This window comes from Ammospiza caudacuta, chromosome 15 (assembly GCF_027887145.1).
Source record: "Ammospiza caudacuta isolate bAmmCau1 chromosome 15, bAmmCau1.pri, whole genome shotgun sequence".
Classification (NCBI taxonomy): domain Eukaryota; kingdom Metazoa; phylum Chordata; class Aves; order Passeriformes; family Passerellidae; genus Ammospiza; species Ammospiza caudacuta.
In genome coordinates, this window is record NC_080607.1 from 9,152,758 (window position 1) to 9,293,939 (window position 141,182).

General features: G+C 44.7%; 4 protein-coding genes and 1 long non-coding RNA gene across 6 annotated transcripts; all 5 read left to right on the top strand.

The window, feature by feature from the left end:
• Nucleotides 1–6,534: 6,534 nt before the first annotated feature.
• Nucleotides 6,535–52,171, top strand: PPP1R16B (protein phosphatase 1 regulatory subunit 16B). Its single transcript, XM_058814582.1, has 10 exons — nucleotides 6,535–6,781; nucleotides 38,084–38,154; nucleotides 40,052–40,197; nucleotides 41,704–41,807; nucleotides 42,060–42,184; nucleotides 43,923–44,048; nucleotides 44,393–44,468; nucleotides 44,837–44,966; nucleotides 45,697–45,865; nucleotides 46,422–52,171. The coding sequence occupies exons 1-10, from the start codon at nucleotides 6,535–6,537 to the stop codon at nucleotides 46,935–46,937; spliced, it is 1,710 nt and encodes a 569-aa protein (XP_058670565.1). The 3' UTR covers nucleotides 46,938–52,171.
• Nucleotides 52,172–53,147: 976 nt separating this feature from the next.
• On the top strand, nucleotides 53,148–60,477 carry LOC131564397 (protein FAM83D-B-like). The gene is made up of 4 exons (XM_058814832.1): nucleotides 53,148–53,600; nucleotides 56,193–56,360; nucleotides 57,061–57,185; nucleotides 57,922–60,477. The coding sequence occupies exons 1-4, from the start codon at nucleotides 53,151–53,153 to the stop codon at nucleotides 58,874–58,876; spliced, it is 1,698 nt and encodes a 565-aa protein (XP_058670815.1). The 5' UTR covers nucleotides 53,148–53,150; the 3' UTR covers nucleotides 58,877–60,477.
• A 347-nt stretch (nucleotides 60,478–60,824) lies between these two features.
• Nucleotides 60,825–63,690, top strand: LOC131564533 (protein FAM83D-B-like). The gene is made up of 4 exons (XM_058814986.1): nucleotides 60,825–61,274; nucleotides 62,200–62,367; nucleotides 62,953–63,077; nucleotides 63,300–63,690. Exons 1-4 carry the CDS (start codon nucleotides 60,825–60,827, stop codon nucleotides 63,688–63,690), a joined length of 1,134 nt encoding a protein of 377 aa, XP_058670969.1.
• A 3,290-nt stretch (nucleotides 63,691–66,980) lies between these two features.
• On the top strand, nucleotides 66,981–97,809 carry DHX35 (DEAH-box helicase 35). 2 transcript variants are annotated; one of them, XM_058814606.1, is made up of 22 exons: nucleotides 66,981–67,027; nucleotides 68,400–68,533; nucleotides 68,915–69,007; nucleotides 69,153–69,230; nucleotides 70,783–70,887; nucleotides 71,796–71,857; nucleotides 72,490–72,559; nucleotides 73,147–73,206; nucleotides 75,077–75,189; nucleotides 75,356–75,452; nucleotides 76,527–76,685; nucleotides 78,513–78,723; nucleotides 82,023–82,147; nucleotides 82,616–82,670; nucleotides 87,893–87,988; nucleotides 88,335–88,429; nucleotides 88,989–89,066; nucleotides 90,174–90,303; nucleotides 91,003–91,084; nucleotides 91,644–91,715; nucleotides 93,662–93,800; nucleotides 96,137–97,809. In XM_058814606.1, the coding sequence occupies exons 1-22, from the start codon at nucleotides 66,988–66,990 to the stop codon at nucleotides 96,179–96,181; spliced, it is 2,139 nt and encodes a 712-aa protein (XP_058670589.1). In that variant the 5' UTR covers nucleotides 66,981–66,987; the 3' UTR covers nucleotides 96,182–97,809. The 2 variants fall into 2 exon arrangements, with proteins under 2 accessions (XP_058670589.1, XP_058670590.1); XM_058814607.1 differs by having other exon boundaries at nucleotides 93,662–93,773.
• Nucleotides 97,810–136,999: 39,190 nt separating this feature from the next.
• On the top strand, nucleotides 137,000–139,631 carry LOC131564509 (uncharacterized). Its single transcript, XR_009275390.1, has 3 exons — nucleotides 137,000–137,032; nucleotides 137,279–137,645; nucleotides 139,332–139,631. It is a non-coding gene; the product is annotated as an uncharacterized LOC131564509 (long non-coding RNA).
• The last annotated feature ends 1,551 nt before the right edge of the window (nucleotides 139,632–141,182 follow it).

Below are 141,182 nucleotides of genomic sequence, written 5' to 3' on the forward strand. Positions count from 1 at the left end.
CACTCCAGGGCAGATGTAGGAGTTGTGTTCCCTAAGGGGTCCTGGCTGAAATTCATATATATTTATATATATATATGTATTTTTATATATCTCTATATATATTTTAATATATATTTATATGTAAAATATATAATATCTATTTATGTATGGGTATATATTTATATATTTACATATTTTATATATTTATATGAATATATAATTATTTATATGTGTATATTTATATATATATTTTAAATTATGTTTCCTGTCACTTTGCCTGTCATTTCCTCAGGAGGAACCATTCTTCTGGTAGTGCTGAGCATCTGCTGCTTAAAGTGCAGCTGAAGCCCTGAGTGAGGAAAGGAGCTGTTTACTTCTAGGATACCAGTGAAATTAAATCAGGCAGCAACAATTTTCATCGTTTTCACTCCTCCATGTGGTTAACCTGTGGGTGCTGTGGGGCTCACAGAGAATCACACGGTGTGCGAGAAGAATTTGCCACCAGAAGCAACAGGCAGAGCTCTCAGAGTAGCATTGAGGGGCTTGTAGGTTCCACTAGCACCTTGTGGCAGGAGCACAGGACTGGAAATAACAATCCTGAGGTGGTGATGGACTAGAAATGACAATCCTGAGGTGGTGATGGACTAGAAATGACAATCCTGAGGTGGTGATGTGGCTCTTGCAGTGGCTTTGATCTGTGTTCATCTGCTCCCCTGTGGATGCTCTGCAGAAGGGTTTGGTGCAGGTGACTGTGAGGTGCTGGCTGAGGTGTGTGTCCAGCTGTGGTTCGATGTGCCCATGGGCTGTGGGCAGGTTTCTGCCTTGCCACAGCCCTGATGGCCAGAGGAGAGGGTGTCAGTGCCCACCTGTGTCACACTCCATGCACAGACAAGGGGGATGGTGCAACCTTCCTGGCAGGGTGGTACTCGAGAAATAAACATTTAGGCTTCAGGAGGCTGGAAACATGGCTCTGTAGGAAATGGGGCTGTGTCCTGTGGCATTTCAGGTGAAAATGAGTAGTTTGGGGCTGTGATTCTGTGGAGGAATTGCTCTTGTGATTTGAAACCCTTCCCAGTTTGCCATGTGGTCACTGTTGGTGTCACTCCTCTGTGTGTCTGTGAAAACCCAGTGGCCAAGTCCCCATTTGTGGGTGTGTGAGGCTGTGCCAGGTGGGGTTCAGGACAGTGTCCTTATTGATGGTGCTCTAATGAAATGTTTTCCCAAAAGGCAGGAAGTGACAGAGGCAGTTTTATAAAAAAAACCCACAAAAACAGTTTTAGGCTGTGGTGGTCTAAGCATGAAGGACCCCGTTGATTTGATGCTCTCTCTCTGAATTAAACAAATAAACCACCCAAACCCCAAGAGCTCCTGTCCAGCACAGGGCTCCTGCTCCCATCACCCTTGGGCTGTCTCCTCATCCTCTCTGTGCCTTTCTGGCTGGCTCTGTTTGGCTTTTTCTTGTGCCTCATTGGGGACCAAGGGGTGAAGAGCTGCTCTGCTGCTTCCTCCAGACCTGGGGAGATCCTGGCCAGCAGTTCTGCACCCATGCAGAACACACATCTCTGGCTGGCCTGTGTCCCTCAGCAGGGACAGTGCCACAGGAAAATCCTGTGAATTCTTCATTGGTGCCTGCTCCAGAGGATGGGCTGCAGTGGGCTGGACACCTTGCATTTTGAACACACAGATTTGCCTTGGTCCTCACAGGGAGCAGAAAAGGTGAATTTGGCAGCTATTCACCTTGCTGTGGTGCAGGTGTTGATGTTCATGAAATAGATAAATAAATCAGGCACCACCTCCTCTGCTGGCTGCTCATGCACTCAGATCCCTGCTGGAGGCTTTGGTGCTGGGTTTCCAGTTCCAGAGGAGAGATTAGCCTGGTGTGGGGAGGAGAAGGCTATTTCTGTCTGCTCATGCCCCTGGCTGGACTTTGTGCTGCAGACACCTCACCTGATCATCCAGCCCAGTCCTGCAGGTGCCTCACCACGAGCAATCCAGTGGCTGGAAACAATCTCCTTAGGCCCAGAGCAGCCACTTCTAAAGTTTTCTGCTTTCCCTTTCTTTGAAAACTTTAAAAAATCTCCAGTCTTTCACTTCAAAGTGTACCATTCAAAGGTTGCTCTTCCATGGTTTGTGGGTGTTTTTAAAGTGGAATAAAACTGAAATCAGTTGATGACACTTAAGTGAAGGGCTTCTGTGAGTGTTTGTGTTCTGCATCAGTGTCATGCTGTGCTCTAAGTGCTGCCTTGGGAAGATGTGACAGAGCATTTGCAGGTCTCAGCTCCAGCTCCATCAGCAGATGGGGAGATGAGGAGCCTCTCCAGCCTTGTGGCTGCTTTACCAGACCCAGCTCCAGCCTCAGCAGTGTTGGGGCAAACTGTCTGCAAATTGAATGCTTAATGGGAAGGTCAGGGGGCAGCTCTGAGTGTGTGCTGGTGAAGAAAATGAGTACCTTTGGTTCTGGCCTTTGAGGGAGGCAGGTTCCAGCCTCAAAGAGTAAAATGGGAAGGAGTTTGTGTGTTGGTGGCACAGTCTGCAGCCCTGACTCAGTGAACCCCCACTTCACAGAATTGCTGTGTCTTCCTGCACTGGCAGTGAGTAACCTTGCCTTGAGAATCCTTTTGGGCTGAGTCAGGTGATACAAAACGCACAGGAAATGCAAATTTACCAAAAAAACCCCACGGTGGTGTTGGCCAACACTTGTGTGCCCTTCTTTGGAGCCAAGCTTTGGTCAGAGGAGCCTTTCCCTGGTGCAGTGCTGGCAGGAGGGGGATGGCAGCAGTGCCTTGCCTTCCTTTTGGCCCCTGCCATAGCCGCATTGTCCCACAGGGCCAGGGGCTCTGTGTGTGTGTGTGTGGGGCAGGATGTGCTCACAGTGGTGGCACCACTTGTGCTGAGCTCATGGAAACTGCTCAGCTCGGTCCCACATGAGGAAAGTGCTTTTCTTCCTGCCCCTTCTGCTTCTTTAAATAAAACAGAGCCCAAAGTGTGATGCCTTGCAAGCCACAGACACCCACACAGCCACTTCTGTGTCACTTTGCAGGTAAACAAGTGCTGAGGCCTCAACCTGAGCTATAGTTAGCCTGACCTGTTTGTGCCACAAGTCAATGTGCCACTTCTTTAGGAGCAGGGAAGGAACCAGGGCACTGGAAAACAGGCAGGTATGGGGACAGAGTCTTTTTTTTGGGGCTCTGGGCTCTGTGAGAGTGATAGGGAATTATGTCTGGGAGAAATTGAGCTGTGTCCACTTCAGGAAGAGCTCTCAGGGTGACCTTTTAGCTCCTTTAGAGGTTCATTTTCTGGTTGGATTGAGGACATGCTGGGATTCCAGACATGTCTTGCTGTCCATGGATCTCTCCTCTCCATTCCACTCCCCTTTGCAGACCACCTGAATCTCCCATTTCTGCTGTTGTGAGAGCTGCTGGAGGATAAGCTGCATGCAGGAAAGCTGAACCATGGCACACTTGTCCTTTACTTATAAATTGCACTTTCCAAGGTGCAGTCCTAAACCCACAGGAAAACTTCCAGCCTCTCTTGTGAAACGCTGAAATAAAGTTTCCTGCTTTAGGAATCCTGCAGCACGAGGTCCCCATTTCTACTCCAGGTATGTTTTGGAAAATATTTGTTCATCTCCGAGCAAACAATGGCAGAAGTGGCCTGGAAAAGGCGCGAGGTGGGAGTGCCTGTGCAGTATCCTGAGAGGCATTTCCTGCCCTTATCTCCCCTCCTTCGAGGTATTGTGGCTGGGCCTTCAGATCTGCAGGCTGTGCTGCTGCTGCAGCAGAGGCTGAGATTGCCAGCAGAGATACTGCCCCGGAATGCTTGCCAGGGGCAGCAGCTGAGTTCACCAGAGGTGCTGAAGAGCTTTCCAGCTGAGTGCCTGCGTGGGGAAATGTCTGTCCCAAAGGAAAAGCTGCTTGGCAAGTGCAGTCATGCATTTTCTGCGGGGTTTTTGGGGACTGTGGTGAGTCCCAGCCCGTGGGGGCTGTGGGCAGGGGTCAGGGAGAGCTGTGAGTGCTTTTCCCATGGCTCCATGGCACCCCTCCCTTGCTTTCCAGTGCCATGCTAAAGCCACAAGTTGGTATTTTACATCTCAAACAAGTGAATTGAATTTGAATTTTGAGTTAGTAGCTCCCTTATGAAACACTTTGCAAAGATTTGTGTTTGTTCCTGTGTGGAACTAAAGCATTTTTTTTTGCATTCTTAAATTCTTGTGGGATTAAGCGGGGTTGTTTTTTTTTTTTTTTTTTTTTCTGTTCAAGTCTATCCTGAAGTTTTCAGAATAAGGTTTGCAGGTGCTGCTGAAGCTGTCCTTGACCGTTTTGCTGGGTAAAGCAGCTGCCTGGACCTGCCTGTGTGCTCAGGCTGAGTTTGTTTGTTTTCAGTTCCCAAACCAATTATCTGTTGGAGGAAATGGCCTGTCTCGCTCTGTCTGCCCAGATATTTATAGGGAAGGTCAAAGCCCTGTGGAAGGTCTGGAGCAGTGTTTAGTAGGTGTGGATGCCTCAGCCAGGCTTCCCTGGGATGTGGTGGGTGTGCTGTGTGCTGGGGACACTGCCCTGCAGCCCCTGAGTCTCCTTGATGGGCTGCTTCACCCTCTGGCAGGGATGAGCTGGGGCTTTTCCTGCCTCACCTGCATGGGTAGGTTTTGTGTCCTCACCTTGGCAGCTGGGTGAGGTTTGGTGTCCTCACCTGGATGGGTGAGGTTTGGTGTCCTCACCGTGGTAGCTGGGGAAGGTTTGGTGTCCTCACCATGGCTTTTGGGTAAGGTTTGGTGTCCTTACCATGGCAGCTTGGTGAGGTTTGATACCCTCACCATGGCTCTCAGCTGGGTGAGGTTTGTTGTCCTCACCGTGGCTCTCAGCTGCCTCTCCTCTGCTCCTTTTCCCATAGAATCTCTGCATCCAGTGCTTACAAAGCTGTTGCTTCCTCTTTTGAGCTTCAGCTGTCTTATTGAGGCTTTCTCAGGTGCTTGTCAATACTTCAGTCCTTCAGTCACTCTTTCCCATCAACACTTTATATTTCTTTTTTCTTTGTCCTCTCCAAGCTGGTTGAACCACACAAGCTCTCATCTCATCCCTGGTTATTTGCTGCTTATCTGGATTTTGCATGAGCCATTCAATGTGCTTTGCACAGGTCTGATTGGAAAGGATAAATTCAATTTGCTTGTGATTTCAGCTTTATTTCAAATGCACATCTCCTGAAATGAGGGCTGTGTGTCCTCCTCCTGTGCAGCAGGTGACTGCTTGGTCACTGTGGGTGGCCCTGCTCAGAGGTTTATGTTGTGGTCACACTGAGGGTCAGGAGCTGTGAACTTGTCTGCTCTCATTGCTTGTGGACCCTGAACAGCAAAACCAGAGTGATTTAGTGTGTGGTGAGGAGAAAACCTGAGGGAAGAGAGAAATGAACACCATCCCCATGTTTTTAAGATCTGAGGTGGTTTAAGTGTTAGTAACACCTGAGAGCCAGGTCTGTCCATCTGTCCTCAGCTGGGGCTGGGTGGATGAGGCAGAGCAGCACAGATGATGCTCCTGGTGGGGAGAGTTCCTCTGGGCAAACCTGTCTGGCCTCGTGGCATCTGTCGTGTTCCTCTGGGGGCTCAACAAATGTGGGATTTGTCTTCACTCGGGGTCACCAAATGTGGAGGTGTTCACAGGGGTCCCAGGATGAGGGAAGAGATGAGAATCTTGACTCCATGTTTCAGAAGGCTGATTTATTATTTTATGATATATATTATAGTAAAAGAAAATTATATATTAAAACTATACTAAAATAATAGAAGAAAGGATTTCATCAGAAGGCTAGCAAGGAAAAAGAAGGAATTATAATAAAATCTTGTGACTGACCAGAGAGTCCAAGACAGCTGGGCTGTGACTGGCCATTAATTAAAAACAACTGCATGAGACCAATCACAGATCCACCTGTTGCATTCCACAGCAGCAGATAATCATTGTTTACATTTCGTTTCTGTGGCCTCTCAGCTTCTCAGGAGGAAAAATCCTAAGGAAAGGATTTTTCATAAAATATGTCCATGACAGAGGACCAGCCCAGGGAAGGATGGGAATCTCAGTGCTCAAACTGCTCCCAAGTCTCTGACAAATGGTATCCAACATGTGGAAGGTCTTTGCTCATTAAGACTTTATTCTGGTCATAGGAGAGGGTTAATGTGAGCAATAGACATGATCGAGCTGCACAGTGGAACCTCTGCTTGATCAAGAGGGTTTTGCTGGGATGTTTGGAGTGAGGGAAGAGGGAAATCACCAATGCTGGTAAGAACAATTAAGGCAATTAGAGCAATTAAAGCTCAGTTAGCTGCATTTTGAGGTGGTAGGTGTTGCCTGTTGTGTTTTCCAGCAGTGTGCTTGCTGACACCTGATCTCTCTGCTTTTCTCCTCATTTCAGGTTCCCACCACCTTCCCACCGGACCCTGCCATGGGCCCTCCCCATCTCAGCCTCAGCATGCTGGTATAGCAGCGGGAGGCTGCCATCCAGAGGAGCTGTGCTGGGACATCCCTTCCCCCTGGGCCATCCTCCCCGTCCCCTGCCTGGGCAGGAGCCATGGATGCCCACGTGGACCTGCTGACCGAGCTGCAGCTGCTGGACAAGGTGCCCACGCTGGAGAGGCTGAGGGCAGCCCAGAAACGCAGGGCCCAGCAGCTGAAAAAATGGGCCCAGTACGAGAAGGAGATGCAGCACAAGAAGAGGAAGCATGAGAAGAAGAGAAATGCTGTGAACAGAAAGAAAGTGTCTTTTGAGGCCAGCGTTGCTCTGCTGGAGGCTTCCCTGAGGAATGACGTGGAGGAAGGTATGGCACTGGTGGGTTCTGTCTGGCTGCCCGTGAGCTCCAGGTGGTGTGAAGGCATCTGTGCTGTCATCCATGGTCTGCCCTTGCTGTGGTGGTGGGCTCTAAAGCATTGCCATCCCCGACACAGCTCTGAGGTGCCCAAAGCCCTGTGTGACACCAGTGTTACCTTGGATGGCATCAGGAGTGGGTGTGTGAGTGCCAGGATAGAAGTTGTGACTGAGGTTTGGGTGAAGGAAGGGCAGTTTTCATCTCTTTCCTTCTCACACTTCCTACTTGCAGGAGGTGTGAAACACTTCCTTGCCTTCTGGGTGTGGTGGATTTAGAGGAGTCTGTCACAGGGATGTCAGTGTGAATCTCTTCACTTTCCCTGCTTGAGGGCATGCATTCAGAGCTACAGGAGTGTATGAATCTTTTCCCAAAATGCTGGGAAGCACAGCTTTGCTTAGTGCTTCCTGCAGAACAGACCTGCAAATCGTTCCCAAATTGGTTTAATTGCACCATTTGCAAGTGGATGAAAGTGCTGCTGCTACAAAATCTGAAGGGAGGAGGAAAAAATATGTCTAAAAGTCAATAACCATTAGCCTCAGCACAGCATGGGGGAGAACCTGTGAGCTCTGGGGAGCCAGAGAGTGCTTCTCTGCAGAGGAGTGAAAATATCTCTTGCAGGAGAGCTGGAGCTGCCTTTGGGGTTGGTGCTTTGCAAGTTGCACAACTGGTGTGATCTCCCTGATCCCTTGGTGTGGCAGAGGAGGGTGTTTAGGAATCCTGGCCAGCTGAGCATCTCTGCCAGAGAATGCTGCTCCAGTTTCCAGCACCCTCTACAAGAGACAATGAATCCTTGCCTGGTTTGTGGGTGGAAGGCAAGGACTTCATCTTGTCTGGTGGAGAATCTCCCCAAAGTCATGTCCCTGTTTCTGAGCAAGCCCTTTCTGTCCTTGTGTGGGTGTTTTGCTCCTGTTTGCAAACAGAGCATGGACAGCGGTGGCCCTGCCTGGGCATTGTCACTGCATTTGCCCAGCCCTGCTGTGGCTTTGGTTCTTTGTGCCTTTGTGACCTCCCTGGGACAGCACACCTGTGATAATGCCCTGGAAATGCTGGCTTTTATTTGTTCTTTCCTTGCTGTAGAGGTTTCATAGCTCTCTCCAGCTCTCTGCCTCAGTGGCCCCATGTTATGTTTTGTGGAGGGATAGAATGTAAGAAAATAAAGATAGTGCAAAAGGTAGTCTCACACCTGAGGAGTTGCAGCTGTACTGATCCCCAAAGATTAGGAACAGGCCACAGCTGTGTCCAGTAAGAAGACAAGTGCTACAAAAGAGTGGGTTAGCTGGGGCAGGAGAGAGCTGGAGTTTTTGGCTGAGAAGAGAAGATGGAGTTTGTTGGCTGTGCTGTGAAGGAGTCAGTGCTGTGAGGAGCTGCCCATGAGACATCACTGAGAAGGTATGGGAGCTTTGCAATATGGTGACAACAATGTTCCTCACTCTGAGCTGCTGTGGTTTTCTAGGAGGGCTCCAGCAGTGAAGCCAGCTGTGACTGCTGGCATTGCCTGAGGGACAGGTCTGGGTCTTGCATCACCTCTGCCTGTGCTGGCAGGTTGTAGTTTGGGTTTCATACCCAGCTGTTCAGCTGCCAGTGACAAGTCACAGTACTGGGACAGATGATGAGAGTTTCATTTTATTCCTTTTGGTGCTGTGCCTCTGCTCAGCACTATGGCTGGGGGTGTGATGGCTCTGCAAGAGGCCCAGCTCTGCAGTTTTGCTTTCACTGTCTCTGGTTTTGGATCTGGGCTGTTTGGAAGGAGGAAAGCTCCTCACTGTCTGATGCTTTGTCATTTTGTGAGGGAGGCAGGAATGGTGGAGGTGTTTGTGGTCAGGGCCTGGGGAAGGATGGATTTGCTCTCTGAGGGTCATGAGCAGGCAGTGCTGGCCTGTGTCCAGGCTGTAACACCAGTGTTCTGCTGGCAGGGTCCCATGGAAGTGCTCTTGCACCACATGTGGACATGGATCCTTCACTGCTGAAGCTGCAGAGTTGATCTTTCAGCTCCCAGCTTCACTCTTTTCCTCCTGTGAGGGAAAATCCATCACTGCAGGTCTCTTTTGGCACCATAATCCTCCTGTGCACCTCTTCCTGTAGGCAAGCCCAGGTTGTGGGCTTGAACCAGCAGCTGCTCTTTCCAAGGTGATGCTGGTGATAAAACCCAAATGTTACACAGCCACTTCCCTCTGACAGAAAATCAATTTCCTCACCCTATGAGAGGACAAGGGACAGTATTGCCAGGGCACAGGTGCTTCCCAAGTAGCTGCATTTTTCAGATGCCACTGTTTTTACAGTGAATGAGTTTTGTTCTCAATTAATTTATATCCTAAAGGTAGTGTGTGGGCAGGTTCTGTGCCCCCTCTGTGGTGTGGGACCAGTATAAAGGGAGGAGGGGACAGAGTCAAACCCAGGTGCCAAACTGGCAAAATTCTTTGTCAAGAAAGTGTGGAAACTTGTGGGCTTTTGGAGGTCCCAGGTGATTATTTTGATATATGAATCATCTTTTGTTTCCCTGTGGGATGTGGAGGGGGAGGTGAAATGTAAATGATGAGGGAGTTGATAAGTCAGAGTGAGGAGGGTTGGAGCTGGGGGCGCAGCTGGCACGTGGCACCTCTGGGTTGCTGTGCCATTCCCATCCCTTGTGACTTCTCTGCTCATTTTTGTCATTCTCACCCCCAAAGTGGGAGAGGGGATGGTGGTGGGTGCTGTGCAATGGAATCAGGGAGCATGGTATCTGTCCACATGGTATCTGAGGCTGTGGTGTGTATGACACCTCCTGGGGTGGCAGCTGAGTGCTGTAGGATGGAGCTGGTGGGTGCAGAACCCAGCCCTGCCCTTCAGGGGTCCCAAGGTCCTGGACCTGCTGCTTTCACTGTCCTTTGCCTGCCTCTGGCCCAGGGGTAGTTGAGAGAGCTACTGTGTGCCAGGTGTCATGGGAAAGACAGGAGGAAATGGCCTCAAGCTGCACCCCAGGGTAGGTTTAGATTGATTATTAGGAAAGATTTCTTCACCCAAAGGGCTGTCCAGCCCTGGCACAGGCTGCCCAGTGCAGTAACCATCCCTGGAGGGATGTCAAAGATGCATCCACGTGGCCATGGTTTAGTGGTGGTCTTGGCAGTGCTGGGAGAATGGCTGGACTCTGGTCCTGGAGGGCTTTTCCAGCCTCAGCTGCTCTGTGGCTCCATGCTCTCAGTGTGGTGGCCAGGCAGGACTGAAGGCAGGGGCTCCTGCAGACCATCAGCGTGGGCAGGAGCTGAGAACGGCTGGTGGCTCCTGTCTGCCTGCTCCTCTGATCCTCCGCAACAGACCTGTCAAAACATCCCAGCTTTACAAACAAGCTGCTGTTAAAAGCTCCCTTGGATGTCTGCTGGCAGAAGAGGGGCAGGGAGCACGCTGGTGGCAGATGGGAGCAGGCAGCCAGGCTGGGGACAGCGGGGTGACAGTGGGTGACCCCAGAGTGAGGGGTCCAGACAGCTCCTGGGTGAGCCTGAGGTGGGAGCCCAGAGCACTCCCAGCTGCCCGGCCAGACCTGGTCTGTGCCCCTCTGCATCCCACACCATCTCCATTTCACAGGGAAATATGCTCCATCCTCACCAGCTCTGGGCTCAATCCCAGCTGGTTTCAAAGGCATGGTGCAAAGGGAGGATCCCCAGCCCACACAGAGCTTCCAGGGGGTGTGGTGCTGGATGCAGCCTCTGGGCTGTTCCAGTGGCTGCAGAGTTGCTTTATAATGCAGTAAAGGAATGCTTTATGAGTGATGGCAAAGGATTTGAGAAGATAAGGAATTGCTGAGCGCTGTGGCCCTTTGAGGCTGCTGTGTGAGGTGATGGACTGAAACCATGGAGAGGAGGCTGGTCCTGCCATTCCCAGGGCAGCACCTCGGCCCCAAAAGCAGCCGGGGCTGTCATGTCCAGGTCTTTCTACATCACTGAGCTTTTCTAAAATAGCCCCAGAGCATGGGGAGATGAGCTGGTGTTCTATAAACTGAAAAAAACCACAGATCCCAGAGGTGGGTAAAGTGGCTGGTTGTACAAACATGTGGCATTTGCTGTCTGGAGCTCCCTTTGCACACCTTGGCTGTTGGTGGTGGGAGCTCCTGCTTCAGTGACACAAACTGCAGGTGTTGGCATTGGCTTCAGGGTGAGCTGGGCTCCTTCAAGGAGCCATCAACCCAAGGATTGATTCACCTTCCAGCAGCACCAGAGATGCCCTGGTTTCTCCTGCTCTTGGGTGAGAGCTGCCTCCCACGGGCACCCGCTGCAGAGTCCTTGAGCTCCCACCTCCTGGCACTCCATCCTGCAAGCAGAACCTTATCAGAGCCAGAGTGTTGCATAAAGCAGCAGATCCATGAGGATCTGCACAGTTAACCTCCTTCTGTAGGAGTTTAACTGTGCAGATCCTCATGGCTGGTGAGCCTGAAGGTGAAGGAAAGCTCAGCTTTGGTGACCTTGGACTTGGCATTTAGCAAAACAGTGACAGAGCAGAGGGCATGAGCTTGGAGCTCATGTGTGGGGAAGATTTCCCTGAGGAGAAAACAACTTATTCCTATCAACACATCCCTTCTCCTTCCCTTTGTGCCATCCCAAACCTCCTGTTCCTGTGCCATGGTGCCCAGCATGGTTCATGCACCTTCTGGGAGCATCCCCAATGCTCCCTTTGCACCTCTGGAATAAACCCAACCTTGTCATTTGCAAAGGCACTTTTAAAAGAGGCCCTAATTAGTGTCTATAAATTGCTTTCTTTAACCTTTCCAAGCTGATGTGATCTGTTCCCTTGTTACTTCAAACCCTTTATGAGGTGCCTTAATTTTCCACCCACGTTATTAATCTCCTGAAGCTTTTTTTCTTGGGGTTCCTGTGTCCAGGTCTGTGAGTAAGTGCATTTATCTGTCTGAGAAGGTTTTTCCCCTGGGTTTTGTGCTCTTTGAAGGGCTCTGAAAAGAAAAGATCTCTTATCACCATCAGTCTGAGTGTCTATCTGGGTATTTGGGAATGGTTTGAGTCAGAAATGAAAACATTTCTTTTTAATAACAAAGGCATTTCTTGAGTTTTAATCTCACTGGGTGTGGAAATGAGAGCTGTCCTCTTTAGGAAGCTGCATGTGGGAGCCCTTGGCAATGATGAATTTTGTTAATTTTGTTAATGGGGGTTGGTATGTCTTCCAAAAGCAGATTCACGTATTTGGCCACATTTTAACTTGGCTTTTTCATGCAGTTTGGATGTGATGCCAACGTGGGGTGATTTGCATATGGCAGCTAACTTGAGGCATCTGGGAGCGTGAGCAATATTGAATCAGCAACTTTCTCTGTTGGCATAACAAGTAAATATTTTTAATTTTTTTTCCCTCTACTCTCTGAAATTCAATCAAGTGGAGAAATTATATCTATAAGAGATTCAAATGCCAACTTTCCTCTCTCCAAATTAACACTGAAAAGTCCACCTAAGGTTTTCCTGGGATGAGACCCTCTCCCTCCCCAAATCTGGAGTCAGCTTCACCAATTCTTTTAACAATTTTTCTTTAAACAAAAAAGTTTGATCAGAAATACTTCTTTTATTTCCCAAAAGTTGGTCACTTCCACATAATTTTTTTTTCTGGCTTTTACACGTGTGCTCCCTTCCACCATTTCTGATACCACTGAAAATATTTCTGGTGTACTTTGTAATAGGATTACAGGGTAATGAATAAACGTTGGATTCAAGCTGCACTAAGAATTCTGTTTGGTTTTTAATCAAAGAGGAATTGGCCAATTGCTGTTGTCAAGATTTTGTTTCTTGCAAGAGGTAGTTTAAACCACATAATCAACTTCCAACATTTGGTGCAGTGTGTTTTGGAGGAGAAACTCAGTGTCTCCTTGGTTGCATGTGCACCCAAATACAACCTGGACATTTCCTTGGTTTATTGGTGTTGTTAGTGGTGTTAATGTGGCTGTGTGTGAGGAGTGTTCTGCCTCCCAAGGAGACCTGGGCAATAGGGAGGTGTTTTTTCAATTTTTTACATTTTTTAAGTCTTTTGATGTTTATATTTTTGTAACAAGCTTTCTCACACAGTTTATGTAAATAACTTAATGTTTTGCATTCTTTTATAAAAAAAGAAAAAAAATTAATAAACTCTTATTAGAGTTTGTCCAGTGTCATTGGAGAGGTGACATTATCACCCTCCAATCCACTGTCACTTTTAAAAATCTATAAATATTAAAGTCAAAATTAAACTTCCCTCTTTTTTACCTTAAAAAATCCAATATCCTCATCTTTCTGTTTCACATCCTAAAATAACAGGGATGAGAGGCTGGACCTGCTCAGGTGGTGCTGCAAGGTGCAGCAGGTAGGATATGTCAGGTCACCATCTGCTCTCCAACCCTGCCTGGCCAAACCACAGCAGGGAGGGTGTCACATTCACGTTTTCTGAAAAATCCCTTTGCCCAGGATTCTTCTCCTTGGAATCTGTGAAGCCTCAGAGAAAAAGGAAAACAATATTATCTCATTTGCTTGTCTTGTGTTTTGCCGCTTTGGAATGCGGTTTGGAGATTGTTTATCCAACAAGTGGTGGTTTGATTGGATTGTTTATCCAACAGGTGGTTGTTTGATTGGTTTCATGTGAATTGTTTTAACTTAATGACCAGTCAGGGTCAGGCTGTGTCGGACTCTGGAGAGAGAGTCACAAGTTTTCATTATCATTGTTTGTAGCCTTTTGTAAGTATCCTTTCTGTATTCTTTAGTATAGTTCAGTATAGCATTCTATATAATATCATATCATATCCTCTCATGTCTCATATCATGTCTCATCTCATATATAATATATATCATATCAGCTTTCTAAGAACATGGAGTCAGATTCTCAATCATTTCCTTCCTGCCATGGGAGACCCCAAAAATACCACAGGAGGCTCAGAACAGGAATGTCAGACTTTAAGTAAGCCCAAGGCAGATTATCAATGGGACCTTAATTCAACCAGGTGCATGGAGATGTCCCTGCCCACAGGTGCTAAATCAGTGCCATTTAACCCTTCCCTTCCCTGTCCTGGCTGCTCTGCTTCCTGTGACATGGAGGCAGCCCTGCAGGCCTCCTTGATTCCTGGTGTTTACAGAGCTGCCAAATATCCAAGCCAGGATTTCCAAGTCTGCTACCACTTGCTGATGTGTCAGTGTCGGGGGTAGGATGGTTGGGACAGACGGACACGAGAGATCTCTGCAGCCAGGGCTGGAACTTGGGGTTTATTGCAAAGGGCCTGGGGGCAGGGCCCTGCTGGGAGCTGCCAGACACAGCTCAGAGCAGGCCCCAAAGAGGGAGAGGTAAATAAAGTGGTAAAGAGAGAGAAGGCAAGAGCGTGGTAAAGAGAAAATGAGAGCGCGAGGAAGAGTAAAAGAGGATACGAGCGTAAGAGAGCGAGGTTCCGACTACAATACCATAAATCTTCTTCTGTGTTGAATATTCTGATTCTCACTAACCAATCTAGTACAAGATACCAATCCTATAGCATTTACATACAGCCTATAAGAATCATTACATTACCATACGGTGCTACATTTTGAACCCTAAAAACTCCTCTTTGAGGTTCTGCATTCTGCCTTCTGCCAAGCTGGCAGGGTCTGCTCTGACCCAGGTGAGTGTTCTTTCCTGTGCTCTGATTCATGGTGTGTTTTGTTGTTGCAGTCAGGTAGAAAAATTATCAAAGAAAGGCTTCATAAAATCAGGCCTGCTCTGTTGGATTGATGGCTGGCCTGTCATTTCTTCTAAGCAGCTAGTACTTTGCAAGTTCCCATGTGAAAACAATCTTGGTGTGAAGAGTTTGTGAACAGTCTATTCCTAGGTGAAAAACAGCTAGCACCTACATAAACATTAAATCTGTCTCCCGAAAATCAGTGAAGGGAATATGTAAACAATTTAAGAATAGAGAGATTTGATGGACAAGTAAAATACCTTTTACTAACTAATAGAGTAACTGGCAAAACTATTTACCAGTTACAGTTGCACACGAGTTCTGTAAAAAGAGCATGAAAGGAGTTGTGTGAATAAAGAATAGGCTTTTCCACATGAAGACAATGGGGTCTCACATGATTTATCCTGATAGTTTGTCCCACTCCAGTAGTGAGGAACCAGAGAGTGTAAACAGCAGCTCCATGGGGACTCTGGTGTCTGCTGTGTAGTAAGCAGCACAGCCCTGAGGGAGATTTTGTGTTTTGTGTGCCTGGCTGTGAGCTCTGAGAGCCAGGGCTCTGTCCTGCTCTGGGGCTGTGCTGTGGGGTCTGATCCAGGGGATGTGGGACATGAGCCTGATTGCTCCCCAGAGCTCACTGGCTTCTTGCAGCATCATTCTCTTTTCAAGTGTATTTTGTACAGCAGCCCACAACCAAAACCACAGGTCTGCAGCCACCTATCTGATTGTTCTTTGCAAATGAGTGTTGGTGGGGAAATGAATACTTTTGGGGGTGAATCTTTCTAGCAAGGTGAAAACTGATGTTGCTGCTGTACCCCTGCTACAGCTGAAAATGCATTTCCTTGCCTCTAAACTGTGGTTGCAGGCTCTGCTCTCTGCCCCTTTCTCCTGGTCAAGGAGAACTTGAAAAGTGGATTAAATCTATTTTTTTCCAGATTTAAATTTCTGCCTTTCTGGAGCAGGGCCAGCTCAGCTCAGCTGGTGTAGATTTCTCCCTCCTAGAATCATGGAAAATAGAGGTTGAGAGGGCCTCAGGAGGTCATGTAATCCACCTCCTGCCTCCAGGCAGGATCAACTGTATCTAAAATGCTTGCTAATGAGGGTGGAGTTAGGTATCTTAGTGTATTTATAGGCATCTCCACATCACCAGAGCACATCTACCTGTGCAAGGAGCCCTGCTGCTCATTCAGTTGTGCATATTTTTCCTACTTGCTTATATTTATCCTCCTTTTTTTATTTTTTTCTTTTTTTTTGCTTTGCATCTCATCCTTACCCTTACTGACTGGGAGTTTTCCTACTTCCGTGAAGAATGGTCTAATTCTTTCTTTAATAGCAGTTGCTATGGCAGCTGGTTCAGGCAGTGCCTTATAGCCTAGTGCAGAGCTGCTTCTACAGACACTTCCACTGCTTGTTTTTTCCTCTGGAGCTTGGCCAGATCTTTGGGAAACGTTACCATTCGCTGAGAGTGTCTTGAGAAAAAAAAAAAAAATTAAAAAAAATCAGATGCTGGTATATAAAAACACCCCCTAAGCCTTGCCCACCCTCTAACCCAGCACTAAAGGATGCTAAATAGGCCAGGAAGCCAACTGTTTAATTCTGGCTGCTGGTGCATTTGTAATCAAGAGCCAAGATGCAATCAAGCACCTTGCACTCCCTTTTAATTCGGGGAACAAGAGCCCATGTGCAGCTCTGAGCCAGTGGATGCAGTTTCCACTGAGCTCCCTGCAATTTGCAACTGTTTTATTTGCTGGATTTGGATTCCCTGGATAGCGTGAGGCAGGCTGGCTGCAAGTGCCACTCATGGGGGAAATGGGCTTCAGTTGCTCTGGGGTGTTTCTCCTGCTCTGAATTCCTTTTTATAGCAGTTCACAGCATTTCTCAGTTTGGCCAAGGTTTTCAAGCCAGGCCTTAATTCACATTTCCCTGGTGGTTTGGGCTGCTGTGCTGGGCTTTGCTTTCCAAGCAGCAAAAAGGTCCCTGCCTTGAGTGTAAGAGCATCAAGCTCTGAAATGTAGCAGGAAACGTCCAAAGCCTCATTTATCTTTGTCTGCCTTTACCTGGGCTGACAAGAGAAATTCCATTAGTAAAAATAAATGTTAACCACAATCCTCCTCCATAATAACACCCCAAGCAACCCACCCACCAAACTAAACAATACTCACATTTTTCTGTCCTAAGGGCTACTGCTGTAGAGTTCAGCTCTAAAAAAGGGGGAGATTAGAGCAGGAATTAAACTCTAAGGCACTGTCACACCTTCTCCTTTCTTGCACCAGCCCTGTTCTGGCCTGGCTGGCAGCTGATGCTGTCCATGGCACAGTTACCTGCACACAGCTGCTGTTCTGTCCTTTGTGGCACCTCCAAAGCATTTCCATGTAGAGCAGCAAGGGTTGGAGGTGAGCTGCTGCCACTGCCATGGTTCTGGTTGCAATGATGAGGGCTGAGACACCATGGCTTGGTCTATTCATGGTCTTATGAATTATCTGAGCTGAAGGGTTCTCTGTGTCAAACCCATTCTTATCAATAGCAGCAAAGTTTTACCCTATTCAATAATGTTGAATGAAAAGTAAAGTCCTTGCACAGGAAGGTGCACCAAGGTTTCATTGCTGCAGGGTGTTTGTGCTTTGCTCAGTCACTTGGGTCAAGGAATTCAGCTGGAACTGCATCCCAGCTCAGCCTTTTGGGGCTGGAGAGGAACAGGGACCCTGCAGTAAAGAACATTCCACTGGTGTTAGGGACATGGAGAGAACTTCCCCCATCTGTCTGAAGCCACCATTGGCTTCAGATCCTGTGTGCTGTCAGGGAAAACAGGTGAGGTCTGACCTGGGGTGCTGTGATTCACCCTCTGCAGAGCCCATCAGCTCCTCAGAGACCAGGAGCTCCCTCAGGAGCCTGGGGCTGGGCAGCACACAGTGCTCCCACAGAGAGCCAGCTTCAACCTACTTAGAGCTCAAGATCGTCCTGTGCCCCTCAAACTTTTCAGACCTGATTTATTTTATCATTTCAGACCCTGTCAGTTTGTCTTTAATTAGCAAGGCTAGAGCAGGGCTCCATGGAACTTAAATGGGCCTCTTGTTTTAATTAAAATGTTGGTGTAACAGCCTGAAATAGCAGAAGTTAGAAAGAGCCAGAGCTCCAGAGAAGGAGGACAGTCCCTGTGGATCTGCAGTGACATCCTGCTGCCTGTCAAGGCTGTTAGCACAGGGGTTCCTTTCCTCCTAAAGCTGATGCTGTCACAACACTGATGCCTGAGTGTGATGTGAAGTTCCAGTCTAGGCTGTAACCAGCCAGCTTCCAACCTGTGCCAAAACCACAGCATCTCTGCTTTGGGAGGTGGCAGTGGGTCATGGAGAGGTGCTGGAAGTCCATTTTGCTTTTGTTAGGAGGGCAAATGGATTTAAAATTTCATCTGAAAAGGCACCTAAGGAAGATTCCTTGTGCTTTCATAGGAAATTTATTTCTTATAACTCCAATCATGCAGTTGTGAAATAGCTATGAAAAAGCTGCTGCTCTGTCCCCTGACCCAAATTACTCTCATTTGTGGCAATTTTCTAGCACTCTTCAGAGCCAGGAAAGGTTCATCTGAGTACAGGTCAGCACTGGATCTGTAGCATTAATTCAAGGCTTGCCTCATCACTGCACTGCCTCAATCAGTGCTGCAGGTTTTGCTCAGTAATGGGAATGTTTGCAGCGCTGATCTCTCAGTTACCCTGTGGGGAACAAGTGAACAGGAAATATTCCTTGCTTTGCTTACATCCAGAGACTTGTCTTGTAGCTCAAGGGCAATATGTGTTGGCTGATTTGTCTCCTGTGGGGTAGGATTGACAGCCTGGATTGCAGGTGGAGGTGGAAGGAGCTGGGCCAGGGCAGGGTGAAGGTGCTGAGCCAGAGGTGTGGCCACCTTGAGTCATTCTGGTGGGGTTCAAAGCTCCCACAAACACCTTCCTCAGCTGTCCTGGGTGCTCTCATAGGACCACCTGCAGCTGCCTCTGACTGAGAGCTTCCTGGTGATCCCTGAGCATTTTGGCACAGACCTCTGAAGATAGTTTGGATATTTTGCCTTTATTGCAGTCAGCTTGGTTGGGTCAGTTGACACAGAACCCTTCAGTTCAGACAGTTTAATAGACCATGAATAGACCAAGCCATGGTGTCTCAGCCCTCATCATTGCAACCAGAACCATGGCAGTGGCAGCAGCTCACCTCCAACCCTTGCTGCTCTACATGGAAATGCTTTGGAGGTGCCACAAAGGACAGAACAGCAGCTGTGTGCAGGTAACTGTGCCATGGACAGCATCAGCTGCCAGCCAGGCCAGAACAGGGCTGGCATGCATCCTAAAGCTCCTTAGGATGCAGAGTCCACTCAGCTCCTTCTGCTGGATGCTGCTCTACACACCACCCCATTAATCACTGCCCCGTGGTATTAAAATATATTGACATGGCATTTTGAGCCCTCAGGGATCACCCTGACCAGAGCCAGGAGTTCCCAGCAGCAGTGGAAGCATCCTGTGTGTACCATGGGCAGGAGAGGTTCCCTGGGGCAGCCAGTTCCCAGTTTTGGAAGCTGCCCCCAGTGCTGTGGGCTCCCCACCCTCCTCCTTCCCTTCCTGCAGGAAGGGCCTGTGGGTTTTCCAGCTGTGGAACAGGAAGGAAGTGGGGATCCTGTTTGCCTGCCCCCTGAGCTGCTCACATCTGTTTGAAGCTGCTCCTTGTCCCATGGCTGTGGCCTCGTTTGTCACCTGTCCTGGAGCTCTGCATGGAGCATCCTGAGGTGCCACAGCCAGAGATGCTCTCCAAACCCAGCCCTGGTCCCTGTGTGACTGGGACATGGCAAGAGCAGCCTGGTCACCCAAGATCCTGGGACTGGAGGGCACAAGAAGGGCGTTTGCTGGCACTGCAGTGGGCAAAGTTGTTTCTGCCCTGTCCCAAAACAGCTTCTGTGTTAGATCCTAATGACATCCAATCAGTATCAGCTCCTTGGAGGTGCCAGGTGGCATCTGGCACATGCAGGAGGGTGGAGGAAGGCGGGCTAAGACTTTGCCTGGGCTAAGGGTAGACCCTTTTAAACCAGGACAGCTTCTCTTCTCCAGTTTATTTTCCCAGTTAAGCAACTGTCCAAACAAAAAGAAAAAATAGGCCATAAAAAAGAGCTTCCCAAATTCAAGGATTCTGTGTCAACTGACCCAACCAAGCTGATTGCAATAAAGGAAAAATACCCAAATATCTTCAGAGGTCTGTGCCAAAATGCTCAGGGATCCCCAGGAAGTCCCAGGAAGCCATGCAGACTCTCAGCTGTGTTTATCTCTTCTCACTGTCATATCTTCTGAAAAATCCTTTCTCCAGGATTTCTTCTCCTGGGAAACTGAGAAGCCTCAGAGACAAATGAAAACAATAATTATCTGATTGCTTCTCCTGTATTTTGCTGCTTTGGAATGTGGTTGGAGATTATTTACCAACTGGTTATTCATTGATTGGTTTCATGTGAATTGTTTTAACTTGATGACCAAACACCATCAGCTGTGTCAGGACTCGGGGAGTCAGTCACGAGCTTTCATTATCATTCTTTGTAGCCTTCTGTCTGTATCCTTTCTCTTTCTTTAGTAAAGTTTTAGTGTAATATAATATAATATAATATAATATAATAATATAAACCTCCTAAGAACATGGAGTCAGATTCTCAATTCCTGCTTCATCCTGGTGACCCAGCAAATACCACAATCTCCCAGTAAACTATGAGAGGACTTTGGGCTCTTATTTTGGGTATCCCTTAGCTCTTGTTGGGGTGTGTGAATTCTGCACAGCTGGGGTAGAAGCCAGTAAGATGAAGCACTGAGCAGTGAGAGGGATTGCTGGGGAAGTGCTTATGGAGGAGGTGAGAGGGAGCTGGAGGTGTCCTGTCAGAGCAGGGGCAGTGCTGCAGCCTGCCCTGGCTCTGGCACAGCCTCAGCAACAAAAACCTCTTTAGACTGGGCACATTTGTGGTGGTAGAGCTGTAAAACACTGCCTTGGGGGCACGGCTGTTTAACCTGAACCACAGTGTCGCAGGCTTGCTTTGGAAAAACGCTGTGTACCTGTGCTCACACATCCCCTGGGACACTCCCAGCCCTGGAAAGCAGCAGGGCTGCCAGGAGCACGTGGGGACACTGCCAGGGTGGCCTTCTCTGAGCCTGCTGGTGGCAGGGAGCTTTTGTGCTGTCATTATCTCTGGGCTGTGAGTCCTTCCTGTGGGGTTTGGGGACAGCAGGAGAGGCTTTGGGGACAACAAGAATGGCTTGGGGGACAGCAGGAGTGGCTTTGGGGACAGCAGGAGTGGCTCCATGGAGCTTTTTACCCTGTGTTGCTGCAAGGGCACCTGCCCTGGGGCTGAGGAGGAGGCTGTGGCTGTGCTGGGCATGGCTCAGGGGGGTGATGAGATGCCCCCAAAGTCACTGAGCAGCTGCACTCAGCTGACATTAGCCCTGGCAGCAGTGGTGGCAGCTCTGGGCAGCAGAGGGTTTGCTGCAGGAGGTGATGGCTGGAGCAGGGTCTGTGTCAGTTTTTCCTTGGGAGGGCAGCACAGTGCTCCTGGGGGATTGTGTGTGTTATATTCTGCAATATTCAATGCTGCAGCATCCCACCAGCAGCACTGATTGCCCTGCCTGGTGTCAGGGACCACAGAGCCACACTGGCATCCTCAGGGACCTTGGCACCAGAGCTGGGCTGTCAGAAATGGGCTGTGCCCAAAGCTGGGCTCTGGCAGTGCATCCCTGCCCTGCTGCAAGCAGGACAAGGTGCCCTGAGCAGGGAGAATGGCACTGCCAGCAGGCACAGACTGTCACTGTCACCCACTCTATTTAATTGAATTTGGGAGGCTTTTTTTTTTTATGGCCTATTTTAATTTTTTCTCTTTTTTTTGGACAGTTGCTTAACTGGGAAAGTAAACTGGAGAAGAGAAGCTGTCCTGGTTTAGAAGGGTCTACCCTTAGCCCATAAATCTGGGCCAGATCTACTGGTACATGCTGATGCTTTATGCAGCTCTAGAAAGGAAAACAGGCATAAATATCACTTTATAGCTGTTCTGCTTTGCTCCATGAATCTGGATCAGTGTCTCTCTCCCTCCTAATCGGGTTAGTTTCCTTTTGATCTCCCTCTGTTAAGGAAATCTAAACTGATTTAGCTATTCCCATCCATTTTCCATTTGCCTGATGGCTCTTTCCACAAGGCTGTCTCAGCTCTATCCTAATTACTGATGAGTTGTCTGATGCTGTAGCAGGTGACACTCTGCTGTGGAACTTTGTAAATCTTAACCAATATTCACTGGGAATTTTTTTGGCAGATGTTTTGTTTCATTTTTGGACAGATTAGTTTTAAATTGGCAAATGCACTAGGCTTAAGGAGAAGACAATTGCTACTAGCTGCCAAAAAGCAAACACTAATTATCAATCATGTTTTATTGAGCCTCTGTTGAACTGATTTGCTGTAGAAAACATAATTTTCTTGTTCTGTAGCTTCAGGAAATCTGATTTTTGAGAGTTCTGCTCTCTTGATGGCGGTGATGTATGATACAGCATAGAAGAGAGGAAAAAATTAGCTGAGGATTAAAATCTGTGACATCTTGGAATTTTAATCACCTTCTTTTATGTCCTTAAAACCATTTTCTGTGCTGATGTGCCATAAAACCATTGCAGACACATCTTCCTTGTCACTCCTGCGTGAAGAGCCTGTCCCTGCAGTGATTTACAGCAGAGTTCAGTGAGTGCCATGCCTTGTCTGTTTGCTCTCAGTCGGCCCCAGTTTCCAATGCTGTGAGACAAGATAAGAGCAGCTGGGGGAAATCTCAGTGTCCCTGCCTTGCTCTGGGGCTTGGCTGCAAATGGGAGCAGCAGCAGCAAAGCCCTGAGTGCTTCTGCAATCACCCACAGTTTGTGAAGCTGCTGCTACAGTCATTAAGTAAATTATGTGTTCAGCGAGTTGTTATCCACTGGGGTTACATGTGATGGCTCAGACCTCTCTGACTGTGCTCCTGGTGTGTGTGACACACTCAAACTGCCCACTGGGGATGAAGCAGCATCTTCCCAACTCATCTTCCTCACTGGCTCATGTAGCCCCTTCCTGACTGCAGACTGGGCTGGTTTTTGCCTTGGGATGGGTCCAAGAGGGCAGCTTTTATCCAGCTGTGAGGGGCAGTGTCCCCTGTGAGGGGAGGTGCTGTACCCTGTTGTCAGAACTCAGCACATCCCTCCGGGTGTCCAGAGTTGCTGGGACCTCATCAGGAGGCTCGGGGACCCTGGCACACAGCCCAGAGCACCTGGGGATTTGATTGTGACCCCTGGAGCAAGTTGCCAGCTTTGTATGAGGAGCTGAAAGTCACAGGTTTGAATGGTGTAATAATAAAATGATCACAGGGTGAAAATGTAGATTTTAGGATTTTTGGTATGGGGGTTATGGGGACAAGATGGAGGAATCTGGGTGTGTCCAGCCTTTCTCCTTCTTCTTCTTGTTCTCCATTTTCTGCTGTGATGTTGGCGCTTTGGGATTGGCTTAGAGTGGAAGTGCACTGTCTAACATGGGTGATAGGTATTGGGTGTATATTCTACCCTTATATAAAGTGTAAATATGATATCTGTAGTTTGTAGTATAAAAGGACAACACCGCCTCAGGGCTGGGCAGAGTGACTGTGGCTGCCCTGCTGAGCAGATCTCGGCTGGGCAGAAAGAAAATTTTATGGATAAGAATTAATAAATGACCTCAAGACAGAAAAGTGAAGAGTCCAGACTCGTTCTGCAGTTGCGCAGGCTGAAGCAGAGACATCCTGCACATCTTAGGGCAGCAATTATCAACAGCAACGCCAGACCCTGTGTCCCTGGACACGTGGAGCTGGCCCAGGAGTGTGGCCAAGCAGGACTGGTCAGTGGGTCAGCACAGCCTGGCCCCTGCCCACCACTGCTGGGAATGGGCAAATTTCTCCTTATTTTCAGCAAGACTGTAGGAAAAGAAGAGATTTCCAGCCAGGGAGCTGAGAAACCTTGTCATTCAAATCTAGCCCACTCTCTGAAGAAACTCCTTGATTTAAATGTTAAATGTGCTGCATGGGGAAGGAGGGATCAGATGGTTGCAAAGCATCTCAAAACTGCTGACAGTGTAAGGACCTCCTTGTGAGGGCTCCTGCTCCTTCCACAGTCCTTTTAATGCTTTTTGGAATTTTACTGCAGAACAGAAACCCAAGAAAGGTTTGTGCATCTTGCAGAGCTGCTCTGGGGCTCAGGACTGTCCATATTCCCACCTGACCTGGCTGGTACAGGGGTGGAGGAGGAGATGGCTTTGTCTCTTGTCCCCTTCCCAGGGTGACTGCAGTTCCCAGCTGCTGTGATTTGCCTGCATGTGCTGAGCTTTCATCTCTGCTTTTATGGGTGTGTTATTTGTTAGACTCTCTGGTGCAATATATTCTTCTTCTTAATGCCTTTGATACTGCATCAGAGGCACAAAACACCTCAAGCCAATCTGGAATTGGGTCTGTGAAGAGAAAGAGCCCTCCTGAGGAGCTGGGGTTGCACTGGTGAGCAAGGCTCCAGCAGCTAAGAGGTTAATGCTGTCTGTCCCAAAATCTCCCAGTGTCACCTGGTTGTCACCTTGATCACCACACAGGTGTTGTGTCCCCAGCAGGCTGTGGGCTCCATGAGGGGTGTGTGTGCTGGGCAATGTCCCTTGCTCCAGGGCTCACCAGCTGCTCCTCTGTGTGTCCTTCAGCCCAGGGGTGGGTTTGTGTGTGGAGAGCTTGGCCACCAAACCACGTCCATCCCTGAGTTGTAGGTGCCACAGATGATGCAATTTGTGCAACCAGGGCCCATTTTTAACTCACTTTTTGCTGCTGGTCCTCTCTCAGGGTTTAGCTGCTCACAGTGATGTGTTAGAAAGTCTCTTTTCCCAGCCTGGCTGTCGAAGAAGGGGTCAGAACTCTTCAGTTCTCATTCTCAAGGTTGTTTATTGTTTCTCATCTATAAAATTCTTTCTCTGGCCTGCTGAGGTCCATTCAGCAGGTCAGACAGAGGCACACTGGTGTTATCTTTTTATACTAAAAACTACGTGTACATTATTTCCTATAACTTCCCAATACCTATCACCTGTGTTAGACAGTGAGCTCCTACTCTAAACCAACCCAAAAGTGCCAACATCACAGTAGAAGATGGAGGCCAAGAAGAAGAAGAAGAAGGAGAAAGGCTGGACATGCCCAGATTCCTCCATCTTGCCCCCTGAACCCCCATTCTAAAAACTCCCAAAATCTATTTTTCCACCCCATGACAAACTAATTATTATTCTACTTAGACTTTTGTGGCTTGCAGATCTTCATATAAGGTTGGTAGTTGCTCCATGGGTCATAATCAAAGTCACAGGTGTCTTGGGCTCTGTGCCAGGGTCTCTGAGCCCCCTGGCAGGGGTTTGGGCAATCCAGGACAGCCAGAGGGATGCCCTGAATTCCCCAGTCCTCTCCCTGCCAGCTGTGCTGGATGGAGGAGAGGCAGCAGCCCTGTTGGGATGTGGAGCCAAGCTGGGATCACAGCTGTGGGAGGTGGCAGCAGCCAGGGCAGAAGATGTGTGCAGCCTTCACGTGCTCACTTCTCAAAGGGGGACAGGCACAATTTGGTTCAGGGTTTGTAGGTCAGGTTTCCATTACACAACTGTACTGGTTGCAGCTGCCTGTGTGAGATCCAGCCACGTTGGATGCTCCTGGTGGGGTGGGCTCCTTTCCCTGGGAATGATTCTGTGTGATCAGATGAACAGAAGAAAACAGGATTCCTCTGTTGTAGCACTAATTGGGTGCTGATGGAGGCTTGGAGTGGGATTGCCTCAGCCTGTGAAATGTGGGAAACATATCAAAAGCATTTCTTACAAACAACCGACTGGAAAAATAATAATTTTATTCAAGCCTGTGTTTTTCCCAGGCAAAGGTGAACCCAAAACAGCTGGGGAGGGATCTTGTGCTTGATCACAGGTCCAGCAATGAGGATGGGATCTCCTGCATCTCCCAAAGCAGACACAGGTGCTGCTGGCACAAATCACATTGAGCATGTGGGGGTCTCTGCCCATGCCTTCTTGTGTGAGCAATGTTCTACCCCTGGTTTAGTGAGGGAGATACAACCCTCCTGTGACCGTGTTCACAGGGGTCTCAGGCTGAGGGAAGATATGAGGATCTGACTCCATGTTTCAGAAGGCTGATTTATTATTTTATTATATATATTACATTAAAACTATACTAAAAGAATAGAAGAAAGGATTTCATCAGAGGGCTGGCTAAGAATAGAATAGGAAGGAATGATAACAAAGGTTTGTGGCTCAGACTCTCTGTCTGAGCCAGCTGACTGTGATTGGCCATTAATTAAAAATGAGCACATGAGACCAATCACAGATGCACCTGTTGCATTCCACAGCAGCAGATAACCATTGCTTACATTTTGTTCCTGAGGCTTCCAGCTTCTCAGGAGTAAAAATCCTAAGGAAAGGATTTTTCATAAAAAATGTCTGTGACACCCTCCCACTTCATTTCACAGGAGGTTAAATGGTCCACGATGTCTCCAGGAACAAGAACACTTGGATTGCTTGGATTGCTCTCCTCTGCAAGGGCCCTGTCCCCTTGGCTAGCCAGCCCTATTTCTGTTCATGAAGGGCTTGCTGACATAAAGGTGTTTAGGAGGATGCTCCAGGTCTCTTCTGCTGGGTGCTGGTCTGCAGGAAAACAGCAGAAGCTGCAGGAGTTGCTCAGTTACACTCAGTGCTGGGGATGCTGAATTTTGGGGTTAGGAGCAGGAGGAGCCTGGGTGCAGCCCAGGGATGGCACAGGGCTGCACATCTGCCCATCCCCATGCCAGCTCCTGTGCTGTCACTGAGATCCACCTCTGCAGCCTGTAATTAGTGCTGTCAGCAGAGCTGTAAGCAGCCACTTCAGCATTAATTACTTTAATGAACTTACCCAGGTGGGTTGAGCTACTAAAGCATTTTGTTGTTCCTGTAAATGTTCAAGTCAAAATATTAAACTGCAGAATTGATGGGGGATGGTGCAGAGCTGGAGCCTGGATTTCCTCTTGCCTTAATGTTCAAAAATTGGGGTTATTTTAGTTAATTTGGTCATTTAGTCTGTTCTCCTCAAGCAGCATGGCAGGAGAGAGTAAGGAGGCTCTTTTACTCCCCCTTTACTCCTCGGTGTAAGGGGAGCAGTGAGCTCAGAGCACTCTGCCATTCATGCCCAGAAGATGGATGTCACCATTCCTGCTCTGTGACAGCTCAAAGGTGGTCCTTGGCACTCAGGATCTTGTAGTGTTAAATATGTAATGAAAACCTCCCTGATAAGAGGGATCTGCTGGTGAGGGAGCTTTCAGAAGCAAACAGGGTGGGATGAAATGGCTCATTAACAGCACTGGCTTTACTACAGAAATAAGCAGTTTTCACTGCTGCTTCGAGGAGAATGCTCCTGCTGTTGCTAGTGGCAAAACTTAATGGGGAATTTTAATGGCTGTTAATTATTCTGCAAACTGCCATTTTATTGGGAAATGTGATACACTTTTGCAAACTGAAGCTGTTCTCCAGTGGTGTAGAAAGGAAAACTGGAACTCCTCTGAGCTGCCTCTTGCTGCAGAGGCTGGGGGAGGCATTCCACTTGCAATTCTGACGTGGAGATTTGTCTTTTATCCCAGGATAAGAGTCCTCTCACAGGGATGAAGGGAGAGAAGTCAACAGATGGTTGGACTTGATGATCTTAAAAGTCTTTTCTAACCTTAGCAATTCTATGATCCTAAGTGGGGTATATTGTGCTGTCTCTGCTCCCTGCTGTTGCCTGTAACTCCTTGTTCCCAGCATCAAGGAGCTGTGGCTTCAGTGTTCAGAGATACTGCTCTGATGAGTGGGGTGCCTTAAACCTGTGTGGGAGCTGCAGGAATGACGTATTTTTTAATTTGGTGGTTTGGGCTATGTGTTTTGTTAATATATATTGCAACAATAGATTCAGATAATGCATAATACATATAATTATAATAAGCTCAGCGTGTAAACACAAAGCAATGAATTAAAAATAAATAAATCAGTGTACGCATAGAGACTGAAGTGCTCATCTCACATCAGTGACCTGGCCTGAAGCACTAAGGCCAAGCACTTTCTGGAGGAAACTTTCAGTTCTTTTCCTCTTTGAGTAAAAGGCTCTCAGGCTGCCCCAAAGGCTGGTCCTGAGCTCAGAGCTCCAGGTTTAGGTTTGGACCCCAAACCTCTCCTTGCTCCAGGGAGCATCCTTGTTGCCCTGCCAGGAAATGGAGAGCTTTTCTCTCTCTGCCCACCACGGATCTGAAGGGGTTTGCTGAGTTCAGGCTGCATTGTGCAGATGAAAGATGGGAGCTGATGGAGATGGCTTTTGAAAGGGAGGTGAAAAAGCAAAGTGCTGCCAGCTCCGTGCTCAGTTCCTTTCTTTTCTGCATCAAAGTGCTGCAAGCTCAGCAGAGGAGAGCTGGCAGCAAAAGCTGTCCTGGGTTCAGAGGAGGCTCCCTTTGGTGTCTGTGCACAGGGCAGGGGTGGGTGAACACAGCCTGTTGGGCGTTTTTGTGCTTTTCTGAGGTCCGAATGACCTGTCAAGCTCTGGAGCTGCCTCCCGTGGGCCTCCCAGCAGTCACAGAGCTGCATCACCCTGCCTGGGAATGCTCATCTTCTCCAAGTGGTGGCAAGCAGAAATAACCTGGAGCTTGTGGCAGAAGTTGTTTGAGAGAGTTTTTAACTTTGTGTGATGGAACAGATGAGATAACTTTTAAAACAAGGTGTGCACAGCACTCACAGGCAGGTTATAAACCAGGCCAGGCTGTGTGCCTGCTTGTTTTGACCAAATTGAAGGTTTTTTTGCAGTTTCTGCCTCATTTATTGCAAGCACCACTGTAGCTGTGAAAAACCTGCATTTCTGCCAAGCTCTGGTGCTAACTTTTGATTCCACTCTCACATGTATGAGCTGGGTTCCCTGCAGTGCTGAATGCCTCTGGTGATGATGTTCACAGATAAAGTTGGCTTCTCTGACCAGAGTTTGTTGGTCACCAAGGGACGCTGGACTTTGGGATTGCTTTGGGATTGGAGGTGTTTGACCTGGAGGGCAGATTTGAAAGCACTGCTTTGTTAACACAAAGAATAAATTGTGGGCTGTGTGATTTGTCTGGGTGACAGGTGCTGAAGTGAAGATTCAGGGAGAAGTGGTTGGAAAGTCTGGGGGAACAGTGAGATTTGATCAGCCCTTAAAAATTGCAAACTTGGACTTGGGCATGTGAGAGTAGGGATAAAAAATTGCTGTTAGCACTGAGTTTTCAGCTGCTTTGTCCAGTTTTGAACGCCAGAAAGGATGGGGGAGAGCAGAGTTTTTTGTGCTTAAAGGGCAGAGCTGGGACCTGGGCTCAAGGGCAGTGTCACAGCTGTGCCATGGACTGTCACCTTGGCAAGGAAAGGTCCCTGAGCCTCCAGAGCCTCGGTCTAACTTGGGCTGAGATGTCACAGCTGTGAAACGAGGCAAAAACTGATTGTAAAATCCAGGAGATAGCCTGGAGCTCACTCCACTAACAGCAGCTGCACTTCGGGAGATCTCTGGATGGAAGGTGCTGTTGAAATGTAAATCTCTGAAATGTGTAAGATTTCCTGCTGAATAATTGCAGGTTGCAAAAGCATTGCTAAGGATTGCCAGTGCTTCTCTGGTAAACTTCAGGTTGCTGCTTAACTTGCATGCAAGTTTTTTCTGTAATGTTTGATTTTGAAAATGAAACCATATTCTATCTTTATCTGATATTAGAAAAGGGGATGTGGGGAGGTGATTTTCTGCTTTCATAGATATTTCCCTTCCCACAGTGCACAGCAGCATGGCATTTCCAGTTAGAAACAGAGCCAAGGAGCTGAGGTTTTAGCAGATTACTCTTTGACTGCTGGCATGTCCCTTGTGGTCTCCCAGGTGGATAATGGTGTGAGACACATCTGGGCTGGCAGCAGCTCCTGCTGTGGCACTGTCACACAGAGCTGGGCACCTGTCCTGGTGTGAAAAACGCCAATCACTTGTTTTTAAAATTTTAAAAAGTTTAATGATAATAAAATGGTCATAAAATAGCAATATAATTACAGTAATAATAATTTGGACAATTTGGATTTGATATGAGACAGCAGAAACAGTTATGGATGTCCGGGTACCTTTTTCTAGGCAACATAAGCCCAAAGAAGGACCCACATTAACAGAGGATTAACCCTTAAAAACAATAACATGTTGCATATTCATACACCTCATACATGATGCAGAAATTCCATTCAAACACAGGATTCTGTCTGGTCAGTGTCAGCTTCTTCCTCTTAATCCTGACAGTGTCTTCAGGACTGAGCGAGGCAGGAAGAAGTTCATTTCTTCTGATAATGGAGCAATAAATCCTCTTTCTCAAAGATTCAGGTGTGCTGTGGCTGCTAGCTGGTGTGAGTACCTCATTCCTTTCTTAAAAAGATATCTCACATACATAGTTTCTATTTTAACATTTTGTTATAACCTAAACTATATTTAACACACTACTTAAAAAAATCAATACAGCATAACTTTCTAACACAGCACATATAATATTCATTTTAATATTTGTGAAAAGCCGGTCATAAAATACTCATTTTTCACACTGGCACACCAGGCCCTTGCAGGCATTCACAGCACAGCCTGAGGCAGGAGTGCAGCCATGCATGGGAGCAGATGTGACGGTGTGATGTGGGTCTGTAGCTGTGAAACATCTCCATCCCCATTGTACTCATCTCCATCCCCACTGTACTCATCCTAAACCAAAAAGAGACAGCTTTGGAGGTGCGGAGGGAAAAAATCCCTTGTTTTGATTGAGGTCAGAGAGTGGAGCAGGTACTGAAACAGCCAGAGCAGATGGAGAGAGCAGAGCAGGGCTCTCTGAAGATCAGAGTGTGGTGAGAGAAACACAGAACAAGAGTCCTGGGCAGAGGAGGAGAGCCCAGGCTGCCAGGAGCTCTGGGATGTGGTCAGCAGGCTGTCCCTGCAGCGAATTGTTCAGCATGAACTCAGCTTGAGAAGCAGATCTGGATTTCCCCACCCTCCAGCACAACCTCTCTTCCGCTACTCTGAGTAGAAAGTTTCCTGTTTTATAATTGAAACCCTTAAAAACGTTCCTGTGGTTCAGGTCAGCATTCAGCTGCTTAGCTGAGGCCAGGGGATGCCTGAAACACGAGCTGGGGGGCAGAGGCTGTTGGCTCTGGAACCTAAGAGCACTTTCAAGTGGCAATAGGAGCTATTTCCTGCTCCACAGAGCACATCAGAGTATCCTCTTGCAAATCCTGGCAGTCTGGAGGTTGGAGGGGGCCTTTGCAATCCTGCTCCTCTGATCACCTGTTGGGTTATTGTGTTCATGTGGCTGGGGAGGCTCTTCACAGACAGCTGCAGAAGTTTCCCTCCTGACACCACTGCTCCCTTTTATCTAAACACTTCCCAGGCTGTCATTTCTATTAAAGCCAATTAATTTTTACGATGCATTTCCTTTTTAGTACCCTGACAGACTTAATTTCTAATAAGATTAGTACAGACAGGTGCTGAGTGCTCCATGTCTCAGTAGATGGATTTTGGTCCAACACATCAAAAGTTGTTTCTGAACTCGTGTACAAGTGAGATCCTCTGTGCTGCACAGATAAAAGGCACATGTAGTGTTGATTTTGTGTTGTGTGAATGGATTTGCTTGTGTTGTAATGACTTCCAGGAAGTGCTTTTTGTAGGGAGAAGGCTGGAAACAGCCAGAGGAGTAGGAGAACAGGAGGTGCTGGTTGAATTTCTGGCTCTGTAGGTGCCCTTTGTCTCACTCTGCCTGAAGCTCAAATTAAAATGAGATGTGTTGCTCACCTGCTTGGGCCTGCCAAACCCAAAATTTCAGGTGTGAACTGAGGAGATGGGGGGTGAAGATGCCCCTGGAGCTGCTGCTGGAGGATGTGCCTGTCCATCATCCCTCTCTTTGTGTTGTTGTTCCCTGCTCAGGCCACTGACTTGTGTGGTTCCATTCCCTTTATGAGCTCTGACACCCTAAAAGCCAGCGCTGCTCTGCTGGTGCCAAGCTCCTGAGTCATCCTTGGGAAACTTGGCCTTGGGTTGTTTGGTCCATGCCTCCCAAAGTCTGAGTTAATATATTTTTTAGTACTCTCTAAATCAGGACTGTTCAAATAACTGCTCTGAAATGGCTCTAAAGAGAGAGGAGGCTGTGCTGCAGCCCAGGTGTTTCTGTCACGGTGATATTGGGGAATCTGCTTTCCTGGCTCCCTGCCCACAGCAATCCTGCTGAAGGCAGCTGAGCCCAAAGGTTATATAAAACACTCATCCCTTTCAAATCTCATCATCTGTTTAAAAACCATCCCAAAATTATTTATTTATTCTTCCAATACCAGATGACAAATGGGAAGCCAGGGAAGTAACCTTTGACTTTAATTTTGCTTTATGTATTTAACATTTCCAGTGTGGACCAATTTCACTGCTAGCTTGACACGAGAAGAGGATCAGGATACTTTTTAACATGACACTACATCCTTAGAAAGCTGTGTCAGAGGGCAGCATCCTCTAATTTTTATTTTCCCAACTGAAATAAATTTGGCTTTGCTTCTGCTACGCCCTTCAAGCACTGTGGCTGCAGATGGGTAACTTGCACATTTCCTTATCCCAGTAATCCCAGGTGGATGGCAGCCGTTGAGGAAAGATGCTTTATCATCACTAGCACTAAGTGGATTATCAGAGCTTGAAGTCCTGCATGCAGAACAAGAAAAATGTGAGTGCAGAAGGGTGGGGGAGCCAGGCTGTCCCCATCCATCTGAGAAGCTGCTGTAGGAGGTTGTCCCTTTGTAGCATTGCTCTTGTTACTGTGGTGCTGCAGTGATGGGTGAGGGTTGAAAGCATAAAGCAAAAATGGATCGGAATATGCACAAACAGGGAGAGAAAGAATTGGAAAGAATTGTGCATTAAATAAATGTACAACTTGTTGACTTGCTGTCAGAATAAAACTTGTATAAACCAGGCCCCCAACCATGCCGGAGGAGCCTGCTGTGAAAAACAGGCTCCTGGGGGCTGAGGCGGGCTGTGCCCTCTTAACTCAGAAGCATCAAAGTCAGGAATAGATTTTCCTTGAGAGGAGCAGCCCCTGGGCTGAGCGTGGCTGCATGCAGAGCGCCTGCCCTGAGCGTGGCACCAAGCAGATGGGGCTCTGCTGGCCTCTCTCCAGACTTGCCAGGTTTTGTGGGGATATTATGTGTGTGCCTGGCTATCAACTGGGTGGGAAGTGTTTAACAGGCTTTGAACCTTCCTGAGAAAGCTCAGTGATCGATCAGGATGGGATGTCTCAGCCGCTGGCTCAGCAGGCAAACTGGGCCATATTTATTTTTAGGTGTACTCTGTGTTTGAAGCTGTGTGTGGCGTTTTGCTTTCTGAGGGGTTTTTCTGTCTTTCAGAAAGCTTTAGGGAGCTGTGGAGTTTATCAATGGGCCAGCATGGGCTATCAGTTGTACATTGCAGGGAGTGGAGGATAAGGCTGAGTGAGTTCATCCTGTTATTGCTCAGAGTTTAGACACGCTGTAAAATGTGACTGTCATTGTATGCTGGGCTGGGGAGCTGGCAGAGCACTCACAGCTTCAGTGCTGTTTTCCTGGCATTGTTTCTCCTGTGTAATAAATATCCCTGCACAACCACAGCAGTAAACATGCAGCTTTGAAGTAGCTGAGCTCCTCCACAGCCCCATGCCTGGCAGGCTGGGATCAGTCTTTGCAGACATTTGCCAACACCCCTGCGTGAATGTCACTACAAATAATGCTGCAAGGAGCTGCTTCTGCTACATTGGGTCTCTGAAAAAAGCTGCATTTGGGTGAAAGGGACTTGCAGCAATGTGTAAAAATGGTTTATTAACCTGAGTGAAGCTTCATTTTATGCAGTGAAGTCATGTATGAACATACAGAAATTGTGCTGTCATATACACCTCACCTTTTAAAGGTCGCTTAAAAGTGCCTGGTTCACCAAAAGGTGAACTTGAAGAGCTTGGATGATTTCAAATAAAAATTGTTGAGTAAAAAAGATTGAGACAAACCTGGATTTTTGCTAAGTAATGGCTTGTGTGTGTATGTAAACTTGGAGCACACAGGTAAGCCTGCTTGCCAGGAGAGGCAGTTTGCCATTATATATTTTTGGGAGGAATCAGGACCTCCTATCAGGAAGGTGTCTGTTGGATTTTTTTTTTTAATCCCTCCATGATATCCATATCAGTTCCAGCTGGCTTTTTCTCTTATGAGTTATTAATGCTTGAGGTATGCAAGTGCTTGGTATAGATGGGAGTGTAACAGGATCCAGGATTTTATGGTGTAGCTTATTGACTTAGGGGAAACTGCACTAACAGAGGCTTTTTTTCCCTTCATCTGGTTTAAGAACTGTTCTGGAAAAGCTGTTTCTAGAGTAAACTCAGTGGGAAGTGACACCAATAAAAAAATGATAGCACTGCAACATCTCTTCAGGCTGGAGAGTCGATTGCCCTGTGTTGAGTTTTCCTTTGCAGTGTTGTTTTTGCCTTTCCCCTGCTTTTTAGTTTTTGGGGAGAATAAGTGAGGCTTAGGGAGTGTGGGAGGAAAAGGAGCTCCTGAGAAGTGGTTTGCTATGTTTGGGGAGGAGAATCTTTCTAAGGCTGCCCCAGGACAGTGTTTGAGCCTCCCTCCTCCCTGATGGAGGGAGGCTTAAAACCGAGGCTGTATTTTTACAGCTGTTGTGGGAGCTTTTTCCATTTAACACAGCGCAGATGTGAATGATAAAATAGAAATTGAAGATTAATGTACACCATCTTGCTGTGTGAGAGTTTCAATTATAGGCAGAGCAAGGAGAATAATGGAAAATACATTTGAGTGATCGCTCAGTTAATACAATTTGCAATGAATTATTCACAACAATTTGTTCACCCAGCTCTTATTGCCATCATTTTCGTTCCTTCATTTGCCATGCTTTTGGAACTGCTTCCCACAACTTGTGCTGGATGTGTAATGAAGAATCTCCAGGCACCCAGCCCCTGTTCCCCACCTGCCTCCACCCACGTGCAGCTCTGACAGGGCTCAGCAGTTTTGGCCCTGAGCTCTCTAAGAAGTTAATCAGGTGTTAGTGTGCAGCCTGATGCTGCTCAACACGCTGATGTGACCCCAAAGAGCCCCTCTGTGGGGCTCAGGGGCTCTCAGAGGGTTCATTTCTGTGCTGTTCCATGAGCATGGGGGATTGTCCTTCCACCTGCCGGCTGAGGCTTGAGCTGACAGAAGGTGATCAGCTGCTGCTGGGTGATTAATCTGTGTCCTTGGGAGTGAAGGGTTTGCTTCCTACCTGGACAGCATCAGTCATGCCTGGAGGAGGGGTGGAAGGTGTGGGGCTCTGCAGAGAAGCGTGGGACACCAGCAGGGCTTGGAGAGAGAAGCATTTTGCACGCTCAGGTGCCTGTGACTGATGCTGTGTGTGAAGCAGCAGAGCAGATCAGTGCCACAGGTGAGGGCCCAGCTCCCAGCACTGCACAGCATCACAAATGAGCCCACTCTTCCTATTCTTTGGGCACTGGATAACCCACAAAGGCACATTTTCTCCTGAAGCTCATCAGAAAGGAGGACTTGCTCTTCCTGGCTCTTTGGGAAGGGCTGTTCTGGGTGGTGGGCATGGAGAAGGTGTCCATGTCCTCCTTCCATGTGCCTCTGCAGCTCACAGGGAGAGGGGGTGATGGAGCTGCTCTTTGCCACCCCATGCCCTGCTGCTGGGCAGGAATGGGACTGTGTTCTGCTCTGAACTTGGGCAGGAATAGGGCTGAGTTCTGCTGGGAACTTGGGCAGGAATGGGACTGTGTTCTGCTCTGAACTTGGGCAGGAATGGGGCTGAGTTCTGCTGAGAACTTGGGCAGGAATGGGGCTGAGTTCTCCTGGGAACTTGGGCAGGAATGGAGCTGTGTTCTGCTGGGAACTTGGGCAGGAATGGGACTGAGTTCTGCTGAGAACTTGGGCAGGAATGGGGCTGAGTTCTGCTGAGCACTTGGGCAGGAATGGGGCTGAGTTCTGCTCTGAACTTGGGCAGGAATGGGACTAAGTTCTGCTGAGAACTTGGGCAGGAATGGGGCTGAGTTCTCCTGGGAACTTGGGCAGGAATGGAGCTGTGTTCTGCTGGGAACTTGGGCAGGAATGGAGCTGTGTTCTGCTGGGAACTTGGGCAGGAATGGGACTGAGTTCTGCTGGGAACTTGGGCAGGAATGGGGCTGAGTTCTGCTCTGATCTTAGGCTGGTGGGCAGGAATGGAGCTGTGTTCTGCTCTGAACTTAGGCTGGTGGGCAGGAATAAGGGTTTGTTGCTGCCTGACCTGTGCTCCCCTGAGCCCTGAAATGCAATCTTCAGTTTGGGACTGGACAGAAAGCAGTCTGATCTCTTCTTCATGCCTCATTTGCCTGGACTCAGTGGTACCACATCCATGCCTGGCTGCATTATATGACTTTTCTGAGCCCTTTTCTGGTGTCCTGTGGCTGTCAGTCCTCAGTGTGTTGGGAGGTTCTGGGCAATAAGGTGAGCCTGTCCTGAGGGCACAAGGGAGCCAAGGGGAGGTGCACTGGGAGCACGAGGGCTGCTGCAGGGGTTAGGGAAAAATTCAAAGCTTCTGTAGGGTAAGATTAAAACTTCTCTGAATCTTAACCCTTCAGGGCCTCTTACAAGCTCTGTCAAGCCATGATCACAGTGCCTTTGACACAAACCCTGTAACAAGCTGGGATTTATGCTGCTGCTTCTTCCCATGGAGAGACAGCACTTACAAGGTTAATTTGCCAGCATCTACTTGTCCAAATCTCCATAATCAGGCAAAACATGATTATGGAGCTGTGTGTCATTAGTACACAATGGCACTTAACTGACTGAGATTGAATTAAAACCCTAATGGCAGAGCATCCAAGGTAAATAAGAGACAAGCAGACTCACTGGTGGATGACTTGTCTATCACTCAGCTTGGATTAGGAGAGCAGGAGCTCAGGGCTGGCCAGAAACAGTAGAAGCAGAGTCATTAAATTGGATATACTGGCTGAGGTTCAGTGCTCCTATTACTGTTCAGCATGCAAGTGCTGGGGCTGTGAGTGCAGTGTAGGTGTGGGCTTCCTGCACTGGCCTTTGAGCTGGGAAAAAAAAAAAGGCTTTGGATTCACTGTGGTGCTGGATGAGTTTTGTCTTTGCTGTATTCTGATTTTTTTTGCAGAAGTTTCATCAAGCAGGTGTCAATGCCTTGAAATTATTTCCAGCAAAAGTAAATCCAAGCATTCATTTTGAGTTGGGTGAAACAACTCTGTGATGTGAAGTGTTTTATTTCACTTCTGTCTGGTTTTGCCTTCCTTTGTGATAACGTCAGAGCAGTGGCTTCCAATCAAAATTTCACTTTGCTTTCCATTTGCCTTTCTTGTAAGTGCCTTTTCCAGATCTTTTAAACAAAGCCTCATAAATCATCCCTGATGTCATGGTGGGTGTGTTTTCCATGTTGTGTTTTGCGTGCCAGAAGTGTCCCCAGGGACAGCCCTGCAGATGGTTCTCCCTGTGGATGTGCTGGGGAAAGAGCTCCCTCTGACAGCAGGGATCAGAGGCTGCAGGATGCTCTGGAGTGAGCAGCCTTGCAGTATTTTTGATTGCCAGCTCTGAGGAAAGTTATTGCCCTTTTAGCTCTGTCAGTGATCCTGGCTGTGCAGCTCCGGTTGCACTCAGTGCCTGCACGCCTGCCATCAAATCAGATGTGATGTGAGTATCTGCTGCTGCTCTGGCCCTGGGAAGATGATTATGAACCTCTGGCTTGTGCTTGTGCTGCCAGTGACATTTGAGGTAGGAAAAGCATTAGGTAGTGACATCTCTGGGGAAAAAACAGGGAACGAGCAAGGCAACAACAGAAAATGGGCATGAATCATCAAGATCTGTCAGCAGTGTTGAATTTTAAGAGTTTCTGGTGTTGCTATTAATTTATGCCCTCTGCCAACCTTGTTGCTGTTGCCCTGTGCAAGTTTTTCACCTAGGGTCTAATGACTTTTCATGTGTTTCAGAAATTTGCACTTTAATGGAATAAATGTTACCGTTTCCCCCCAAAGCAGTGATTAGAAATGAAAGCCTCTGGGAAGCTTTCTCCAAACAAGCAGCAGTTCAAGTGAAGTGTCCAGAGCAACCCTGGTGTATTCAATGTGCCAGGGCCCTGAATGCATGGATTACTTCTTGAGGCCAAGCCTCATCCCTCTCATGGTGGGAGGAATCTCTTCCATGGTTGTAATTCAGGACCCCAAAATCCCCTTTGGGCTCTCCTGGGCCACAGAGTGCAGAGGTTGCACTCAGGCATTGTGAAGCACACAAAAAATGGAGACTGTTCCAGCACAACTGAAGGAAAGTTGTAACTGTGAGAAGTCTCCTTTAGAAGGAACTTGGGGGAAAATTGTGTGCTGGTGCTCTCTGCTGGATACAGCCCGGAAGGCTCTGCTCTCACTGCGGTGACAAGCCAGCACTGATGATTTCACACTGATGGTGTGAAATGCATTGCCTTGAACCTGTCCAGGGCTGGCTGGGAGCATGAGATGTGGCAGGGGTGGCTGCTCTGACTCTCCCCTGTGCTTGCCTTGCAGTGTGTTACCTGCTGAAGAGCAACATCAGCCCCGACCTGTGCAATGAGGATGGGTTAACTGCGCTGCATCAGGTGAGCTCACACCTCCCTGCTGCCCACTCAGCCAGCCTGGCCAGGAGTAACAGGGACACCTCTTAGATTTATTTTTTTCCCCTCTGTTAAAGCAGTGAAACCTCACCATGTTGTGCTGGTGATCTGGTTTCTTGGGGAGCAAACTGAGATCAAATAATTTTCTTGTTATCCCAGAATTTATTCAGTGATAAGAACTCAGGGTCAGGGCTGGATTTCACATGTGAACAGCATTTCCCCCACTCTAATTTTTGTAGGACTGGGCTCTAAATTCTCATAAGAGATAAACACAAATTTAGAGGCCTTGGCAATCCATGAGTTTTGAAAGTGATTTAAATAAATGATGCACAAGATGCTTGAAGAACCCACTGCTGCTCGCTGTAGGGACTTCCAAAGTCAGCATGAGATGGGAGTAGCTGGTCATCAGCGAAATACAGAGTTGCTATAGTGGTGTGTAGGTCTGTGGCCTTCCTTGGAGCCCCTGTGCTGTTTCCATAAGGGTTTTTCTATTCTTTCTCAGGCACGTGGGACTGGCCGTGCCTGGCAGCTGCCGCCCCCACTGCCTGTAACAACAGTGGCGTGGTTGTCACACCAGCACTCAGGGCTTTCTGGCCAGAGCTCCCTGCTCTGAATGCCCCCATTGACTTGGGATTTTGGATTATTGTGCCAGTTGCCTGCTCTCTTCAAAGCTGCATGAATGTTTGTTTAAAAATGCAAACTGGCTCCTGGAAGAACAAAAGGTGCCACCACCATCACCTCTCCTGAGAGATGTTGTCCTGCACTCAGAGAGACACTGACAGCCTCCTTGCTTTCCCAGCCAGGCTCTGAAGCCTGGAGAATCCCACCCTGCCCACTGAGAGGTCGTAAAGGTGCATTTGGGGGCTCTGATGGGAGCTTTGTATGCGCTGGAATTAACTGAATCCCTGAGCACAGAGAAGCCCCTCAGTGGGCACATTAGCATTCCTTCCAGTGAATGTGACTTCCTTCCACTTCTGTGATAACTTGGCTGTGTGACAAGCATGACTGTAACCCCACTTCCATGTACAAACAGTGAACAAAATAGAAATACCTGACAGGTCCTTGTCACTCAGCTGCTGAAATGTTTGTTGTGTGTTGGAATTCAGCCCCATTAACAGCCTGTACCGTGTGCTGAGCTGTGTGTGTCTGCAGCAATGCACAGACCACAAACAGCCTTCTTGCACAAGAAAAAAATATTATTTTAATGTCTTTATCACATGCACATTCATGTCTAAAGGTGAACAAGAGGTGGATCAAAGAGCAAATTCCACCTTCGCCAAAGGAAAGAGGTTGAGGCCCTTCTGGCCTGCTAGGCTATATTCTAAATGCAGGAAGGAAGCTGCTTATTTTCAGGAAGTGAAAAGTGCCCTGCAAAGTGCCCCATAATTCTGGGAATCCAATTTGTGTCTCTCAGATAACTGTGGCAGGTAGCGTGAGCTCCTGAGAAGACTTTTGCTCATCACATGCCAGTGTGTGGGATTCTCCCTGAGAAAAGGGAATGTCAGCTTGTCAGCTCATCCCTTGGTATGTGGTTCTACTGGTTACATTGAATTTCTGCTGTGTTTGCTCTTGAATATGGAAGACTCAGTGGAATAGAAGCTGTGCACATGTTTGCTGTTATTCCCTGCTGGTTCTGCCAGAATAGGCCCTGGAAAATACCAGTGACCCTTTGGTCTGTCCAGCGTAGGTATTTTGCCTTTTTGACCTGCTGGTGCTCAATTTGGTGTTTAACCCTGCTGGAGATGCTCCTTGCCAAGCAGTGCAGGATAAAATAGATCTCCATGTCCAGATGCCCTTTATTATTTTACAGCTGAGCAGATGTGAACCCTCATGTTCCCAAAGTTTAAAAAACCCCAATGTTTCTGCATTTCTTCCTGCCCAGTGCTGCATAGACAACTATGAGGACATAGTGAAGCTCCTCCTCAGCCATGGGGCCAATGTCAATGCCAAGGACAACGAGCTGTGGACTCCACTGCATGCAGCAGCCACCTGTGGCCACATCAACCTGGTGAAGATCCTCATCCAGCAGTAGGTGGCTTTTGGTGTCTGTCCTTTCTGTGGGTCTCATTCTACCCACAGCCTCTGTGGATGGCTGTTTAGGACCTTGGGGGGTTGCAGCAGTGGTGGTGGTTCCCTGCTTTCAGGCTGCTCATGGGGGTCCTTCCTGCCTAGGGGAGAAGGGAGTGAAGGAGTGTCACAGACATCTTTTATGAAAAATCCTTTCCTTAGGATTTTTCCTCCTGAGAATCTGAGAGGCCTCAGGAACAAAATGTAAACAATGGTTATCTGCTGCTGTGGAATGCAACAGGTGCGTCTGTGATTGGTCTTATGTGGTTGTTTCTAATTAATGGCCAATCACAGTGAGCTGGCTCTGACTGTCTGTCCGAGCCACAAGCCTTTGTTATCATTCCTTCTCTTTCTATTCTTAGCCAGCCTTCTGATGAAACCCTTTCTTCTATTCTTTTAGTATAATTTTAATATAATATATATCATAAAATAATAAATCAGCCTTCTGAAACATGGAGTCAGATCCTCGTCTCTTCCCTCATCCTAAGACCCCTGTGAACACCATCACAAAGGAGGAAGAGCAGAAAGGCCCAGGAGACAACAAAATCCTGGATGACTAGGCTCAGTTTTGTGAAGCTTCTGGAGGCTGGGCCAAAATGTGCCCCTTTTTGCCTGTATTCTGGTATGTCTGTGGAACTGTGCTCACTGGGTGGGGTAGAAACAGGAGCAGCCAGCAGGATCTACTCTCAAGCTCCTAAACAGCACTTTCAGATCTTGCAGCCACTGGTGTAGGAGGGCAGCAGTGTGCCTGTGTCACTCAGACACCTGGGTGAACCTTGTGACCTCTCTCACTGGGGTTTAATTAGTGATCACCAAACTTCCTGCAAGATTTGACCCCAGTGGTGACACAGGGTGCTTGACCAAGTCCCTAAAGCTCAAGTCTTGCCAGCAAGGAGGAGGAAACCAGGTGTGTTTTGAGCTGTTTCATGAGCACCTGTGGTTGGGCCTGTGTGTGGAGGCCTCTCCTCCCTTTCCCAGAGTGTTGGTGCTTTGGGAGTGTTAGCCTGCTGCCTTGCACAGCTGTGCCTGCTGCTTCTTCCTCAGGGGGGGAGACTTCTCCCTGTGGTGCTGTCATCTGGGACATAAGCATTGAAAATTTGGCTCTTCTTTGGCTGTATAATGAAGGAGAGAAGAGGATGCAGTCAAGCATCCCTTGGAGGATGTTCCCACTTGGCTTAGGAAATTTTTGGAGGTTATAAAAATGGAGCAGATGTGGAACACAGGGCATTACTGACTCAGGAAGGAGGTGTAGTGTGCTGCCTTTCATCCACTTCTGGAATTAATCTTCTCCACTCACAGGTCCCCAGCCTTGCTTCAAATCTTTCTTATCTCATACATACATTGGTGGCATTTGGGCAACTATCAAATCCCAGTTAGTTTTCCCTAAGCATTTATCCCAGAGTTTGGCACTGTCTGCTGCAGGATGTCTGAGGTCCTTGCTGGTGTAACTCAGTTTTCCCCTTGCAGTGGAGCAGACCTGTTGGCAGTCAATGCAGATGGCAACATGCCATATGACCTCTGTGAAGATGAGCCAACCCTGGATGTCATTGAGACTTGCATGGCCTATCAAGGTAAGGAGGCTGAGTTTATGTAAAATACAGAAATGGGTCAATGGGGTACTAAAAATTACCCTGTTTCTCAGCTCTGATTGGCCTCTGGAGAAAAGCAGAGAGCTGCTCCTGGCATAATTTCTTGGGGCCTGACTTTGGTTATTCTGATTCGTAAAAATCATGAGGGTGAAGGATGTGGGATCATATCAAGGATCCTAAATCTTATTTTACTCAGCTTTTCCAACTGTCCTCTTTTAAATGGAATTTGAACAGGAATTACCCAGGAAAGGATCAATGAGATGCGAGCTGCTCCAGAGCAGGTCATGATCTGTGACATTCATGACATTCTTGCCACTGGCCAAGACCTGAACAGGACTGATGCCCAAGGTGCTACGCTGGTGAGTGAAACTGCAGAGGCTTCAGTTTTGCTTTCCTTCAGCCCAGGGGTTGTGAAACCTGCCCTGGAGCAGGAGCTGCACAAAATCAGCAGGTGCAAGTCACTGAGAGGAGAAGTCCCACAGAACATAACACATCTGGTGAGCTGCAGGGAACTGGGCCTGGAAGGCCTCCCAGTAACCTCTTGCTTCTCATGGGCTGACTGGAATCCTGTGGAGGGGATGTGAGAGCCCTCTGGTTTTACCAGGAGCAGGACCCAGTGCTGCTGGAGATTTCCTGCCTCCTTTCTGCTTTGTGTGGCTCTGGTTCTCACAGAGTTTCACTGTTTGTTCCCCCTGGTGGCACCTGGCCCTGGGCAGAGGTGGGCACCCAGGACAAGAGTGCAGCACAAAGCAAGCTGGCATCTCATTTGTCTGCACAGGGACTGGGAATTCTGAACTATCCTAGTTCTTTTCACCCCAGAAATGTGTCTCTTAAATCATGTCTTACAGCAGTCCCAGATTAGGGCAAGTTCAGTAAGGTGGTTAAATGTACTGGGAATTTCATACAACCGGGGTCATTTAATGTTTGGGTCCAGACCGTACTGATTACAGGCACTTGGTTTGTGTGTTTGAGGGCCAGGCCATGGCAGTGCATTCCAGTTTCTTAATCTAAATGTCACCTTCACCATATACCAGAAGTGTAAGGGAAGGGCAGGCTCCCCTGAAGGTAAGCTTGTATGATTGAAGTCTTTATTGCAGCTTATTTTTTAACACACTTTTCCCTTTTACAAGGATTATAAACATGCATTTAAGCAGACCTCTGGGCTCCCCCTTTTGTTTCATCCCCAACTGATTCCTTATTAATTCATGTGGCCTCTAGAAAGTGGCATAACATTTATGTAGGAATTAATTGAGTTGCCAGAAAGCATCAGGATTTATTTCCAGATGAAGTTTTAACCCCGTGTGGTGGCATACTCATGAATTTTTTTTTAAAAGAAGCTTTGATTCTCTCATTTAGCACAACTGAAGTAGGAGGAGCTCTGAGTGGAGTTAACCCCTTCAGAGCAGTGCATGGGTCAATGTTTTGCTCAGAGATGCAACAGCAGACTGCAATTAAGAAAATCTTCAGAGACATGAAGTTGGGGAACTGAAAGACACCATTATTGATTGTCTCCAAAGTGGTGGCTGTAGTTGGAAGCCAATATCTGAAAAATCATCCTCCCTTAAGTTAAAGTAGCCAAGGTTTAAAATGTTTTTGACTTTCAAATGGTGAAAATGATTACAGCGTGATTGGAAGTGCAATTGCACAGAGAGTCCTGACTAAAGTAGGCTGTAAATTTGATTCAAAAAAATTACATCCACAGCACTTCAGTGGGCAAGAGGAGATGTTCTTCTGGCATAGAGTGGATGATGTTCTGCATTGCAGGCTCGTGTTTTGATGGTGCTTTCCCTACAGATTGGAAAGCACTTAAAAGCCCCTGATTTAAAATGTGAATACATTATTTTTCTCATCCATATATCTAAGTTATTCTAAGAACTGTTTAGCAATTTCCTCTCCAAACAGAATTACATGCAGGCAATACTGAACTTTAATAACAGGAACAACCTGCTTTTGACCTGGTGCCATCTGCTCAGTATGAAATGTGCTGCCTGTCCAGCTCTAGGCTCAAACATTATCCAAGAAAATCCCCTGAAACTCGATGTATAAAACCATTTGTGGTCCTTGCAGGCAGCTCATGCTCTGTCCCTTATCTCCTAGCTGCATATAGCTGCAGCCAATGGTTATCTGCATGCAGCTGAAGTGCTGCTTGACCAGGGGGCAAGCCTGGATGTGAAGGACTGGGATGGCTGGGAGCCTCTGCATGCTGCTGCTTTCTGGGGACAGGTAAGGATTTTGCTGTGTCACGTGTGAGGGTGGCATTTCTTCCTGCCTGGACAAACAGCGGAGTACTCTGCAAATGGAATAAATCTGAACTGGGGCTGGGCTCTCTGGACAGCATCAGAGGAGATCCCAAGGGCTCCAAAAAGAACTGGTGGCTGAGAAATTTCAGGCAGAGCATGCCAGTGCAAGTGGATGGTGGGAATGGTGTTTAACATCACACACATACCAGAGTTATTTGAGGCAAGCTGAACCTGCCTCTCATCTTATTCCAACCTTTCACCTTTAGGGAGGAAAGGCTAAATTGCCTAAAATGACTCTATCAGCGTGGCTTTCTTTCCATTCTTTAGATGCAGATGGCCGAGTTGCTCGTGTCCCATGGGGCTAGTTTGAGTGCCAGGACATCTTTGGATGAGATGCCAATAGGTGAGTTTATGAAGCTTAAAGAAAGAAATGTTTAAGAAATGGCTGGAATCCTCATGTGGTGCTTTCAGAAGCATCAACATAAATTTTTAGGTATCCTCTTAGAAGCAAAGTTAAAGTTTCTTTAACTGGGACTGAAGTTTTGAAGCACCGCTTCACTACAGAAAATGCTTCTTCCTGCTCATAAAAAGAAGGAAGAAGGCATATCCCAAGCACCAAGTCTTCCTGCTGTGTGTTTCCTCTGTTATCCCTTGTGCTTGGGAGCTGTTGTGTGCAGCCCTAAGACCTGGGTGTCTAACCAGGAAGGCACAATTAGTAACATGGTGTTAATGAGAGTATCTGACAAAGGGCTTGGTCTGTGTGTGCCATAGATCTGTGCGAAGAGGAGGAATTCAAAGTTCTGCTTCTGGAGCTGAAGCACAAGCACGATGTGATCATGAAGTCCCAGATGAGGCACAAATCCTCCCTGAGCCGCAGGACCTCCAGCACGGGCAGCCGGGGGTGAGTTCTGCTCTGCCCTGAGGGCACCTGGGCCCTGGCCTGGCCACCCAGGGGTGTTCTCACCCTGGGGTCAGTGACAACAACCCCTCTGGCCTTTCTGAATGAAGGGCACTAGCTCACTTTGGTGGCTGAGAGCAGAGCTCCTTTGAAGAGTGGTTTTTTCACTAGGAAGAGGTGCTAATTCTTGGGGGGGAAATGGTTTTGTGCTGGTGTGGTTTAAGAACTGCCCAGAGCACAGGACCAAATGGTGAGAATTTACCCTGTTAAACCACTGAAACTGGTGCTGGAAATCAGTGCTTCAAGTGGATTAACTTGAGCTTTTCAGTAGTATGTCACATGGCCAAGATGCAGTGCTGAGACACAGTTTGCAGAGGTCTTTGTGAGATGATTCTGGACACCAAAGCAGTCCTGCACACCACAAAGTTCCCTAAACAGCTCATGGGCCATTTCCTTCTACATTTACTCCACTGCTTGCAGAATAGATCCATAAGGTGACCTGTATGAACTCTAAAACAAATTTGCAGTGCCAGTTTAGAGCTCCTTAAAATTCCTCCCACCTTCATTATCCACCCCAGTGCTTTCACTTTGTGTGGGTGCCAGGAAGCTGAATCCACGTTCCATTCCAGAGGGAGAGGCTGTGAGGAGGAGGAGGAGGTGAGAAGAGCTACAGGCTAAGAGGAAATGTCATGTCCTGCTCACAGCTTTGATGGCCCTTGTCCCTGTCCCACAGGAAGGTGGTGAGGAGGGCCAGCCTCTCGGACAGGACAAACCTTTACAGGAAGGAGTGTGAGAAGGAGGCCATGGTGTGGCAGCAGCTGGGGGCAGCAGAAGAAGGAAGAAACTCGGCTCTCATTGGAGAAATTGGGGAGACTCGGTCTGACCAGGAGAATACAGACCCTGTAAGGAATCTCTTCTCTTTCATGGGAGCCACTGAGGAGGGCTGTGGTGCAGCTTCAGTCACTGTGGGTGGAAGGTGGCTGAAAAATTTGTAGACCTCATCCACCAGGTGTAAGCAAAAGACCAAATTCTCATTTGGTACAAACTGGGATGTCCCACTCAAGTGGAAAGCCTGTTTTGGATGTGCAGCTGCATCCATAGTTTTGAGATAAAAATGAACTAGGATGCTCCAAAAAAATAGTGTCTGCCTTTCATTCTAAAGCCCACAAGCTGGTAAGCACAAAAGAATTGCAAACTTGCTTTGCAGTGGCTTGTTTTAAATGAAATTATTGTCATTTTATGTAGATAAGCATATTATTTTTGTGTGTGTGTGAGGCCTTCAGAGTTAAGGTTCCTGTTTGGGAAACAGTTCCTGGTTGGGGCTGACAGTGTTAGTGGGGGAATTCAATGTTTGTCTGGTAGAAAGGCTGAGTGTGAGCAGACTTAGGAGGTTGTCACAGGGATGAACCCTGCTATGAGGAATGGTAGAAAATGCTCTTTCATGTCTCGTTGTTACAGAACTCAGTGCTGGAGAACTCTTCCCTCCTCCCGGAGCTGGCGAACAAAAGCACCCAGTGTGACACCGAGATCCCTCTGCAGAATGGACTGATGGCATCTGCCAGCCCTTACCAGTACACCTTTTCCAACGGGGACATTTGGAGCATGCACCCTGAGCCTGACAGCAACCCTGGGCACGTGGTGCCCTACAGCAGCCCCGGGCTGCCCGAGGCACCGCAGCTCTGGGGCACCTACAAGGAGCACAACCACCAAACGCTGTCGGAGCTGAAGAGGCAGCGAGCTGCAGCCAAGCTGCTCCAGCACCCCTTCCTCAGCACCCACTTCAGCACTGGCATGGCAGGAGTTGCTGAGAACGAGGCCAAGTCGCACTTAATGGAGTCCAGGACTTCCCCCTACAGCTCCAATGGGACCTCGGTGTATTACACAGTGTCCAGTGGGGATCCGCCCCTCCTGAAATTCAAAGCTCCCATGGAGGAAATGGAAGAGAAGGTGCATGGCTGCTGCAGGATTTCCTAGTCTGGTCTGTGTCTCACCCCAGAGGACAGGAGATGTGGGTTGGATCTATCACAGTTTGCATTTCAAAGGGAGAATTTGGTTATGGACATCCTGACTGTGGCAGCCTTGTTCATCTCAAATTGTACTTTGCCCTGCCAATTACTTCCACTGCAGCTGGATGAATAATGCAGGTGGAGCAAGGCTCTTTAGGAGAGATGCACATCAATCTGATGTCAAAAGAGTCTCCTGAGTCTTGCTCCGTGAGGAAGAAGGTATGGAGTGCTGCCTCCCCATCCTTGGGAAGCCATGAGATGCCTTGGAACAAAGAAAGGATCTGAATTCAAATCTTTGTGTCTGAGCCTCTTGCTGTACGTCACTGAGCAGCTGGAAGGTGACAGTTCAGACCTGTGTTGTCACTCTTGGGGGATGCACATATCCAGCCCCCACATGAGGTTTGCAAGAGTGGACAGAACTGTTTTCCACACAGCTGGATCCAGCACTTCCTGGGCTGGAGCAACAAGCAAGCACAGATGCTGCACTTAGGAAGTTTGCAAGGTGTTACCTCCTTGCAGTGACAGCTCACCATCACAAACTGTGCTCTGGCTGGGTCCTGTTCTGCCCTGTCAGCTCGTCACTGCAGACTGCCATCAGGTTTGAAGCAGAACTTTTCCTGGAACAGGCTTCACTCAATAGGCTTTAAAACTGATGTTGCAATAAAGGGGCCCTGGCAATAGAATTTTACTGCAATAAAATACTGACAAAGGTCTATATTGGGATAAGTAATTTAAAAAACTTATTTGTACTATTTAGACTCTTAATTTGTTAAAACTGAAAAGACTTTTGTTGATCTCACTTTCCTATTGATTCTGTTTGTTTACTCTGTATGCTCAACACAGATAGTAGGGGCAATATGCTTTGTGTTCTGATTTTTTTCTGGATTTCCAGAACCACAGGGCTCAAGAGGGATGGGAAGGAAAGGCTTGCCAACACTAACCCAGGAAGGCCATGAGAGCATTTCTAATCTCATAGATGTGAACAGCACTTGCATGAACCTGCAGTCTTTGGCTGAGAAATAACTGTGACCATTGCTGTGGTAGCTGAACGCTGCAGCAGGACAGGAGATGCTTTGTTCTGAAGCTGTCAGCAGTGGGTAGCAGCTGGCAGAGGAAGGTTGAAATGCCTCTGTGTCTGGGGGAGTTGCCTGACACTTAACAAATCCTCTGTGCTGTGGAGCAGCTGCAGTGCCAGCACTGTCTTGGTGGAGTTCATGTGAGCTCTGACCGACACTGGCACGGGGTCACCTGGGGGTTTGGCACTGGCTTTACAGCAGGTTCAGGCTTTGTGTACCTGGGGGAGGTGAGAGAAGAGTGTGGGCAGCTCTGAGGAACTGGCCACACTTCACTTGTGTCTCAGAAATAACTGTAAATCTCTAATTCCTCTGCACAGAGGGGCTGTCACACACCTAATTGTTTGCCTGCATGAATGTGTGTCTTCTTGGGCAGCTTAAATTTCAAACTCTGAAGACATGAACCTGTTTGGGTCTCTGTAAGCCTCAGTGGATTAAATCCAGCTCACTTAGTTGTGCTTCAGCCAAGCAACAGCAAATGCACCTTCCACCCATTTTCCTTTTATCTGGCACCTGTTGGACACCAATATTCCCTTTCACGTGTACTCTCCCTCTGTGGGGATCCTCACAGCCTTAACTTTTTCTAGGCTATAAAAAGTTGACTGAGGCTTCCAATGACTGTTAAGTGCTACCCTCTGCCCCTCATCAAATCCCCCATTGTTGGGGCTGGATACATTCCCATGCAGGGCTCTGGGCTCCTTGAGGCAGCAGAGGTGGCTCTTGTGTCACCACTGTGCAAGTGACACCTTTGGACCATGAGGTACCAGGCTGACAATTCAGTGGTTTGAATTGTAAGATGGAATTCTCTTTCCTCTCCAGTTTCAGGTGCAAACTATAAAGTGGTAGCAGTTGATGTGGTTCACTCAAAACCCCAGTTCTGCTAAAGGCAGAGCTTGAAGCATTCAGAGAAGTTGGGCTCCCTCCATTGTTGAAACATAAGCTAATTATAGAACTAGGAAATGCTTCTTGTGCTTGACCTTAAGGGATTTTTGAAGTCATTCTCTAGTAGTAAGAGGATGATTTGGTAACTGGAAAGACTTTACTGTATCTGTATGTGGTTAACAGTGGATCTTCTGATTACCTTGAGTAAATTATTCTGGGATAACACCAAGTGTGGCCTGGCTATTATGGAGCAGGGGAGATGATTCTTTCAGGTGCCTCTCTTCTCCCATGGTGGTGAGATTTGTCTCCTCACATCCATCCTGATGAGATTTCTGAACTCACTCTAACAAATTTTGGTGCCGCTATCTACTAGGTTGTATATGGTGCAAAATCTGGGCCCAGATGTTGCCTTCCCTCCCAGCAAAGGAGGAGTAGGGCCCTTTTCCTTCTTTCTCAGAGCAACTTTGTGCTAGCAAGTCTATTGAACCCTGCCTAATTCCAAGGAAATGAAAAGGAGATTACTGAATGCAATAGTGTAAAGTAGTTTGAGGCTTCTTTTCACTGAGAGCTATTAATACATTAAAACTGCAGGAAACCAGTCCATTTTAGACAAACAGCTTTTTGGCTTCCACTGGTATTTCACGTAAGTAAAACTCTGGGAACTCATCATCCTAGCTGTGAATCCAGTGGTGTCTGATCAAATGTAATCCATTCTTAACAAGACAGGAGAGTTATTAATGGCAAGAGGCAGTAATGGATAAATCTTGCAGGATGTATTTCACAGCCCTGCCAAGTATTTACCTGCCACTGGCTTTAGGCTGAAGCTGCACCAGGGTGTGAGCTGGAAGGCTGTTGAAGAATGGCCTGGGATTCATGCTTCTTGTGGTGACATTTGGGATATAATGGGTCACTGCCTGTGCAGCACTGGCAGGGCTGTTGGTTGTAGATCTGGGATGAGGGATTCTGTAAGGTGGATAATTAACTTGCTTCTGGTGGATTATTTTGTGAAGAAAAACAGACTTTTGGGGGAATAAAAAACAGAGATTCTGTACATGGGCATTGTAGCAGCCTACATCTAGGAATAACACTTTTCACTGTAAAATTTAGCAGTGTTACAACAATAGTTGGGGTTTGGTATCTGTGTGTTTTAAAGGCCGTCCCAAAGGAAAGCTCCGACGTACAGAGCAGAGAGCACTTGGCTGTTTCATTGGATCTTAATATGGCTGAGAATCTGTAAAACCTAGAAATCATGTTGTGACTGGCATATCTTAGTTTATTAGAGGAGCATTTGAGGTTTTTATGATTTACTGAATGGTTTTAAGATCAATAAATATCTAATTACAGATTCAAGGCCAGATTAGAGTCCCAGTTCAGTTACCAGTGAGCCAAAGGTTGTAGTTGTTCATAGAGACTGTGCAAAGATCTGAGGATGTGAATGTACTGACAGGTCAGTTGCAGGCAGAGCTGCATGAGAATAACCCTTCCTTCTCCTCACATTTTCCTGTGGGCTGAATTTGTACTGTTTCCAGTGGTTGATGAGAGCAGCTTTACATTCCATGTTGAAAGAAATTTGTTGGTTGGAGAAAAAGGTGTCTTTCAAAACAATGTCTCTGCTTTAGTGAGCTCAGCACTGAAATGTTAGATAAGGGCCTAAGTCCCATGGCTGAGATCTGTTTGAAATCACACCTGGATCTGTGTTTCACATACCACATCATGCGATTTCAGCCCACCTAATTTCACTTCTTTGGTGCTCCTGAATCTTAAAACCCTCCCCATTTTGGGAAGAACTGAGTCTAGCTGATGTGATTCTGTGCCATCTTGGAGGTGTGGTTGAAGAACCACCTGGATGAGGAACTCCTGGTAGGGAAGGAGAAGAGCATGGCAGGGCCATAGCAATAATGACTCAGTGCAATACTCAGTGGAGGCACTGAATTCTTGAGTTTATTGAGCAGGATCTTATTTCATGGGGTGAAATGACATTACAACTCCTGTCTAGTGTCTTTTTTTTCAGTCTTGGAGCTCTGATTATCCCCATCATACCTGCTGGAACTAAATCAGTTACCATAGAAAAGGGAATATCCTGAGAAAGCTACAGCACTGGTCTCCAGTGAGCCAGGGGTGAACTGTCTGTCTGTCTGCTGGAAGGTTTCTCCCTACACCTGGGTTATTTCTGTGCCTTATACTTGCTAAAGGTAACTTGTCTCTGGAAGGTTTGTGGTGACCATACAGTTCTTGCTGATCTTTAACTTGGAGACTTTTACCAGGGAATAACAGTCCAGAGCATGCCAGATTGTGACATTATTATTTTTCTCTTTCAATTTCTCTCCTGAGCACCACTTCTCTCTTCCTAAATACACAGAAAGGAAATGCACAGGGGCTTCATTGTATCTTAACAAATCACATTGACTGCTTTGGTGTGTCAGTTCTCTACAGGAAGAATCCAGAACATGCTTGCAGCAGCAAGGTCTCACCTCTTACACCAGAACACATTTACATTTTTTGGTTTGTTTTGCTGTGCAACAGAACAGTTCTCCCTGTTTGTTCTTCACCTTTATTCTGTTTTCATGTTGGCCAAACTGCCAATGGACTTCTCAGTTCCCTCACACAATTCAAGTACCACTGGGCTCTCTGGGCAACATCTGCCATGGCACAGTTGTGACCTAGAACATTTCGCTGTATTTCAACCACGGAAGCTGTAGCAGAGGAGACTCTGCTCGAGATACCTGTTCCCAAAGCTACACCAATGCAATGATCTCCACCACAGCTGGAGGGGACACACGGGTTTTTAAACAGTGCAGATGCAGCCTTAGCATTGCCACCACCATGTCTTCAGCCTTTAGATTGCAGTGAGAGGTTGCAGGAGTGTGGATAAGCCTGGTACAGGACAGTAAGAGATGATGGCAAGCCTTCTGCAATAACTCGTAATTCCATTGATCAGTAGTAAAACATGTACAGATAAAACTTGATGAAATGTATTTTATGTGAAGAAAAAAAATAATGTAAGAACTGTATATTGTATTAGCAGCTTTGTGTATAAAATGGCATTTTGGCAATCAGAGTCTAATATATTTAAAACTTTTTTTAAAAAAGGATATTTGATATTGTATGGAATTGACTTTATTGCTACTGTAAGTATGAAGATGGTTTCTTAACATGTTGAAGCAATGCATAAAATCTTAAACTTTATGTAAAACTCATGCCAAAAGCGTATGTTTGACAGTATTAGCACCTGACTCAGTGTCTTTAATAGAGAGATTGAATTTTTTAATTTAAAAATTATATTAAATTTCTTTTAATAATACAAACATGCCACTGAGGGGTTTTTTGTTTGGTTGGTTGGTTGGTTGATTGGTTAGTTGATTGGTTGGTTTGTTGGTTTATATTGGTTTGAGTTTTGGCACTCTGTTAAATATCTCTGCCTCTCAGCTGTCTACAGCTAGGGGAGATCCAGAAGAGGAAATCTAGTCAGTGGGTGGGTGTAACTTTATTTCAAACGCAGAGCTCAGGAAGCATTTGGACAATGCTCTCAGGGCCATGGTGGCATTCTTGATGCTGCCCTGTGCATGGCCAAAAATTGGACTTTGATGAGGCTTGGGGATCTCTTCCAGCACAGAATATTCTGTGATTCTGCGAAGTGGCAGCAGTTGGAGCTGGAGACAAGCTGGACAGACACCCAAACCTGTGCCTGCCTTCCATGGGAGCGTTCAAGGCTTTAGCTCCAGCATTTGTTAGCACGCATCTGTACGAGCACAGAGGGGCTTGATGCTGTTCAGGGCAAAAACTCCGCGATCTCTGCCGGTCCCCTGAAGGGCAGCAGGGCTCGGGCAGGGCTGTCCCCGGCCGGGAGCTTCATTGACGGGCAGCGGGGCTCGGGTAGGTCTGTCCCGGCTCCATTGAACGACAGCCGGGCGGCCCCAACCGGGATCTCCACTGAAGGGCAGCTGGGCCGTCCCCAGCCGGGATCTCCATGGAAGGGCAGAAGGGCCATCCCCGCCCGGGAGCTCCTTTAAAGGGCAGGAGGGCTCTGGCAGAGCAGTCCCGATTCAATTGCAGGGCAGCAGGGCTGTCCCAGCCGGGATCCCGTCCCGGTCCCGCCCGGCGGAGGCGGTGCCCTCCTGTCGGAGCCAACGGCGGCGCGGGGCGGGGAAGGCTCCTCCAGCGGCGGCCGCGCTGTTTGGATTCAAACTGCACAGAGCGATCCCGGCGGGCTCGGAGCCGCTCCGGCCATGGCCAACGCGTCGCAGTGCCTGGAGGAGGGCTCGGGGCGCTGGCCGCCGCCGGCCGGGCCGTACAGCGAGGCGCAGCGGCTGGCGCTGGAGGAGCTGGTGGCGGGCGGCCCCGAGGCGCTGCGCGCTTTCCTGCGGCGGGAGCAGCTGCCGCCCTTCCTGTCGGAGCCCGAGGTGCAGGACATCGCTCGGGCCGCGCTGCCGCCCGCCGCGGGCCCGGAGCCGGCGGCCGAGCCGTCGGCCGGAGCCTCGCTGGACGCCTCGTCGCTCACCTACTTCCCCGAGCGCTCGGAGCTGGAGCCGCCCGCGCTGGAGCTGGGCTGGCCGGGCTTCGCCAGCGGCGCCTTCCGCGGGCTCACGCGGGTGGAGGCGCATTTCCAGCCCGGCTGCGGGGACAGCATCTACGGCTGCAAGGAGGCGGTGCGGCGCCAGATCCGCTCCGCCCGGCAGGTCAGTGAGTGAGTGCCCGAGGAGCTCCCTTCCTTGCCCTGCCCTGCCCGGGGTCCCTCTCCCCTTGGTCTGCGAGCGCATCAAGAATCGGCACCGCTGCGCGTCGCCATGGGACACCCGACAAAACCAAGTGGCTTTAAAGCCCTTGTCGAGCAGATAGTGTCGTTAAGGAGGACAAGCTCGAAAATACAGAAAAAATGCCCAACTCTGTTTGCTGCATCTGCGAGCCCTCCCTTTCCCCGGTGTTCTGGATGATGCGCCAGCGCTCCCCTCCCGCAGCGCTGCTGCCCTGGCCAGCACAGCCGCTGGATCCAGCTGACCTTGCTTTCACTGGGAGCAGAAGTTATCCTGTTCAGGATTCCCCACTGATGTTTTCTGCCAGGCAGGTGCGCTTGCAGAAACATCCTACTGCCCTTTAAAGGGTGTGACACAAAATAAGCCTCTTCTGTAAGAGAAGGTTACCTATAAATATAACACCGCGATTGTATTTTCCTTAGCTCACTAAGTGACCTACAGAACTGCTTTTGACAGGACTTTCTCCCCACAGGAGTGAACGCTTTTGTTCTGATGCACAGTATGGCTTGAAAACCACGTGGCGTAGGAATCTGTAGCTGTTCCCTGTAGCTCATTGCATTCCCGGAGTTTATAGCCTCCAACAGTAATCCCAGCTGGGAACCACCCTTCTCCTTAGCAGCCATTCCATTGGCTCAGCTAGAATTTAAATGTGTACCTTCCTTTTTGGGTGGCCAGATGAAGCAACCCCTGTCTCTTTGTGTAACGTGCACGGCACACCCTGAATCAACAACCGAGCTCAGTCTCTATTCCCCTGCGAGGGCAGGAGCTTAGGGCGTGTGAGGATGACATGAACGACGGGCTCCGTGCCAGAAACGGTCCCGGAGGAAGCTGTGTTCTCAAACAATCCCTACAGGTACATGAGACCAGTCTGGCAACTCGAGTAAACACCATAAAGGCATTTATTCCCCTCAAAAGCTGTACTTGTTTGTAATATTGCTCTTGCAGCATCCTGTCAAGCACCTTCCCTCACTCTGAGCCAAGAGCAAGGCAAGCTGCTCCTGCCCTGCTTGTGGCTGTGCCTGATCCAGGGAGAGTTTTTGTGGACATAAATGGGCATTTTTGACACACTAAGATTTACTGAATGTCAGATTCTGTGTGATACTTCTCAATAATTTCTGAGTTCCTCAAGTTAATGTGAAGACTGGGAAAACTTCAGATGCTGCATAATTTCTTCCTTAATTAATGCACTCAAATGCAGTTAGTTCAAGTGACTGCTGTGATCTTGTCCTTGCTATCCTGAATGGATGACTAGAGAAAAGGGTTTTCTCTCTTTCCTCTAAACGTTTTGGGCAAAACTGTTTCTTTTTCAGCTGCTAATTCTGGGACTAGAACTCATACATGCTAGGAATTGAAGTGTGCTGCCATATGAAGGCATCAGTGTTCCCAAGGGTTTTGTGTGAATTGTTTTGTGTTCAGGGGTGGTTTTCTCACTTGTCTGGTCTTGTCAAAAGCATCTTATTGGTTTTTAATCTTCTTCAACACTTAGACAAGTGATTGGGTGGCAAGAAACTCAGGACACACGCAAGAAGCACCAACATAAAGTAACTTTATCTAGAAATACCCATGTGCTTGTGCATGTTACATGTCAGAACTCAGCCAAACAGAACCAGTCCCTTAGGGAGCAGGACAGAGGTGGGAATGCAGAGCTCAGCCTGTTCCTGTGGGAAAGGTTTCATGTGAGTACAGGCTGTGCCACACACAGAGCAGCTCTGTTGTGTGCTTATACACCTTGGGTGTGCTGCAGCAGCCTCCATCTGATAAGGGCAGGTGCCAGGTACCCACAGTGGTTGTATTGTCATTGGTCTTTATGCTGGTTTAATATAAAAATAGAAAATTCAGTCATAAAGTGGAATTTTTTATGCCTTTGTGTCCCTACATAGAAGTGGTTTGGAAGGGTGAGAGCTCAAGCACCAAATCAGTGTAGTGCGTGAGGTGGCTCTGAATTAGCTGGAGAGATGGTTCATACATGTGATATTCCCATCTTAGGATTTGCCTTTTTGAAAGAACTGTTGGGTCAGTGGAGGGATTTCCTGTGAAGGTAAGGGACAGAAACTCAGCAAGAATATAGAAACCAGGAAGAGTCTGGAAATCAGCTGGGGTTTGTGAGCTCTGACAGCAGGGAGGCCATTCAAGCTAATTCTCCTGTAGCTGCTTGAAACACGGGGAGAACAGGTGTGGAGATGGTTTGTCTGGAGATTTGTCAGATTCTGCTGTGACAGCTTCCCCAGTCTGGCCACACTACAGGGGGTTGTGTAGGAAAGGAGAATGTGAAAGCGTACAAAAGCAGCAGACAGAGGAAAAACCTCTTCAGTCCTATGCTTTGCATGCTGGGGCACAATGAATTTACAGGAGTGTTGTGGGAATATAGAAATCTTTTAGAGCTTGCTAGAGCCTGTGTAACAGGACAAGGAAATGTGCATGAGGCTCTGATGATAACAGCAGGAGAAAATGGCTGGGGGCGGTAGTGGTCTTGTGTAAAATAAATCCCTTGAGTGAGTGGTGTGGCTTTCCTTGCAGGTGATTGCCCTTGTGATGGATTCCTTCACAGACATTGAGATCTTCAGTGACCTTCAGGATGCCTGCAACAACCGCCAAGTTCCTGTCTACATCCTTCTTGACCAGGACTTTGTACCCCATTTCTTAGAAATGTGCAACAATTTGGGAGTTAGTCCTGAGCAGGAAAGTGTAAGTACTGAATTGGGATTGGTGTGGTTTGTCTTTATTTTTGTGGTACAGTTCATGCATGTCAAAGAAACCTTTCTATAAAGCATCAGACTGCCTTGAAAGGCTTAATCAACCTGGTCTTATGTAGGAGGTACAACCATGATGTGCACCAGTCCCATGAGCTGTGTGCACTGGGATCCCTGTCCGGAGGATGCAGCAATTTTCAGGGATTGAATTTTGCAATGTTTAAATAGCTTTATTCTTTGGCTCAAGGAACTGCTTGCTAAGCAAAACAGAAACGTGGGAAGCTGAAGGGTGGCACAGCTCTGGTACCATCTGCTTTCTTTCCTAATACTTTCTTTTAAAAGGGTTTGGATGATGTGAGCCAGGCAATTTGTTTAGCTGTGTGAATATAAATGGACATGGCTGTGTTATGGCTTGGCTTGGATAGGCTTATGTTCAGTGCAGTAAAAGTTTCTCTGGAGAGGGAAAACACTCCTGCCTTCCTGTGCAGTAACTAATTGGAACTGACTGTTGTCACCCAATTTAACAGCAATTTAGCACTGTGTGACAAAAAACACTCATACACAGACTGTACAAAAAGTTAATTTCATTCCTCTCTTCCATACTGTGCTTAGCTGCACAGTAGAATTGCTAATCAAAAGTTTTTGGAAGTTAACTTAAATTTGATGTCACTTTTTTCCTTTCCTTTCTGAACCAGATGATGAGAGTTCGAAGTCTCACAGGGAGCACGTACTACATGAGGTCAGGTGCCAAAATTGTTGGGAAAGCCAAGGAGAAGTTCATGTTAATTGATGGCATTAGAGTGGCAACAGGCTCCTACAGGCAAGTATTGGGGTCTGCTGGTGCCCAGTGAAGCTGTAGAAACGGTGATTTGCTGCAAAAGGATGTATTAACTTCGCTGTTTGCCCTGTGTTAATGAGTGCCAATGGCACCTGGAATAGCTGAGTCCAAGTGGGGCTGACACAAATCTGAAAACACCTTTGGAAAACTGACTTACTCAACTTGTTGCTAGCAGAGAGCTTGGCCATGGCTAAATAAGAGTTATTCCTGCATAAATGAATAGTCTGTTGACTTCATACCTTATAGTCACAGACATATTTTATGAAAAATCCTTTCCTTAGGATCTTTCCTCCTGAGAAGCTGAACAGGAACAAAATGTAAGCAATGGTTATCTGCTGCTGTGGAATGCAACAGGTGCATCTGTGATTGGTCTCATGTAATTGTTTCTAATTAATGGCCAGTCACAGTGAGCTGGCTCTGACTGTCTGTCCGAGCCACAAACCTTTGTTATCATTCTTTCTTTTTCTGTTCTTAGCCAGCCTTCTGATGAAATCCTTTCTTCTATTCTTTTAGTATAATTTTAATGTAATATATATCATAAAATAATAAATCAGCCTTCTGAAACACGGAGTCAAATCCTCATCTCTTCCCTCATCTTCGGACCCCTGTGAACACCATCACACCTTATCTTCATTTTTTAAGCTGAGTCTTGCTGTCCGTAGCTGCACTGTTGAAATGCACTGGAGATTAACTGTGAATCTTGGTTTGTTTTCAACAGTTTCACGTGGTCTGATGGAAGGCTGAACAGCAGCAACTTGCTGGTGTTGTCAGGTCAAGTGGTGGAACACTTTGACCTCCAGTTCAGGATTCTTTATGCCCAGTCGCTGCCCATCAGCCCAAAGCGACCGTCCAGCTGCAGGAACAGTGGCATGTTTGATCACCTGCTGACCAGAACAGAATCCTCCAAAGAATATACTGTGGAAGGCAACTTGAGAGCAGAATTTGCCAGACTGTCTAGCACACCAAAGAAATTGCTGGAAAAAGCAGATCAAACTGAATATACTCCTGCAGGAAAGCTTTGCAACCTGCAGCTTTCTTGCCTGTGTGAAGAGGAGTCTTTCAGCAATCAAGTGGGCACAGTGGAACAGAGAAGTGCATCAACTCAAACTGGCCCGTGGGAAGAGATGGCAGCTGTGACCAAATGCAATGCAGCCACTCAGGCCAGCACTGCCACAGCAGACACTAGCACTCAGGCTTCTGTCACAGCCAGAGTGACAGGCACTCAGACATCCATTTTGCTGAAGACTGCAGTGACACAGACAAAGGAAGAGGAGAGCACGGAAACACCCCTCCTTCCCAGAAAGTTTTCAAGAGAAGAGTATTTTCTGCCTGCAAAGGCCGTATCTGGTTCTAGTCTGCAATCCTTGTCTTCATCATCATCCCAGTGCTCTCTTGCAAGCTCTACAGGCTCAATATCCTCTCTCCGCTCCTTTGACTATTCCAGTAGTCACAGGGCACAATATTTCCAAAAACTGCACAAAGAGAGGCAGTTCCACTACTCGACCATCAGGTCGAAGCTGAGCCACATGGTGGCCATCCTGTCCCGGCGGGGCCGTGTCCCTGCCACCTACCTGAGCCAGGTCCCTGCCGGGGCCAGCCTGAAGCAGAGGCGCGACATCAGCGCCAGCCTGCACAGCCTGCGCCACGCCTCGCTCTACTCCCTCAATAAATGATCCTGCCCTGACCACACACCACACAAACCCCAGGCTCAAGTTGCTGTCACTTTGTACCTAAGATTCTTCCACTTCCATCCAGCACTTTTATTTCTTTGATACTTTTTTAATGCACCACTCTCCAGCACTTTGTTTTTATCCTATGCAATGTAAGTGATGAAAAAGAGACATTACATTAGAGGTTCCTCTTGTATGCATTAGTGGTGAAGATCATTTTTATTCTGGGTATTTAACCTCAAAACTGAACGTACTACTACTTTCCAGGATTGCTAATGCCTTAGTTTTAATTTATGTAAACTTCGAAAAATCTGAGTCACACTGACCTTGTTCAGAGTAGCTATGGAGATCTATCTTATATCAAGGAATTATATTATGTCAAGGAATTCTCAATCTTTTTTTCCAATACTGACTTTTATTTCTACTTTATCTTTGACAGGAGAGGAATCAGCTTTTACAAACAGCCATGAAGCTGATTTTATTCTTACTCCTGTGATATATATGTTACTCTTCCACTAAAGTTGCAAAGAGTGTTGAAACAGTTGCAGGTTATCTTCAACTGTATTATATTTTGTTTGTTTATGCCATCTGAAACAGAATGAGCTAACTAGCCCTTTAGTGTCATCATGCTCTGGTGCCTTTGTTTAGAGATATATAAATATATATGTGTGTGTGTGTGCTTCCTGCTTTGCAGTGTGCTTCAAGGCGAGACAATCACTGAGGGCAAGTGACAAATCCCCTGTTCAAAAGTAAGCTGACAAATGCACTACAGAATGTTATGGGTTATGTTGGGTAATGTTAATTTACAAGTAACTGTAGGTGTTAAATAAACATTTTTCTCTATTTAACTTTGCTATCTGAAATACTCTTTCCTGCTCTATTATTTTTCTACTACTAACTCAGTTTGAGGAGCTAAAGTGCCACTCTAGTTTTTGAAGATACTTCCAATATTGGGTGACCTGAGGTTTGGTTGCTTTGCAAAGCCTTTATCTGTTTGCAGATTGCTGTGCATGTCTGTGCTTGCTGGGTCTCTTACCTGAGCAATGTGTGCAGTCTCTCCCTGAGATCTGGCCTGTTTTTCTTTAAACCTGCCTCTCAGTACTTCAGTGACCAACCACACTGAATTCTGTCAAATCAAACCAGTGTCTGGGTTATGTATCTTTTTATTCAGGGCATGTATGTCCAGTAGATGGCACATTTCAGCTGTTGGCTTGAATACTGAATGAATGAATTAATAGAAATATCCATAACTCAAAAAGGCTGCAAGTGTTGAGAGTAACTAACTTTGGCATTTCTGTCTGAAATCTCTAAGGACAACGAGGCTTAGCTACTTTTATTGCTTTGATTTCTAAGCAGCCACTCCACTAAAGCTGGAGGTAGGGAAAAAAGTTCTGTCTGCACTTGTTCAAAATGATAAAGTACTTTATTGCTTGATTTGTGGATCTGGAACACTGCAGAGAGAGAGCCAAGATTACACCTTCAAAGCCAATATCGAGTTGTATTTTTAAGAGCCAAGTCCTGCAGTTCTTGAATGTATGTAAAATTACCTTGTTTGTTCTATGTGCTTTTAAGCTTTATTATACTGTGCTGCTGTTAAGGTACTCTAACAGGAACAAGAAACAGTTTACAAATAAAGTCCTTTTTGCCTTGGGGGCTTTCACCTGATCATCGCTGAGCTTTGCTTTCTGTTTATTTGGCATTTTAAATCGGGATCACTAAGTCACTTCGTCCTTTCTGGCTGGGGCCATTTGCCCTCTCCAACTTTTGGAGCAGCCTTTTGATGCGGGCTGGGCAGCAGCACCAGGGCTGGGCTGATCCTTCCTCCTCCGAGGCTGGCGCTTCCCTGGGCGTGGGGAAGGCTGCGGGCTGTGCCACCCGTGACTGTGCCGTGGGCGAGCGGGCGGGTTAGGAGCCCTATAAAGAGCCGGGGCAGCGGCGGGGCGCTCCGGCCATGGCCAACGCGTCGCAGTGCCTGGAGGAGGGCTCGGGGCGCTGGCCGCCGCCGGCCGGGCCGTACAGCGAGGCGCAGCGGCTGGCGCTGGAGGAGCTGGTGGCGGGCGGCCCCGAGGCGCTGCGCGCTTTCCTGCGGCGGGAGCAGCTGCCGCCCTTCCTGTCGGAGCCCGAGGTGCAGGACATCGCTCGGGCCGCGCTGCCGCCCGCCGCGGGCCCGGAGCCGGCGGCCGAGCCGTCGGCCGGAGCCTCGCTGGACGCCTCGTCGCTCACCTACTTCCCCGAGCGCTCGGAGCTGGAGCCGCCCGCGCTGGAGCTGGGCTGGCCGGGCTTCGCCAGCGGCGCCTTCCGCGGGCTCACGCGGGTGGAGGCGCATTTCCAGCCCGGCTGCGGGGACAGCATCTACGGCTGCAAGGAGGCGGTGCGGCGCCAGATCCGCTCCGCCCGGCAGGTCAGTGAGCGAGCGAGCGAGTGATTGACTGACTGACTGACTGACTGACTGACTGAGTGCCCGCGGAGCGCCCGCTCCCGCTGTGCGGCTTCCCGGGGCCGCCTCGTCCTTCTCCGCTTTCTCTTACTTACATACCCTTCCGTTTTAAAATACTCTCCTGTTTCGTATTGCTTTATGTCTTCTCCACCAACTTTGGTAGTTATTTTTTAATCAGGTTAATCATTTGCCGGCTTTCTCCTCCCCCCATTCTGCCGAATGGGCTCTCTGAGTGCCGCTGAGTTCTCTCGGAGTTGGCACCCGTGAGCGATAAATCCGGAGTGCCCATTCCCGGCTCGCTTCCCCATCCTGCAGAGGACCCACGGCAAATCCTGGGGTTCAGTCCATGGGGGAGATCTGCGGGGGTAGGAGCTGGCTCTCAAGGGATGTTTTATTCAGATCTTAACTTGAAATATGAGAATCTGAATAGTGAGGTGAAGATGAACCTGACGTTTATCTCAAACAGAGAGCTGAGATATAAAGAGCAGTCAGACGCTGGTGGTTTTGGGTTTTCTTGCTGTTTCTTTTTATACTTGAAAAGTTGGAAGATGGGAAAACTGTAGTATTGTAAGTAAGCTCAACTTTTTCTTCTGGCAATGCTTTTGAGGAAAAGACATCTGTTCTTTTGAAAAAAGAAAGAATAAAAGAAAAAGACCTCTCCTGCTTAGGAAGAGATCAAATTTGCCTAACATAGGGCAAAACCAAGCTTCTAGCTCTATCTCAGGGTGAGGAAGAATACTCTTTATCACAGAAGACTGTGCCATGTTCCAATACCACATGAAAAAAAGGCAGGGGGGAGCATTTAATTTGAAACTCAAATTTCTCATGTGCTATCTCCTTTGCAATGCTGTGGAAACAGCCTAATGGTTTCTTCTGAAACTCTTTTCAGATGATTGCTCTGGTTATGGATTCCTTCACAGACACTGATATCTTCACAGACATCTTGGAAGCCTGTAGCCAACGGCAAGTTAAAGTGTATATCCTTCTAGATCAGTCTTCATTTTCCCACTTTCTAAAAATGTGCAAGGATCTGGGAGTTGACCTTGAGCAGGAAAAGGTGAGCTTTGTCATATTTATAGGGGTAGGGAACTGATCATCTTATGGCTGTAATCTTTAAGCTGTGAAGAAATTATTATACTTGCTGCCACAACTTAAAATGGGTGTTATGTAGCTCCAGCTCAATCTTGGAAGATTTAACTATTCCTACATAAGATAGTAATTAATAGAAAATCTGAAACCTTAGTAATTGGATGTTACAGCTGCTTTCTGAGTACAAATACTAATTGAAAGTTCAAGGAAATGCTGGAGGAATGTCCGGTTCCTAAAGCATGACTGGAGTTGCTTGGGCTTGTCGAGACTTTGAGGGATGAGGGAGAAGCAGGTTCTCAGGAGTCTGTGGAATTTGGATCCTGATGATTTGGTGACAGGAATTTTCACAGTCCCATTCTGCACAGTCAGTTTATGGGTTTGCCCCTTAATGTCACCTCTTTGCCTACAAAAACAAGACAAAATCCTCACTTTGTTCCCTGTGGTGACTCTTGTGCCAGTGCACAGTTCATCAGGGACGGTTGTTGCTGTGTTACTCCTTTAATGCAATAGTTGAAATTTGCAGTGCACCTGACTCTTGCTGTGTCATTAACAGTTGATGAGGGTTCGGATTATCACGGGGAGCACGTACTGCACCAGGTCAGGCACCAAAATCATTGGAAAAGTCCGTGAAAAGTTCATGTTGATTGATGGCATTAGAGTGACCACAGGCTCCTACAGGCAAGTGCCAATTTCTTTCTCTTGCTTTACATGATTTCTCTGCATAGAAAGGAAAACTGATCAAATTTTATGACCAACATTTATCCTTAAAAGAGCCCACTGCTCATCAGTTGGGTTGTAAAAACAACATAACTAAATGTGGTGAAGGGGAATTTCCAGTGAATACTTTCTTTACTGATTATTTGGAATTAACTCATCATTTTCTCACTCTTCCTTTGCTAGTTTTACGTGGACAGATGGGAAGCTGAACAGCAGTAACATTTTGATCCTGTCAGGCCCAGTAGTTGCACACTTTGACCTGGAATTTCGGATTCTTCATTCACGGTCAAAGCCCATCAATCTCCAAGAGTTTTCCAGCTGCAAGAAGAACAAGGTGTGGGACCAGCTGTTCAGGATAACAGTGGCTTCCAGAGACATGACCAGGGAACACTTCCTGAGAATGGAATTTTTGTATCTGAGAGCATTTGTAGGAGAGCTGAAGAGGAAGAGGAGCTGGCTGCACGCCTCCAGGGAGGCAGTGTACAGCCCAAATAACACACTGCACACCTCTCCCCCGCTGACTAAGAGGAATGGCTCCCTGGTTATGAGGCCACACTGGATCATAGAGAGATGATCTGCATGTCCATGCAGAGCAAGCAGCACAACCTCAGGAACCACGTCTGTCCATCCCTGCCCAGCACTCTCCTGCAGTGTGTTTGTGAGGGCAGCTGGGAAAGAAACCTCAGACTGACAGAAAGTGAAACTGGAATTGTGGCTTTGTTTGAAGAATATTATACAGCCATTATTGACTTCTACTATTCTGTTAAATTTTCATTTCTCAACCTGTTCGTGCATGTTTTAAGCTGATGGGTTGGCAGTGTCATAGCTAAGTAGCTCAACCCTTTTTTGTTTTTTTGTTAAGAAATCTAGGTATTGAAATTCATATTGCTTGAAAGTCTGTTCCAAGATGAAAGCAGGCTCTGAAATCAGCCTTGGTCTTGTAGAAACTCTCCACCAACTGGTTCATGACACAAACCAGGAGTAATCCTAATCTAGAAGCCAGTAGGTCAGTACCACACTATTACTTGTCAAATGTTACATTTTCTTCATACAAAGCTATGCTGGCAGGCAGAATGAGCTAATGTGTCAGCAAACAAGGCTTTAGTGTGACTGAATTTCAAATGGCCTTTGTATTAGACCGGTTGGATTGCTGGGCATCATGCAATAAATGTGTGAGGGATAATATTCTAAAGGACCCCCATGTTTGTAGGAGAGCCAAATGAGACCAATTCCTTGCCATTACCAGACAGACTTTTTGTTGTCTTTGTGGCTGCTGCTGCTGTCTGGTTTAGTGGAAAAAGCTGAGTAGATCTGAAATCTGTAAAGCTGCTGCCTCTTCACAGAAGTCCTAATTTCACCAGAAATGCAATGACACAGAAGTCAGTGTCAGAACCATTTTTAAGGTGTCTTGGAAGCTCAATTTTTTATTATTATTTTTTAATCCATTCATTTCTGGAGGGAAAAAATCACCCTCAAATGAATAAGCTATCCTCCCAAACAGCTGCACATTGAGGCACTGAAGTTCCAGCAGCCTGCCAGTGCAGATACTCATTAGCCAAAACAATGTTTATCATTTCTCAATTGTTCTTGTGGCTCTTCTACTGCAAAATACTCAGATATGTGCTTGTGTGAGTGTCTTGTGGGTTCTGGGCTTCAGAGGGGAAGGTTAAAACCTGGCAGAGGAATTTCAGCTAAACAGCAGCAAGGTGACATTAAACGGGACAGATGGAGCTTACAAAAATGTACATTGCAAAAATGTACATTGCAAAAATGTACTGATTAGTATGCAACTAATCTGGGCCCTCTTTCTTCTGCTCTGACAATCATGGAAATGTAATCATTCAGGCTCTCCTAATCTGTAAATATTCAATAGCTCATAGCTTTGTACTATTAACTTCCATCCAGATGTAAAGAAACTTGAAATATGTATTTTTATTCTTAGCTATATTTTCCATAAAGGCAAACCCCATACAATGTTGAACTCTATGCAAAATACTCTTTGTGCAGTCTTATTTTCATAATAATTATCTGTATATATTTTCTCAAGCATAACTTCTCCACTTTGTTATTCATCTCATTACTTTAATAGGCAGCTCTTTCCATGTGGGATTTTTTCTCAACGATTACTAATATATTGATGATACAAAATACTGTGAGTTGTGTTTATTTTTGATAGTGTGGACTTAATATCAAAAGTGCATTGAAACATATACTTAGAACCTTAAAGAACATCATAATTATAACTTAATAACCTCTTTTACGTGTGGTTACTCAGCAAGTGACCAGGGAGGCAGAGTGTTGTGAGGTACAGTTTGTGTTAATCACCATAACTGCACTGCTAGTGTGGGAAGTTATAAGAATATAAGATGTGATTAGATTTTTTTTCCCCATAAGCATGAATATATGACAGTATTACTAAACTTACTAGAAACAGTTTGGGCTTTCAATTTTTTATATTTCCTTTAGCTTCTACTTAATTAACTGAAAGCCTACATTAAGTTTGATTCAATATTAACTTCCATGGGCTTTCATGGGTGTGTTTGTGGTTTAAACAGGCTGTAAGCAGCCTGTGGTGGGGCACAGCTGTATCTATTCATTATTAGTGTGATAATTTTCTTTGTTGTCCTTCAGCTGCCTGGTGTAAAGTGCAGCAGCTGTGGAGGCATCCTTCATTGGAGAAGGAATCAGCTCTAATTAATTACTTAATGAGCAGGGACTTTAGGGCAGTGATCTTTCGACCCTGTTAAATGCTCCCCCAGGTGACCACAGAAAGGGATGGGTTGGAAAAGACATTAAAGCTGATCTCATCCCAACCCTTGCCATGAGCAGGGACACATTTCACTCTCCTAGATTGCTCCAAGCTCTGTCCAACCTGGCCTTGGACACTTCCAGGAATCCAGGGGCAGCCCCAGCTTCTGTGCCAGGGAATAAGGTGCAAACCTGATCCCAGTTTGCACCTTATTCCCTTATAGTCCACTGTTCCTTGGCCAGGCACTGCCAAGCCACCCACCTGCACTGCAGTTTGCTGGGCAGTAGCTGTTACTCAGTGCTGACAGGAACTCTGGTGTCTCTTGGTTGTTGCAGATTTTTGCCTTGTGAGGGAAGAAAGGCACAGGGAATGTGAAAAACGCCAATCACTTGTTTTTAAAATTTTAAAAGTTTAATAGTAATAAAATTATAAAAATAGTGATACAATTCAAGTAATAATAATTTGGACAATTTAAATTAGTACAATATGAGGCGATAGAAACAAAGAGCTACGGATGTCCAGGTACCTTTTTCTGGGCAGCACAAGCCTGAAAAAGGAACCACGTTTACAGAGGATTAACCCTTAAAAGCAACAGCCTGTTGCATATTCATACACCTCATACATGATGCATAAATTTCATTCAAATACAGGATTCTGTCTGGTCAGTGTCAGCTGCTTCCCCTCAGGGCTGAGTGAGGCAGGAAGAAGTTAGTTTCTCCTGATAATGGAGCAACAAATTCTCTTCCTCTGAAAGATTTAGGTGTCCTGTGGCTACTATCTCAGTGCGAGTCCCTTCTTTAGAAAAAAAAAAGTATCCTACATAGCATAGTTTCTATTTTAACATTGTTATAACCTAAAACTATATTTAACACACTACTTAAGGGAATTAACACAGCATAACTTTCTAACACAACACACATAATATTAATTTTAATATTTGCGAAAAGCCAATCATAAAATACACATTTTTCACAGAAAGAAGGATTTCACATATCCGCCATGGGCCGAAACCTTTGGACCCTACGCGTGAGGGGAGGGCCCGGGGGGGGGGGGGGCACGGTCTCCATGGCAACGCGGGCCGCGTCACGTGGGCGCCGCTTCCGGCCGCCCTCTCACCCCAAGATGGCGGCGCCCGTGGGGCCGGTGAAGTTTTGGAAGCCGGGTGAGGGATGCGGGGGTGCGGGATGTGGGGGTGCGAGGCACGGAGTCCCTCCGCGGGCTGTCCGCGGTGAGGGGTGCGGGGAATGGAGCTCTGCTGGCCGTGCTGAGGGGTGTGGTGTGGGGGACAGAGCTCCGAGCTCCTGGCCGTGATGAGGGGTGCGGCGCTGCCCCCCTTGGCTGTTGGGGTCGCTGGCGCGTTTACAGCGAAGGGCAGCAAGGCTCTGAAAGGATTCGAGAACGTGTCTTATGGAGAGCGGCAGCTGGGTTTGCTTTGTGTCCAGAAGAGGAGGATTAGGGGTGACCTCATCGCTCCCTAAACTCCCTGACGGGAGCTGTGCTGAGCCGGTTCCTTCTGCTGTGTCTGCCGTCAGAGAACCGGGGAAATTGCCTTAAACCGAGACGCAGCATTAGCTATTATAATTTTTCCATTAGCTATTATAATTTTTATTTCACTGTTCGGGTTGTCAGGCATTGCAATAATTTCCCGGGGAATTGATGGAGTCACCATCCGTGAGGGTTTTTAAGAGGAGTCTGAGTCCGGTGCTGGGTGTTGTGGTTTAGGGATTACAGTGGTGGTGATGGTTGGGCTGGATGATGGTGAAGGTCTTTTCCAGCCTTGATGATTCCATGAGGGCAGTGGGGAAATGGCTGTCCCCTCCTTGCCGCAGCACAGGGGGTGTTTGTGGCTCTGGCTGGATGCTCCCCAGAATGGGGTGGCAGGGGAGGGGATGGAGGGGGTGCTTTGTGGGGTGGGTGTGCTGCCCTTTGCCGGGGTCTCCAGGGGATGTGAAGTGTGCAGGGGGATCCCAAGGAGTTCTGAGGGAGGAGCAAAATCCTGGCCATGGTTTGGAATAACCGTGGTTAACACCAGGGAGAGCAGCTCTGAGAGAAGCACCTTGGAAATAATGTTGATAATTGTTGATTTGTGGTAGAACTGCTTGGCAGCTCTGGAAAGGACTAACCTTTTAACAGTGGGAGAATTGCAAACAAGGAAATCCTACAAAACAAGGGAATCCTCCTCTTTGCTCTCAGACTTTCCTGGTTGAATCTGCAGCTGGAGATGACCCATTCTATTACTGAGATGAGTTTTTGTCTCTGGTTCCCTTGTGTGATTCCACAGTTTCAGTTGTTAGTAGCTTTGTGATAGCTTACAGCAGGAATAAATCAAGTTTCAGTTCCTGAGGTAAATTCAGAGCTGAAGTGAGGGGTCATATCCCTTGTTTATTGTTAGGTAATATTTCAATTGCTTTCACAGAAAAATTTTTGTTTTCTTTTTATATTCCTACGTGTATGAAACATATTTTTTTTAGCTGTATTGTGATACAGCAGGCAGATGTGTGTTGTTCCAGTTAAAATTCACTCCTGTTTTGTAGGCTCAGAGGGTCCTGGTGTCAGTGTCTCGGAGGAGAGGCAGAGCCCTGCTGAGAGCAGCGCTGTCACTGTCATCTACAACCCCTATGCTTCCCTCTCCATTGAACAGCAAAGGCAGAAGCTGCCTGTTTTTAAGGTACAGGAGTTCTTTTTGATGTATTAAATGTGTTGTATGATGCATGGTTCTTGTGGTTTTTTTTTTTGTTTTTTTTTTTTGTTTTTTTTATCCCTTTGCAACATAAATAATAATTTTATGGCTTTGCTCTCTATTTATTGGAATTTATTGTCCTGTTTGGCAAGTGTAAGTGACAGTTCTAAGGGTTTTGTTGATGGATGTTATTTACTATATACTGTACATGTAATTTGTAGATTTTAAAGGACTGTTTAGCTTTTGGCAGTGAACTCCATGTAACAAGAAGTTACTGTGTCTGCCAGATATGTAAATATTATAGTTTTAATTGTTTTCTTATTTTTGTACAATCTGCTTTTTATGTTTAAATGTCATCTTCTCTTTCAGCTCAGAAATCACATACTTTACCTAGTGGAGAACTACCAGACCCTGGTGATTATTGGGGAAACAGGATGTGGGAAATCAACACAGATTCCCCAGGTAAGTGTCTGTGTGGCTTGGTGAAATCAGGGGATTTTCCATGGAATATTGAGCAGAACCAGGTAAAAACACAAAGTGTGAGGAGCCAAAACCTTGGTGTAAGCACAGCATGACAGTGTCTCTCTCTCCCCTCTGTTGTTTGCAGTACCTGGCAGAAGCTGGCTGGACAGCTGAAGGCAGAGTTGTTGGGGTGACACAGCCTCGTCGGGTCGCTGCAGTTTCAGTGAGTGTCCCCATCTCTCAGTCTGCTGCCATTAGAGCCTCCAGTGTATCAGCAGGTTTTGCTGAACAGCAGGAATCTGCATGAGCTCCTGAAGGAAAAGATGCTTCTGCTTGTCTAAGAGCTGCTGGTGTCACACACTGAATTCTACCTGATTAGTGGGTCTGGCCAAACATTCCAGCATTCCAGGACTGCAGATGTAGAAGCTTTGAAGTAAAACTGACTGATGTCAGCAGAACTGTGTGCAGAACTTAGGGCTGAGCTGTGATTGACTCAGGACTAGAACTGTGCTTGTGTGACCCTCAACTTCTTTCACAAGGTGAAACAGTGATGTAAGTCTGCATTTAGTTGTGCAGCCAGTGGAAGAAACAAGAGGTTGTGTGCCTCTTTCTAGGTTTTTGATATTTTTTTGTGTTTAGTTTTTGTTGTTTTTATGGGGTGTGGTTTTTTGTTTCTCCCTGTAAAAATGTCAGGCAGAAGGAGAAACAGTTTTATTATGAGAAATTTTTGCATATACATATTTTGTCTTGAAGAACATAACATCATCTGTGAGGGGGAAAAGGAGATGCTGAGGGCAATGACTTCTCTCTGGTAGCAGCATGCACAGAAACATCCACTGCTTCTTTGTCTTCACAACTGCTGCCAGGCTTTGTTGTGGGTGAAGTTTCTGCTGCAGCACTCTTTTTATACAGAGAGCTGAGGTGCCATTTTATAACCCTCATTTTGCCTGTTCTCTGTAATATAATAAATGGTATCTACAACACACCAGCATTTTCCTCAGTAAATACTATAGATCCAGGATTCCCTGACCAGATCCAGCCTGGTTAAGGGGACAGTCTCTAGCAGAGCTCTGCATCCTGTGCTTTGGGCAGTCTGCCTGCAGTGTCCTCCCTTTTCTCCTTCATAGGGCATCCAGCTGACAGAGCACAAGTTTTACAGGAGATGTTGTGAGTGCTGCAATGATTTCTCACAGCAAACTCTCTTCTCTTCTCCCTTTCATGTCTCAATGCGTCATTTTTAAGCCTAAAATAGAAAGATTATTCCGTTCAGGCTTAGTACATGGACACAGCAGGGTTTTTCTTTGAGGCTGTTGTTGCAGCCTGCCTGGACTGTGGCTGTTACAGGAGATGAGAAATATAACTGATGATTTATTGCTTTGTCCTGAAGTGAAAATGATATTTTATTTTAATAGGTGATATATTTGCTCTCCCATCTAGAGCATGGGAGTTGCTAGAAATAAAGATAGGTAGCTGCAAAGATGTAAAGCATAGTTTAGAAATTCTTGCACTTCTCTTTGCATTATCCAGATTGACAATTATTCTGAATTCTTGGGCTCAAAGTGATAAGATTCCAACTGAAATCATGAACTCACTGCCTGTAGGCATGGGCTAGAGTGTCACTCAAACTCTGACACTAACTTGTGGCTGGAATTCTACAGGGACTAATTCATGTCTTGTGGAGTTTTATGGTGTCTTTAGATGTCTTTGTAGCTTGTCATGACACAAGCCTGAAGGATGCTGGGCTGTCTGTTGCTCATGAGGATCTCTTTTCTCAGGTTGCAGGCCGTGTTGCTGATGAAAGAGGGGCAGTGCTGGGACATGAGGTTGGATATTGCATCCGCTTTGATGACTGCACAGACCCACAGGCCACAAGAATTAAGGTGAAACACCAACAGTGTGGGGTTACTCTGAAGAGATTAGTTGAAACTCTTCAAGTTCTTTTGCAAAACTAATTGATAACCTTGTAATTCTTTTGCAAAATTAATGAGAACCTTGTGATGCCCACTCAAGAGAATAGGTGACATTTCAGTTTCCCAAGTGGGTACCCCAAAATTGTGCTTGAAATGGCAGTGGCAATCCAAACCTTAATAAAATGAGTACCTGTTTTATTCTGATAGTCTGACAAGCACCATTTTAAATCTAGAGGACAATTTCAGGGTATGGCCAGCTGTTGGTGCAGCACTGGTGTGACCTGGGTGTCACTCAAAGTCATAGGGAAAGGCTGCAGTGCATCACAGATTAAAAGTATCCTCCCCTAACAAGAGATTTTAATTAAAAGCACAGATAAAACCCAAGATGAGTAGGCTGAGAGATAATTTGGTGGATTAAATAGCAACTTTGCAGCTGTTTTTCAGTGCTATGAGCAATGTGAGTGTTGCTTGTGTTCTGCAGAAGAGAATTTGCTTTAGTTGTGCTGGAACAGCAGTGATGATAAATGAGACAATTTGCTTTGTGATTTTTTTTTTTTTCAGAGGATGGTTCCTTTTACAGTGAAAGAAATGGAGATATTTGTTCATTAAATAGAGCTGAATTTAATTTTTTAAAGCATGATTATTCATTTAAAGTTGGAAATTTGGAGGGTTTTACCATCAATTCTTACTTAGTTCAAGACCACAGTTGCAATCACAGTCTAATTTGATAGATCATTAGAAAGTTAAAGGCCAGGAAACATTCAGGCAAAAGCCTACAATACAAAAGCATCTATAAAAATCACAGTTAGTGGAGACTATATGATAAAGATTTTTTTTTTGCTTTTTTTTTTTTTTTTTTTTTTTGCATTCACTTCTAGTTTCTAACTGATGGTATGCTGGTGAGGGAAATGATGGCTGATCCTTTGTTAACAAGATACAGGTAAGAAAACATGAAAAGTTTGGTAAAAACCTGCTTTTTTCAAGCTACTATGATAGCAGTTTTTATAGATTGTTAGTGGTTATTAAAAATTAAATACCAAAAAATGAAAATTATTGTAGAACTCTGACTTCTTTATGTTGTAAAAATGATATTGGTTTGCAGCAACAACATACTGTTGTTAGTTGATCATTGCAACACCAAAACCAACAGGATTTGATGCTGTAGTTTTGAGACAAAAGCTAAGGGGGCCTTATGGAGTCTGAATTGTTTCATTTCCTAATTTTAGATTATTTTTTCTTCCTTATACTAATAAAACAAACCAACAACAAACAGGCTTTTCTGATATCCAGAAAACCTATGCAGTACAGTAAACACAGACTTGTTTTCTTCTCCTCCTTTCCTAAAACTAGCCTGATTAGAGAACAGTGTGTATGTCCCATGTGATGTCAGGTACATTTTTCTCCCTCATTCACTGCTGCAAGCTTTTTGAACTTCCCCAGTTCTGTGAGTGGCTGTGAACAGTAACAGTCCAGCAGCAGATTTCAAATAATGGTGTTTCTAGAGGACAGGGAGACACTGATTCTAGTGTCAGTCAAGTAATTTCTGAAACTTTACCTTTCTCCTTTTTTCAGTGTCCTCATGCTGGATGAAGCTCATGAAAGGACTCTTTATACAGACATTGCCATTGGCTTACTAAAAAAGGTAATTCTTTTTTAATTCACTGTAATTTTAGTTTGGTAATTTTAATACAGCTCTCTGTAACTGTTTTAATTTCCATCCTTTTCATTCAACCTCTGATCCTGATGGCTGATAATTGAGGGAGTGTGATTGCTGCTTCCTCATTTAGGGAGTGTGATTGCTGCTTCCTCATTTATCCTGCAGCCTATTGTACATACCCAGCTATTTAATTTGGTCATCTGACATTGAGGATCCTCTGTTTCTTTCCCCTGATGCTGAAATGTCTCCTTAGCTGATAGTTCCAAAAATACACTGTTGATTCTGCTGCTGCTGATCATGTGAAGGGATCTGATTGGGGCTTGTTGCTGACTTTCAGCCTACTAAAGATCTGACTCCCACCAGAAATCAAGAGTAAATGAAAATAACTGACTGAATGCCCTTAAAATAAATACATAAAACTCCAGACTTGTGGGGTGATATGGCTGCTTCATTCATCACCTGTCTTGTAGTTTTACAGAGAGGTTTCTAGTAATCTGGATTCTTTAAATCCTGGTTCTAGTCTTGCATTTCAGAAAGCATTTTTAACTCTGGCTGTTGTTGGTCTCTCCCAGGTCCAGAAGAAGCGTGGGGATCTTCGCCTGATTGTGGCTTCAGCCACCTTGGATGCAGAGGTACAGCTCAGAGATTTGGGGTGAAGTGAGGTGACATTAGGTGACAGCTCCACTACTATTCATGTACAGTTTATCCTCTGTGCTGCTTGGGTGGTTGCAGGAAAAAATCTGCTGTAGTTCAGTTGCTCTGTTTGGTTTTCATGTTCTATCAGCAAACTGTTTTGGCTGTGAATTTAAATATGAATCTGCTTTTTATGTATTGATGTATTTTTTCTCCATATTTGTATTCTTTATAAAAATATGTTCTCTTGGCTTAATTTATTAAGGGACATTTAGCCCAGTTTTGCTGATAGAAATAACTAAATAAAAATAAGTGATGAACTAATAGATTTAATATCAGTGAGATCTTACTACATCCCTAATTGACTCATAGCCTGTGGACACTTATGTAAACTTAGTTAAAACATCTTGAATTTAATTTTGAGTAGGAAGAGCAGAGGAACTCTTAGAGCTGAGCAGTTTCACCCAGCCCTGTGTCCTGCTTGTAGCAGCAGCAACAGGAGATGCTGTTTAGGGGGAGCACGTGAGGCTGTGCCCCTGCTGTGGGTCTGTTCAGTGTGAGCTGCCTCAGCAGCTGCAGTAGTTGTAGTACAGATATTACTCAGCACCTTCCTGCTGTTTCCCTCTACTCTGTGTTTATGGACCTGCTGTTTGTTCATTGTCTTTGATTCTGCAAGTCTCCAGGACGCCATGAGTAATTTTCAGGAGTTTGCCACCTGCTGTATAATGAAGTACTTGGTCTAATCCTTTCAAACCTGTTAGTTTCATCAAGGATCTCCCAGTTCTTGTACTGGGGGTTTGTGTTTTAAAAAACACCCCCAAAACCAGTTTTACATTTACTTTGTCATCTTTGATTCTATAAACCTCAGCTGTGTCTTTTCAACTTTGTGCTCCCCAAGCAGAGCCTTTTCAGTCTCCCCTTTTGACAGCTATTCCATCTCCTATATCATGTTCATTCCTTTTCTCCACTTTTCCAAACTGCTCTTAATAAGATGTGAGAGCTTACACATGGCACTGAAGGTGTGGGCACACAGATATTTCCTTTAATGGCAAATACCATATGCCATGAATATTGGTAGTGTGCTGTGCTCTGGTAGTGTTTGCACTGCTGTATATTCTGTACATTACAATGCAAAATTTTAACTGCCAGAAACCACATTTCAAATAGATGACAGTTAATCTAAAATGAGTTAATACAAGCAAAATGATTGGTGTGACTTTATTAATATTTTTTTAATACAGAGAGTTGATGGTTATCTCTACAATGCTCATAAAAGTTGAGATGAATTATATGGGTCCTTAAGTTCCATCTTTTGCTGTTATTTATTGAAAATACTTCATGACAATAGATCTAAATTTATGAAGGTGTCACAATACATAAATCAAAAACTTTCATAAATCATGCCTAACTCTGCTTTTACAAAATGACATCTTGGTGTTCAGTAAGGGCTGTAAAATTTACTCACCCAAAAATGGATGAGAATATGCAGGCTCTGCACAAACCTTTTTGCACCAATTATTTCTAAGTTCTTCATAGCTTTGACTTTGCTAATTTGATAGATTTAGCTTCCAGTTAAAAGTTTATTTATCTTCTTTTTCCAACTGTAGCAGCTGAGATAATTAATTTTATTTCCCTTTCCAGTTTTTACTTCTCAAAATAATAAGCATGCAGTGCTATTTGTGCTAAATGCCTGAACCCTGGACAGAATAGAAGGCAACAAAATCAAACTTTGACATTTTTTATTTGGCAGTATCAAATTGATGAAGTAAACATCCAAGTAGTAGTAATTTAACTTCTTTGTCTCTTTAGGTTTTTCTCTCCATTCTTTGAAATGTCAAACTGAAAGTGTTTGCTTTTATTTTAATGTAGAAATTCAGGGATTTCTTCAATCAAAATGATACCGGTGACCCCAGCAAAGACACCAGTGTGATCCTGACTGTTGAGGGGAGGACATTTCCAGTGGACATCTTTTACCTGCAGAGGTGTGTTCCTGTCTGCTCTTGGCAGTAGTGACACTGTGCTGCTGTGCTATCATTTTGTCTAGGTCAGAGCTCTGGTGTCCCAAAGCTGCTCTGTTTGTCCCTGCTGGAGGGGAGCAGTCTGTGCCTATTTTTCTGCTCATGTCTCTGCTGTTTTCTCTCCCCATAGCCCTGTTCCTGACTACATAAAATCAACTGTGGAAACTACAATGAAAATTCACCAGATGGAAAATGATGGTGATATACTGGCATTTTTAACTGGCCAGGTATAGACATAAGCAATTTTTTTTTTTTTGCTTTACAGTGCTGTATTGTGAACTTTGCAAAGCTGCCTCAGTCTCCTGAGGCTTTCTTTAGTTGTGCTTACTTTATTCTTAGTAAAGATGACAAACATTTCTCTATTGATGGGAGCAAAACTAGGCCAGTCCCAAAGATGTGAAGGCAATATATGGCCTGAATTTATCTAAGCTAGTGATGAATGACAGTTTTTGTCATTTAATGTTGTATTTCTCAGCCTTATTAGTGAGTGGAATTCTGTGTGGTTTGCTGGTGCAAGTCACACATAGCCAGTTGTTAAATTGACAGTGAGTCATCATTAATACTTAAAGCAAATGGAATTTCCATTTGTTATGCTTAACGTCTGAAGTGTTTGACAGAAAAACAAATTGCCATGAGATCAAAATGTACTGGTCTCTTCTGCTCTATTTGTGCTTGTCAGCTCACTTTGCAGCTGGGAAGAGCAAATGGGAGGCAGCTCATTTCTGCAGTGAGGAGCTACCTTGAAGAACTTCAGTAACATCTTGCATATTTTCAAAAGCAATTCCTCATCCCCTTTATTGATTTCACTTTGGAATAATGAATTTGCATTTTCATGAGGCAGTGTTTGAACATTTTGATTTCTGTCTTTAAGAGTGAGATGCCACAGCTGAGATCAAACATGAAGCTGAGCAGGAGGTGTCAGTGCTGTTCCTGTGCCATTCCTGATCCAGGCCCCCAAAATATTTTTGCCTGCCATTTTGCTCTCACCAGTTGAGATAGACAGGAAAATTAACTTGCTCACTCCTAAGCTTGGTTCAGTCCTTCCCCATGATTTTGCTCATGTGTTTGTGATATGACATTGACTCAAATAACAGTGAACACAAACATGTATATAAAACTTTATTTATTCCTGATAGCAATTTATCTTAAGAATATTACAGCATGGAGAGAGCTGGTCAAAATCCCGGAGTTTGGACAATTACAGTGGTATTATTTGGTGCAGTTTCTGTATCTAGGTGACAGGAATGTGCTGTTACAGTGCAGCCTGTCTCACTGTGTGCCCTGTGCTGCTGTGGCTGCAGGAGGAAGTGGAGACTGTTGTTTCCATGCTCATAGAGCAGGCTCGGGCCCTCGCTCGCACCGGGATGAAGAAGCACCTCCGTGTTCTGCCCATGTATGCTGGGCTGCCTTCTCCTGAGCAGCTGAAAGTCTTTGAGAGGGTCCCTCACACTGTCAGGAAGGTGAGCTCTTGTGTCTCTCTCAATTTCCACCCCACAGAATGATGTCTGCAGCACACAGGTTGCATTTATCAGGTTCATATCATGGGTTCTGTCAGCTTTCAGACTAGGAACCAAGAATATGTTCCCTGGCTTCCCTTTGCATCTTTGATCACTCCTAGACATGTCAGTTCCAGCTCTCTGTGCCTCATCAACTCTGCAATTTTTCAGCGTCTCCATACAACTTTGTATTTGTCTTCTTACCCTCTGAACTCCTCTGCTTTTACCTTTTTCTTTCTTTTTGTGATATAAATGTCCATGGCTGTTTTCAACCAGTAGTAGAAAAATTGGTGACAGAGTGGGTAAGTGCTCTATTTTCATCTAAGGAACAAGTTCAAGCTTATTTGATTTTAGTGGAAAAAAAAGCTTTGTTTGACTTCTGTAAGTCTTGTTTAGACATTTAATGTCACAGAAGTATATAATTGGAAGTGATTAGTGCTTTCTGCTTATGCAGAGCCTGTGTTTGGGCTGAAATAAGCTGACAAAACTACACCAAGGTGATTTGTAATTCTTGTACCTGCTGTAGTTTGAGAGATGAAATTGTTCATCTGCCATTGAAGAACATTTCATATAAATACTTCTCTCTGGGATATGACATTAGTCAACTTTCAAAATTTACTCTTTAATTTCAGGTGAAATAAGCATTAGATTTCCCACTGTTGTCTGGGAACAATTATTTTATTATTTTAGGGCATACATACATAAGTGAATCCCTACAGGAGTGCTGAATGTGGAACTCTTAATCAGCTCTGTTCCCCTCCTATCTCCCACCTCATTCCTTACATAGCTTTGCATCTTCCCACCTCACCTTACATAGCTTTGTGAGTGTACAAAGAATAGTTCACTGTAACTGAGAAGCAGAAAGAAAACATTCTTAGTTTTGTGAAAAATGCCAATCACTTGTTTTTAAAATTTTAAAAGTTTCATAGTAATAAAATGGTTATAAAAATACTAATACAATTAGAGTAATAATAATTTGGACAATTTGAATTAGGACAATATGAGACAATGGAGACACAGAGTTATGGATGTCTGGGTACCTTTTTCTAGGCAGCACAAGCTCGAAAAAGGACCCACGTTTACAGAGGATTAACCCTTGAAAGCAACAGCCTGTTGCATATTCCTACACCTCATACATGATGCATAAATTCCATTCAAACACAGGATTCTGTCTGGTCAGTGTCAGCTTCTTCCTCTGAATCCTGACTGTGTCTTCATGGCAGAGTGTGGCAGGAAGAAGTTAGTTTCTCCTGATAATGCAGCAATAAATTCTTTTTCTCTGAAAGATTCAGGTGTCCTGTGGCTATCTCAGAGTCCTTTCTTTAGGAAAAAAGTATTCCTACATAGCATAGTTTCTATTTTAACATTTTGTTATAACCTAAAACTATATTTAACCCACTAGTTAAGAGAATTAATACAGCATTACTTTCTAACACAAGATATAATATTCATTTTAATATTTGTGAAAAGCCAATCATAAAATACACATTTTTCACAGTTTGCTACACAAGAACACTTGATTTACAGTCAGTTAATCTTTTTCTCTGCAAACACTGCCAAAGGTTTTCTCTGCAAACACTGCCAGGCTCTTCTTTTATGAAGAGAGAATAAATTTGAATAAGGAAGTGGTTATGAAGCTGTGAGAAACTGGGCTTATTTCAAGCTGACAGCTCTTTCTGCTGCTTCTACTGTATCGTGTGCTCCTGTGTGTGTTGTGGACCTGTCCCTGGCTGTATTGGCTGATGGGCTCACTGAGAGCTCACAGGATCCTCTCTGTGCCCATCCCTGCAGGTGATCGTTGCCACCAACATTGCCGAGACCTCCATCACAGTGCACGGCATCGCCTTTGTCATCGACTGTGGCTTCGTGAAGCTGCGTGCCTACAACCCCAAGACGGCCATCGAGTGCCTGGTGGTGGTGCCCGTGTCCAAAGCCTCGGCCAACCAGCGGGCGGGGCGGGCCGGCCGCAGCCGCTCCGGGAAGTGCTACCGGCTGTACACGGGTGAGGGCTCCGGGCTCCTGCTCTGCACGGGCTGCTCGTGCAGGGCGGGGGTAGGGAGAGAGGGCCGTGCTTGTTCATTCAGTGTCCTGGTTTAGGGCAACTTTGTTAAAGAATCTGCAAAGGAGGGCCCCTCCAGAAAGCAAAACCCACACGGCCCCTCCCCCCAACCGGTTCGGGAAAAAATTCTTTGGAGAGAGGTGGAAAGAACCTGTTTATTTACCAGACACAGCACCCCCCAGCACAGAAAGATGACAAAATCAGAAAGTATCTTTCGGGGGTGGTTGCTCTGTTCTCAGTGCCTCTGGTGCTGGGGCAGCTGCTGCAGCCGAACGGTGTTCCCGGGTCCCAGTCCGGAGCAGGTTCGAGATGGTCACAGAAACAGGAGAGGAGAAACAGTCCAGGAAGGAATGTGGACTGTTTAGCTAAACTAGCTAATAAGCAGAGGCCAAAGCAGTGCAGAAGCGAGAGCAGAAAAGAGAGCAAGCAAAGCAGCAAGCTGAAAGCAAGAAGTGAAAAACAGCCCTATGTACTGCCCGTCTCTGTGTCCCTGATAAGAGAAACCCAAACAAAACTTCCACTCTTCAGAGTCGGTCTTAAAGGCACAGAACAGATGAATGGGAATACAAGCATCATCACATCACCCCAGGACATTCAGCAAAGGAACAATAGTTCCATTTGTTGTGTCATGGTCGCTGTTACTAATGAAGGAGTGGGATTACTTCTGGGTTAAGAGCCATTTATTATTTAGATAAATGTTAGTTTTAGAGGTTGTGAGATTTATGAGATTAAGTAGCTGGTTATAGTTCAAGACTAGTCACAAGTTTCTTCGTTACAGAGTAATATAGAACTTTCTAGTTATATATTTATAGAATATATATAAATTCTATATAATATCCATATTATATAACTATAATATTTATATATTAATAATATATAATTTTATATACATTATATTACATTATAATATTACATTATACATTATAATATTACATTATATATTTATATATATAGCAATAATGAAATACATAAAATCATAATACTATCTTATTCAAATTATATAAATATAATATCTTATATCAGTATAAATATCAATCTATAATTAATACAATATATTCATAAGCACAATACTTTATACTAATATATCAATTTCATATTAATATATAACATATAAATATATAACATATTAATATATTAACATATCAATTTTATATTATTATACTAATATTTTATATTATCTTAATATATTAATATTTTATATATTATATATAATTAAATTATATAAATAATATAATTTATATAATGTAATACTATTCTATTATATTCTATATTTTTATATAATATATAACTTTCTAGTTATATATTTATAACTATTTATATACTTTGTAGTTTAATGGTTATAAGATGTTATAAGCTTTATTTTGTTTTTTTAACTTGTCACTTTTACTTCTACTGCGCTGTGGATACTTTTATCTAATAGGCTGCTGTTGTACATATGCACGTTTCTATTATACCTTCTAAACTCTTATATAGCTTATTCTGTATAACCTCTACACTACATATATATAACCTATATTATCTATATAAACTCACCCCTGCATTATAAATCCTTCACTATCTTATCAATACAGTTTCTCACTTACTTATGGTATATTTGCTTACAACTATAGGAACATAAATTTATGATTTTTCTGTTTAATGTTTGTGTATTGTATTTTTACATTAGTTTAAGCTTCTTCTGAGGTTGTAAATCAAATTCTTTAGTATCTGTGAAAGTTTCTATTTTTCTGATTCCACAGTTGTTCCTCTGGCTTCTTTAGAAATACCTCGTTTTTATGTGCTAGGTGTTAGAAACTGAGTCTTTTTGTGACTCAGAAGCACAAATGGGGCAGACAGCAGTTGCAGACATGAAATGTTGATGCAGCTCTTAAAAGTGGTGAGCTTATTAGGAAGTTTGTTCTTTAAGGATTTTGGTTTCTGAGCAGTTTCAGCTTTTTCCACTTACCAGTATTATAATCTCTCTTCTCTGACTGAAGTCTTTATAGACCTTGCATTTAACAAAAGGGCTCTGGAAATCCTTTATGTAATTCAGAGAAAACTTTGTGTCTCTGTTTTTCCTAGGAATAGCTGCCAACCCCAAATTCTTCCCTTGAATCAATGACCCTGGCAGTGCACAAAAATTGCTGTTATAAATAAATCTCTTGGCTACCTCACACTGTCCAGAGAGCTGCAATCAAAGTGTCTGTTCTCAGCTGCTTAATGAGAAAAGGCTTTGCAGCTGAACACTCCCATTGCTGATGGGCTTCAGGTCCCCTCTAGTTTTACTGGAGCTCTGAGATGTTGGAGATGAAGCATTTTCCTTTAAAATGTGTTTGTGCTTGCCAGCAGTTGCCACATTAAACCAAGCCATGATTTATGCCCTGAATTTATATGCATCCAGTAAGAATCAGGAGAAAATATGTGCTACAGAGTATCCCAAGCTTACAAAGCTTTGTGAGTGTTTTATTAGAGAAACCATGACTACACTGAAGATATTTTTGTGTGCTCAAGAGCTCAAGGTCTAGGGAATGCTTTAAGAAGTGGTTTAAAGGAGGAAAAAATAAAAAAGAAAAGAAGAAATTGCACAGAGTGAACAACAGCAGAGAAACAGCACTGTCTTTGTCCTAGGGAAGGTTTCAGAAAGAAAAGGGTTCTGTAGAAATGAAAATAGTATGGGTGAAAATAATGTAGAATGTGCCTTTTTTTTTTTTTTTTTTTTTTTTTTGCTGCAGAACAGTTAGTTAGTGGAAGGTTTTATTCTACATGGAATATTTTTCCAGACTTGGACTTTATAGTGAGTGTGATTTTAAAAAGGCATTGTTAAATAAATTGTTTTTCCATCCTTAATTTTTATTTAAAATATATCTTTGAGTAGTTACAAAAATAGTGTTCTTGTACTGAAAGTATGCTGCTTTGAAACTTTTCCATGTCTCTTTAAAAGAAATGCTTTTTTGGTAGTATTGCACCCTGCCTTTTATTTTCTGACAAAACCATGAAACAGAAGAGAAACAAAACATTTCCAGATTTCTGTGAAGCATTTATAACACTTCAAATTGAAATGTGGGTGGATGAACGACAAAATCAAAACTGTAGCCAAAACCATTGAATTTCTACTTAAATAAAAGTAATGTAAAATAAAGTAATTGGAGAAAGTATCATCTTTAGGATAGAGATTATCTTTTAACAGCTGTAAATTATCCATATGTGATAATTTAAATGGGAGTTGCAGTTCAGTCCCCAGCTGTGTTTTTCTCCCCCCACAGAGGAGGACTTTGAGAAGCTGCCCAAGTCCACGGTGCCGGAGATGCAGCGCAGCAACCTGGCCCCTGTCATCCTGCAGCTCAAGGCTCTGGGCATTGACAATGTGCTCCGGTTCCCCTTCCTTTCGGTGAGTCCAGGCTCTGAAGGCTTTCCTTGGGCTGAAGAGGGATCAGGGGATGATGTGGGGATGGCCACAGAACCATTCACCAGCCCTGCTGGTTTGGAAAGTGTAGCTCATTGTCCACTGTCAGGCAGCACTGTGTTCCTGGGAATCAATAGTGCAAATATTTGTGTGACCACTTAGAAACAACTATTTGTACTCCAGAGTTTGATGTTTCAATTGTTGAGAAGTTAGGAGAGTTTTAAAAATACAAACTGTGAGGAAAGTCTTAAAAAGACAAAAGACAAACTTCTACAGTTCTATAGAATTGTAACTGCAGTTCCTTTGCACTGAGTTCATGAAGGAGGAAGACTGTGAGAGCTCAGTTCATTTTTCAGCAGAGATTAGTTGGTTAAGGATTTTGCAAAAGAGGAAGATCTGTGAATTCATGTTCTGTGCTGATAATTTCAATCAATGCCCATTTTCTCTTCACAGCCACCCCCTGCACAGTCGATGGTGCAAGCTTTAGAGTTGCTGTATGCTTTAGGAGGTGAGATTTTCATGCTTTGCTTTATTTGGGGCTGTATTGCAGGAGTTGTGAAAAAAACCCTGTAATTTGTATTTGGTGTTAGAGGGACATTAATAAAATTTGCATTTCAGAACTGTGTTTTAAGAAAGGAGAAACACAGGTGTGACTGGTGGAAACTTACGTTGGTGGGTTTTTAGAGTGTACCTCAATCTCTTCTGGATTAACTGTCTTTTCTTTTGGTTATTTCAGATGGTTAAGCAAACAAACAGCAGCAATGGAGTTTAAACTATTTAAATTGGATAAATGAGTATTTTATAGCTATCTTACCTGTATTTCCTTGCAATTTCATGAGAGGAAACCAGCTATTTATCCTTGCTAGGAACAGGGTTCTGAGCTGATGAGGGTGTTTTTTCCCTGGCAGATCCTCTTTGTGTTCCTTCAGTCCTTACAGTGTGGTATGAAGATAGAAATGGAGTTTGGACACTAATTAGAGCAGTAGAGGAGTCAGACACTAACTTTACCTGCACCCAGTTAGATAAATTGTTACATACCTAAGACTTGGTGTGGTGGTCTTTTATTTCATGTTACTGTGCCAGCGATGGAAACATGTAACACTTGCAGGTATAAACAGGAAAAGTTGTAAGCAAAGGTTTGACTGCAATAACCCAAACTTTATCAAGGCTGATAGAATTGCAACTTTGTTCCTTAGTGGGACTTTGAGAAGCACAGTCTATCTATTAAAAATTTTCCTGTTAACACATTGCAGTCATTATCTGATCTTGCTGTGTGTGTGCTGGAACTCTGTCTAAGCATTGTGAGTCAAATGTGATGCCTGAATTTGGGAGAGCTCAGTCCCTGGAGGCTGTGCATGAAACCCACAGAGTGTGTGATAGTTTTCAAATTGCCTCCTTGCTATGATTTTGAAGGTTTTACTGACAGAAGTTATTAAGAGCTAATTTAATTATCATTTTTTAAATGAATTCCAGTCTGTTCTCTGCTCTGGATTCAGGATGGGCTGTGGCTGAAAGGCTACACCTGCTGTAGTGTAATGCTCTTCATGTTTGTGCTGCTGGTTCTGGAGCTGGGGAAAAGTTCAAACCCACAACAAATCAAACTGTTCTGATTCTATTAGTTGTGATTACAGGATACAACCACTAACAAAAACCCCTTATCATCCCTAAAACCAGCACATTTTCTCCTGGATGAACTGGAACTGTGTTTCTCAAGGCAGGGTGTGTGTTTCAGTGAACAGCTTTCTGGCTTTTCATGCTTTTAGATGCTTGCCACTTGCAAAGACTCTGCTCTAGTTTTAGTATTGAACTTGCCAGTTATGGACAAGTCAACAGATACACACAAACTTGTAATGAAAAGAAAAGATTAGTCTGACAGATCTTGAGAGCATAGTTCAAAGTACTTTTCTACTATTTAGCTACCTAAAAGAGTATCTTTTTTAAAATTCTGTTCTCTGTGTTACTAATCACAGCTTGTTCTCCAATTCACTGGAGTCTGAACAACACTGTTGGTGTATGGTTTGGTTTTAGGTGCTTCTGTGAGGAGCAGGGACTTGGACTTGAGCCTTATGGGTGGGTCCTTTCCAATTTGAGATATTCTTTGATTCTATGTGTTCATTCTGCTTTTATTCATTATGCTGCTATTGGATACTTTTAGCATTCAGATCACACTGCAGTAATATGTTTTTGTACGCAGTTTTCAACTCCTTTTTGTGTGGTGAGTGGGATGTCTGCTGCCTAATTTTGTTTATAGGAAGAACTGTTATATTGTTGAGTTTTTTTGACAGTTGTGTAATCTTTTTGAATGCAACAAACTAAACAAAACAGAAACTTGATGTGAGGCCAAGTAGTCAAAACTAAGCTGTGTTTGACTTCAGCTCCTTGTTTGTAGCTAATTCAGAGTTGACAATGTTTGCTCCATAATGTAAACATGAGGCAGCATAAAGGAGATTGTGTAAGTTTTGGAAGCTTCCAGAGGTTTGTGGCTGTTTTTAGACTACTCACAGATGCTGTGCTGTAACTTGTGGCAGTCTGCTCTCTTTTTATTCTCATGGAGCTGTAACTCTGCCTGGCCAGGATTTTTTGCCCTGTGCTGGTTCAGTTCCATCTCGCAAAGGAGGGTTTCACTTAAAACACTTGGTTCTTGGCAGCCTCTGCAAGCTTGGAACAAGGACCTTCACAGTGGCTCAGGAATGTGTTGCAAGGATGAATTCACAGCCAAAACCACCTTAGGGAAATGGAGAGGAAAGTTCAATAAACTCACTGATTAGCTGGGTGATGTTTTGGCAGAAGTGTTCTTGCTCATGTAGCTTCAAAGAGCTCTTATTCTCTTGGCTGCACAGCTTTGTAGCAAAGCAGAGAAGTGCTGATCTTGGTGTTTCAGATGGAAGGAAATGTGTGTCATACACTCTTCAGTTTTTGCTGAAGTTTAAGGTGAAGTTTTAGTGGTTTATGATGAAGATTTTATATAAAGTGCAGAGGTAAAGCTGCCCAAGCATTTGCAGGTGCAGTGAGGATTAAATTTCTCTTGTGCAAGTTGGAACATGAATTTCATCATTGGCATTGCAGCCACATCCAAAAAGGCAGTTTGGGGTCAGGCCCCTGTTGTGCCAGCATGGTGCCAGCTCGTGCAGGGCAGATGCTCCCAAGGTGAGATAGCTGTGTTGAATAAACACATCACTGTTTGTAGAAGGATTATTTTTACAGTGGTGCAAACTGATTACATCAGGAATATCCTCAGCCTTCTCCTTTGATGCCTTTTTCAGAGTCTGAGTTGTCAGTTGGAGTTTATTGGTTTTAAGCATCATTTAAGAGGTAAATAAGCAGGCAAAAAGTGCCCTTATTTTTAGGGTTATTTCAGGTCTTTGTGAAGATTTGTTTGAGAGTTGTCTCCTATCAGTTTATAAAGGAGAGTTTTAATCCCTCAGCCTGTCACACACTAGTGATTGTTACTTGAAACATTTTAGTGCCATGGTACTTGAATAATCTCTCCTGAGCACATTTAATTAAAATCTTTCTAATATCTTTTCCTAAGATCTTTCATTTCCTGTATATATGTGGATTCAGTGATTGCTTCCAGGATTATTTGAAGGAAACTTTCACCTATTCCAAACTAATATCCATTGCAGGCTATATTCAAGCTTATTACTACAAATAGATCTGTGCACAACCCATATATAGATCATGCAAAATTGTGTTGACATTTATAGGATGCAGCAGAAGGCAAAGGATTTTGGCTTGATGCACCTGTAGAAAGTGGTGCATAAATATATGGAAATTTCTCCTTTTTCCTACTTAGGAATGCAGCTGCCTTTCTGTAGATGAAAACCTATCTAAGCTCTTAGTTGTGGGAGAACTTAAACTTCTCATATGGCACCAGTCAAATGAAAGCTGTCATGCCTTAATTTTTGCAGGTGCTGTGACTTTGTGTTTAAAAATGTTAATTCACCATTGCACAAAAGCTGCCTTTGGTACCTGTTTCTGGGGAGAATCTGTGACATTATGTGAAAATTCTGGTAGGTTTTGTTGGACAGTGTAGGGGTGTGTGAGTGAATCACTACATTGTCATCAGTTGGTAGCATATCAAATAATAAAATAAACACTGGCTGGAGGGATCTCTGGGTTCAGATGTGCTGACATGAGTTATAGGAGATCTCATTCCTTGACCTGATTTGTGGTTTTGCTTTTCTCTGTGAAACAGAGCTGCAGTGCAGCTGTGGCTTTGTTACACCACACAGTCTGACAAATATTGTGTTTATATAAAGTGAGAGCTGTGGTTGTGTTTCCTCAGGTCTCTTTGCTGTGGTTGGTTATGCAACCTGCAGTGCCCCAAAGTCCTGCTATGGGCTCTCACTCACCCCTGCTTGTGTAGCCTCTCTCTTGTGCTTACCTCTTTGTCGTGCCTGATACTACTGAGCCTCTTGAAGTTTTCTCTTTCAATTTTTACTCTTTGCTGCCTTTGTTAGCAAGTTTTTTTCCTTATTATTGTTCCCTGTGTATTGTATTTTTTTTTATTCTACATCCTCTTGCAAAGGAAAGGCTTTTCCATTTACATCTTTCCCTGAAATCTCAGCACAAAGCTCAGAGTTAGACTGTGACCTGTGCTTTGCTTGAGTCACCCTTGCTGCAGGGGTTTGACTGGAGGGAGCCAAACCTCTAAAATGCTAAATGTGCAGGGTTGCTTTGGCCATCACAGATCAAGCTGTCAGGCCTCCCTCCTGTGCCATCTCCAGGGAAAAGGCCACAGCTGGGGCATGACTGGCAGTTGAGTGGATGATACTTGAGGCAGACTAAACTGTAGCTGTGCATCTCTTGTTTACATAATAATACATTATTTTTCTCCATGATCTAAGTAGATGTGTGTGGTGGTGTTCACAGGAGTCCCAGGATGAGGGAAGAGATGAGAATCTTAACTCCATGTTTCAGAAGGCTGATTTTTTATTTTATTATATATATTCTACTAAAAGAAAGTGATACATTAAAACTATACTAAAGAACGAGAAAGGATTTCATCAGAAAGCTAGCAAAGCAAGGAAAGCAATGGAATCATAATAAAATCTTGTGACTGACCAGAGTCCCAACACAGCTGGACCTGTGATTGGTCATCAAGTAGAAACAACTCACATGGACCAATCACAGATGCACCTGTTGCATTCCACAGCAGCAGATAATTATTGTTTTTCTTTTCCTCTGAGGCTTCCCAGCTTCTCAGGAGAAAAAATCCTGGCAAAAGGATTTTTCAGAAAATATGTCTGTGACAGATGTGCTTAGAAAAATGACACCCTACCATCAGCAGTGCCTCCTGTTCCTGCAGTAATGCCTGTTCCATGTTTTTCCCCATTTTCATTCTCATCTGCTTTACATCGCCACAAACAAAGATATTACTAAATATTTAAAAGGAGGATCAGAGGTCTAACAGCTAATATCCCCTCTGGCCATGGCATTGACTTGGACTGCAGGTTTTTAAAATTATTGACAGTAAGAGTGAAACTTGATCAAAATTAAAAAACTTGTGTGTTAAGTATTTTTGAAATATAAACCTGATGACCCCTGGGAGAGTAAATAGGTATCATGGATTGCCTTTAAGCAAAGTGTAATATACACTTAGCAACTCTGAGGTGCATTTTCTGTATTTTAGCTTGTAATTTTGCTCTTTAATACAGTTTAAGTGTAAAAGAAGCCTTGCTGTGCTGTTTTGTCTGTCTCCCACCTGCATTTCTGAATGTGCTGCAGGTTTGGACATGCACTGCCGGTTAACAGAGCCTCTTGGGATGAGAATAGCAGAGTTTCCTTTGAATCCCATGTTTGCAAAGATGCTTCTGGAGTCAGGTAGGAGGAAAAAGATCAGTTTCTTCACAGTCATGTAGTTGTAATGCATTGCTAGACATTTGCTAAACTCAAACTATACTTCATCTTTGTCTGGTCTGCAGTGAAAAAATTGGTTAAAATCTCTATTAAATAATTTGTCTATGACATTTCACAGTCTAATAAGTCTAACATTTTCTTCATAAGTTTTCCACTGAAAACATTCACTCATACAAAAAATATCTAGGAATTTATGTATTTTTGTTTTAAATACTATAAAAACATATTCTGCTTCTTTTTAATTTTATTCTCTATGGTGGTAAATTGAATGGAAGATTTCCTTTACTGAATTTCTTCATTTATTCTTCAGGAAATTTTGGCTGCTCCCAAGAGATCTTGACAATTGCTGCCATGATGCAGATTCAAAACATCTTTGTGATCCCTCCAAATCAAAAAAACCAGGCTGTAAGTTCAGTTGGGTCTCCTTTTCTGTTTGTTGTTTCCACATTTCTGGACTTCTGCCAAGTGTTTTACTGGTGCCTATTACAAACTGCAAGTTTGTTTGAAAATAAAATAAGCTCTGGAATTGTATCTGTTGTAGGTAGAAAAAAACCAAATAAGAGGGTAACCCTGGAGTAGTACTAAAAATCTTATGAGGGCCAGAAACATGAAAGGTTATAAACTAGTATTGGTCAGTGGAAGGGTTTGCAAAAAAAATTCCCCAAACCTTCCAACACACCATTTCCTTTTGAGATGAACAAAACAGGAAGGATGTAGCAAATTCTTAATAGCCTAGTTTTAATGAATGGAGATTCTTTATCTGCTCATTTTTCCAGTTTCAGTTTTAGAAGTGTTCCTGAGTTTAGGGGGATTAATAAAGTACTGCTGTTGCCCAGAGGAGCTGCCCTAGATGGGAAGAATGTAACAGTCCCCAGGAAATACAGAGCTGAAGGGAACTGGGCATGTCAGACATGATTTCAACAAAAATCAATCTGCCTATAAAATGGTATTTCTTGTTCTGCAGGCCAGGCAACACAGAAAGTTTGCTGTGGAGGAAGGAGATCATCTGACCATGCTGAATGTTTATGAAGCCTTTGTCAAAGTAAGTCAGCTCGAGTGGATGTGGATTTGCAGGAGTGGGAGGAACCTGAGGTTCTCATTTCTGAATCTGGAAGTTCTGGGTACAAAAACTCCTCAAAGCTAAGGACTTCCCAAGCCTATCAAGTGATAGTTCTACATTAAAAGACTTTCTGGTCACCATTTGCCACAGATCTTCCACAGTTCTCTGAACAGGGAGTAAAAGAGAATTTTGTTGGGGTACAGCATAGAAATCTTATGGGTAGAGAGCTGTGTTTTCAAGGAGGTAGGGATTTGGTCTTGGGGAAAACAAATGTCCAAATTTCCAATGAAATTAATATTTTCTCATGTTTTACTGATGATAATCTGCATTTAAACCTAGCACTCTTTTTTCTGGTGTTAAATGAACTCATTGATCATCATACCCTGAGGTCTAACACCAACCTTAGTACTGCTCTGTAAGCTGAGGTTTATTTATTAGTTTTGAAGTTGCTACACCTATTTGGGAGAAGTATATTTTGCTGATGTAAACCACTTCTGTAGTAAAATACTTGCAGCAGTGCTGAGTTGAAGCAGTATAACCACCCAAGTGTTCAAACATGACTTTTTTCCCCAGCCACAAAGCAGCCAGGTAGGCACCAAGTGAAATGTTGCCCTTCACACTTTCTATCTATGTAATTCTCTTAGAAACAGTCAGATGCAAAAGCTCTTGGAGGGAGTGTTGGATTCTGGAGAAACAGCCCTTTGCAGAGAGAAGACAAATGAAAACACCACTGAAAAGGTTGCTTACACTTTGAGGTTGAAAACAGATGAGTTTATGATCTGAGAGAATTAAATGGAATGAGTGATGCTCTTCTCTTTCACCACATATGAAGAAATGAAGCACATCTGTTTGAAAACACCCCATAGCATTTGATCTGCTGCTATTTACAAGTTGCTTGAGACATGTTTTTAGTTACTAGTGCTCCAAAGCCTTGTTAGTTGCTCTGTAAATAGGTAATTTTCAGGTAAAACCACAAGAAATGTGTTGCAGGAGACCAGAATTAAAACAGAGCAAGGCTATCCAAAAGAGATTGGGTTTGCTTTGCTGATGGTATCTCATTAAGATTTTTTTTCTCTTCTCACTGTACAGCACAGCAAGAGCTCCCAGTGGTGTCAGGAACACTTTCTGAACTACAAAGGGCTTGTGAGAGCTTCTGTTGTAAGAGAGCAGCTGAAAAAACTTCTCGTCCGCTTTAAAGTGCCAAAGAAGTCCAGTGAAGGTGATTTTTTTTAAGCACTTATCCAATACACAGAGAAGGTAGTTTCCAAACTGTCAGTCTGCTCCCTGCTTTTCTTGTAACCTTTGGGGTATTTTTACCCTGGCCTCAAAATAATGTTAATTCAGACCAGATTTTTTTCCTAAAAATGGCTGCAAATGAGCACTTTAACCTATTTGCACAATTAAATTTTAGTCTAGTCTTCATTAGCTGATATTTCCAGCAGAAGTTTTAACCACTGATTATCTATTTAATAGACAGATTTTCTAAAAGACTCATAAATAGGTCACCCTGTTCCCTCTTTTGTCTTGTCAAAAAAGCCATTTTTGTTCAAAGTGCTGTTCAGCCTTTGGGATGTGATTTCCAGCTGTGCTGTGTGTGCCTGGGTACTGGGACTGGTTCTTAGCACTTATCTCTACCTGCTCTGAAAAATCAGTCTTCAGTGCTCAGCTGTCACACTGGGCTGCTTTAGGGACTGTGGAACTCTTCATGGAGACACAGGTGGCAACATTCCTTTTTTAGGCAGCAATTTTTGCTTTGCTGTGAAATTGAAGTCAAAAGGAATTGCAGGATTTGTCTGCTCTCCTGCCGTTGCTCTCAAAGCCTGATACACTCTGAAAAGTTGTTTGAGATGATTAAGTGGTATTTTAGGGATTTTTGCCTTTCCATTGACTCATCTTACAGAAAAATTCTTCTTTCCAGGTGATCCAGATCCTGTTTTGAGGTGCATAGTTTCTGGATTCTTTGCTAATGCAGCTAAATTCCACTCCACAGGAGCTTACAGGTGACTATATACAGTTTCACTATAACTGGTGCTTGGTTGGAAAGCTCCCCTGATGAATAAATCTAAGTTTAATCAACAAGCAGATGTTTCTCCTAATTTGCAATTAGGAACATGTACCAATAAATGCACTAAATATTTGAAGTTCTGTATTTGGAAACTGCCTCAGTGTTTATCTCTTCTCTTTGGCAAATATAACAAAAAATATTAACAGTGGGAAGCTGCTACTGGTAGTCATTAGATTGCTTTAAGTTAAGCAAGTACAGTTGTAGTGCAGTAGTGTTGTAGCACTCCCAGAGCACTGAGTAAAAGCCTGAAGTGCTGCTTTTTCTTTTAATGTAGATAAAACTCTTTTAGGACATCAAATTATTGATTGTTCCTTTCACCAGCATTTAAGCCTGGTTTCATCCCTTCATTAAATGCAAATGTTGTTAATTTACTCCAGCCCTTTCATTCTTGCTTTTATTAAACTGAGGAGCTATTTTGTCATACTGGGGCAGAAAGGAACCAAATGTTAAGCAATAAAGAGAGGCACTGTCTGAAATAGAATCTTGTTTTCAAGGACTATCCGTGATGACCACGAGCTCCATATCCACCCCAGCTCAGTGCTGTATGCAGAGAAGCCTCCACGCTGGTAAGTTAGAGCTGCTTCCTCTTCTTTGGGGATTTTTTAAGGGATTTGCAGCATCCAAATTGAATTGTTTCTCTCCATCAGTGGAGGAATAGATGTAGAAGGTCAGTTCCCACAGGGAGAATCCAGGTAGTGTTTCCTTTGCAATATTTTTTGGAAGTATCCAAATAAATAAGGGGAACAGAGTGATGTTTGACTATGAAAGAAACTTGCAGAGGGTGGAAAGCAGGGCCAGGTGACCCTGTTTAGTGGGCATCACATCTTACACTACAGATTGTTCTCCAAGTGGTCTCTGTACCTAAACAGAGCTAGGGTTAATTTATTAAGCCTATTAAGGAAATATCCTATCAAACAGGTGTCACTGACATCTTTTCTGAAAATATTGTTGCCAGGATTGCTCCTGGGAAGCTTCACCTTCTCCATGTTTTGCTCCTCTGGAATGTGATTTGGAGAATTGTTTACCCAGCATGTGACTTGTTTTTAATTAATGGCCAATCACAGCCAGCTGTGTTGAGTCTGTTAGGAGATTTTATTATTCATTCCTTTCTAGTCTTCTGATGAAATAGTTTCTTCTATTCTTTTAGTATAGTTTTAGTATATAATTTTCTTTTGATATAATATATATCATAAAATAATAAATCAGCCTTCTGAAACATGGAGTCAAGATTCTCATCTCTTCCCTCATCCTGGGGACCCTCAAACACCACCATAAACAGGTGCTGCAGAAATGGTAAATGGATTTCAGGGAAAGGGCTTACACATAAAATCATGATGTGGAAAGTTATGGCTGTCCAGTTGATTGAGCAAAGAACTGACTGTGCTTCCCATTAGCTGGGATATGATCATTCCGTGTGCAGGTCAAAGATCCTCTGATAACAAACAGAAATGTGTGTGGAGCTCTCAGGTCAGCATGATTAGCCTGAAGTGTTTGGACTTCCATCCTGCACTGCCTGTTGCTGAGACTGAGAAGGATAAGCTTGACCTGGTGTCATCCTGTCACACAGGAATTAATTTAGTCAGCAAACTAAATTTCAGTGCTGCTGCAGCCTGGGCAGCCATCCTTCATTGAGGGCTTCAGTTCTCTCCCTGCTACAAGTGTATAGGAAATGTGTTTTTGTTCTGGTTTGTTTTCTCTGATTTATTTTTAGCTGTGTTAGTTGCCATGTCTCAGGATGCATTTGGCAAAGAGAATTTTGGACTCTTTCCTCTTTGCTTTTGAGAGCTAAATACCAATTAATGAGATACCACAAACCTCAGGTGTTTGCAGCTCTGCTGTGTGCAGAAGGCAGATGGTGACTAAAGGATTTGGTAGCTGCCCCTTCAGTGCAAGGGTTTGCACTTCTTGGGGAAAATGCCCTTACCTGCTGAAGGTGACCTCAGAAATAGATTGTCCATGCTGGCAACCTGACTGTGCTGGCAGTGGGGATGAGTCCCATGGTTGGATGTGCCTAAATCTCTTCCCAGGAGATGTTCTGGCAGGAGTTAAAGCTGATTTCTTCCTCTGGTGCTTATCTCACCTGGCTGCAGACTGGCGCCAGGCATAGTCATGCTGGGCTTTGTGCCCTCCTTGTTGTGGGTGCAGGGTTTTGGTGCTTTGAACGTTTTCCCTTATGATATCACAGAGTAATTCATATTCTGTCTTCCACAGCATCAGTTGTGAGTCCCCCTTGACCCTATTATAAGAAATCTTTCATGTATACCTTGCACCCATATGGTCTGGTAGTATGTGAGGTTGTTTTCATGGCAATCTGAAGATTTTTTAATGTGGACAGCTCTGACTAACTAGAGAGAAAGAGGCAAGAGGTTGAATTACAGCTTAAGGACTCTCTTGTCACTCTGTAAATGCCACCTCTGGCAGCATGTATGTGAAACTGTCTAAATATGTGTTAATCATCTCTCCCTCACTGCTTGACAGCAAACACTATCCATTTTTGTCTCCTTTCTCCCAGGGTAGTGTACAATGAAGTCATACAGACTGCTAAATACTACATGAGAGATGTGACAGCTGTGGAATCCTCGTGGCTCTTGGAGCTGGCCCCTCACTTTTACCAGCAAGGAACGGTACGGAATCGCCATAGAGGCCAAACGGTACCATTGCTGCTCAGCAGCTCTTGTGTCTGACCTTTCTCAGGGGTTATGTTCTGCTTGGTCTAATGGGACAGAAATCAAGTTGGCTCTGGTCATTGTAGTGGTTTTAATGTAAAGGAAGAGGTTAATAAGTTGAAGCATGAAATGTTTTTCCCTGTGATCCAGCCAATGGATCTCAGAGTTACAAAATGAGATCCATTTGCTGGTGAAGTTACATTTCCCATGGTATCACTTTGGGAAATGGAGCCTTCAGCCATTCCACACTTCACTATAGGCCTTGGTAGCATTTCCCTGAGCAGCACTGTAGGTAGGCAGTGGTCACACTTTGCATAATAGTTTTAGGAGAACCTTTGCATGCTTTGCAAAATTTGTGGAAATCCTGAGCATTAATTATGTTTACTGCAGAAGAATCAGTTCTGATCTATTCAAATGTGAAATGGCAAAGAACAGCTGCTGTTTGTGCAGAGCTATATTGCAAATTGCTGTGTGTGATACAGATACCTTTTATTTATAAGTATCTTTTATAGTTGTCACCAACCTGAATTGACTGTCCCATGTGAATCTGTCAATCCAGACATATTCACCGGTCATTCTGAGAACTGAATTGGTATTAAATATTATCTAAATGTTAGTTCAGCTGGATCTGTTGGTACCACATAACCTATAAATACTGTACAATTACCAAATTGATCTTGTATTCGATTGAATTTCTCATGGGACATTAATATCTACTGAGCTTTATATTTAAAATTAATGAAACATTTCCAAAATCCGAGTGAAAAAATGCATTTGCATATCAGACCTATGAAAAAGTGGTGTGTTTCTAATTTATACATCTGCTTCACTATTTGGCTTCTCGGAGAATCTGATGTTTGTTTTCTTCACTTCCTTGGAGTTTTGTCAAAATGGAGACTCCTGTGGTGCAGGGAGCACCTTAGGACACCTCTGTGGTTACAGTTCCCAACAGTTTGGCATCTGTTCATGTGATTGACTCAAGAGAGGGGTTTTTTATGCTCATCTTGGATAATTCATCTCAATTATCCAGACAATGCCCACCTATAAATGGACTTACTAAGTTGCTGAATATTTTCTGCCTTTTTCCTATAAGAATTTGACAAAGGCAGTGATGCCCCTATATGGCAGAGCCTTGAGCCTTCAGCTGCTGGGAGATGATCTGCAGAAAAAAGAGCTGAGCCAATGTTGTATCAAATCTGTTCCTGCAATAATTAGTCCTTTGACTCACATGTTTACAGTTGTCCCATAATTTATATTTAGCAGCCCACACCCACACAAAATCCTGTTGTGACCTCTCCATGGGCTGAAGTTTGGGGTGAGGTTTTCCTTTAGGTAGGTGGTAGCAAAGAGGACTTGTCTTGAATGAGGGAATGTGCTCTCCAGTGCTACTACTGCTGTAGATATTCTAGGAAATTACATCAAAACCCAATTTTTACCAAGTTTTTTACCTTTTGATCAAGTGAAGTCAGTTTGCAGTATGATCTAATCATTGCTTTCATCCTAAAAGAAATGATAGCTCTCAAGGATGATGCTGGTTTTGGGGAACATTCTCTCTTCCAGCCTGGTCAGTTATCCATATCAGCCAAAAATCTAGGGTGTCCTTATAAAATGTTTGAAAATTAGAAATATTTCTTTTGTGTAAAACTTTGAGTCATACATGTGAAATATGAATAAGTGATCTGTTATAAATCACACAGGTTCATGTTAGTTTACAGATATTCAGACCCTTTTTCTACTGAAGAATACATCTTTGTGTTAGGAGGGAAAGGTTTTATTCCTTTGTCAAGTTAAAAACAAATTACCACTGAATTGGACTCTGTTAAAAAATGTTCTTCTACAGCTTGATCTTGGTCAGTTATTTCTCATTCTAAGTTTTGCAGAACTCTTCATATTTCCTTGCACATTTGTAGATCTTTACGGGCACAGAGGTTGCAAAGATCCAGTGCAACTTCAGGATTAACACAGTTGTTAAAATCTTGTCCTTCATTCTCCTGGTGCTTTTTGCAGATGTATTGTTGGGAACACATCTTTCTGTGCATTTTTACACCTGGAAAGTTGCTTCCAGTGGGAAATTGCTTCTAAGCTTGCAGCTAGTACAGAAGAACTAGGAGTTATTACAAGCCAGAATATCACTTTGGGATACATGTGGGTTTTTATTTAATGGGTTTATTTTAGTTGTGTCAGTAACAAGCAGAGGTTGGATGGGTGGGGCTATTTGTGTTAGAATTTATTTAAATTGTGATTAAGGATAGAAAGCATTGTAGTTGATTTTCTCCTAATTTTTGGTATATTTGCTAAGCAGTTTTTTTGTTTTCTTGCAGCATCTTTCCTTGAAAGCAAAAAGGGCTAAAGTAGATGACCACTGACATAACTTCAGTTATTGTGACATCAGAAGCAGAACCTACCAGTGATTTCAAGCTGGCTACAGTCCATTCAGCAGTCAGTTCATTAGCAATTTGATGTTCCATCAACCTAAATGTTTAAATGCCTGCCAGGATCTGTAGGGGTTTATGCATGACCAGTACATTGTAAACCTAGAGCTTGCATTGTGGACATTTTAATCTTTGCCTACTTGACCTCTCTTGTTAATCTGGGCATGTTGCTCCTTTTAAATAGCTAGAAAAAAAACAACTTAAAAAGTTAGAGGACATACAGGACCACAAAAAAACCTGAAACCTTCAAGAAAGAAACAGATTTCCTGGAGTGGTACTGCCTTATGAGCGTGGGGAGTAGGGTACCCTGCCTCCTGTCACCCAGAGCACTGTGACTTACACCGGCCAAACTGAGCCTGGCTCCTGCCAGCAGGAGCTCAGGGCAATCAACTACCCCTTGAAATGCAAGGTGCTGCCATGGAAACATGGATTTCCTGTTGGACCATCCCAAACTGGTGCAGCTTGTGCTCCCAAGCAGTAAAAGTGTCCTGCCCGAGGCTGAGCTGGCCCAGCTCGCTGTGCTGAGCAGGCCCTGGGGACTCAAATGTCTGGGTTCTGCTCATGGGAGTTGCTGTTTGGGGAGGGGGAGAAAGAGCAGCTCAGTATTTTTAAGATGGATTAATTTTCTGCTCAATCAGAGGAATAAAGATGTTCACAACCAATCAAGTTCACAGACAGGGCTTTACTTTTCTTTTTTATCCTATGAGGGAAAAAATGTTGACCTTCCACTGGCTGGAAATACCAGTAAATTTCATTGGGGAATATCATGGAACTATGTTTTTAGCCTCTGTTGATCAGCAAAGAAGGAAATTGTCTATACTTTCCTATAAGGAACACAGTCCTTTATATTTCTTTTATTACAAATCTGTTCTTTGCTGCTTGGGACTCATTTTCCTCTGTTACTGAGGAGAAGGATGCTCTGAGCAGTTGCTGCTTTAATTGGGATTCCATGGCTACTTTTCAGTAAGCAATTATGCTTGTTTGTGTTTTAACAACACAGCTTGGATACACATTTATTTATTTCCATTTTTACCTATTGCTATTTATTTTAGGAAGACATCGCTTGAAAATTTTATTTTTGTAATTCAGCTGATTTGATGAATGTGTTTTTTGGCATATTAACTGTTTTATTTTCTTAAAAAAAAAGGATGTAAATAGGCAAAAATTTCTACATAGAAAAAATGCCTTCCTCATCACAAGACTGCCTTGAAAACTTTCTTGAGAGCTTCTTTACCTTGTCCCTTCCAAATACCTGCCGAGAGAACATGTTGTGCACTGTGTGGTCTCCTCAGCGTGTCCATCCTGACTGCCAGCACAAACACATGTACCAGTCTCCAGGAATGGCACCAGCAGCATGAAAACTGTGTCACCTTCTCCTTGTTGTCCCTGTGCCCCTCACCTTTGTATCAATCACTCTCTGAGACGGGAAGCTCCTCGGGGCAGGGACTGTCTCCTAGCCAGAGCTGAGAGCAGTGTTGGAACTCACTAAAAAGATTTCATTTGCAGGTTTTTTTCTCTTAAAGGATTGGAGAAAGAACTGAATGTGAAGACTTGTCAGTTGTCTGTGTTTCTCTGTCCTCTGGAGGTATTCTTAAGAAAAATAAAACTGTTGAATTGAGGAAGCTTGGGAATGCATCATTTGGGCCTGAGCAGGGGGTGATTTCTGGGGTGCTGGGTGGGTGTGTTGGGCTGGGCTGGCAGAGGGTGGCACTGCCTTTGCCAGCTCTGAGAACTGTGGGTGGCTCTGGAGACCTGTCCTGTCCAGATGTTCTTTTACCTGGCTGCACAGCTGCAGAATTTCCTCTAGGAGTGATTGTGAGTCCTGCTGAGGTCAGAACCCAGGGATGTGCCAGCTTTGTCACAAGCTGCAAACCATCATAGTTAGGTAAGAATGAGTGCAGTAGATCTTTATAAACAAACAAACAATTGAGACTTTTTTAACAGTTTCACAAACTATTGAGGCATCTCCACACCCAGAACAGGCAGAGATCCAGGCTAAGAATAAGTGTTAGGATCCAGACTGAGGTCACCTTTAGGGAGAAAACGCTGCTGGCATCAGAGATGTGGGCCCTTGGAAGGTGTTGGAAGACAGAAAACTTTTAAAAACCCTGCAAATCTCTTTATTTTGTAAAGCTTTGGCCTCCAGCTCCCTGCTAGGTTAGTACAGAGCATTCTGCTTTAAATAGCTTGGTGCAAGGGGTGGCTCACTGCCTTGGTGTGGCTCTTTGCTGCAGTGACAGGCTGCTGTGGGCAAGGCTGGAGTCATTTGAAGATGGTTGTCAGGAGTTTAGGAAACATTTAAGGATTTGAACCCTGTTTTTTACAGAATGAGGTTAAAATATCAGCCTGTTGAATCAAAATATTGCTTGGAATAGAAATCATTCCATTGCTAGCAAGGAGAAAGATTTTTTAAAAAGTGAATTTACTACCCATTGACATCGAATGATTATAGGGTAAAAAAAGGAGCAACTCCTTAAGCCCCTCAGAAAGTGCTGTCAATATTTCTACTCAGGACTTCAGTACTGTCAGTTCTAGAAGAAAATCAAATTAAACTGGAAAAAGATTCAGCCAAGAAAATAATAGTTGAAATATGTTTCTCATCTTGTGGAGTAAAAGTAATTCTGATAAACTAATGGGAAAACAGTCACAACCCTTTCTGGTTAATCTGAAGAGACAAGTAATTAAAAGTTGGGAGCCTTGGTTGCAGGGAAGGAGGGAGAGAAGAGAACAGGGAGCCTCTCAGAATTCCTTTTGGGAGCATCACTGTCGTGGAAAACTGTGCTCATCCCAGGAATCTGGTAATTGTCTTGGAAACAGATTTATTACTCTCATTTCATAATGTTCATCTCTAACAAGTGATCACACAATCAACAACTGGCAAAGAAAGTCAACACCCCAGCTCAGCATTTAGAGTAAGTGACTTTGCTGGGGCTTGGAATAAAAAAGTTGCCAGATGAAGGTAAGTAGCTTGTGGAAAAACTGTTCTTATATCCAGGTTTTGGCTGCATTTTGAGAAAAGTGCCAGTAGATGGCAGGCACCGGTTTCAAAAAGTATCTTGGGCAAAAACTAATTTGCCAATTCTTCAAAAGTTTCCCTTATTCTTCAGTTCTAACATTTAATTAGTTTGATGGGAAGTGGGATGAGAAAGGGTAAAGGACAAAGCTGTCTGTGGATAAAGGCAGCATTTGAGGTGCAGAGATCAATGAAAAACCCAGAGGGCTGAATCTCCTGCTGGTTTAAAAGCAAACAAACAAAATGCTCCAAAAAATCCCCAAAATTCCCAACCAGGATGTTCTGTAGTGATTATTTCACTTACACCCTGAGTCATAGAAAATGGCAGTTTGTCCACACTTCGTATTCACTACAAAGGAATCTTTGAGCTCTGTTGGATTCTAGCCACTATTGTAATAAACAAAATTAACAGTTTAATGCAAATAAAAAAAAAAAACCCAAACAAACCAACCAAACAAAAAACCCCCCAAAAACCAAAATCAACCAAACAAAAAAACAATCCCAAAAAAAAGCCCAAAACCTCAAACCAAACTAAGAAATTCCCCTGTTTTTTTTGTGGCAGCATGGCAGCCCTGTGATTTGTCTCAGAGGATGCAGGAGTATCTTCCTGCTCCATTCCAAAATTGGCTTTGCAGGGCTCTGGATGTACAAGGCTGTGAGATGCAGGGGTTGAATTTGGCTGTGTTGCCAATTAAAAATTTCCTACAAATAAAAAAAAGCCCTCTTTTCTCCTTTCTAGAATAATAGAATTTAAAATAACTAAATGCATTTAACTTGTCTTGCAGATTTATTTGAACTATCCTTTACAGTTCCTGCAGTGCACAGAGCATCAGGAGCTCCACTCCAGGAGATCCTTGCTGGATAATTCACTGTGGGGTCAGGATCTGCTGCAGCTGCTCATCCCACCCTTGCTGCTTCCCTCTCTCCCAGCTCCAAGGCTGCTCCCTGTGCTCTCCTCCCAGGCAGAGGCACAAGGGGGACAAAGCTGAGGCAGAAGCAGTCAGAGGAGGATGTTTGCTGTCCTTGGGGTGTTTCTGATGCCCTCCCACAGATGGAAGTGGGTGGTGGTGCCTGCGGTGAGTCCTGCTCTGCTTGTGCAGTCTCTGCCTTCAAGGCTCCCTTCAAGGTCTCCCACCTGAGCAGGGATCAGCCACCAGATCCTGGTAGAGTTCCCATCCTGTACTGCTTGGAAAAGTCAAAATTTACAGGAGAGAGAGCAGGACAGAGAGCAGCAAATCACAAGAGCTTCTTGGCTCCCTTCAGCCAAGAAATAGATTGTTTATTGCAGATGCCTGCTGGCAGAGAGAGGATTCTCTTTTATGTCAGGAAACATCTTCCATGAGCCAGGTTTTATGGAAATCCTCCTGCTTCTCCCTTTGGTGTCTGGGGAGGTACCAGGCTTTCACAAGCTGTGCAAAGACCCTGCTGAGACCTGGAAGAGCCAGATCATGTTCATTCTTGCCACAGAGAGCAAGATGTGCCTGGCCCTGCTGTGCTGGCACCGGCTGGGGCAGTGCTGGTGGGAGCATCCATCTCAGAGGCAGCTCTGGGTGTAAATCCAGCCTGGGCAGTGTGAAATAGTGGTGGCCATTAGGAGCTGTCAGAGCAGCCAGGACACCAGGAAGGCTCTTTGCAGCTCCCTGGGGATGCTGGCCAGCCTGGCACATGGAGGGGGGTTGTGTCAGAGCTGCAGCACTGCTGAACAAGTCTTGTCTTACTCAAAATCTGTCTTTTTGGAAATTGCAGCTGCTGCTGATTTAACCCTTTGCATTTTACAGGAGGGAAAGCAGCATGTTACAGTGGTGAGGGAGCCATCAGAGAAGCCTTGAAGCCTCTTGGTTTAGCAGGAGAAGCAGAAAGTGATTCCTCCTGCAGCTGTGTGCAGGGGAGCATTTCCAGAGGAGGAAATTCCTGTTTCTGGTACAAACCCTGCCCTCAGAGCTTGCTTGCTGACCACCACAAAGGCAGGGAGTCAGTGCAGGGTTTGGAGACCTGATCTGCCTTGCTGGGCTCACCATGGAGAGAAGGAGACAGTTCTGGTGGTGTTTGTGTGCTTCTTACTGGCAGCTAGGCACATCTCCCTTGCTGTGCACAGAGGAACCAGGTGGGCACTGCCCCTTTGTCTGGCCAAGGGTCCCCACGTGGTGATGCTTCTAAGAGTCCACATCCCCCAGCACTGATTTTCCAAGCAGCTCTCAAGACTCATGTTATGTTCTGTTCCTCATCCTGGAGGAATATATATCTATATCTATTATTTACATCTACATCTACATCTATATCTATATCTATATCTATATCTATATCTATAATCTATCTCCATATCTATACTCTATCTCCATATATATATATATATATATATATATATATATATATATATATATATATATATATATGCATGTATATATATCCATATATATATTTCTATATATATGGAAAAGGCTAATTTTCAGTGAATTCTGAATGGAAAATGGCCCCATTCCCACCTCATGACCCCTGCTCAGAATGTCCCCACTGGTGCCATTTTGGGGGCAGGATTTGCAGCAGGGGAGCAGTGTCAAGCCCACTCTGTGCAGGTTACTCTGGGGGTATTTGTGCCCTTGGTGTGATTCATTGTTCCACCTCTCCATTTCAGCCCCATTTGGAGACCTCCTGAGGGTGTGCTGTGCCACAGGGAAGGTTTGTGAGGATGAGTGAGGAGCTCCAAGTGGGAAGCACTCACCATTGAACAGGGAATGAAGGCAGCAGGGGCTGGTGCACATTGGTAGGAGCAGCTGCTGCTCTGGACCTGCTCCATGTCCTCCTGCTGCTCTCCATCCCAAAGCTGTTCCCAGACACCTCCTAACTCTTGTCCCTTTGTCACAAAGTCCTCTTGAGTCTATTTAAGGGTTGTCTTGTGAGAGTGAGGAGTGGAACACAGAGGGAAGATGTATTGTAGCAGGAAATCTCAGGGACTGGGGAGGCTGAAATATGTGGGAACCCGCTACTCAGTCATCTGAGTGAAGTTCCCATTAGGGTTTGGAAACTTTCCAGGAGCCCTTGTACCTAAGCAAGCAATAACTTCTGGCAAGACAGGAGTTTTAGGCTTTGCCAGGATTCCTGCATCAGCTGCAGTGAGAGGAGAGTGGAGCTGACAGAGCTTTGCCCAGGCACAGTCACAGAGGAAGGCACAGTGCCTGTCACCATCACAGCTCCTCCCCAGGTGGGTTCTCCAGGGAAAAACACCTTCAAGGACTCCAGAGGCTCCATCCACCACTCTGGAGTGGTGTATTTTATATTTGCTTGGTGTATTTTTACTGAAGCTGGTAGATAAACATTGACTGTTCTCCTCCTCCCTCCAGATTTTCATTTTGGAATCACTTTTTGGATGGAAACAAGGAACTGAACATGTGAATGTTGATGTTGACTTTGTCTCTCTCTGGGTAAATCCACTTGTAGCTCATTTTACTGAAGTGTAAATATGGGTGAAATTTTATCTCCCACAGCAGTAGGAGCCTGCAGTGTCTGTCAGATTTATTGACACCCACCAACACGAAGCTTTCTGGAAGGCAAAAATGGTTTTGGCAAGTGGCTTTGCATGTTTGGAGTTCTGTCGCCAAAAGTGGCAGAGATGGTTTGAGAGAAAACTCTTCTTTGTAAGGCTGGAAGGAGCAGATTGCTGACATCTGATATTTCTCAGTGCTGAATGATCTCTAAATGCTGTGCTTGATTTCAGCTGCACTTTTTTTCCTCACTCCTCTCTCTCTGGCTGAGTGGCAGAAAGCATTTTGCCACATCCCTCTCCTCGCTGTGCTTTTCCACTGCAGAAAGATGCAGATCTGCAAAGGAAGCTTTTCCCCAAACCCCTTTCTTTTTAAAAAACTATGAGAGAAACAGGGTGAAACTTCAAAACATGGATAAAGGGTTAGGATCCTTCTTGGGGAAATAGATCAAAAATGTTTTAAATGAAAGTTTTCAATGATAAAAAGACAAATTCAGATTATGGCACTGCCTGCCATTGCCCAGCTGTTGAGGTGTGGCTCCCCAAGCTGTGCTGTGCACACACACCCCCTCCACAAGAGTCCAACTCACTGGGCCTTTGCAGTGAGATGAAAATATCCTTCTAGAGACTTCCAGCACCTCCCATTTGCTCCTGCAGGCTGGTGCTGTTTCGGCTGGAGGGTTGGGAAGGTGGGAAGCAGTGAGAAAGCTGCAGTCAGCAGGATGCTGTTAATATCTTGCTGCTTCTGTGGTGCTGGACAGATGATATGGAGCTCCCCATGAGCAACACGGGGCAAACACAGCATGAAAAATGGCAAGGGAATCAAAATTAATGATCATGAGCAGCAGCTTCTCCAGGCAGTGTCTTGTCTGTGCAGCCAGGATGGTTTGGTGGTTTGGAAGCTCTTTTAACATCTTCAAAGATTAAATCCCTCATGACTGTAGTGTAAACCTGCATGAGTTATTTACAGTTCCCTCCATGAAAGGGCTCAGGTGTGAGTCAGGGAGCTGTGAGGGCTGAATTTGGGGTGTCTGGCTCCTGCAGGGGACACCACAGCCAAGTGTGGGTGTCTGATCCTCCATGCAGTGCAGAGGGACTGCCGATGCCAAAGGATAAGGTGCATGGCACCCAGTTTGAGACACCTGAGGTAGCCAGGGAAAAGTGAGTTTGAGGTGGTGCCAGAGCCAGCTCAGCTCTCTGAGCTGCTGTGAAACCTCCTGTGGAGATGAGTCTCTGAAAGCTCCATGATAAGGTGATGTAGAGAGAGGCATGGACAAAGGGTTAGGATTTTCCTTGGGAAAAAAGATCAAAAATGTTTTCAATGAAAGTTTTCAGTGAAAAAACACAAATTAAGATTATGGCACTGCCTGCCATTGCCCAGCTGTTGAGCTGGTGCAGACCAGGGATGCCTGGCACAGGCACTGGTGTCAATGAGGAAAGCTGGGGAGCCCAGGATGCTGACAGCAGGGCCAGCCAGACCCAGAGGCACTCAAGTAACAAATTGAACAGTGAATATCTTAAGATGACTTTGGTTTATTGTCCAGATCAGGTCAGCGGAAAAAATATTGGGAGACTGAACAAAGAGACAGGCTGCTTTAGCAGATAAATGGACTGATCATTTTGTATTGAGGAACAATCTCTAAAACATAGTTTACTGCACAGCTGAGGGCTGAAGCATTTGCTGATGCCAAGAGCTCCTGCTCTGACCCTCGGCACGTGTGGAATTAAACGGCGCGCTGCTTTTTGATGGTTAAACTCCCTCAAGAAGACACTCCATTTGTTACCAGGGCTCTGATGAAGTAAAGTGTGCTTTATATGTACAAGGCCGGCCTTCAACTCATCTCAGAATGAATGGAGAGGTAAAATTGAATTTTACACTCCTGCTGCTATGATTAATGTGCGGTTCCAGGAGCCGGGTGCCGGCCGCAGGAGGGCAATGCAGGCTCGCTCTGAGCAGGAGCCTCCTGTCTCCCTCTGCCTGGGAGCCTGCAGGAATGGAAAGCTGCTCCAGGAACAAACCTGTTAGCACAACAAATCCTGCTGGGCATGTCCCAGAGCAGCCCTCCCACGTGAGGCTGCACCTGACAAAGGAATAAACCTGTTAGGTGAATAGAAAAGCACGTGGACATTAAATCAGGGGCTAATGGCAGGGGCTGAGAGGGCTGGGCAGGGGCAAAGCTGCTCAGGGAAGGGACCTGCAGGTGGCCCTTCAGCCTTGCAGCTCCATCCTCTGGGATGGCTCAGAGAAAGGCACAGAAAGACCCCAGGGGTTTGAAAGCTTCTCATGGGCAGGACAGGGACAAGCTGCCCCCCAGTCCTGAGTGTGTGTGTTGCTCTCACCCACCAGAGGGGAAAACGAGAGGGTGAGACCTGTCCATAACTTCCTTTGGGACTGAATGGCTGCTGCAGAAGGGAGTTGGGAGGCCAGGACCCGTGGAGCATCCTTGCACTGGTGGCAGGTGATGGCAGCAGCAGCACCACTGCACTCCTGTTCCATCCCTGGGCTCTGCTTGTCCTGCTGGGCAGAGTGTGCTGTGTGCCTGTGGCTCCTTCCCCACAGTCCCAGGGGGGAAACAAGCTCCTGTGAAACCCTCCCCTGGTCAAAAATGTTCCCTGGCTCTCCTGCATGTTCTGCTGCTTCACTACATGGTGGTGGCCACCTCCTCCACCTTGAGCCCTGTGACTGTGTTCACAGGGGTTCTTGGATGAGGGAAGAGATGAGGATCTGACTCCATGTTTCAGGAGGCTTGATTTATTAATTTATGATATATATTACATTAAAACTATGCTAAAAGAATAGAAGAAAGGATTTAATCAGAAGGCTAGCTAAGAATAGAATAAGAAAGAATGATAACAAAGGTTTGTGGCTTGGGCTCTCTGTCTGAGCCAGCTGACTGTGATTGGCCATTAATTACAAACATCAAACATGGGCCAACCACAGATGCCCCCGTTGCATTCCACAGCAGCAGATAATCAATGTTTACATTTTGTTCCTGAGGCCTCCCAGCTTCTCAGGAGGAAAAATCCTAAAGAAAGGATTTTTCATAAAAGATGCCTGCAATGGGCCCCAGCTGCCTTAGTGATGGGTGGGCTACAAATGATGGCTTCACCTGGCTGGGCTACAAATCAATTCTCCCTTCAGGTTAATTCTTGGATGTGGGAATGATCCAGCCCCACTCACTCCTCAGTGCCCCAGATCTCCTTGGCAGCATTTGAACCCGTGGTAGGATACTCAACTGTTAGAAGGTGGTGTGTTCATTCAAAATACACATTTCAAAAGGAAAAAAAATCAGGAAAATGTTGGGCTAAGTACTGCAGAGGACAGTTCTTATGTTAATTCAGATAGTGGAATAGTTTCTCTGAGATTTACTGTCCTATTTGCCTAAAAATGGAACAATTCAAGCCAATGTCATACATTAAAAATAGAACACAGAAGAAATTTTCTTGTACCATCTCTCCAGCCCTGAACTCAGGACTTTGAAAGGCTGAAGATCAGAGCTGGTAACAGGAAACAACATGGAAACCTGTTACATCTGCTCTGCTGAAATCAATGGACTCCCACCTGTGGGACTGAAAACAGAACTATGTAAATCATTGCTTCTTTTTTCCTTAAAAAACTGAACTTTTACATGTCAAGTATCAGGTGAAACTTATTTTGCTGTTTATTTTTCTGTTGGGATGCGAAATCAGGAATACTGGTTTAGATCTTATGATTCTTTTTCATTTTGTTTTTAATTCTAGATGAGTTACTTTGGTTTGCTTTTAGGTATTTCTAAATTGAGGTATGTTTCTAAGGTTCTCTCACTGGAAATGGTTCTCTCACTAGAAATTATTCTCCCAGTCTCATCTTAAGATGTGAACAGGCTCTGCCCTCACCAAATGTGAAGTGCACAGGGCAGAAAGTGCAGAGTTCTGGAAATGAGGAGGACTGGTTCTTCATGGGTAAATTTCTCAGATGCTGGGAATGGAACGAGTTGATTCTCTTCAGGCAGCACCTTGCTAGTTTTGAAAACAGCTCCCTGCTTCCAGGCTTGGCTGGAGAGGCTTCTCCATCCAGGAATTAGACACTCCCTGCCCTAAGGAGGGCTCTGCCTTCCAGTGTTCCCGAAAACCAGCTTTGGCCTTTCAATTGGTACCATTTAGAAGGTATTAAACTTTATTGTGCTGTTTGTTCTACCTCGCTGCGCAAAGATAATTTTGTTTTGCTTTCTGAGCTAGGGAGCTGAGAGGAAAAGTTCTGTTGGTGAGGGAGACAAACTTTCTATGGTAAATCTGAGGCCTCCTGGGCTGGGGACAGGGGAATTTCCAACATCTGCTTCCACTCAGCCCCTCTGTGAGCCCAGGCAGGGCTGACAAACATGAACGGCTGAGGGATAACAATGAGTCAGGTGAAAAAAGGAAATTGTTTTTTTGACAATCTGCTGTTGGGCAGGGGAGGGGGGGAGGCAGAAGACCCCATAAGAATGAAAAGCCTCGGAGAAAGGGGATAAGTTAACATTAAATGGGCATGTGGTGACAGGGAGGGAAATGGTGGGACAGCTGGAAATGCAGCAGGAGCCTGGAGAAAATCGATACGAGATAAGCGTTCCAGGGGTAGTGCTGTTCATCAGGTGACAAAGTTAAAGGCAGGGAGACACTAAAAGTGAGAAAATATCACTGACCCCCTGCAGTATTGATCAAACAGCTGAGACACTCAAGGCCAAAGTCACTAATAAAGTGAGACGTATCAGCAAGAAGCCCATGAGAGCAGATGAGTTGGCTTCCGAAGGTCTTAAAAATAAAAATAAAACATATCTGCAAAAGTTCTTGTTAACCATCTTCTTTGTCTTGTTAAGTGCAAAGGAGACAAAGCAGCTTTGTTGGCAGGCACAGAGGAGAGGCATGAGGCTTGCTGTGTTATTTGAAAACCGAGTGGATTTTGTAGGGAGAGGAAAGAAAGGAGGCTGTGATGCTGGGGAGGGACAGCATCAGCATCAGAAGCCACCTGAGCTTTGGGTCATGGCCGTTAAATGGGTCAGTCTGGTCACCTGTGGTGACACCTGTGCACATCTGCCTCAACACCCCAAAGCACAAGGCTGAATCAGTTCTCACAGGGAGGATCAGGTGATTTGTGCTCCGTGGTTTTCTCTAACTGCACTGGCTGAGGGATTTGTGCCCCTCAGTTTTCTTTAACCGCAGCTGAGGACAGGCCTCTGCCAGCACACAGGCATTTCAAATAGGAGCAATAATTAAATTAACACAAGTTTAATCCCTGCCTCCTCCCACTTGAAACACCTGAAGTTGTGCCTGGAGGATTTGATGCTCTCATTTCCTGTGTGAAACACGCTCAGGTCAGATTGTTGTGTTGGTGTAGGCACAACCTGCAGCTATCCCTGACCACCTCAGGAACTTAAAACTTATCCCAGAGCTGGATAAGAAGATGTTTGGGCACTGCTGTGTGTTGGGAACTGCCCAAATGCTCCAACTCCAAGACGCTTAAAAAAATCTTCTAATGGTGAGAGGACAGTGTGAAAGGAGAGATGTAAGTAGCTGTAAAAAGAGCAAATGTGTTTAAAAGTGTTGCCTGGATAAGGCACCAGAAGAGGTGAATGAGGCTGTGTGGTTGGCTACAGGGGGGGAATGGAATGACTTTATTTTTGGGTCTTGATGTTTCATGTTAAATAAGAACCGTCCTCTCCTCTTTTCATGGAATTGAAGGGATCAGGAGAGTCTTTTCACCTCCCCTGCTTTTAATGGTGAAGTTCCTGAGTGCTTGTTTTCTGCTGGGAAATACCCAATTTAAAGGTTTGACACAGGTCCAGCTAGGCCCTTGCAGGTGTGTGGATTTTGAGTGAATAATTCTTAGACATGTGAAACTGTGCAATGAAGAACCAGTAAATTAGAATAAAATTAGAATAGCTCCTTTTGCTTACTATTTTATCTTCTAGGAAAATCATTGCTGTTTCACACACTACAGAAATAGGTGAGTTAGGAACTAAATGTTCTGCCTGACCTCTTCAATGCTGAAATGCCCTTTTATTCCAGTTCTTAGTGTATCTAGGAAGGGCAGTGTCCCAGAACCAGTCAGAAACAACAGAGAGGGTCTGGCTAGGTTATATTGTTGAGCTATTTTAGTTAACCCAGCTTTTACACCATGATCTGTTCACATGAACTGTTATCTTGGTGCACTTTTACCTGCCTTTATTGTGGTTGAATACTGGGAAAACAGAGCTACTTGGGGAAGAAAAGGAAAAACTCCACCCTTTTGTTGGTTTTTTTAATGAAAGATAACTTCCCCTGGCTTCTGTCTTTCCTTTGGCTTTTGCCCCTCTCCCTTGTGGAGCAAAGCAGAGAAGGAAGATGAAATAAATACTGGATTGCTAAGGGAGGGGAGACATGAGGTCCCTGCAGTGGTGGTGATGTAGAGCCCTGAGAGCATTTCTGCTGTGAATAACTTCAGCTCAGGAACGGCCAGGCCCCCAGAGGAGGAGTTTTGGGGAAGAGAAGAGTCCACAAAGGAAGCTAACAGAGGAAAAAGGATTTATGTAGCTCAGCTGTAGGCAAGAGAGGTTAAAGGAATTGCTGGATCCATCAGGTTTCTGTGATAGTAGAAATAACAGCACCCTAAATTCCTGTTGGAAGACTAAACCCAGAAGACTGTGGTGTGGGGTTTTTTTTCTATTTTTTCTTTTTTTTCTTCCCCCCCCCCCCTTTTTTCCCCCCTTTTCCCTCTCCCCCCCCTTTTCCCCCCCTTTTTTCTTTTCCCCCTTTTTTTTTCCCTTTTTTTTTTTTTTTTTCCCCGTCTTTTTTCCCCTTCTTTTTTTCCCCGGGTAGGTTTACCACTGGAAATGTTTGCAAAACTTAACTGGGACATTGGCCATTTTATAGACAGCAAGGTCAGATCAGCCAGCAAAGACAGATTAATTTAATCAAATCAATATGTGATTGCTAAGCCTCATAAGAAAATCTTAAATAAGAACTTTGGAGCGAAAAATTGATTACATTTGCAGGATAAAATTAGAAGAATTTTTTGCAAATGTTTAGAAAATGGTTGACTTCTTCCTCTCCCCATTTCCCTATCCCTTCATGAGATAGAAAAATTGGGAACTTGTTTTGCTGTTGGGTCTTCCTGCTTGCTTTTTTCCCCTCTTGATCCCAGGTTTCCCACAAGGATCCACCCTGTGTTTTCCTGTGCTGTAATTTGGGGTCAGGGATCCTGTTCTAGTGAAATGCAAATGATTTGGTCTCCTGGAGATTTACAGGGGTGGAGAGAGGACAGGATATTTTGTGAGGGTGGAGAGTGGGGTGTTAATTCTTACTTCATTGAGAAGCACACGAATGAGAAGTTTGGATGTGCCAAAAGAGAAGGTTCAGCCAAGCTTTTGTTAATTTTTATTTGTGTTTCATCAAGTTCATTGTGATGTCTAAACACTTTCAACAGTCTAAATTCCTGAATCAATAGGGGGAGTGAAATCCTTTGGCCACATCCAGGTAGCAAAGAACAGTTTGTGCCTTGTCTGGCAGAATTTGTGTGTGGTGCCCCAAATCTTCCCCTTGTTTTGTGTCATTCTTAAACATCTCGGACAAAAAGAAAGCTGCACAACTTAAAACCTGGCTCCTGTCTCACATGTGAGTTACATGTGGAATGTTTATAGGTGCAGTGAAGGAATGCTGTGGGGTATTTATAGACGCAGTTCAGGAATTTTATCAAGCCTCATTTTTATTCTGTGAAGCACATGCTTTCATGCAGTTTCCTGTCTTGTTTTATCTCTCTACTTTTTTTTTTTTTTGCCACCTGATTCCCAAGAAGAGGTTTCTTGACATCTGCACAAGCCTGTATCATGCCCTAATGTGTGATTATAGAGAATTTCAGGCTGATATTGCCCTCTGTGGCTGTGGGGGATCTTGAGCTGTTCTGACAGAGAGGTTTCTGCCATTTATCAGAGTTCAAGTGAGGTGGACAGTCCAGCACTTGTGCCTCTGCCCTGGGGAGGCAGCAGTGAAACCAGGAGCTGAACCCACCCTTTGGGATGCTCCTGGTTTCTGTTGAAGCACGGCATCTCCTTACAGTGGAATTAGAAGGAAGATGCTGGGCCTGGATTAGAACCAGAGGGGTTCCTACCCCAGGGTAACACAACTTTGTTCTGGTGGCATCTCAAGCAGAAGCTTTGGAGGGTGTTTGGAAACCAGTACAGCCAAACCCAGTGTGACAAATACAGGTTTTCCATGTGGGAATCCACAAAATCAGATGCTTTTGGGAAAGCTGCAAGATGGAGGCCTCAGAGACAGCAGAACTGTGAGTAGAGCTAAGCAGCAGCCATGAGTTAGGTCAGCAGAAAAATTATTTAAACTGTAGAAAAGCAAGGGCAAATAGAACAATGATCTGTGTATTAACACTTGTCTGAATAGCTCTCCAAGCTGCAGAAAGTTTATCTAGTGAGATATTAGGAAGTTTGAAGCTTAATAATGGAGATCTGTGCATTGTGCTTTAAGGCTCACAAGCAGGTGTGGTATTTGAAATAAGCAAGAATTGTTTTAACCAAAGGTACGTGTGCTTATAGTGGTTGGATAGAACTACTGTCAATGTGCTTTTGCTTTGTGTGATTGGTCAAAAAACTTATAAAGTGAGTTGTAACATTCAGTTCTTTGTCTGCTGCCTGAGATGTGAGCTGGTGGCATCTTCCCATTGTCACAACCATGGAATGAGACTGATGCTGGAAAATCAAACAGCTCAAGGCACGTTCCACAGCAGACCTGTCTTGTTCATGGTCTGTAAGCAGCCCCTGGCCGGCGTCATTCCACAGTGAAAACAAACCCCCTCGCAGACCTTTCCCCTCTGGAGGTGTGCACTGTGCTCTCTCTAACACCCTGAGCACCATAAATCTACCCCAGGGGGGCCTCTGAGGCTTGGGCAGGGTTGGGAAGCAGTCCTGCTCTTTGTCCTCTGACAGAATAGCCCAGAATTATTGAAATTCATGCTGGGTAGGCATCAGATCAGCATTTCTTTCCCCTGAGCAGCTTGTTCTGTTAACTGCTAAACCTTGTAAAGCAAAGCCATCCTTTCCTCTGGGGACAGGAAGGGTTTTGAAGCTCCAGGAGAGTGAAGGTGTATTGTCTCTCACAATCAAAAATCAACGTGTTCAAGCATAAGAGCTGCTTGTACTTGAGCAATTCCTTGGTGAAGGATTGTTGGCTGAATTTCCCAACCATTCCAGCTCATGGCTGAGCATCCCTGCTCTCCCCTTGCCCTGCTGTGCAGGCAGCTCTTGCTTCAGAGGCCTCTGGGGCCAGGTTTGACCTGTGTCGCAGACATCTTTTATGAAAAATCCTTTCCTTAGGATTTTTCCTCCTGAGAGGCCTCAGGAACAAAATGTAAACAATGATTATCTGCTGCTGTGGAATGCAACAGGTGGGTCTTTGATTAGCCCATGTTAGATGTTTGTAATTAATGGCCAATCACAGTCAGCTGGCTCGGACAGAGAGCTGAGCCACAAGCCTTTGTTATAATTCCTTCTTTTTCTATTCTTAGCTAGCCTTCTGATGAAATCCTTTCTTCTATTCTTTTAGTATAGTTTTAATGTAATATATATCATAAAATAATAAATCAGCCTTCTGAACATGGAGTCAGATCCTCATCTCTTCCCTCATCCTGAGACCCCTGTGAACACTGTCACAGACCTGCTCCTTCAGTTACCTGGTCTGGGAAGGAAAGAAACAAAAGATCTCAGCCCTGAAAGGCTCCACTCAGCCCAAGCCAATCCAGGGGCATGCAGTGGGAATGGCCAATTATGATGGGATTATAAAAGATGGCATTACAGCACTGGAAGTATTGATTGAACCTTTAGCCATAGAGACATTGAGAGAGAGAGAAGGAATGAGTGGGGGATCAATATATGCATCTTTAGGCCTATTTATCTCTGGGTGATTTTTCCATTCCCCTTCCTGTTCGATATGGAATAATTTACCTTCATAAAGTGTTCAGCATCAGGGGTCCATTATCAGAGTAATCAGTTTTGATTAGTAGAGAAAGGGTACAAAATTGTTTAGCCTCTAGATAGAACTGTGAAGAGTGAGTAAACTATGCTTGACAGCACCTAATGCAGTTAGAATGTAGACTTAATTTGATTCCAATTCTTTATGGCTTTCCATGATTTCAAGCATCTATTGGTTTGTTAGAAAAATATAATAGGAAATGGGCTGTGGCAGGTGGGAGGGGAGAGGGAGGAGAGAGATAATTTAAGTTTGCAGGATGCAATTTCCCTCAATATAAACATTCTAATGCAATTTGATGCCTGTTGTGTTTTGGTGCTCCTGGCAGGAGCTTTTATTTTTCAGATTTATTTTTAGCGCTTTGAGGATACTCAGGGGGTAACCCAGTCTGAGGGGGTTGGATGTTTATTCCCAATGCCATGAGCTGAGCCTCTGAAACTCTGACCTGCAGCTCAGAGCTGTGAGTCAGGACTCTTGTCTTTCCTCTTTCCCTTGGATGGGGCTGCAGCATTGGCCTCCTCGTAACATGTGCTTGTTCCTTTCAATGTGGAGAGGAGAATCCTGTTGCAGACATCTTTTATGAAAAATCCTTTCCTTAGGATTTTTCCTCCTGAGAAGCTGAAAGGCCTCAGGAACTAAATGTAAACATTGATTATCTGCTGCTGTGGAATGCAACAGGTGCATCTGTGATTGGCCCATGTGGTTGTTTCTAATTAATGGCCAATCACAGTCAGCTGGCTCGGATAGAGAGTCTGAGCCACAAGCCTTTGTTATAATTCCTTCTTTTTCTATTCTTAGCCAGCCTTCTGATGAAACCTTTTCTTCTATTCTTTTAGTATAGTTTTAACGTAATATATATAATAAAATAATAAATCAGCCTTCATAAACATGGAGTGAGATCCTCGTCTCTTCCCTCATCCTGAGACCCCTGTGAACGCTGTCACACTCCCCCAATGTTTTCCTCTCTTTCTCCTTTTATTTATTTCTTGTTTTTCAAGAGAAGTTGAGCAGTTGGAAGAAAACCAATCAGAATTCTTGAAGTTGGCCAATGAAGTCCAACAGAGGACCAGCCTGGATCTTTCACCCAAAGCCAAGCTGAGCCTCTGGAGCTCACACCCAGCTGGCACAGCTGCCTCTCCCCATCTGGGAGGGTTCCTGGCCATGGATGACTTTTCAGTAACACTCTGCAGGACAGATTTATTTTTCTAGTTTTATCTATAAAATTAGAGCTGCACAAATGCATTTGAGTAATAGGATCTCCAGTCACAGATCCTGTAGGGTTTGGTTTATACCCTAGAGTGACCAGGGCTTTTAGTGCCTTTTAACCCTGGAATGGAGACAGTGCTGCTTGTTCCTGTGCTTTTACTGAGCCTTGGGATATTTGGACTTGTGTTTATTATCCCAGCTCCTGGAGGCAAGGGACTGCAAGGGAATCTTGGCTTTTGTTTTAAGCATTTCTAGTAATTGTGGTTTGTGAGAATGGCATTAAAATGGGACCTGGCTCCACTGTAGAGACTCAGGTACTAGAAGAAAAAGAAAAACTTAAGTTAAAAAACCCCACAACAACCCCAATTAACTTTTGAGCAAATTATGGGGTTTTTTTTTGAGGGTGGACAATATGCTCTCAATACATTTATATACACTTTATATACATTTATAGATCATTTTATATATGGAGGTGTTCCCTTCTGTTTTCTTTTTCCATTTGGAAAGTTGTGTGTAATGTAAAGAATTGGCAAGCAGCTATCATCAACTACAACAAAAGCATTTGAAACTGCTTTCCTCCTGTGACGCTTCACTTGCTCCACATCCAATGCAAGCCAAAGAATGCTGGGCTTGGAAATGACTTTTCATGGTGAATTCATGTCCAGTTGGAAGTCTCTGTAGGAACTTCTGCTACTGGAATTGAGAAAATGCACCTTGGCATCTAAAGGGATGAGCAAGAGGTGGTGAGACCTTGAGTGGTTTGGATATAGTGGTGGTTGGATGATGATCTGATCAAAAAAGGACTGTTATTATCCAAAAATCATAACTGTACCGGTGCTGATTTTGGGGTTTTTGTTTTCTTTCAGGCATGAAAATGATATGAATTAGTTTTTCTGTCTCTGTTATTTTTGATTTTGTTAACCATGTTACACTTTGTAAGGACCACCAAAGGTAGCTGCAGACTTGCTGTGTGTCAGAGTAGCCTGCTGGATTGTAAACACTTGTGAGGAAAACAGAATTGGTGCAGTTAATTGTTCACAGAAATCTCTCTGAGAGCTGTTTCTGCTCACAGAAGTGCTGTTATCCTCTTTCACTTGGTGAGAAAGCTGTGCTACCTGCCATCTCTCCAGAACAGTTTTTGGTTTCTAAAGAGAAACAGGCTGAACTTGGGGGTATGGCTGGAATGGGACATTTCCCACCACCTTTTATCTGTTCCGCAGCTGGCCTTGGCCCACCATGTAAATGGGAGAATTTTGTGGTGAACACTAACTCTGCTTTTGCAGACCTCTGTCAGAAACTTCAGCCTGTGTATGGACGGGCCAGAAGCACTAAAACAAAATTTCAGAGCGAACAAGAAGGGTTTCTATGACTGGATTTTTGGTCCATAGCCCAGCAGAACCCTTAAACACATGTGAAATCTGAGGGAAGTGTGTCATCTTAAGTGAATTTGTTTCAGCTGTGTTCACGCCTCTATGTCAAGTACTTCCCATGAAAATTGGGACTATAAAACCCTGCTGGTATGAAAGTTTTTTCTTCTATAAAGTTTAAAGTTGTGTGCAGCAGTATTCCATATCCCAAACTAATAGTTTGCATGTGAGAACCAAAGTATTAAATTCACAGTTTTTTGAGCAAAGCCAATGTTTATGATGTGACACATCCAGTGTGTCACTTACCTGCTCAATCACAAAGCTGCCTCAAATATTGTGAAATTGGGGTCTGTGGGATAGCAAGGCTTGCTGCTGCAAAGAGGTTAAGTTAATCAAGTTGCTTGAATGGGAGAAATTATTAGCTGACCAAAATATAGAGTTAATTTTTGTAGCAAAGTGAGGTGGATGGCTTGCTTATCTCAGTGTCCATATGCATGTGTTCCTGCTCTTTCAGGAAATTCATCTCCAGTGCAAATTCACAGATTTCCTTTCTTTGGACTAGCATAATTTAGATTTCTGGCCATGAAAGTGATTCCAGGCAAAGCTTAAGAAACAGGATCCTGTTTAATATCTGAAAGTCATCAGCTGTGCTGGGGAAGGGTCACCACGTGTTCTGTCAGCAGAGTCTCCAGCTTTAAGCACACACATCTATCTGGGGCTGCATGATTTAAAGGGGTAACATTTTTCAGTAGTTAAAAGATGCCAGCTGGGTAAACAAACCCAGACCATCATGCACAAGTCCTCCTGCTTCCCAAAGTTCATTAGAGATAACAAGACTCTTGGCATTTGGATAATAAATCCACGCTCTAAGGGCTGCTGTGTGCAGGTTGGGGAGCTCAGATGGTGACATTAATGGTGCAAATACAATAACATTTGAAAAGAAACTTCTTGGAGGGAGCAGGAAAGGGCAGCCAAGTGTTGTAGCACTGGGGGGGAATTTCATCATTTCACCTCTCTGTGCAGAGCACCCACCATGGACAGACCTGCCACAGGCTGCTGGTTATTTCTGCATCAGAGAAAAGAGTTTGAGGCAGTGAGAGAAAGGGAATGGAGATGTTCCCTGCTTGAGCTGGGTTGTCTGGCCTCACCAGCTGCAGCAGGGGGGTCAGTGGGCTCAGGGACTGCCTGGGATGGTCACTCCCAGCTCTTCCCCCCTCACCTGCCTCCCTGCCATGGTTTGCTTTGCACTGAGTTACCTGCCTGTGTGCCTGGGATGTGGGTATATGGCTGTAATCCCAAAACACTTATTGAAAAGTCAGTGCAGGGTAAAGCTAAAAACCTCCAGAAAAACACTGTGAGATACTCTGGACCTCAGTAAGGCAGGGACTACTTGTGATTTTTGGTAATAAGCCTTTTTTTTTTGCTTTAGTGCTAATTACCAACTCCTCCCCAGACAAAGGAAGGAAGGATGAATCTGACTCCATGTTCTCAGATAGCTAATTTATTATTTTATGATACTATATTATATTAAAGAATACTAAACTATAATAAAGAATACAGAAAGGATACTTCCTGAATGCTAAAAAGATAATAATGAAAACTGGTGACTCTCTCCAGAGTCCTGACACAGCTTGGCCCTGATTGTTTACCCACAGGTGATTGTTCCATTGCATTCTGCTGGGAGTTGTTTTCACTCTTTGGTCAATCTCCAAACACATTCCACATGTGAGCACAACACAGGAGAAGCAAATCAGATAATTATTGTTTTCCTTTTTCTCCGAGGCTTCTCAGTTTCCCAGGAGAAAAATCCTGGGCAAAGGGATTTTTCCAGACAATATGAATGCCACAATCCAGCATAAACAGAACACACAACTGGGGATACAAGCACCACAATGTCACCTTAGGACACACACCAGCGAGGTATCAAAGACTTTTTTTAATGCTGCATGTTCTCCTTTTTTATACAGTTTTACAGACCTCCTGTGAGACTCCAATTGGTTAGTAGCTTTCTTGCTAATTACTCTGTTGGTTAGTAAAAGGTATTTTTCTTGTTGATCAAATCTCTCTATTCTTAAATCGTTTACATATTTTCTTCACTGATTCTCATGGGACAGATTTGATGTTTGTGTAGGTGCTACCTGTTTTTCACTCAGGAATAGATTGTTGTGTTAACAAGCTGCTCACATGAGGATTGTTTTCATGTGGGAGCTTGCAAACTGCTAGCCACTGATCTAACAGAGCAGGCCTAATTTTATGAGGCCTTTCTTTTATAATTTTTTTACCTTACTGCAGCCAAGCTATGCACAGCAGAATGTGTTTTCTCAGCTTCCTGTGAGTGATCCATCTCTTCCTGCCACTCCAACCCCACTGGAGTTGGCTCTGATGCTCTGCTGTCCATGGCACTGCTGAAATGGCCAACATGAGCCCAAATCACACAGTTTAGGGAAAAAGGAGGTGGGTGCAATGCTCTGGCTTTTCTTGGTGAGATGCCAGCAGATTCCCTCCTTCTTGTCCTCACCGATTTAAATGGAAATTGGAGAAATGCTAAGAACCATGCCATACTTCCCAAGGAAAATGTGTGTTCAGGCTGGTGTGCAGGGCCTTTTCCAGAGGCAGTTATTGCATTTGCTGAGGTTATGATCCCACATTTGCAGTTATCCCCAGATCATCAGCCTGTAATCAGCCCACGTTCAGCTGGTCCAGAGCCCCTCTCAGGAGCTCCTGGCAGGATTTGGCTTGCAGTGCTCTGGTTTTGCTTGGTGAGATGCCAGCAGATTCCATCCTTTGTGTCCTCACTGGTTTAAATGGAAATTGGAGAAATGTTAAGAAACATGCCATACTTCCCAAGGAAAATGTGTGTTCAGGCTGGTGTGCAGGGCCTTTTCCAGAGGCAGTGCTGCTGTCAGACAGTTATTGCATTTCCTGAGGTTATGATCCCACATTTGCAGTTATCTCCCCCATCAGCCTGTAATCAGCCCATGTTCAGCTGGTCCAGAGCCCCTCTCAGGAGCTCTTGGCAGGATTTGGAGGGAGCCAAGTACCCAAGTTATGGTGTTATGGGCCAGGAGCAAATGGCAGGATGTGCCCTTTATTTCTGGGGGCTGAGGAGAGTAAGGGGGCTCACAAAAATAAATATATTTAATAGCACAGAATGAAACAACAAATTGAAATGGTGCTGAAATCCAATTCTGGGGTTTTATAATCTACAGAAACTTATTAACTTCAGAGACCTGTGCGAGCTAGGGGGGAAGAAGTGATCTTTCCACTCCATCCCCAAAACAGAGAATTTAGAGCACTTTTATGGTGCATTTTAGGACAATGACCTGGGCAATGTGTTCAGCTGCTTTGCTTGCCTCATAAAACCCAGTTTATACAGTCCTGGAATCAATCCTGTTCTCTTTGGGGCTTTCCAGAGCAGGGACTGCCAGCAGAAGCGCTTTATGGTGTGGGGTATCAATGGGACAGAGCAGAGCCATGGTGCTCACCTCTGTGATCAATAGGAAAGCGATATTTAGACATAAATAACATTTGCTGTGACATGGGCAGAGCCTCTCCCTGCAGCCCAAGGTTTGAGGGAACTTCTCTCTGGGATCTGATCTTTAAAAAAAGTTTCCTTATATAAGATAGCACAGCTGAAACAAGAAAGACCCCTTAAAAAAGAACGTGAAGATGACACTCCCAGAATATTTTACTTGATTGTGCCAGGGATCTCCACTTCCTGGTGCTGAATTTTCTGTAGCAGTGTTTGAATTTTATTGTGTATACATTCCCCCGAGACTTTTTCATTCAGAAATACCAAATGCATTTTTTGGTTGCTTTATACTTCACATTGGATAATTTAATTTTTTTCAGGGAATATATCTGCTTTTCCTGTTTCCAGATCTAATTCTAAATCTGTGTATTAATGAGGTTTTCCAACTCCCCATTCCAAAGCAAAAAGGGGTAAATTGTCCAAAGGTTGCAGAGTTGGAAGGAGCTAAATATTGCACAATTTGAGGTGAGAAAAAGGTGTGGTTCCTCAAATCCCTCACTTGCTGGTAGTGTCTTCACTCTGAGTTTTTTGAAGTCGGCTTGTTTTTCCTTCTGGAGAAGCCTGAGGAGGAAAACATCTGAGCCACAGGAGAGGTTTGACTTAAACAAGAGAAAATGGATTTGGGAGAATTAACTCTATTTCAGCCACACAAACAGACCAATTTCTGGGTTAACACTTGAACTTTAGTTATTTTAGCCAAAGGTGCTTGCTTGTAGTTAACATTTCTGCAGTTTCCATGAGTATTTAGCTCATTTCTCCTTGCAATGACACAGTAACTGGCATTGTGGCCACAGCTGTCACTGTCCCCTCAGCCAGTGTGCACATTGCCACAAAGGGAAAGGAGAAAAATCAGAATTCAAGTCCTGTCTGAAAAGTAAAAGGGACAAATTAGTTTCTTGTCACTGCACTGCAATAAATACATTGTCATTTTTATACCCCAGTGAATCATATTCTCCATTTCCCCCGTAACTATTATACAGTCTGCTGGCAGTACATCATTTTTTGGTAATTTTATTTTCACCAATTGTTTTATGAAATTTTTGAGTTTTATGGACACTAAAACAAATCTAGCCTGCGCGTATTATAGCCCTTTAAATCACCAGCAGGAAATCTCAAGGTTCCTCCAGACTGTGAGAGAAGGAAGCTTTAGGAAAGAAAGATTGCTCCTAGCTTATAAACTGAGCAAAAACCCAGAGATAAGTTTGTAAAAGGGACATACATCATCACTGGCAAAAAGCAGGACGTAAAACAACATCTCTCCGCTGGGCTCCCTTAAGAATAAAAATGGATTTTTATTTAGCAGAAACACGAAAGTAGTTGGGGAAAGGAACACACAAGCTTTTCCATGCTTTCTTAACCATAACAATCCTTATTTCCTGCAGAGCTGCAGTGTCAGGCACCGCCTTGGCTAAATTATGGTTACTTGTAGTCCCAAACCAGAGGGAAATTGGAAGAAATTCTGAATTCTGAGCTGAATGTTGGCAGTGCTTGGCTGAGTTTGAGCCTCCTGGTGCTGAGGTTGTGGAGCCACCAGGGCATGGGGAAAGGGATTATCCAGGTTCTCCTCCTCTTATCCATAACCTTTGTTTTAATCTTTCCATGGCTAAATAATCTGGACTGGTTTTTTGAGAAGGTTTTGCTTAAATCAATGCTGAGTTGGAGTATGATAAAAACTATTTAACTTTTTTTTAAAAATTTTTAAATTAATAGGATTTTTGTTCTCAAAACAAAAGTGGATTTTCTTGGTCCACTTTGACCCACTCTGTGTATCCCTGATTATAAGAAAGTAAAAGAAGATGAGATGGCCTTGCTTAGATGGAAACACTGAACAAGAGCTTTGTTAACTGTAAATCTGACAGGGCAAAGGAATGGGCTCTCACCTCAGTTCCCACTTGGACTTTGCAGTCTTGAATGATCTACTCCTTTTTTTCTTTTCCTTTTTTATTCAGCTCAATATATTTAAGGGCTCTGAAGAGATTTGGATTATATATTTGATTTGTAAATTGGAAGAAAGATTATTTTTAGATCAAATTGAATAATTTTTGTTTCTAAGAATTAAAAAAAAAGTATATAGTACAAATAAGAAATTTGAAAACTGGAATAAAAATGGCTGTTCTGACTCAGACCTGTGGTCCACTCTGGCTGGAAGTGGAATGGTATAACTGTGTATGCACATATTTCCCTCAATATATCCTTCCAGCAATCTATTATATAGGAACTTATGAGCCAAAGGGAACACATTTGTTAATGGCCCTTGATGGATTTTCCCTCTGTGAATTTATCGAGTTGAACATACGTACATTCATTACCTCCCCTCTGTAACATGTGGTGTGATTGGGAAAAAAATCTCCTTTTTTCCCTGCTTTTAGACTGTTTTCTTGTCTCCCTTCACCTGCTGCCCCACTTTGTGCTTTGTAAGGAGCTGTGCTCTGTCCCCATCCCTTCACCTGCTGTGTGGCACCCTTGGGCTTAAAGATTCCTGCCCTTGTCTTGTGTGGCCATCCCATTCCCAGCTGTAGAATCCCAGGTTTAATATTGATTTTGAACAAAAACCCTTCCTGAGGGAATGTGGTGCTGCTCCCAGAGTGGGCTTGGCTTCACATGCTGCAGATTTGGGAGGCTGGAGCTGCAAGTCTTTTCATTGGCATCAAGAGTGGGTTAAAGCTCAATTCAACACTTTTCACTCATAGGACCTGAAAAAATGAAACTAGTAAAGACACATCCCCGAGGGAATGGTGATTTGGTTGCAAAACAAAACTCTCTGAAAAGAGAGTTGCAGAAAAAGAAAAGTGCAAGCTAAATTCTCCAATTGTTAAATTAATATTCCCAGACCATGGACTTCATACTGTGTATTGTGAATAAATCACTTAAAGATAAACATGGACACGTTTTCCAGCCCTATTTTTATATCACCAGAAAAGAAATATCTACAGGTTTGAACTCAAACTGGCTTGGACTCTGCCCTCCTGGTGTTAGGAGGGCTGTGCATTCTCTCTGTCCAGAGCACATCAGAGCTGCTCTGTCTCTGACCCATTGCCATTTGAGTGTTTCAGGGGAGGTGTCTTTAACAACCTGAGGATCAGCCCCTGGCCACGTGGATGGTGATTTTTCTCTTCACTTTAGCACAAGAGCATCCTGAGGATTTATAATTGGTTTTTATTCCTATTGTGGCTGAAGGGGTGACAGAAGTAGAGCACTTCCTACTCTGAATGGTGGTGAGGAAAAGGTACAATAGAGAGGAGTGAGTGAGTAGATGTGCTCAGTACTCCTTGATCCCTCCAGGAGCTCAAAGCAGGGCATGGCTGGACAGCAGTTATGAAATTTAGAGTATAACTGGATTAGCCAAAGGTTTTATGTTGATATAACTTGTGTTTTGATGAGAAGGAGTTAACTCCAGGTTTCTAAAGCATTTTCATGTCACTGGGGCTGTAGTCATGCTAAAGGCATGGAGTTCTTCAATTAAAAGTGTTCTCCTCAGGGTTTGGGCCACAGCCCTCCCACTCTGGCTCGGAGGTTTGGGAAGGGCTCTGCACAGCTAAAGGGAATTGTGAGGAAGGAAATGGCCATGAAAGGAGGGCCTACAGCTCTGTTCAAAGTGCTGGAGAGACAAAGCACAGCAGCAGCAAAGATCCCTAACCCTGGTTTGCTGTGTGGGGGCTGCTGTGTCCCTCCTGTGTCACCCCCTGAGCTGACCCTCATTCCTGCAGGAGGTTTGACAGCACAGGGTGAAGTGTTGTGCACCCCATTTGTGTTTCAGGAACGTTCCTCTGAGCCAGGTAACAAACACACAGCTCAGCTTCTCTGTGTTTTACCAGCTCTCTGAAACCTCTTTTAAAACAAACCTCACTCTGCTACTCACTCCCTCACCTCCCTCTTTGCTGCTTTCTCCCCACTCCCCTCTTCTCTTTGCAAAAAGAGCAGTTCCTAATCTTTTGCTTTTGCTCTCTGTAGCTAAACCTACTTTTAAATTTTTTTTCCTCCTTTTTTTTCTTTCCTTTTTTGCCTGTTTAATCTCAAGTCAGCCCCAGCACTGGTGCAGCGTTACAACAGTTTTGTCATGTTGGCTGTCACCGTGCTGACAGCCCTGTGACAGCTGGCAGATGTACGGATGATGGATGTTTTCTCCCTTGTGCAAGGACGATGGGATAAAAGTGCAAACAAACCGGGTAATAGATGGGAAAAGCTGAGCAGTGTTGATAAGGCCTGGTCCCCACTCTGTGATGTATGGGAAAGCAAGCTGCAGGCAATTTGTTTCAGAGAAATGAGGGAGTCTTTGTAGAGAGGGACACAAGCAAAAGAAGGGGGGGAAAAAAGGAAAAAGAGAGAAAATAAAGCAATAATAATAAGAGAGGGAAATACCTAAAGCTTGTCTGTGTTGTGGCAACACCAGCCTGTTGTTATGGCAATAGGCAATTCTCATTTCAAGGACAGGCTTGGGGTCTTTGGCATTCATTAGGGACCCCAGGAGGAGGTGTCTGGCATGGGAACATTGAGTTTGTCTCGTTTCTGCTCTTCCCTCACCTCCCTGCTGGCTTGCTGAGACACCTGCTTTTATTTATTGGTGTAATCTGAAAGAGCTCCCAATGTGAGCTCACTGCTCACACTCTGCAGTGCCTGAGGGCAGATAAACTTCTCAAGGCACTCACCAGCAGAGCTGAGAAGTTCCTGCATGCCTGGATTGATGTGGAGGGGCTGCTGCTCCTCACCATGAGTATTGCAATGCTGTATGGCCCCAACGAGGGGAGAGAATGATGAGGAGGACTCCATGGATATCAAAAGGCTAATTAATTACTTTATTATATTATATTATTGTATACATCTAGACTGAACCTGCCAAGCACACCACTGTCATACTGCACAGAATCTTGTGACTGTCCCCTGACAGTCCCAACACACACACACACACCCCTGGCCCTGACAGGCCAAGGAAACAAAACTCCATCACTGTGGGTAAACAATCTCCATGTTGCATTCTACCTTTGTACAAACACAGGCACAGCAAGTGATCAGAATTGTGTTTTCTTTCTCTGAGGTTCAGAGAATGTGAATCCCAGAAATATTCTTGGGAATAATTGTGCCTTGCTTTTCTCTGTGAGGAGAAATGTGGGGCTACACATGAGCTCAGCTCCCCAGGCTTCCCTTCCACCCTTGCTTCTGTCACTGCCAGGGACTAACTCAGCCTCGTAATAGTGATAATTTATTACAGCACACTTCCTACAGTGAGTAAATAAGTCTGTCTTCCTTAAACTCCCTGGGCAATTAGAAGAATGAAAGACTGTGCCATGTATTAGCATTTATTTTCTCCCAGCATTTACACAAGGCCATTTTCTTGCTGACAAATTGTGGGCCAAATTGTTCTCGAGGAAGTGTGTCAGATGGAAAGGTGTTATGATTAAACTGTTGGCATAAATTTAGATGACAATAAATCCTTTTATTGCATTAACTGGATTTATTTCCTTGCAACTACCATTAAGGATTTGAAGAAACAGTAATGAACAGGTTGATTTTGCACCTGCTTAAGGGTAATTAATATGCACTCTAAAAACAAAGAGTCTGCTTTAAAAAAATCTCTCCAGTGATCTAGAGGCTGCTGCTCAGGAAATGGAATCAGCTCTATGTGTTTGGTAGCATTGCATGAACAAAAATCCTAAAGTGCAGTAGCGACATGGGAATTTGGGAAGGGATCTGTTCAAATATGAGCTGGAAGGGTTGGATTCTGCAAATCCTTCCATGGACAAACAGTGCCTGCAAAGAGGAGCCCTGCCTTGTGCAAGAGGCCACTGGCCCAGGGGGTTTAGGCTCTTTGAGTGTACATGTGGTCCAAAGGATTTGTGTATTTCAAGAAAGGTTGATTTTGTTTCACTAGGAGTCTGTCCACAATTATCCCTATTTTCAGTTTCGATAAAAGGAAATGGCAATATGAATTTATCTATGATTAAAATAAAGAGATCAAATTGATAAAAGCCTGTCAAGGCTATAAGAATGGAAACCTCTGTGTGTCAAAAAGGTGGGAAAAAATGTATTGCAAATGGATATGATGAGCATAAAAGGAGAAAGTAAAGCTAAAATAGAGCTATCAGGATAAAAAATGTTTAAGCTGGTTCTATTGTCAGGTGAGGAGTTTAGGTAAAAGTGAAACTTTGGAATGTCTTTTCCAGAAAGCAGCAGCTGTATTCACTCCCATAGGTCCCTTGGTAGCCCACAGAAATGGCCTTGGCCACTATTTTCCTCATTCCCTACAGAAATCCTTGCTTTGTTTGTCCCAGCTCTTGGGCCGCTTCCTGCCACCTGTGGGGGCCTCTCAGCCTCCCTTGTCCCCAGAGCGAGTCTGAGATATTTGAGTCAAAACTAGTTTGAAGAAAATACTGATAATTTGTAACAGGTATTGTTTGGGTTTGGACTTTTTGTTTGTTTTTTGTGACTGTTTGTTTTTTTGTTTATGGGTTTTTGTTTGTTTGTGGGGGTTTTGTTTTTGGTTGGGGTTTTTTGGGGTTTTTTGGTTTTTTTTTTTTTTTCCCCCAGGAATATATCAATTTGAGTAATACCTTCAGCTGGAAGGTTTCATAGACACAGCATTGCCTGAATTAGGCTTCTGCCTTAACCCAGAGAAGCCTCCCTGGGGCAGGAGGTCTGGTAGGTTCAGGTGCTCTGGGCAGGCTGTTTTAGAGCTCTGCTGTCAGAGGCTGTTCACCATTTTGGGGCAAAACCTCTGCTTTCTACTTTTCTCTGAATTTTCCAGTTAGTAGCTCATGGTTTAAAATCCTGCACTCATTTGTTAAAGCAGTGAGTAGAACTGGGGAGGGCTCTCTGCACTGAGCAGCATCTCCTCTCCTTGCTGGGACTGGGAAGTTGTGACATGTTTTTTCCCCTTTCTTTTTAAAGATTTCTCACCCAGGTGCAGAAAAGGCTTCTTTCCCTTAACCCTGACCATTTTCACAGGGCAAGCACGTGCATTTCTGTGCTGCTCCACTCCCACCACTGGCTCCTGAAAAATTGTTGCACGTTAATTAATTTGGCACAGAAGTTTTCAAACGGGGATGTGTGGGGCAATGTGGCTCCTGTCGTGGTTTGACAAGGTTACCTCGGGGTAATGTGGTAAATATTTTTCATCCATTAGCAGATTATGAAAATGGTGCCTCGTGCTGCTGCCTGGCATGGGGAGGGATGGATGGAGAGGAGGAGGTGGTTGTTAACTAAAGAGGGTGAGGAACCATCACTTATCTGGCTGAGGGGGGAGACAGAGCTCCCAGTAACATCTGACTTGTGCACCAACGTGAGTTCCTATTAAAAATGAATATTCAGATAAAAAAATGAAACACAGCAGGAGATCTCTTTAAATTTTCTATCCAGACCCTTTTCTTATCTTCCTTTTGGTTTCTGATTCTCATCTTCTTTTCTTGGGATTCCAGTAGTTTATTTATCCTAGCTCTATAAAAAACAGCACAAAATATTAGAAACACTGTGGACTGTAGTGGTGTTTGATCCATGTTCTCCCTTCCCTCATCCTGTGCAGCCTGGCCTCTCCATTGGGGACCATAAAAGGATTTCCTTGCTCATTCTGCATTACTTCAACAAAAAGTATTAATAATATAAATCATAAACTATTTACAATAGTTAACTACAGAGTGCTCTAATCCTATGCAGTTATTCTGTGCCTCTCCAACAAAAAGCAGGATTCAACCTCTTTATGTGTAAAATGATACTGAGCCATAACTATCTTATAACATTGCTATATAATACTGCAGCTGTAGTCCTGATCCCCACAGCTTTTATCAATTTTACTGGGTGGGTTTCATTCCTACCACTGAAAAATCCCGTAATTTTTAGTAGTGGTAGGTGGAGGCAGAGGAATATGACTCATGAAACACTTCTGATGGACTTGGCTGTTCAAAACTGGGACTCAAGTCTTCCTTGCCTGTCTTCTGAAGGAATTCAATTCTCCATATCCCAGACTTTCAGTCATCTCTCCTTTGTGTTTGGTGGCTCAGAGATGTTGGCAGTCAGGGGCTTTCTGGGTAACCCTAAAACTGGGGTGTGCTTTGGATTAGTGCTTAGGGAGGCACTAATGAAACAAAACTGGCTATCTCAAATTACAGGGGTTGGAACTAGATGGTTTTAAGGTCCTTTCCGACCCAAACCATTCTGTGATTCTATGATTTTGGTTTGATTTCACATCTCTGAGTGTCTGACCTAAATTCCTCTAAAACCAAGTGAAATGGGACATGCTCCTCAAGCATGTGACTGCAGCCACTAAGGGGCATTTGGACCTTGGGAGTAATCTGGAGCAAAAATCCTCTGAGCTGCGGGTGCCAGCTCGTCAAGAGCCTGGCTGAGTAGCTCCTCTGCTCCTGCTCTGCATTCCCTGGGAGTGCAAACACAGCCCTTTGGGGTGGGGACGCCACCCACTGAATTTCCACCTGAGCAGGAGACTGATGGGGCCACCCAGCTGGCTTTGGGAATAACTTGTGTCAGATTTGGTGCATTTTGGGGCACAGGAGCCATTCCAGAGGACAATTTTGGCCAGAAGATGTTTATAGCTCTGCGCTGTGGGCTGGTTTGGAACCCACTCCTGCTTGGCTGACAGGGCGGGAGAACAGAGCCAGCAGCAGCCACAGAGCACAGGCACGTCCTTGGCCTCTACCAGGCTTGTGGCACCTTCTGCAAGGTTTGGTTTCACTGCTCCTGGCTCATATGAAATTTTGGGGTGCTTGTTTCTGTACTTCTCCCCTCCTTTCTCCCCCATGGCCGTGCAGACAGACAAAGTCCTTCCAACACCCCCAGCCTGAGGGACCCATGGGTGCTCATTGCTGGTGAACACCCTGCAGCAATGAGGCTCCACTTCAGGGGGAAACTTGTCTGTGCATTTAATTAAGAAATGCTGCTCACACAGAACTGACTGCACGAACCTCATTTACTGCCGTGGCTGTCTGTCTGTCTTTCCAGCCTTTTGTCTCTCTCTGCATCCTGCACAATTCCATTGGATCTCATTACTTGAGCTAGGTGGATTCTTGCTTGGCTGAGCCGAGATCAAAAAGTAATTTTTCTTTTTGCAACAGCTGATTAGAAATTCATTTATTTTCACATTAGACATTTGACCAATATCTCCTTCCCCCCAACTCCAGCAATTTAGCTCCATTTGTGTAGTCTGCATAATGGAAGACAGTGAGCCTGTTAGAAAAACGTGGCCCAGGGCAAAAATTAAATGCAGAATCATGTATCAGAAATGAGATGTATTTACTATTGTTTTTGAAAATTAATGGTGCATTTTTAGTTTTTATAATGTAATTTAATGATGCAATTCATCTAATAAAAACCCACATTTTAACTTAGTCCTACAGACTACTGGGGCAGGACAAAATGTACCTTTCAGATGTAAGATTTTTAAAAAACCCTTTGGGCTTTTTTTTAATTTTCTGCACGCAAAAGAAGAGAAACTCTTTGCGTGCTTTGGCTAACAGCTGGGGTATCAGCAGGAGTCCAATAAAAAGGATGTTTTTCTTTCTAAATATTGGTGTTTGTGCAGCATACAATAATATTATAAATGCAGCACTGGGTTTGAAGTACAATGCTGCAGCTGATTATAGAAAACCATATGGTGCTGGCATGTTAAACTGATGCAGATTGAACATGGGCTGGAGCTTTAAATGCCACAGCCCAGGGATTGTGCTAAACTAGAATAAATATACTATGCAGTGTCAATATAGGGAGCTGTCATTTTCAGCAGCAAGAGGCAAACTGTGTCAAAATAATGTGAACTGATTGAAGAGAAACCCACAAAAGTCAGCACTGAGCACATGCTTCTTCCTAGGAGCAGCTCTTGGTGGGTTGTGAGTTGGGGGAAGGTCCTTGCCTGCTTTTCAGAGCATTATCTGTGTCCATTATCCATTATTATCCATTTGTTCTATATCCAGCAACTCTGGATGGAGGGCTGGGGGAGCCCCAGGTGCCCTGGCTGGTTGTGTCACTGGCAGTGATAGATTGCAGAGCACAGGTTCTGCTCTGGTCCCTTGAAAGGAAATTCCCATACCTCTGCTTTTGTGTGTGTTTATAACATTAAAAACCCCTTATTGTTCTGCATCATGTTTTTCATCCCCCTTGCAATGTTTTTTTTATTACCATTGCTTTTGTAAAGTGAGCCCAGGTAAATTTGCCATGGGTTTTAAAGCCTTCTGCAAGTGCAGCTCTGTAATTGGGATGAGCCAGGTAAGGGGGTTCTCCTTCCCCTCCCTGGTTGTCTGTTCTGCTGGGATCAGAGTGATCCTGAGCAGAGCTGACCAGGACACAGAAAGGTCTGGGTCTGCCTTAATCACTGAGCAGGGAGCACTGAGGCTGGAGGATGGAGCTGACTTCTTCATTGGGAACGGAGATTTATAGTCAGGCTCAACTGATCATGCCAATTCTCTCTTATTTTATTAAAGGTGCTCCTGGAAAATGCATTCAGGCTTGATCCTCAGCTTTAAAATATGCTTTTTCAAAACCTTCTTTTATAAACAAACCTTGAAGTTGTAGCTAAACATACACTAATGTTAAGATAACCTCCTTCCTATGGACATTAAAAATGTGCATTTACCAGAAAGAGTTAAACTCAAGTGCATCCAATCTGAAAGTGAAGTAGACTTTGGTACAAAGCTGCAGAAGGAGGAGAAGTCTATTCATTTGTGGGTGAATTAAACATCCATTTTTCTTTGTTTCCTGGCTCTGGTGCATGATTTCCCAGAGGACACAGGAGACAGCCCCCGTCTCCTGACAAGAGAGGGGAGCGCTCTCATCAGCCCTGGCACCGGGCTCTGCACAGGGGGATGCCCTCTGCTGCTCCTGGGAGCTTCAGGGGCAGGAAATGTCAGCTGCTTTGGGTCTGACAAGGTTCTGTTCAGGTTCCTGAGGCACACAGGTGGAATACTCAGGGTGGGTCAGTGTTTCACTGAATCCCAGGATAATCTGCTTTTTGGGTTTCACTGAATCTCAGGATAAGCTGCTTATTTCTTTCCCTTCTTGGCCCATCTCTGTGGTTTAGTCTGAATTTCAGACCTATGGGTGCATTTTGAACCATCCCAGCCACAACATCCACACTCCTGCTCTCCCCAGCCAGCCTTGAGCAGTCTCTGTGTTGTTCTTATCCCTTACAGACATGAGAGGGAGAGGGGAGCATGGCAGGAACAAACCATCAAGCTGAAGTTCCAACCATCCACAAGGCTTCTGGTGGCTTATTGCGTGCTGAAACTCAGCCTGCAGTCCAGACAGTGAGCACAGTGTGAGAATTGTGGTGCCCTTGCAATGCTGCAACTGTGTCTGAGCAGTGGCAGAGGTGCAAATGTTTGTCCTTATGCAAATAACAGAGAAACATGTCCAGGTGACAAAGGCAACAGATTATTTTTAATTTTTAATATTTTTAATTTTAATAATTTCCAAATTTTAATAATTTTTAAATGTTATTCTTATTTTTTAATGGAGCTGGCTGGTAACTTTTTGACTGCTCTCTTATTTCTAGCTTTATGAACTGCAGCTGGGTCAATCCCAGCACTGGATTTCCAGCTGGACAAGAAGCTGGCTCCTGCAGCACTGGTGTCCTCTGAGCTCTGGTGGCTCTATAGCACCTGAGCCTGACCCTGCCTCTGTGACAGCAGGTGCCAGATGGAACTGGGACTATTCCAGTCTTGGCTACCTGGCAGCAGAGTCCAGGCCTTGAGTACTTTATGTGTGTTGTGAATTTTTTTGTCACCTGTATTGGATTTAAAATCTTGTGAGGCAGAGTCTGATTTGCTGTGGCAAATCCTATATAGCACTTGATATTGGGAAATCTGTGGTGCTTATGAGCTTAAGCTGGGAATGACACTTGTGTTTTACAGCTGGATGGTGCCTGGCTCAAAGAGGCTGCAGGGTAGATAACATGAAATATTTGATGTAAGGAATATCTTGTGTTGATCTGTTCAATAAAGAGGTGAATCACTGTTTGGGTCTGACCTCTAGGTGTGTTTTTTATGTTGTGAAAGAAACTAAAAAGAGTTTATGGAGTGTTTGAATTTTTTTTGCTGCTGTGGCTTGGTGGAGGGTTTAGGAAATAAAACTGCTCAGGACAGAAATGCAAAGGAGAGCAGGCTGGAGTCACAGGAATGTTACACAGAGAGGGAGCTACTCACATGGGGGGACAGAGGTGAGTGATAAAATAAACACATTTCTTACAGCTGAAGGATTCATTGACTTGTAACATGGTGTCCTGGTTCCAGGTGGGAGAGAGTCAATTTGCTTTGCAGTATCTGGTGCAGTGCTGGGGTTTGGATTCAGGCAGAGAACAGCGTTGATGGCTTGGCTGTTGCTCAGTGCTCCTTGCACTGAACCAAAGATTTCTGAGCATTTCACACTGCCCTGACAGCGAAGGGATGGGGGCACAAGAACCTGGGAGGGGACACAAGCTGGGCAGGTGTCCCCAACTGGCCAAAGTGGCTTCATACTCAGTCTATAAACAGGGGGGATGTGGCTGGGGGAGCAGCAGCCCCAGCTCTGGGACTGTCTGGGCATCACTCAGGGAGTGGTCAGCAATTGCACTGCAAAGCACCTCTCTGTATATTGTTTTATAATTGTTTTCCCCCTTCCTTATCCTATTAAATGGCCTTGATCTCACCCACAAGTTTTACTTTTATTCTGATTCTCTCCCCATCCCATGGGAGAAGTGAGGAGCAGTTGTGGGGCGTTTTGCTGCTGCCCAGTTAAACCACAACACGTGGTGGGTTAAAATAGACCTTACAAGATAAAGAAAAAAACAATTAAAAGTTAAGCAAGGTTGCTGGAGGTCCCATTAGGTGGTTCAGGCTGTTTATCAATAATTTGGCACTGGATTTCCAAAAAAAGCATGGCATAATTTTGCAATGAGCAGCCCGAGTGCCTGGGAGATTATGTGATGGTGTGAATTACACTGTGCAGCGGCTGTCAGCTGTCCCTGTCAGCACTTTCACAGATGCCATAATGTGCAGTAAATGCTGGGGCTGCAGCTATTTAGGTTCTCTGTGGTGGTGGTTTTAGGGAAAGCACCACAAATTCACAGCTAAAGGAAAGCTGAGAGTCCTCTGTGAATGAGTCACAGCCCAGATGAGCTGGTCACAACTCAAATATCTGAGTGTCACCTCTGGTTCCTGAAAAATCTCCTTTCTTGTAGTTATCCAGGGCACAAGGCTCCAGATCCTGTGCTCATGTCCAGTCAGCTCTCCTGGGTCTGAGTTCCTTTTGCTGAGCCCCAGTTTTGCTCTCACTAGAGGGTTTTGTGTCACCCCAGAGCGCTACATCAGCCAGGCTGGGAACTGGGGTGATTCCTGCAGCTGGCTACCCTGAGCAACAACCCTGCCCTGCTGTGTGTGTCTGGGCTTCCCACTGGAAGCTTTTCCCAAATATTAAAGCCTGCTTTGTCCTTGTTTTTGTTTTGTTTTTCAACGTCCTTCCCGTTAATCTGTTTTGAGGTGAGTGGAGGCAGCTGTGCCTGAGCTGAGTGGGCTGGAGCCCACCAGAGCCCACTCTGGCTGGGGTAGGAGTGATGCTGGCCACCAGCACCTGCTGCAAACTCTCCTGCTCCCTGCAGATGGTACTGTTCGACCATTTTGCAGGCACTCACCTTCGGTAACAGCGCGCGTTTAAGGGGAATTTTACAACGGGGCACAGGCACAGACCCAGCAGCACCCACTGCTCCCGGTGGGTGCAAGGGCAAAGATCTCGTTCTGCCCACGGGATGCACAATTTTGGAGTGGTTTTGGGAAGGTCAGGCACCTGGGATGGTGCCAGCATGCTCTGTAAGGGGGAGTTTGTAGGCACAACCTTCAGCAGGGTTAACTTGGCGTTAACTTGGGCACCTGAGTGTGGCAGGAGCTCTGGCTGTTCAGTGACCCTGAGAAGAGTTCAAAAGTCTTTTTTCCTTGCCCGGTGCTTGAAGAAGGAGTCAGGGCTCTTCATTTTTCGGTCTCAAGGTTGTTTATTGCATCTTATCTATAAAATTCTTCCTCCTGCCCTGCCGAGGTCTGTCCAGCAGGACAGTTCCAGGCACTCTGCCTCCCCTTGGGGCGGTGTTATGTCTTTATACTAAAATCTACATGTACATTATTTACAATAACTTCCCAATGTCTATCACCTATGTTAGACAGTGAACTTCTACTCTAAACCAATCTAAAAGTGCCACCATCACAGCAGAAGATGGAGGCCAAGAAGAAGGAGAAAGGCTGGATACACCCGTATTGTCCCCTGGACCCCCATACCAAAAACCCCCAAAATCTATTTTTCACCTCGTGATAAATTCACTATTATTCTACTTAATTTGTCATGGCTTGCAGATCTTCATCTAAGGTTGGTAATTTGCTCCACGGGTCATAATCAAACCCACAGGGGCATCTTGGGCTCTGTTCCAGGGTCTCTGAGCCCCCTGGCAGGGGTCTTGGCAGTCCAGGAAAGCCAGAGGGATGTCCTGGGTCCTGACATGAGTGGAATTCACCCGGTGGGAATTTAACAGCTTTCACTGTGAGGATGCCCACAGCTTTTGTGGGATTCAGTTTACTGATTAGCTGAAGCTGCAGTGCTGCTGGGCTGGAGAAAAGCATCTCTGGGGAGTCAGGGGATGATGCTGGGTCCTTCTGAGCAGCTGCTGCATGGACTGAAGGCTAAGAGGGTGGTGAGTTTATTTGGTTTTGTGACAGTTTGTGCCTTGGTGCCTTGCTTGTCCACCAGACTGCCCTAGAGGCACCATGCCAGCCCTGGAGTCTCTTCTTTCCTGTGCTGGCACACAGTTCGTTCATCCATCCATCCATCCATCCATCCATCCATCCATCCATCCATCCATCCATCCATCCATCCATCCACTCTGATGTGTCCCCTGCAGTTTTTCTCTGCTCTGGCAATGCTGCTGCTCAGAGCCAGTGGGGCTCAGCCGCTGCTGGCAGAGCTGGGCTGTGCTTTCCCTTTGCTCTGCACATTATCTGCATTTCAGCCCCGAAATCCCAGAGCCTCTTTAAAGTCAATGAGGTGGGAAATCACCTCTCTTTCACCTTTTCCCTTTGGAGCTGCTGTGCAGTGCTGCTCCAGCCCGAGGAGAGGGCAGGCACTCGAGGCTGGCTGCAGCTGTGACCTGGAGCAGGAGGTGCTTGCCTTTCCCAGGATGGTGCCCTCTCAGCTGGCACACCCCTGGCCTCCCCCAGCTCACAGGGAGCCCTGCACCACCCTGCTGCTGTTTTCTGCTCAGGCTGAACCAAACCAGGTGCAGACCCCAGCCCAGCATTGAGCCCAGATTGTTCTCTCAGTGCTGGAGCTCAGTGTGCAGCCACATGTGCACACAGGGAGGGTGTTGGAAAAAGGGCCAGAAACAGACACCCCTGGATCTGGCTGAAATTCATTTGGCGTTTAATTTCCTCACAGGCTCGAATTTTGGATGAGGTGTCAAGAGCTTTGAACTTCCCCAGGCTCTGGCTCTTCGTTTGGTGTGAGGGCTGTGCCAGGCTCAGGTGTGAATCACTCCCACATGGAGAAACCCAGGACTTCTGGCTGCATTCAGAGGGATCTCCTCGTAGACCTATTGCTGTTCCTGTCCTCTTGCCAGGCTGTTCATGTTTAAGCTTTCATCAGATCAATTCTCTTCCTCTGAAAGGAAAGTAGCTGGTTAACCTGTGTGTGAGGGAAATGGAAACACTGCTCTGCCTCTCCCCAGTGTGCCATGCAGGTGGAGAGGGGCTTAGGAAAAGTGATAAAAGCAATCAGTCACGTGTGGAATTGAAGGAGGAACAGCATCCAGCTCAGAGGTTTTTCTGGGTTTGCCGTAAGCCTTTTAAGCTCAGTTGTTGGATGGAGTTTTGTGAAGGATGGGCAGGAAAGTAGAGATTGCACTGAGTTAACTTCACGGGTTCTGCTGTTTTTAGAGCTTCATGTCTCTCATATGGACTTCCCATCCTCATCCATAGAGGAGCCTCATGTCTCCTACATGGACTTCCCATCCCCATCCTGCTTCAAGGAGGTGAAGATGAGGAAGGAAGGGTGGAGAAATGAACACTGTTCTTTTTGCCCATGGGAAGTGGATGGGTCTCAGCTCTGGAGAGAGGAGTTTGGTGCAGGCTCAGGGAGCAGGACCAGGCTCAGAAGATGGGTTCCCCTCAATCACTGCTCCCACAGGCATCTGCCAGTTGGTGTCCAAACACCCCCAAACCCCTCTGTGCCTGCAGGTCCCAATTTCTCTCCCCTGACCCCTCACTGCTCAGAAAATCTTCATGAAATAGAGCAGCTCAAAGATAACAGTGGCACCAGATAAATCATTCCTCCCCTGCCTCTCCCCCTTCCCCAAATGGCTAAAGTGTCTTTATTATTTAAAAAAAAAAACTGCACAAAACACAAAAAAAGCCCGACTGAGAGAGACAGAATGCAAAGGAAAAGGAGAGGTTTAGGCAGCAAGCCACAAATAAGCACCATCAATCATGGTGCAGTCAAAAATGTACATGTGTTGGTACCTGCTAGTTATTGGCAGTGCTCAAGAAGTCTCCTGAGTACAATCTTCAGGGCTCCTCAGATAAATAAATAAATAAATAGAAAATTTCCATGTTCCTCTGAAAAACTGCTTGTCAGCACTGGAATGGCAGGTGCATTAACTCCCTAAGAACCAGATTATGCCTTGCATGGCAAAAAAATGCAAACACAGAGAAATAAGGTGCCACTCAAGTCCTGTATCCTCTCAGTTTATTTTGATGGGAAGTATTTTGAAACATAAATAGAGCCTGTTGTATAAATGAGTTTAGGAAAAAAGAGAGATTCTGATATGTACATGGTTCAGTTATCCTATTTACATGTTTACTCCAAATTTACATCTGTCTGACATATGATTTATTTTTTTTTCATACTCCACAAGGATAGCTGAAATGTTTAGATTTTATTTAGCTTCCTGTCCCTCCCACGCCCCTCCCAAGCCTTGGCAAATGCTCTCCTGGTGCCACCTGGCTGCCTGCTCACCCACAGCTCTTCTGCCTTGTAGCTCTGAAATATTTCCTCTAAAATTAAAATCCCTCTCTGAGAGCTCCTGTCTTTCCCCCTGACATCTCTGCTATTCTCTGCTTTCCCTTGGCTTTGCTTTTATTCCCCTGAATTGTCGACTTGAAGGTTCTGTGGCTTTGGCTGTTCTGCAGAGGTCCCCAAACCTCTCCCATCCTTCTGCTCCTCCCTCCTCCTTTTCATACACTGTGCTCTTTTTAATCCAGGAAAGTGACATTATTGCCAGTGGAAGTCCTGAAGGAGCAAAGTCCTGTCCCAGGATGAGCAAAGGTTGCAAGCCCTAGTGCCAAAAGAAAAATGGGTTTGGGGAAATGGCCACTGGCCCTCCCCTGAACTTGACAATGTGTTTCCTATGTGTTTCCTATGATTCCTATCACATCTAGGAAGAGGTTGATTATTTTTAGCTGTTCCTAGGCCACCTCCCAAGGACAGCAGAGACATCTGCAGGCTCTGGCTCAGCTCTGGCAGGATGGTGAAAGTGAGAAGGGATGAATTCCTGGTGTACCTGCAGGCAGGGGAATGTCTCCTTATCTCACCCCACAGGATGCTTTCCTTTTCTCCAGCACCTTGATTTGATTCAGTGAACCCTTATCTAAGTTTTGTCTGACTCTCAGGGTGGTTTCAGCATAACCAGTGCAGGTAATAAATATTAGGAGAGAGGTTTCACTGCCAAACTACTCCTTGCAATCCATCTCTAGCTTTCTTTCCTTAGTTTTCCCACAGTAGAGGTCCATGTTTAGCTCAGTTTAATGACCTGGGCTCCATCGATGCCAGTCCCAGCTGTGTCCTGGGGTGTGAATGAGCTGCAACTGGAGCAGAGCTGGCTTTGCATGGCCTGTCCTGTGATGGTGACCCTGGGTGGCAACTGGACCAGTTCCAAGCAGGTCATCTGGAGGCACCAGACACTTCATGCAGGTCCATGGAGCCATTTCTCCTCCATGGTGGGAGATTTGATAGGATGCATTGTGTCTCCACAGCTCTCCTCACTGAGAGCAGCAGGCACAACTTCCCAAGGATTTTTCCTGGGGAAGGCAGTGAGAAGCACAGAGAGAAGAAGAGAAAACAATTCTTATCTCTATTCACTGCACCTGTTGTTTGGCACATGTAGAATGTGTTATGGAGATTGTTTACCCAAAGTGATTTATAAATGGGATTCTGCTGAGGGTTGTTTGATTCCTTGGCCAGCTGGGTCAAAGCTGTGTCCTGAGTGTCTCAGACAGTTGTGAGTTTTTCTTTAGTATCTTTTGTACAGTATATTATCTCTTTAGTATAGCTACAATATAGTATTAGTGTAATATAGTATAGTTTTAATTAAGCAATTGTTCAGCATTCTGAATCATGGAGCCAGAGCACATTATTCACTGCACTGGGGGCACCTGGCTATGATACACAGTGCACCACAGGCCTGGTGCTGCCTGGTATGTCTCATCATGGAGATATTTCTAAAAGATCTAACTTCTGTTTTTAGGCTTGATGCTAAATTAAGGAGGTTCAAAGATTTATGAGCATCCCAAAAATATATGTCTTCAGGGATGGTCCCTGATTGGGCTGAACAGAGTGGAGATGTGAATTTTGAGTGCGGTGTCCTGTGGGAAACAGATCAATAACCTCCTAAGGAAAATCCTACTTCAGAGTGGGGAAAAAGCACTTAAATTGGGATTTGCCTGTTGCCACCTCAGAATTAAGAAACTCAGAAACACATTACAGAAATCTGCAGGAGCAGACTGTTGGCTTTATCTGTGACCTCTCCAAAGCAGCAAAACTCAAGGCTGTGATATTAAAACAGCCTCATCCCATGACAGGGCTGGAAGTTTTTACTCCATCACATGAAGAAGGTGAGCCTCCTTCATTTTTATTTCCCTTTTATCACATCTCTCATTTTGCCCACAGCACTATAACTTCACCCTTGATCCTGTGATGGATGCAGGAGCTGCAGGGGGGAGGCAGAGGAGGGGGTGAACCCAGAGCCATCCCTGCAGGAACTCATCTCCTGTACAGGCAAATGCCATAAAATGGCAAATAATAAATGTAAAAATTAACTGCAGAGTCTGGGATGCAAAAGAGGATGCCCAAATATCCTCCTTTTTGTTTTTCTGGGATTCAGGAGGGAAGAGCAGAAATGGTGATAAGCAGCTGCCAGCTGGTTCCACTGGGGAGCTGTGTGGCCCCTCTGCTCCATTCTGTGCCCTTCTCCAGCCCAGAAACTTTCTCTTCCAGACCACAGGTTTATTTAATTTCAGTCCTACTGCTGGCAATGGTTTTGCAATGGGCTGTGGGTTAGGAAAAAGCAGAGAATTTTTCCTTAAGTGAGAAAAGGAGACGACATTGCATGGCAAAATGGAGCAAAAAATAGTTTGTTGGCTGATTTTTTTTCTCTGCCTTGCTTCTATGTGTCATGCCAGCAAAAGAAATTGCATTTTGGAGTGATTTAATAGCAAAATTACTTTTATTTTTAATTCTTTTCCCTGCCTCAGAGCAGAAAAATCACAAGATGGAGCTCTGGGGCTTTCCACTGCGGCTGGGCTTGACTCACTGTAAAAACCCGTTTGGAGACCTCAAAATTATGGGGTTTATTATTTTTTCCCTCAGTTTAATTTTTACATTCATTTCAAGATTGTAAATGTTATAGATGTTATAATTATAAAATGTAATTTATTGTTGCTGGTCGAAGTTATTTACTTTTCCATTTGAAACTCAGAACTTTTATTTTTATTTTTTGGTGATTGTTCCAGGGCAGCATTTTTCTCTCTTCTGGGAGGCTGCAGGGATGCTCTTAGCCCACAGCATTCTTCTCCCTGACACCCTGCCTGTGCTGGGGAGGTTTTCAAACCTGCCCAGCTCTAGGTGCAAATATTAAACACTGGCTTTCCTTCATGGGTAAGGGAATAAATGATGTTTTGAAGTGCTCCTCTTCCTTCATAATCAATGAAAAGTGAGCTGGTAAAATTTGATTCAGCACAGTGAATTAGGAGAACTGGGTTCTTTAATGAAAAGAAAAGCATTTTAGATGCTAAATTATATAGAGCTTCTACAGAGACAAAAGAAATTATTATTTTGTGTGACGTGTTTTCTTCCTTCTTTTTTCTTCTTATTTTTCTCTCCATTTTCCTCTTTATTTTGCCTTCAAAAGGGTGAGCTCTCTTCTTCAATGTGCTTCTTTTCCAGGTGAACTGGTGCTAAGGATGGCAGATCTTTTCAGCTCTGCCTGCTGTAATGACAGGGACTGAGTGTTTAATTATGACTGTGTTGCACAGATAGGGTGATTTTTTTTGACTTGCTGGAGTTTGGTTGTAATAGCTGTGCACATACATAGTTAAAAATGACCAAAAATTATTAAAAATATTTTATATATTCTACCTCACATTAAGAGAGGACAATGAGATTCTGGTAGCTGATAGTCTCCTGAAATATTGTTAATTACTTGAACAACACAAGTGAACATTTTATAAAATGTTTATGAAACTCTCTGGGGTTGGGGTGAGCCATATCAGTTACTGAAAATCTGCTCCCCTGCTTTGCAGAATGAACATTTTTATTAGAAATTTGAACCACTTGACAGAGATTTCCAGAGAAATGAACCTCTGGTGTGGAAAAGCTTCTGCTGCAAAGGGCCGGGAACTTCTGGAGGAGCAAAGAGAAATTCAGAAATCCAGCCCAAGGTAGAGCTGACCGCATCCTGAATAATTCATCAGGAGAATTCATCCCCTTCTGTTTGCAAACTGTCCGAGCAGGCTGCTGTTTGTGTGTGCTCCTCTATTCATTTTGTGCTGGGTTCTTTGTGGCTGATCCCTTTGCTGTGGATTTTGGGTTCACTGATTGTTCCTCAGGGCTGCAGCACCCGGTGCTGCTCTGGACAGGGCTGCTGCAGCATGGAATTTTGGATTCTAAATCCAGATCTCTCAAACTGGGCAATTTTAAAAATATTCATGCCAGGAGGCTCTTGTGTCAAAAGTCACCACAGCTGGTGGAAGGAAGGTGTGAGAGTTTCAGTTCCATTTGCTAACTCAAGGAAATAGTGGATTTATTTTTTTTTACTGGGCACTTAGCTGTGGGCATTATTTCTTTTTATAACTCCAATAGCTGTCTGAAAGGACTTGGAAACACACCAATTGCCTTTTTATTTCCCCTTTTCTTTTAAATGTTAGGAAAAGAACAGTTTGAAGGTCTGCCTGTGCTTTGGGTCATTAATAGAGATAATTGTCAGCGGTGGACAAGGCTGCGGCTTCCTGAGTGGGGAGCGAAAGAAAAACGAGGTGTCACTTTGTTCAAACCTTCTCAGTTCCTCTGTAAAACATTTCTGCTTAAATAGAACTGCTGCTCTTACCCTTTCTTCTGCTTCTACTGCAGCCTGTGGAAAAAAAAAATAAAAAAATTTGCAAAATGCTCTGAATGGAGCAGGGGCATCTTTGGTGTACCTGCCTCTGCACCACCTTCACCTTCACATTATCCCTGCACTTCTGGTTTTTATCAGCAGCTATTCCACTTTTACACACAGATCAGAGCCTCCTTCCCTCTCCCTGAATCCCTGCATGCCCAGGATGCCTCTGGCAGCTGCTGCATCCCTGATTCTCCTTTAGCTGCTGCCGAGCTTTCCCTGGGTGCAAGGCTCAAACAATAATTCCTCAGCGCTGGAAAAGCTGCAGAAACCCCAGCACCACTCAGCCCAGCCCTCAGGATGGGAATAACAGGCACTTCCCAAGTTCTTTTTTAAAAAAATAAAAAAAAAAATAAAAAATGACAGCTGGGACAGGAATCTGATGGATGTCTTAATTTATTTATCTCTGGCATTTTGATCAAGTGCCCTCCCGATGGGGAGGGAGATGTTGGCAATTAAAGGCAACGAGTTAACTCTAATCCTTTCTTTTCCCCCCCCATCTTTGAAAAGAAAACGTGCCTTTAAAAGGAATCAGAGAGAAAAAGAACTTGGGAATTTTCAGTAGTACAGAAAACTGCTTTTGGAAAGGAAAATCTGTCGAAACAAGAGCAGCTCTTTTGTAAGTAGCTGTAAAGAAATAAGAAAATTAAGATATTCCCTCTTCTCTTTTTCTTTTACCAGTCCTCAAACAATTGGATTAGAAAAAAAGACTTTAGAATTATTAAAACCTAGGAAAAGAAATCCTGCTAAATGTAATAATTATAATGTAGAAATTTTAATCTGCTCTTGGGAAGTGTTATCTTTTCTTTGTACTTAAAAATTCAAAGTTCTCATTTATAGGGTTTCACAACATTCATTACAATATTTTGACAATTAATTTGTTACCCTTTCTCAAGAACAGTGTAATTAATTATATTCCTATTCAGAGGTCTTAGCAAGGCTTTAAGTTAACATTTCCTAAAAGACATTTAATTCTTATTAAAAAAGAAAATTATTG

Excerpts from the sequence above, each read along its gene's own strand:
- PPP1R16B (XM_058814582.1), top strand. The coding sequence starts at position 6,535 with ATGGATGCCCACGTGGACCTGCTGACCGAGCTGCAGCTGCTGGACAAG. Across the intron at positions 40,198-41,703 it reads GTGAAGATCCTCATCCAGCA|TGGAGCAGACCTGTTGGCAG; the intron begins GTAGGTGGCTTT and ends TTCCCCTTGCAG. Across the intron at positions 44,967-45,696 it reads TCCAGCACGGGCAGCCGGGG|GAAGGTGGTGAGGAGGGCCA; the intron begins GTGAGTTCTGCT and ends CCTGTCCCACAG.
- LOC131564397 (XM_058814832.1), top strand. The coding sequence starts at position 53,151 with ATGGCCAACGCGTCGCAGTGCCTGGAGGAGGGCTCGGGGCGCTGGCCG. Across the intron at positions 56,361-57,060 it reads TTAGTCCTGAGCAGGAAAGT|ATGATGAGAGTTCGAAGTCT; the intron begins GTAAGTACTGAA and ends TTTCTGAACCAG. Across the intron at positions 57,186-57,921 it reads GTGGCAACAGGCTCCTACAG|TTTCACGTGGTCTGATGGAA; the intron begins GCAAGTATTGGG and ends TGTTTTCAACAG.
- LOC131564533 (XM_058814986.1), top strand. The coding sequence starts at position 60,825 with ATGGCCAACGCGTCGCAGTGCCTGGAGGAGGGCTCGGGGCGCTGGCCG. Across the intron at positions 62,368-62,952 it reads TTGACCTTGAGCAGGAAAAG|TTGATGAGGGTTCGGATTAT; the intron begins GTGAGCTTTGTC and ends TGTCATTAACAG. Across the intron at positions 63,078-63,299 it reads GTGACCACAGGCTCCTACAG|TTTTACGTGGACAGATGGGA; the intron begins GCAAGTGCCAAT and ends TTCCTTTGCTAG.
- DHX35 (XM_058814606.1), top strand. The coding sequence starts at position 66,988 with ATGGCGGCGCCCGTGGGGCCGGTGAAGTTTTGGAAGCCGG. Across the intron at positions 72,560-73,146 it reads CCATTGGCTTACTAAAAAAG|GTCCAGAAGAAGCGTGGGGA; the intron begins GTAATTCTTTTT and ends GGTCTCTCCCAG. Across the intron at positions 75,453-76,526 it reads TGGCATTTTTAACTGGCCAG|GAGGAAGTGGAGACTGTTGT; the intron begins GTATAGACATAA and ends CTGTGGCTGCAG.